Source organism: Scomber scombrus, chromosome 18 (genome assembly GCF_963691925.1).
Source record: "Scomber scombrus chromosome 18, fScoSco1.1, whole genome shotgun sequence".
Lineage (NCBI taxonomy): Eukaryota > Metazoa > Chordata > Actinopteri > Scombriformes > Scombridae > Scomber > Scomber scombrus.
The window spans coordinates 19,740,098-19,884,276 of NC_084987.1; the positions used below are offsets into that span (position 1 = coordinate 19,740,098).

A 144,179-nucleotide genomic window follows, 5' to 3' on the forward strand; every position below is an offset into this window, starting at 1 on the left:
AGTTTTCTCCCCATACACACACACACCCACACACATGCAAAGAGGACCCACTGAGAATACCACGGTTTACAACCGCTTGGAGCACTGGGTACCAAACACCAAACAAGTGCTTGGTACCCATCGCTCAACCCTCCGTCGACATGAATGCACAGAGGGAGGTTGGGGTGGGTGAGGAGGGGGTGGTAGGGAATGAAGACAGTCTGTTAGGGAGGCTGCAAGGGAATAGAAAGAGAATGAGAGAGCGAGGGAGCCAAAAAAGTGCTAAATAGTGTGTGACTGGTAAACGCTGCGGTTTGATTAGGTTCCACCACCTGTCTGATGTACTGTAGCATGTGCCAGGCATATGCACTGCGGCATAACTGGTGTCCTCATGATAACAAATGAAGGTGAATTCAATCAGTGAGCCAGACTGTCTGTTGGACCGTTCTCTGCGGTGAAAGTGGATGTGAGAATATGCGGTGCGGAGTTACAGTAAGGGTTTTTGAAGGATGAAAACGATATTACATTTGTTAGCTGAAATCATCAATAACTGTTCTTTTCTGCCAATATTAAAACTTATGGACAATTTGCATGCCAAAAGAAACTAGATGTTAGCACATTTCATTAACAGGGAGTGAAGTAAATTGCAGTGCCGTGATAAGTGGTTTCAGCCTCTCACATTAGGTTAGCATTGCGACAGTAAGCACATGCATATAACTGCTCTGCCGCGGTCTTTAGGACTAGCCATATGGGGAAAAAGTGTTGATGTATGCATCACTGCTTTCTCTTCGATTAGAGTTTGATTATGAAATCATTTCCTTGCAAACTTATGGATCTGCTGCTCAAATGCAATTAAGTACACCTCGGGGGCTATACATGATTTAAATTCAAGATCATACGTCGCCTGTGTTGGCTTCCATTTCTCTGACACAAACCCAGTGTGGAGCAGAGAGGAAAAGCGAGTGCAATGACTTTGTAATGACCTTCCTGGATACAGGGAGCCTTTTTTTCTCTAGCCAAAGTAACACATCCACAGCAACACATGAGACTGGGACTGAAATTAGCAGCTCAATAAACCGCCACAAATACCAACAGGAGAGCTTGCTTATTTCATCATTTCCCCCAGTTTCTGAGGATCAGTGTGTGTGTGTGTGTAGTGAGACGAGAGTGTGTGACTGTTTGTGTGTCAGTGGGGAGCTGCCTATGGTCTCTGACATTGCTGGGAACCTTCTGTAGTTTTTGACAAGTGTGTAGTGAGTGAGTGAGTGAGTGAGTGTGTGTGTGTGTGTGTGTGTGTGTGTGTGTGTGTGTGTGTGTGTGTGTGTGTGTGTGTGTGTGTGTGTGTGTGTGTGTGTGTGTGTGTGTGTGTGTGTGTGTGTGTGTGTGTGTGTGTGTGTGTGTGTGTGTGTGTGTGTGTGTGTGTGTGTGTGTGTGTGTGTGTGTGTGTGTGTGTGTGTGTGTGTGTGTGTGTGTGTGTGTGTGTGTGTATATGTGTACATGGTTCAGATCCTTCTCATCTCATTTGCCCCTGGAATGAGATGAATAACCCCCCTGCCCTCCTCTCTGGTATGAATTGCCAGGCTGATATCTCACTCTCCGGAGGGCTGGAGGGCAATGGGAACTGACAACACAATGGCATTGTCTCTGCTGATGGGAAGCTTTGGGGAAACACTGCCCAACCAACCTCTCAAGCAGCTTCGGAAAAAAATTTGGTATAGCGAGCGTTGGGGCTGGAGTGTGTGTGTGTGTGTGTGCAGGATGGTGTTTGTGGGTTAAAATGGTGTATGTGTGTGAGGTTGGAACATTTGTGTGTAGTGGAGTGGCGCTACAGAGCAGCACAGAGTGTCATTGAGGTGAGAGGAGAATGAGGAGAGGTCTGTGCCAACACACTGAGAGGCCACTCAATTATTTAGGAGAGCCGCCGGGTTCAAAGAGTCGCAGCCAAACACCTGTCAATCCTCCACCTTCACCTTCACGGTTTATCTGCTGTTGCTGTTTAGATCCAGTGGTCTTAAAAGTACACGAGTATCACTGGCGTTATGCGTACTGCTGTCAACAATGATGAGGAAAATGCTGTTAAAAAATTCAGATCATACACGATATTTGCTCGCTCCTTCTTGCCATTACGGCTGTCGATATAAAAGATACATCTCCGCTGCTCTCTGGCTCTTCTGTCCATTCATTCCCATGTTCAGACAGTGACTTCTGTCTTGCTGTTAGTGGGCAGTCCCTTGTGCTTGGGGTGCACGTGCGGCGAGTGGCCGTAGCCCAGCGGCTGGGAGAAGAGCTCCGGTAGTGTCTCGATGCTGAACTGCCTCTTGTTGGAGTAGGCCTGGCGCCGGCTGTTCTGCTGGTGAAGTGTCTGGTGATGCTGCTGCTGATGCTGCTGCTGATGCTGCTGCTGATGCTGCTGCTGTTGCGGCATGGTGTGGTGCTGCGGACCTTGGAGGACCATGTGGGTGGCCACGGGGTGCTGGGTGTGGCTCTTACTGGGGTCCCATACCTTGAAGGCTGAGCTGGAGGTGAGCGGGTGGGTGTTGGTTTTGGAGATCTTGGGCTTGGGGATCTGGGAGGCGTTGATGGTGATGGCGAGTGGCACGTGGATGTCAGGTGGCGGGAGGAAAGGCTTGTCCTTGGGGTGGAAGTTGATTGGCTGGAAAGTAGGAGGGGACTGGCGGTGTGTGTAGTCTACCATTGGGTAGCTCTTGTAGTAGTCTCTTGCAGCAGTGTCTGCATGATGGGAGAAACAGAGCAGAGACATGGTTAAATAACCCTGGAGAGTTAAGACATTTTGTGATAAAAGTAACCAGTGGTGTATTTGAATATAATAATTATTATTATTCAGTGCAAAATAGCAGGTTTACATATGAAAACTGTTAATGAGGGCAAAATTCAAGGCAAAGAGGAAGAAAACCTGCTGTGTGTGTTTGTGTGTGTGCACTATATTCATTTAATTGAGCTCTGAACTATGTGTGCCCTGACCACGCAGTTAAAAATATCAACAGCACCACAGTGAAAACAGCCAAACAGAATATGGGGGGAAAGCATTGAGTGAACGTTGGGCAAAACGTGAGATTTGTAGGGAATAAAAATAGAACGGGTTCAGCATGTAGAGTCAGATTAGCGCGAACTCCCTGAGTGGAACTTGACTCTGCTGTTCGGTCAACATCACTGCACCCCCCCCCCCCCTTCTCATATACACACTCTGCCCTAAAGACACTAACAACCTTGTTTGCTTAGCCCCGTTTTACAGGTCTTTTTTTTTTCCTGAAGAAAAATAAGAGTATGAAAAAACCCCAAATTCCATCGTAGACTTGGAAACGTCTTTACGTCTGTTTACCTCTCAGCAAAATAAGAAACAGCTGGTGTCAGCCTGTATACTGTGTATTTATGACACTGTCATCTGTTTGTGCGTCTGATCTTATCATTATTTGCATTCCAAACAGGCACATAATAATGGGATTATGTCAATAGTCTGGTCAGAAGATGCACGAGCAGCTGAGTTTAATCTGTGGTAATAAATGTCAATAAATTGCATGCGTAAGTGTTTGTGTGGGTGTATGTGTGACAGAGAGAAGCTTTGAAGGGAATTTTGAAATATAAATGCTGTATATTTGTACCACTAGATTCTGCTGTATAACATAAAGCCATAGAGTCATACATTAGCTGAATGAAAACAGACTGCCACTGCAAATGACTTTACTTGTATTGATTTATTTCTAATAATTTACATCAGCCAGAATGACTGAGAACACTTTTTTTGTATTTTAAAAAACGCATTCACACATGTCAGGAAACTGCCCCATATCACAGTTTTGTAATAGCTTATTGAACCCCTCAAATGTGGGTCCATTGTGTTTCTGCGGGGCACTTCAACAGCAGTTGAACAGGAAGGAGAGAAAGTTATCAGTAATCAATTCATTGCCCTCAGTAAATTGCTCCAAGCAGATCCCACGATTTATCCTGCTTTTCACAAATAGTGCAACTATCCACCAAAGCCATTTAAACCAACTGGTAATGCCAACTGGTTCTTTTGCCTCATAACACTAAAAAGCAGCCTAATCTTATCTTTTACCCTTTATTAACATATCTACTGTATCTTACTACTGATGACACATGTTAAATATTTTGCCACCAAAGCCAGGAAAAAGATTCAGATCTTCTTCTGGGCTCAGAAACTATTCAGAACCCCACATAGTGCCACCAATTTAATGAAAGCTGGACAATAATTAGGTAAATTATTGCCAAAACCTCCACAGATAGTGAAATAAATGTCTTGTACCTACAAATATAAATTATGTTTTCTCCACCAAATCTGAAATATTTCTTTTACCCCATGAATTTACGTGGCACCAGTTAAATTCCTTAAACTCAGAGGCACTTATGTGAGACAAAAAGTAATTAACCCTTCAGTCAATGCATCCTGCAGACTTGTGGAAAAGGATAAAGGAGAAAAACTGAGAAATAATAATTAAATAAATCGCTTTAATAACTCAAATGACCGAGATTTAGGAGGGTTTTTTTTTTTTAGAAAGCAATGAAGTGACACATTATTTTGACTAGGAATGAAGAGAATGAATAGAGGAATGGTAATGCTTTCATTAAAATTCTGCAAGATAGGAACGTGTGGAGGATTAGTGTGCAGTTAGTGTGCCTGTATCTGCATGTGTGTGCGCATATGGTAGTGTGCGCACTTTGTGGCTTCATATGTTTACACATTTGCAACTGTATTTATGTCAGGCATTGTGCAACAAAGAACACATTTACATACATTCTTCGCTCAATGAAAAGGGAATAAGCCTCTTGATACGTATGCGTTTGTGCGGTAAGAGTGTATCATATGGTTTTGGCAGCAGAGTGCTTTTACCAGCTGCCTGTTCGTCATATTGATGTTTGACGATTGCTTGACATAGACTGACAGGTTGTAAGTTTAATATGCAGAGTGCTGTAAAGCTCTGGGTTTTAAGAACATGCTCTCCTGTTGCTTTCTAACTCCTCTTTCTGTGTAAGAAATTAGCATATTTATCAAAAATTCTGTTTAATATGGAGAGAAATAAAGCAAAAATGTATTCCTAATTCATCAGGTTTCTCAAATATTGTTATTTATAGACAGAATATCAGATTTTGGACAGAATACCCCTTTTTGTGTAATGCACTGTATCTGAAACTACTGAGGGAAGGTAGGTTTAAATCTCTGGACATGGCAGGAAAATCTGGGACGGCATTGAAACAATGAATTAAACACATCCTTCCTTTCAACAACAACTGCTGCTGCTGTCTCTCCGAGTGTTTCCACAAATGTTGCCAAGCAGGAGCACCTGACAACGAGGTCCTCTGTGACAGTATTATGTGCCTTCCTCTTTATTTGACAGACTCTCCATCTGCTTGCTCTTTCCTTCTGTATTTCAGCTATTTTCTGCTCTTTAACAACGTCTTTATCCAGCAGCAGCCTACAGCAAGGCCTTTGGGCCTAATCTGGGCCACTGCATTATAACTGCATAAGTTTGGCCCTCTAAAGGATTTCAGAGTTTGGCAACATACTGTATTCTATTTAGTCTATTTTTAATGACATTTAATTATGTTTGAGTCGGTATTTTAGGAGAGCCTACTCAGCAGCACATGCACTTTATGAACCGTAAAAGTGATCCCCCCCCCCCCACTAACTTACTAAGTTGTGAATGTGATTATCATCCTTAAACTCTTTGATTTTCCCCTTAATTTCCCTCTTTTCTACACTGTGTGGTTTGCAACTTCTTGTTCAACATTTCATTGCAGCTATATGTCTCATACTGAATGAAATATTTATTGCAGATGCCACATCACTATAGCTGCAGCACTAAATCTAACAGAAATATCTGGGAAATCTGGATGTCTTTAGAATCACCTAATGTGCATTTGCATGTAATTCAGACTGACACATTTGGTGTTTTAGTAAACTTTAGGGTCTCTGTTGCAATTTTTAAAATGGTGTTTTTTGGGTTGTGGGCAATACATATAATTTAATGATGGAACTACAAGGCGATCCAGCAGAGTTTAAGGAGTTTAAAGGACATCCCATTATGCAACCCTGTCAACAAACACACCTTACTTTTCTTTTTTTTCTTTTTTTTTTAAACGTGTAGGTGTCCGCTTCCTAAAATCCTAGGAGGAAGACTTAATACAGTCTACAGCACCAAAGAAATTCAACAACCACATCACTAAGCTGTTCCTCATTAGTCTCCACAGGTAATGCATTCATCACAGCGTGTAAAGGAACCCTGGGACCCTGAAGTGAAAAACCAAACAAACAAACAAGCAAAAAAAAAGCTTTCAACCACAGGAGTTCCTTCATCTTCAAAGCACCTTTATGGGAATCATCAGATCGCTCCAATTCCTCTTATGAATCCTAAAATCTACCAAAACTTTTTTCCACACATTACCTGACTTGAGGCGGGTACGAAAAAAATATCTTTCTAGTTATTTAATCTTGTAGTGAGTCCAGAAGTTTTTTATTATTATTATTATTATATAAGCCAAAAATGTGCCATTGTGCACTTTTTTTTTTTTTTTTGGCAGTCCAAAAAAACAAGCAAGTGTTCAATTTCATCTAAATCTAAAAATCTCTTGTTAACATTTGTATTCTAACATTTATAGAAATGTTGTCTCAGGTGACTGTACATGAACAAAATACAGATCTTTCTGCAGTATCTCCGTTAATACTCCGGATATTGGTGTGTTATAGTTTAATTAAAAACTTCAGGCAGTCTTGGCCCACAATTTGGAGTCTTTGGTGTCCTGGCAAACTGTCTATCACACCCTCCACCTTCTGTCTTATGTTGTCTTTTCTCTTTCCTGTATATGAGCATTTTATTAGCTAGTTTATTTATAGTTTAATAATATTCATTTAGTTTAATAACAGTTTTTCTTTATCACTTTATGACTTTAGCTTATCGTCCTGCTTCTTCATTCTGCCTCTGTCCTCTCTCGTCCTCACTCTTTAACCTTTTGTTTCTTTATTTTCTCCATGCCAGTCCACCTGATCTGCTTTCAGTACTTTAATTAAGATACATATATCAGAGCTGTTCGTGCCAGAGTCCTGCCGCTACACCTGGCACAGGTTTGGTGTCACAGAGTTCCTTGACCTCTTTTCACCTTTTTTCTATCCTTTTGTTTCCTTGTGTGCTTCCTTTTCTCCATATTGCCACTATTGCATTAAGTCCTGATGTGTTTACAAGGATTTCAAAGCAGCTTGGTCTAGATACATGCTGTGTCACCTGGCAAATGGTCAGCTATCGTATCCAAACAGTTGTGCGTCCTAGCCATGACTTTGTCCGCACAGCCAGGATCTCTGGACCCCGGTGGCTTGTTTATTGCCCAGCCAGAGAACTGATAAGCATGTGTGAAAAGATGATTGGGTTGCATTTATGTTCCTATCTTTCTGAGTGCATATTATGTAGCCAGTTTCTTAAAGAGGCAGAGCCGAGGTGTTGAAAATGAATTGAAATATAATTTTGTCCTGCTCATACTTAAATCAAACATCAAACCTACTGAATGGAGGGAAATAATCAATAAGGTAAAAATGAATCCAAATGTTCTGTCACAATGTAATTTCATTTCATTGTGAAGTATAAAATTATAGGAAATGGAGGGAAAACACACACCCATTCTAATGAGGTGCTGGCTCGCAGTCATAAATGAAAAATGGACAATCTTTTCATTTATACTTTGTTAGAGAACAATGGAAAAACATAACAACTTTATCATTTTAAATCTTATATTATTATAATCTTATATAGGGTGACTTTGTAACAGCTGTCCAGGGACCAGAGATGAAAAATAGCCTCTTGGCTCACTCTGGCTCTTTTACAGCAATGTTTATTAATTTGCACTGTGCCTGTTAAATAAAGCAATAAAAATGCATTCCTTTTTTTTAACACAGTAAATCTTCCCAGCATTCATGGCTTATGTGAGTGCTGTCAAAGTGCTATCAGAGGAAACTGACCCAGGTCAAGTTTTATATTTGATGGCCAGTGCCATTTTTTGTTTATATTGTCAAAATAATATACAATTAGCAGCATATATCTACTGTTAAATATGGTTAGTATGCATGATAATACACTTAAAATACACATGGCAATGTCATTGTTTTTTTCATTTGAATAATATTTCAAGTCCATCCGCTCATATTATGAAACAAGATAGAAAGATAGTGAGCACAAGAAAGAGACACAGAGAAAGAGCGAGAGGAAGTCTAGAGAGAATCTGTGTGCACAATGCTGTGAGTGTGTGTGTGTGTGTCTTGAACAAATGCTCTGTTGGCTGTTAGGTGCATCATTACTGTAAAAGCATGTGGACCCGCTTTGCCAGAGGACCAGAGTCCCTGACGGCAAACAAGGCATAATATACCAGTAATACTGAACTGAACAGAACTGTGTGTGTGTTTGTTACAGATAGAAGAAGAGAGAAAAAAATAGAGCAGATACAAAACAGAAGGGTGCAAAAGAGCAGCAGTTCATCATCTCTGTGCCATCAAATGGTGACAGAACTGAAAACGTAGAGAGGAAGGAAGAAGCATCACACCTCACTGTGTGAGGGATTTGTTTTGAACTATTTTTCAGAGAAATGTGACTGATGCTCAATGTGGAGTGGTTGGGACGTTGCTGCTGCTGCAGTCAGCCTTTGTTTCTCACTGATTGAGCAGAACAATGAGATGAGATTATCTCTTCCCTGCTCTTCTTCTACCTCTGTTTCCTTACTGGTTTTGTCTCACCTTTTTCTCTCCTGACTGTCTCAACTTCTATTCTATTCTATTCTATTCTATAATCTGGAGTGCATGATTTCCAATATTTCCCTCCCTGATTTGTTCTTATTCAAAAAGAAAATATTTCCATTTAAACATTTTTAGACAGCACAACTTTACCCTTCAAAACTGTGCATATGTCATGCTGTGTAGTTTGTGTGTCCAGCACTCTTCAGCTATGATGGGCAATCCTTCCTCTCTTTGCATGCTCTTTGTGTAAATGAACAGTACATGTGCTGTACATGTGTCAAACTGTCATTCCTCATCAGTGTCACAATGTCCTTATCTGTCTGCAGTGATCAGATAATAGATGGTATATATGTGTGTGTTCATGCTTGGGTCCTTTAATGTGCGCCTGCGCATTAGGAAGCAGTATGATGTCTATGTGTGTGAGGTTTTTTCTCAGTGTGTGTGTGTGTGTGAGTGTGTGTGTGTGAGTGTGTGTGTGTGTGTGAGTGTGTGTGCGTGTGTGTGTGAGTGTGTGTGTTGGAGAGAGAGACAGAGGCTAGAGGGCAAGCTTGAGGCCTGAACTAGTTGCTTCACCCTAATGCTCACCAGACTACTGTCACTCACCCAGCACTGATGCTTAACTAGTTGTGTTTGTTTGTGTGTGTGTGTGTGTGTGTGTGTGTGTGTGTGCTTGTTTGGTGATTTGTGTCCATGTTTGATAGCTTCTTCTTCTTTTATCCTTTTGTGAACCAGTTGAGTTACCATTCCTGTATGAGTTACGTCATCAGCAGCAGCAAATTTATGCCATCACCTTTTTCCACAGCTGTCTCACAAATACTATTTACAGGAAGGCAAGCTGTCAATAACTGTCAGCTTTTGTGGCTGAGCTTTAGACAGATGACTAACTGGTCCATAACAAACAGCGGACAGTGTTTTTATGATGGTTGTGAGGCAACAAGGATCCTAATGTATGCTTCATTCAATACAGGACTTCCCTCAGTTCCATAAAGCTAATGCACCATTAATGTAACACCAGGTTATTTGTGTTATACAAGGGGGGTTATTTATGATTCTAAATCCAAGGAAAAAATAACACAAAGTGTGTTGGTAAGGTGGTTAGGGTTTCACTTTAGTTTTTCTCACATCTGTATATTGCTAATAGAAAGACTCACAATTCATAAATATGATGAATCATGATGAATTTGGGGAGTACTATCACACAGATCATTGACCTAGTTACAATAACACCGAACTCAAATATATTAACATCCGGACAGCTTGTGCAATTCAATTTGACTGATAACAGCAGCTTGTGATTCTAATGAAGTCTTTTAATAAAGCTTACCATGTAGTTGTGACATAGGCTGGGTTAAATTGTCACCACCAAAAAGTATGATTAACTGAAAAGTACCACTTTAGTCTCTTCCTCACAGCCTTTATAATTAACACACAGTATGTTTTGCAAAAAGTCAAAATTAAACAACAGAATACACACTCCAGAATGATACATGGGAGCGTTTTTTAATAAGTCACCCCTATCAGCAATAATCGGCAGGACAACATCATTTGTCTGTGCTTTCCCAAACTGTTACAAATCACTATTAATAATATATTTATGTTTAATATATGACCATGCTGTGGTTAGATTTAGGCACAAAAGCCACTTGGTTACCTTCAGGGAAAGATCATGTGTTAAAATGAGCACTTACTTAAGGTTATAGAAACATGGGGTAAGGGTTAAAGTGACTACTTAAAGGTAGGTGACCTTCATCGTCATGGTTACAATAATAACCACAGAGTTAAGGTTGGGGAATAATGGTAGTTACAGTTAAAAAAAAAAAAGAAGGGAAATGAACAGCGGTGTCCTGTGGCAAAGTCCACTATTAGGTTATAGTCTAATAGTGGATAGTCTAATAGTTTTCCTCCCAGGGTGAATGGAGGTCATAACTAATATGGATATGCTACAGATGCTTAGATGGCATTACGACCTATTGTGTCATTTTTCAGGGTCTCATATTTAGTATCATACTTTATTTTGTGCAAAAAGGCACAGTAAATGTGCTTTCAGTGTTGGTATCTACCCTCTCACTGAAAAAAAAATAGGGTCCTTCCATTTTTCAATACTACTCACCATCTCATATTGGGTAACATTAGATACACATTCACAGTTTGATTACACCCCTGACTGTGAAATGTACTGATACTACAATAGTGTCGCACTCTGCCAAAGAGCCTTAGAGGCAGAGAAATTTACAAAAGAGGGTAACTGTAGTATTATAAAAACAGCTGCAGTAAGTTTTCAAATATTTGACCCATTAATGCGTCCACTGGTAGAGCATACTTATTTATTTGCAGGCGGGAGATTACTGAAAGAGATGCTTATTCCTTGTGAACGGCATAACTTGGCCTTATTATTTACATCATGGCAGCAATGTCATTATATGGATGACTGGGAGATTAGAAATCAGCCACAACATTCCAACATGAAGCATGATTCAACATGGCTGAATGAGAGTCAGACTCATAAAAAAATCCATTATCTTAATGGGTGGTTGCTCTTCCATAACCACTCTCCCGCCCAGTGAGTGCATCAGCATGAGGACATTTAGTGTTTTTCATCATCCTCCTTATGGATCGAGGTTTGTTTATATTGTATAATATTTGGCCTCACTGAACTCTGTATAGTAAGCCATGTGCTCCGGATCTGTTTTGTCAAAACTGTCCACCCAAGAGAAACAACAGTCATAAATTCAGTCGCCAAAAATGACTGCTAGCTATGGTTGAGTGAAAGACGCCGTTTGCAGTCCTTGTAATTGTGAACCAGGAAAGTGACGACATCAATATAAGGTGACTTCCTTATTGGGATGTGGCAGGTTGAGTAGATACTTAGTGTTAGTTAGATGGCAAGAAGTGGACTCTGGACATAGCTTGAGGACTGCTGTTCATTTACAACCACGAGTGTCATGTTTTCAGACATGAGTTGGGACTTTTTTTTTTTTTTTAACTGTAACTTTAAGGAAATAGAAATCTTGTTTCAAGGCATTGAAAAAGTTTTAATCCAAGCTATGATCTTTCCCTAACCAAGTGTTTTTTGTGTCTAAACCTCACCAAGCCTTAACCACAGCGTTGTCGCACCATAAAACATCATTATTTTAAAACAGTACCACTGTGTTTTCGAGGGTTCACCGACCCCCTCTGCATTTATAGACCAGTCTTACCAGACAATGAAACAATCCTGTTTGGCGGTATTTAGGCTGGCTAGCGGCGGAGCAGCGGAGTCAGGGATACTGTCCTGCAGCCACTTCTCAGTGAAGATGGGGGCATAGCAGTTTGTCATTTGGTCAGAAGGTGGGGTAGTTGGTACTTGGGTAGTCTAGTTTATTGTCGATGGAGCCGACATTGGTAAGGAACATTGAGAAGAGAGCTGTTCGACTGGGGTTAGCCTGTAGCCTAGCTTAGATGCCAACTTGCTTGCTGTGCTTCTGCTTCCTCGCGCATCATTCAGCAGCTTCTTGACCTATCTCATACGTATCACACAGTATATGCGCAAGCACATTAGACTAATGTATGACAGCCACGGTTGACTTTTTTTTAGAAAATGTGTTCATGACGGCAATGAACTTAATTTCGTTATCATCACAGCCCTACATGGAACAAATGTTCATTTAATTTGGAGGACTTGTTGGTTTTGCTACATCCACCTCAGTAGTTTCATCCATTAGCTTTGTTTCTCTCAGCACGCAGCATTTAGAAATGGTTTACTCTGTATAGTATGTGTGTATAAATATTTAAACATGCCTACCACATGTCTCCATGTAGTCAGAATGTGTGTGTATGTAATACTCACCCACGGCCTTGAGCGAAGTGTACTTATTGAAGCCAATTCCCAGGTTGTTATGAGGGTGAGACAAGGCCATGGCCGGACCCAAGGGAGACAAGGCTGCGTTGTTCAGATGGTTATGATCTAAGAGAAAAAGAGAGAGCGAGAAGTTCTGCCTTTACACAAACATTAAACTCTTTTCTGAAAAGTCAGCCAAAGAAAATGCAAATCAGTCTTTGTTTCCATCAACCAATGTTATGAGAATATTCTCAAGAGGGAATAACAACATTACACCATTAAAGGAGAACCAGTAAGTCTTCTGTAACTCTGGTACATTATAGCCTTTTAGTACTGACTCTGACTTAAGATGGCATATATGTTTTTTTCATGAATACATTTTCGGAGACTGCTCTTTTAAACACAATTTTTGTACACTGTATCCAGAATGTGAGGTAAGATGCTATAGTCGTTAAGCTCTTGTGGGGAGAATGAAAGATAACGATTAGCTGAGGCTCGATAACCATTTGCGCATCTGTATCAGCATTTATTACATAATGTTTCTGCTTAAATAACAGATGTATTCATAAAGCCTTTTAGATGTGCAGGTTACCCAGGACAGAACCAGGGCGTTACTTTAACTGGCCTACAGTTGGAATACACAGCATGTGCCACAGAGTCTGCGGTATTAAGTTATGTCACAAAAAGAGGCATGTGAGGTCGAGAAACTGAAAGACGGTAATTTCTAGAAGGTTTAGGTGTATATTATAGTGCTATTATATGTAAATCATACCAACCTATTCTGATGATTTTTACTCTTTTTTTCACATATTAAGACAAAGATTATACTTATCCACGTTAGCATTAAACCAGGCAGAAGTTGTATGGATTAAGCACAATTTTAATCCTGAATTGGTCATACCTGACGAATTTTAGACTTTGGATCAATTTCTGCCAAATCCATTGTCATTCAACATGAGGTTTGAGGGAATCACGATGCATGATTAATGATCTGGTTGTCGAGCAATTGGTTGGATTTCAGGCATGTCAGAAATTTAACTTTCTCCGCCTCATTTCCCACATTGCTGCTGTATGAATGTGGATCTGAGTATGACTGAAAGTAAGCTACAAAACATGAGGAGACTGCCAATACAATTTCTATAAAAGTTTGCAACCTCGGATGAATATGAATTTCTTAAAGGACTTATTATTCACTTCTTTATACCATTTGGTCTTGTCAGTGAAAAATGTACCCGTTACCTGAGCAACTTTGAGTGAAGAAAAAGAGCTTTGGAGTCAGAGGAGTTTTTAAAAAGGCTTTAACCTCACTGACTTGCTCACATGCTCTCCAACTCCTATATGCTGTATGATAAATCAATCCTGGCTGTTTCATTCTCCTGTTGGAATTTTTTTTACAAACCTAGTTGACATTTCTGTTCGTTATTTTTTAAGGTAAATATTTTAAACGTTTGGATTTTGGAATTTGATTTTTATTTATAGGGTTGTTTGAAAAGGTATGTAAAAGAAATTCTTCCTATTTCATGTTTTATCTTATATTGTGTGCAATATGTGCAGTTGAAATGTTTGTCTTATAGAAGCTTTAATCTTTAAGAATGTTATCTTCTCTGTTGCAAAGGTTGTTTGATGGAATGCAACACAACGAGACTTTAACCACAGCATTGTCACACCATAAGCATATTACGCTCGTTCTGAAAACGCTACTATGGGTCCTTCTGGAGTGCAGCTACAATTGACCTATGTGATTGTTTAATCAGTGGTAAATATATAAATAAAATAAATCAGGTATTTCTGTGTTTTTTGGCCATGAGCATGCGCCATACAATGTAGCAGCGAACCAGCTTTTGGTGGATAGCGGCTAGGCTAGTGGTTTCTAAAAGTTTAGAAAGATATCCTTTGGTGGCCACTTAGCAACTTCTTTCACTTTACAGTTATCACCACGGTAACACAATGATCCAGTTTGCCTGCCTTCAGGGGGTGAATTTAATCTAATAAGGAAACAGAAATTGAGTGGAAAATCTGGCACCATCTCTTGGACATAAAATTATCTGCCCAAGATCCAGTTATTTTCATGCTGTATCAACGAACCGGAGGCCACCAGTAAAATCACAAACACATTACACACATACCACCGTTGGACAGAGAAAAGGACGCCCTTCAGTACTTAGACAAAGGTTGTAGGCAGTTCTTTTTCATTAGTCATTGCATGTCTCTGTGAATGTAATTGTGTAACAACTTAAAATGTTTACACACACACACACACACACACACACACACACCAATAAAGATGATTTTTCATTAAAAATTCTAATTTCACTATGGAATTGAAGGAGGCAATTTCTAATTTATTTTGTCATTTTTCACAGGGATAATAATTTGAGAATGATACACCAATGTTTGAATATGTCCCACATAATATTTTCGGCCGTAAAACCTTCTTACACCAAAAGTATTCTAAGAAACAAGGTCAGGTAAGGATTATGTCACTTGAAAAATAAAATGTTGGATCTCCACAAGTCTAAAACTTAAACTGTTTCCTACAGGGATTCAAGTACAAAAAAAAACACACACTCTCTCACACATGCATAAACAAACACAAACCTGACACCCATGCCCACCAGCCCCATGACGACGGAGATGCATCAGTGAGAATCAAGTGAGGGCGAATGGGAGAATGAGGCAGAGAGAATGGGCGAGACAGGGAGAAAGCCAGAGAGCGAGGGATGTGACACCAGCACTGACTGATTGAATTAGAAATAGATCTTCACTTCCCTGTGTAATTGATATGCAGTGATGACACACTGTGTGCGGTGTGCAGCGTGGAGAGGCACAACTGTGCGATGTAATTTTATGTGTGTGTGGCAAATGTGGGTGCTGATTATCTTATGCGAACTGCTGGTGCCACCTGCTCTCTGCACTCTTTCATTTACACAACACTTCAAAAAATAGAAATTTAAAGGTGCATGACCCTCAATCAACCACCGAGACAAGAAAACACAAACACAAGTTGCCTGTAAGTGTCTAAAAAATTAGGTTTTGAGTGATTACTTTAAGTGTCCTACATTCTGATGTTCTCAAGCCAACAACAGTGGAAATAATGAGACAGACAGAGAGGGAGAGATGGAGTGAAGAACAGAAAAATGGAGAGAGAGTTAGGCAGAGATAGACGGGGCAAAAAAAAAATCAACTAATTGATGGAAATATCCTTGGCCGCTCTCCAGTTTGACCACAGGGCTGTTCCAGCAGAGAGAGAGAGAGAGAGAGAGAGAGAGAGAGAGAGAGAGAGAGATGAGAGAGGAGAGAGAGAGAGAGAGAGAGAGATGAGAGAGAGAGAGAGAGAGAGAGAGAGAGAGAGAGATGAGAGAGAGATGAGAGAGAGAGAGGAGAGAGAGAGAGAGAGAGAGAAGAGAGATGAGAGAGAAGAGAGAGATGAGAGAGAGAGAGAGAGAAGAGAGAAGAGAGAGAGAGTGAGAGAGAAGGAGAGAGAGAGAGAGAGAGAGAGGAGAGAGAGAGAGAGAGAGACTTTCTCAGTTTGTTTCTTTTTCTCCTTTTTTTTGCTTTTGTTTTGCTTTTATTACAGTAGATTGTAGTGATGTGCATTCAGTTTGTTTGTACTTTTTCTTTGAAAATGGTGAATTATTATACTCTCATTACAAACCTTGTGCAACCTAATATTGCCATACTGTACTTAATAAGGAACATTTGAAGAGTAGTACCTGGAGTGAAACTGACGTGTAAATGCTGCTTCTCCATTACTGGTATGATGTACTGATTAAATCTGAACAAGACAGCAACCAAGCTAGCAGCTGAGATGAAAATGTTATTAGTTTTGGTCAAATTTTTTCAGTGAGACATACTTTTTTTTTTACTCTGACACAAATGTGATAATATCATTTCACATGACTGCATTTTTAGAAGTATTAAACAGAATTTAAAGAGTATATAGTATTTGTATCATGATGTATTTCTGATTGAAACAGGATAGACAGGCAAAAGGATTTTGATTTGAACCTTGAAAGTGGGCCATGACATAATGACTCTTAGCTCTGTGATGCTGGTGGATGTCATGATATTATTGGTTGGAATGGTTGGAATTTTTTTCTTACTTACCTTGTACCACAACATGTCTATGTTTACCTAGGTATATGTGCAATATTAAACTATGTGCAATATGCAATTGAATACTGTGAAACCATGTCAATCCTATTATGTTATTGTGTTCACTGTTTGCATTTTTGGTCCTGTCACTGGGTCTGTCATGTATGTTGTTTATGTGCAGCCGTATTCAGCACTTTTAGCCCAAGACAAATTTCCTTGGGAATAATAAAGTTGATCTTATCTTATTTTATCTTATCTTCCAAGCCTACGTAAGCACATGTCATATTTTGTTTTACACAAAGAAAACATGATTGGTTTTTTGATATAATAAAACAAAATAATTGTTTTTTTGTTAAATATGACTTGGCATGTGATCTAAAAGAGGTGTAAAAGGCATTTTTCTAGTAAATTATTACGTTTATTTTAGAAAACAAAATTTTTTTATGCAGACTATAACAGCTTGATTAAACCTGCATACAAGGAGCAACATCTGGACTCATGTCTGTATCCATGTGAAAAATGTAATACCAATATTCTCTCTTCTCTGGTTTTGGATCCACCAACTCTTGAAAGAAATATTAATGCCTAACGCTCCACTATACACCAGTCGCTCACTTGCCTGCAGTTTGGTTCTGTGCAAGTGCAGTGAGTTTATTAGGACTGCCTGCTGTGAATGGAAATGAGCTGGATGAGAGCAGTTAGACTGAACCAAAACAGTAAAGACGAGGGGCTATAAAACCAAAACAATGAGCTAAATGATGCTAAAACACTTCGTAAAGCTGAAGGGAAATGTGGAACCAGATGATAATTCTCTGTTGGTTTGTCATTATGTTCACATTATATCAGCAATGTGAACACCTTTCACATTATTGATACAATTTTGATTTGATTAGGGCAGCTTAAAGAAAGGTTTTGGTTGAATGAAACATTTTCACTTAACACGAGCTCCTCACACAATGCAGTAAAATATTTTAGTTGGGATACCAGAGTTCCTCCTTGTCTCATCTTATTATGATGGAGTACGAATTTCTCGTTTTGTGAACAGAGTATATATTTTTTATTTTCATGTTCTTTTATGAAATGTCAGGTCGCCTGTCTGTCTCATGCTTTGTGTGTTTTTATGTGTAATTCAGGAGGCTTTGGCCTTATTCATACAACCATATTGTAAGAGCGAGAGAGAGCAGATTGAAAGGGAATAAATTCTTCCCGGTATTCTGTATTCTTGAATAAATTCTCTCTGAATGTCCTACATTTTCCCTGTGTGTGTGTCCATGAGTGTGTGCGTGTTTTTTGATGTACTATAGTATAGAGGCCTCAGAGGAGAAGCACTCATAAGAATTCAAATTTATGTTTATTAAAGAGAAGCGGAGAAGGAAATGAGGACTTAGAGCCTATGAATGTGATTCACATGGTGTGTGTGCGCGTGTATGTGTGAAGAAAGACACTGGAAGGGTGAGAATAGAAAATGATTTGACATGTTTTAGTGCATATTTGTTTATTTTTTATAAAGCACTGTGAGGCCTGCACGGTGTGTCGCGTACTCACTACTTCTGTGTGACTGGAAGCATGTATACTTTGTTTTGCATGTGCATGCTTTCCTGCCAGCATGCATTTGTTTTTGTTTGTATGCGTGTGCTTGCAAGCGTACTGCGTTTATGTGTGTGTGTGTGTGTGTGTGCATGTGTGACTAGTGTGACTAGTGTGTCTATGCAGGCAGGCAGCAGAGCACCGCTGGGTGATGGCCTAATTCAGCAGGGCTCAACATCAAAGAGGCTGACTGCTGCAAGGGCTTCAGCCAGCCTTACTCTGACATGACTACTGTCACAGAGAAAGAGAGATGGAAAGAAGAAGAAAGAAAAATTGGAGGAGGGAGTGGCGTGGGTAGCAGGGAGAAATACAGAGAGGAGAGTCCTGTGTTGTTTAATGCATAGAGCATAAAAGTAAGAGAATCAAGGAGAAGAGTTTGAGTCCTGCTAGCCACTCATGCTAAAATGAGTGCACTTATGGAACTGTAGGGCACACTGGATGAACAGCCAAGTGGCGTGTATGTCACATCATTTCATGTAAGAATGTGAGAGAAGGAGAGGGAAGGATAAAAAACAAGGACTGAAAGGGCAGGACAGGTCAAAGGATGCGATGAAAGAGAAGTTTACTTTATGACACATGTGAAAAACTGTCTTTTGATTGTACAAGTGGTATCACATTTTCTATAGCGAGTGTGTTACAGAGAATACATGCTGGTAAAGTAACACACCAGCTGTTTGTGGGTCTGGCCTGCAACGTTGGCCAAAGTGCACATTAAATTATTAGAGCAGAAGCCTCAACATCATATGTTTTCCTTACTGCATGCGACCAATATCATAAAAGTTTGAAAACTAAATATTCATATACAGGAAAGATTGAGTTAATTTATTCAAATGGCATGCTTTGAAATTCTGGTATCTACACTGCAGAGATCTGTATGCTGAATATGAAACTACAGCCATAAGCTAGTTATCTTAACTTAGACATCAAACCGCTGCCCTGGTATAAAGAAAATCAGTCTACCAGCATCTCTAAAGCTCACTAATTAATACATAGCTGATTTGTTTAATTTTTAAAAAAAAATGAAGAGTAAAAATGTCAATTTGTGGTTGCACAAGGGGGTTACCTGCTGGACCGTCTTTTGACACAGGGTCTTCCTGATGTCATGTCTGTATGCTAAGCTAAGCTAACAGGCTGTTGGCTGTCGCTTCATATTTACTCTACAAACATGAGAGTGTATGGTATCAAACTTCTCATCTAACTCTTTATTTTTCCAAAAATGTCTAACTATTTCTTTGAATAATATGATTTTCTCCAGCAGTTTAACCTGTAGCTATATTAAATGTGATTCATGAATTTGCCAATTTTGCAACAAGACAACTGGGTACAATTACCAATCACTGCACAGCAAATTAACAAAGCAAATAATTCCACCTGCATTGGATTTTTGTGGGAAACCCTGATCCTGTCCGTTGTTTGAGGCTATGAACAGGCCTTATGCCAGATATTAAAGCATTCCCTCTAGAATTTAAAAGCTATAATTTTCATTTCTTGGCTTTTGGTTTTACAATGTTTATCTAAGCCAGTCTTAAATAAATATGACCTTATCTAATAGTATGTAGTTGTATACTCTTCGCGTGCCAGAGCTCTCAGTGTGTGGCATGCGTGTGACATATGGGCCTCGTACATTAATATCTGTCACAGGGTGCTAGAATTTACACACGCAAACATTTGTTTGAGGTGTTGTAGAGTACAGCGTGCTGCATTCCCTCTGAAACACGCACACAACATGTCCATGAGCAGATGCTGCTCAGCAGAGCTCTCTTTCTATCCCCACTTTCCCTTGATGCTATTCACTCTCCGTGTGTCTTTTTCATATTTGTATCAGTCTCTTTCCTTCTGTATCACCTATTTTTTCTCTGTCAAATCTCTTGTTGTGTCTCTCCCTGTTTCTGTTACTTTCTTGTCTCCTTCTTTCTGTTCCCCATACCTCCTTCCTCTCCAAGTCACCTGCTTCTTCCTTTAACTGTCTTTTACTTTTTCGTTCTCCCTCAGTGACTGTGAGGCAGGAACTTGAATTTTATTGTAGTGGATACACATGCAGATGAGTTGCTTAGTGGTACAGTATATTTTCTGGGGTGTTTTTGCATGGCTGGGACTGTGATATTTAGTTTCTATTTTCTTAATTTAAGTTGTATTTTTCTGTAGGTCTTTGATCGAAATTTTGTATATATGAAAGTACCTTTAGTAGTCTTTAATATAGCAAGTGATGACAGTGTGCAAGTGTCCCTTCTTCTTTATAGTGCATGGCTACTTCACCAATGCACCTGTCACAAAGACTACTCAGCTGTGCAAGAATGTTTTTTAAATTATTTTTGTCCAGATTTTGAAAAATGTTTACTAAATAATGGAGAATAAAAACCCTTATGTGTAGAGTAGTGACATCCTATATGAAAATATTATTAATGTTGCCTTTTTGCATGTCTTTACTGGCAAAATTAGTGGCATCATTTTTAAATTGCAATGCTAACAGGCACATAGAGAGAGACTGATTAAATGACTAGAGAGAGTAGCTGCACTCTGGCTTGCCCACTCATTGGATGCTTCATTCACATGTACTAGTCTCGTTCTTGTTTTGTGTGTGTTCAATGAAGTAAATGGAGTCATTTCAGTAGACTGATTCCAATGAGGAAGTCTCTCTGTCATCCTCCCTCCCCTCCCTTCCTTTTCCCTCACACACTATTTACAGGGTAAACGAGGGCTTATCCCAGGATAACACCATTATTTTCTGCCTTCTGCCCACACATTGAATGCATTGAACTTTGGCTGCCTGTCTACTCAGCACTTTACATAATGCAATGAACCGCTATACATCCATACACACACACACACACACACACACACACACACACACACACACACACACACACACACACACACACACACACACACACACACACACACACACACACACACACACACACACACTGAACTGGAAATAAACATGGGCGGGATATGAGATGGAGACACTGACTGGTGATAAACATGGGGATGGACAGGGCTTTTTGCCTTTTAAAACTCTCCCATTGTTTGGGAGGGCATGTTGAGCACAGGCGGGAGGAGAAACAGACTAATAAAAGGGAGGTAGTAAAGTCAAGGAAGGAGGCAGGTGAGGAAGAAAGTGCAATGTAATGGAAATGGGAAAGTCACTTGAAAAATGCCATTACTTGCACATTAAAATATTTTTTAAATACAGCTAAAAACTGATTAAGTTAGTGGTTACATCACTTTACTCGTTACACAGACCAGCTCAGTCACAGTCTTTATACTGGACCAGTCTGTCCACTGAATCCATAAAACTACTGGTAAGTCCACAAATAATAGTGTTACTGCCATTAGTGACTGAATTTCCAGTTGTACTCTCTTACCCTATTTGTTAATGAAAAAGTAATCACATCATTGTACTTAGATAGTCCTACAAAGTAATGCACTGCACCGGTAGAGGCACATGGCTGCACACTTAGAGCCTGGTTCTGCCTGAGGTTTCTTCCCATTAAAAGGGAGTTTTTATCCTTGCCACTGTCGCCATGTGCTTGCTCATATGTGAATGTTGGGTCCCTTTAATTTAAGTTTAAAGAGTAAGGCCTAGACCTGCTCTATAGGTAAAGTGTCTTGAGATTTTGTTGTGATTTTGCACAAAGTTTTATGTGGCTTGAAGGGCAGCTGCATGAGATCTGATAAATTGAATGAGTATGAGGAAGGATGAGGAATGCATGGGTAAAATAAATAAGATAAATATCTTAGGTTCTGCTGCATTTATTTTGATTCTTTAAGAAAAAAAACTGACCATCATGAGTCAAACAATGCTATATGCTATATGCAGTTCTCATTACTCTGCTGAGATACGTGAACATTGTGATAGTATATGACAGAAGTGGGAACAAAAGATGGGAAGACGGGAATGAGAGATGAACAGATGGGAGACAGATAAAACGGAAAGAAAGAGGACAGACAAGTACAGTTAATAATGTTCCAATGTCCCTCTTGGTTTACATCTTTCACAGAATGTATATCATCTGTTTTCAGCACCATGGACAGTACCATAAAGTGTCCCGCTGAGATCACAAGCGTTTCTTGTCAGCACCATGGAAAGCATCATTAGCCAAAATAACATGCTAGCTCTAACTCCTCATTCTTTTTTGGGGACAGCTTTGGGCATTACTGACAGTAAGGAGCCACAAAAAACATGGGAGGAGAGAGAGGGGAATATCATGCAACGAATATCCCTGACCCACTGGTCTAACTTCTATTTCATTGTCCTCTAACCTCTGCATTATCTTCATTTGATTTCTTTTCCTGCAGCGTTTATTCCTCCCTCCTCTTTTCTGAGCTTTTATTTTTTTGCCCCTCTTCCTTCCTTTTTGTTTCTTCATCTCCGTCCTGTTCCTTGGGAAAAACTGTCCGGTTACAGCACACACTAGATCCTTGCTTATCTAACTTTAATTCAACCATTCTGTCCGGTTAACCTGTCAGGCATAATTTAAAAATTGTGCAGCGATGAGTGAATAGAAGAGGATATTAATTGGAAGCTTCTTTTTTTTTGGTCATATCCTTGCTCACACACACAAACACGCACACTTTCTGTTGTTGTGATCATGATATGTGTATGTATGTGTGTGTGTGTGTGTGTCATAATTAGAGCTCATTGGTGTATGCGTGCATGAGGGAGTAGGCATTATTTTTGTGTGGCTTGCATTGTGAATGAATCTCTTTATTCAATTATTTCTTTTTCATTATCTACAAAGAGGTGCTTTAACTCTGACAGGCTTCTGAAGTCCCTCTGGTCTCCCTCAAAGTCACCATGACTCATTCTCTCTCTCTCCCTAATTGTTCTTCAAGATACAACAAAGCAAACCCCTGGCCACTGCTTCTTAACTCGCTAGGTGCTGCCCGTGTGTGTGTGTGTGTGTGTGTGTGTGTTGCGTAATCATCTCCAGCTCCCTCGAACAGCTGCAGAAATTTATTGAGGTAAAGAAACCCTCGTTATGCAACATGACTCAATTTGGGTGTCATGAATTACGCTAAATTGCCTGAATTAATCTTGCATGAAATATTTTAAAACAATTGCTTCGGGATACAGATTTTTGTGTATGTCAGAGGTCAAGAGAGGGTTGTTTGTATCTGTCGGCCAATTAATGAAAGATGTTAAAGTCCCTTTTCACTCAAAAATGTGTTTTTCTTCTTGTTCCTTCAGTTAGATGTTTACAGAGAAAGAAAAGGCCCTAAAGTTAAAAGTGAGTGTTATTAAGTATGGTTATGCATATGGTGATTCTATGTCTGTACTGTTATCTGTATCTGTGTATTTAGTACTGCTAATTCTATTGGGTGACCCAACCCACGTGCTGGTGTTATATCATAACTGACAATATACCATCATGCAGTTCAAAGCGGTTTGTTTCTGTGTGTAGTCAATCCAAGTGATCTGTACCTGAATGAAAAAGAGTATTTATCTGCTGCATTGCTGTACTTATGGTATTATATTTCCTTGTGTTGATGCAGCAATAGATAACTTTCGGACTTTGCTGTGTGATTGCTATGCTAATTATATCCGGTTTCATGCACGTTAGTTTATGGCCTTCGGCTGACCTGACTCAGCAAGTAAGATCAGCAGGAAGATTCAACACGAATTATAAATAACGGAGAGTTCTGTCTACATTAGCAGTAACTTCACCAACATATCTTCAGAGTGAAATGAGCACCTCAATTTGATAGATACTTAATTTGTTCACATGTTTAGCTCCCAAAGCACCGTAGCTCATAAACTAGCTATGGTTTTTCCTCCAGGTACAGTATGTCTTTCAAGCTCTGTGTTAAAGTTATTCAGTCATCCAGGGTTGTTATTCACTGTACCTGCAAAACAAGTGCATTAATAATAACCAATCTGGCAGATCTATGTATGTGTGTGTGCTTTTGTTTGTGTAAGTACATGTGTGTGCCACTACAGAGAGCGTATACAGGTCCACACATTCCTCCTGTACTTAGAGGACTAGTGAATTATTGAGCTAATGTGAGTGTTTAACATTCCCTTTCATCACAGAGGCCAAGCAGTCCCCGGGGTTTCACTTCATACTCACAAATCTGTGAAACTGAACTCAAAAGCTTGTTAAAAGAGGGTCAAACTGTTCCCAAACATTCTTTCAGTAATCAAGCAGCATTGGAGGTAGTTTTTGAGAAAAGTTGCAATCTTTACATGACTACTGCACAGATATATATATGATGATATGGTAACACTTAGAACACTTTTTGATATAGAACAATACTTCAAGAGTTAGATAAATCTTATAAAATTTACTTTAGTAATTCATTTTCTGCAAATAATCTCCCTCTTTTCATTTGTTCTTTTGGATTCTTATTAGCTGTTACCAGCACAACAGCAGCTCTTCCTGGGGTCCATTAGAGAAATACAAATTTAAAATTTGATGCGATTATGTAAATCAAAAGTAAGTAAAGTGAAAGTAAGTAAAGATACAAATTTTGATGCACTCATACATAATACACGCACTTAATATAAAAAAAGAGTGAAAAGAGTATTGTCCTACTCTATTCACTCTTTTTCTATCACCCACACACTGGAACATACAACACTCACATTTACTTTCCTTTTTTTTTGTTCCCTTGTTGTTTTTCTACATGCCGTTTTTGTTTGTGATTTTATGATCAGTGCTCTTTGTTGAGGACCCTTATGAGCCCACTTGCGTGTCTGTCCTCTTCTGCTCAGATGTATTATTTAGTTTTCATGTTTTTAACCCAATATAACCACCACCACGATGAGGTTAGAAGCTCTGTTGGGTGACTGAACCCTGGTATACCTCTTTTACCTACACCTACAGTGTATTTTAGTTGTGATAAGAAAATTTACAACAAAACAAAAATTATCTCAAACAAAATTGTTGTTTGTGTTAGTTGTATCCATCCTGTAGCTCCACCATGAAGAGAGTTTGAACTTCTTTATTATAGTGAGTGAGAGAACTGAATTTCACTTAAAACAAATGTGAACGTCTCTCTTGCTGTTCTTGTACATCTCTTATGTTTTCTTTCAAAAATTAAATACCAAAAGTAATACCAATAGGAAAGTGATCGTTTTAAGCATGAAAAAAAATGACCTGTGCTATTTATTGTTCTGTGGTCTTTGCACTGTAGCATAAATCACAGCCATGTGTCAGGCCCGGCATAAGAGATTTAAAGCCTATTCCTCCTCATCCATAAACCCATTTAAATTGTGTCCCGAGGCTAATGTTGTACCCATAAAAGAGGCGACCAAAAAATTAATTGATACATATTGTCCATTAAATCTAATTTCTTAGATGTGTCTGTCACTGAAAGGGGCATGACTCCTTTCATTGATGTAAGTGCTGTCCAAGGAAGGTCAGGAACTAACATTGTTACAAGTGACAAAGCTGTTTTACTTCAAAATGAAATATCCGGCAGTGGTGAAAAATAACAAAGGAGTGGCAGTTGTGACTATATTAGTGTCATTATTGAATATCAATAAGAAAGTCAGGCTTGTTTTAAAGAGCAGATTGTTAAAAAAAAAAAGTGTAGAGTGATAACAGCCTGCACATTTACTTGTAAATGAGGGTTAAAAAGAGGACACGCTATGCAAGGTCAGTGTGGACAGACACACACACACACCGACACACACACACACACACGTATAATCTGACATATGGACACACACTCTCACCTTCCAATCATTGCCAGGTTGTGGGAAAGAAGAGCATCAAGCATTTACTTAATTATTTATGTATGCACCCAGACAGGAAGAAAGGGCACGGGGTACGCATATTAGTTTCTCTGTGAAATATTACTGAATAGACCTTTTGATGCAGCCAAAGAAATGCAATAAAGGATGAAAGCGAGAGGAAAAGAGATATAGAGAAAAAGAGAGACAGAAAGCTAAAGATGACTTAGAGGGAGGTTGGAGAGGAGTGAAAGAAGAGACAGAGAGAAAGAGAGAATGGGATGTGTCTTAATAAGTTTCCTGTTTAATGTAGAGAAGGAAATAAGTGAAAAGGGGAAGGTGGGAGAAATCATAGATGACTGCAACAGTTGATTAAGAGGAATTAGAGAAAAAAAGTATATAACTGTGTGTGTGTGTGTGTGTGTGTGTGTGTGTGTGTGTGTGTGTATGTGTATGTGTGTATGTGTGTATGTGTGTATGTGTGTATGTGTGTATGTGTGTATGTGTGTATGTGTGTATGTGTGTGTGTGTGTGTGTGTGTGTGTGTGTGTGTGTGATGCTAGGAGCCGATTATTAAACAAGAGCTGCCTTCCCACAGTGTCACTTTAATACTTTTGGCTACTGAAGTGGGAACAGTCTCTTGTGATATAATTTGATGTATAATGGTTGATGACAGTGATACACAATAGTGTGCGTGTGTTTTGTGTGTGTTCTGGACAACCATTTACAGTCCTTTTACAGAAGGAGTCGGTTCACACATCACACACTTATACAAGTGCACACAAACACACATACGTATGAATGCCTCATGTATGCTCAGCCATCTACCCAGTCATGCTCACACACCCTCACACCAACACATACATACAGTATACACTTGCATTGACTTGTGGGGGAATTGATGACTGGACATTTTATATTTTAAATACAGATTCAGAACATGAGAGGAAGACATATTTGACTATAACTTTTCACTATATTTGTTAAAAATGGTCAACATGTATGCTTGTTATACATCTCTTTGCATGCGTGTGTCAGGCTGTCTCTTTATCTTTACTGAGAATGTATTAAGGCACAAAAATCACAGGTTTGCAGTTGTGTATATATTATATTTATGTGTGTGTGTGTATGTATGTAAATGTGTGTATTTGTGTGTCTTTTCTGTCACGCTAGTTGCCTCTACTGAGCCCTGTGCTGAGCTGGTTGTTCCTGACTAATTGTGGCATACCTGTAAAGTGATTGTAGAGGCGATATGCCTTCCTACTCTCTCTCTAACCACACAGGCACATACTCTATCATATTAATTCCCCTCCTGTATATGTGCGTGCGTGTGCATTTTCACATGTGTAACTCTTTCCCCTTTGGGCGTGCATGTACACACATTTATATACAGGTGCGTCTGAGTTCTTTTGTTTGTGCGCTTCAGTCTTTGTGTGCACGTGCAGGAGGAATGATCTCATCCGTATTCTCCAGGCGGCAGCTGTAGCGGTGGAATCACTCAGCTCACTGAGTTCACGCAGCACCATAAAAACCCAGCAGCCAGCCGGCGCTGTTCCTCACTCAACGGCTCCCATTACAACACTTGGCAAGGGACAACTGATCAAGAATATTAACTGCAAACCCGTGGGGGGGGGGGAAAGCTCATACAGCCTCTTAAAATTACACTCATGTAGGCACACAAATTAGCGAAAAATGGTGCATGGTTTTATATCTCTTAATGCACGCCTTTTACTGTTAAATCATGTGAAAAGCTTTTTAAAATTCTCCAGAGGCAACCTTCAGAGGAGACCCACCTACAGTAGTCCAGCATGCATAGCTGCATCTGTTCTGCATGTTTCTGCAGTGTTTAACCAGGGAAATGAAGCAGCAGTGCAGCAAATATGTTGCAGACTTTCTCATATTTGGGGTGACAATGGAAGGATTAATGTAATATTTGCTACTTTGAGTAGTTGCAGATTCAGTGTATGCAGTCAAACGCTAAGGTTGTGTACTAAAACAATTTTGATGGTAAAGTGGAATGATTCAACCGAGGAACTAATGAATAAATCCACAAGTAAAGCGCACAAAAATCTCAAACACCAAAACAGTTGTGCAGCTTCTATTCATATTCTTCAAGGTAATTTGTAATAAGTGCAGTAGTGAAAGAAGCTTTCCTTTCAAGGCAATAAGCTTAAAACAGGAAGAACCAGACCAATATTTAGGATGTTAAAATCGAATCAATTAATTGATATTTCCAGTTAATTACCGGGTTACTTCATCTAAATTACAAACCAAACAAACAAAGAAACAAGCAACACATTCTCTTACTTAATTTAATGGTATCTAAGCACCCAGATAATTCTGGCTTTGTTCATTGTTGAGATTTTTCAGAGAGTTCTGCCTCCACCTCTGAACAATGTAGATGAATAGAATTTCATTTGTGGTGCTCAGGGCATTACACAACATAATTAAAGCTATGTGCATGGTGAACTAACTACTACAATTACCCACTCAAGTAGCTTTGATCACTGCTGACAGCATCAAATATGTATAATGTGAGTCTGCTTGTTTGCTTGCTTTATCTACCCTGAAGTCTAACATGCATTTTTTTCCTCAAATTGAAAATTTGAATGTCATGTGTCCCCTGTGTGTTCTCTAACATTTAACTTACTGTACTTATTTGGAAATTAGGTCTTCTTGAGAATTTGAAATAGGGAAACGTGTGTGGATTATATATTGTCAAAATGTCTGTGTGGAAGTAAAGTGCCAGAAGAAGAAGAATCTTAAATAAGAATACAGTGGTTCCTCTGTCTTTTAAAATAATATGAATAATATTGAAGGAGATTTAAAAACATGTCCTCACAGCACCAAATATCAAAATGCAAACAGCTACTGTTGTGAGAAATGTTTTGTGCTTGAATGAGCTCCTTTTCATGCCGTGGGTTTTACTCCTCCGCCACACACTAGGGAAAAGCAACACACACACACACACACACATTGGTCATGTGTTCTGTCTGTGAAGAACACATGCAAACATAAACAACTTGTACACTTGGGCACACACATGCTCACGTACTGTACGGTCATTCACAAACAACACACACACACACACACACACGAACACACAAACACACACTCAGCCAATCGTTCCAATCATTCCCTGTGTCCCTTTGTCTTGTCGGATCAGGAGCCAGCTTCTCTCCGTGTTTCCTAAAGCGTGAATCTCTTGCTAGTGTGCCCACCCACCATGTCTAACAGTGATTGATGCGCCACAGACGCGCTCTCAGACTCTGTGTGTGTGTGTGTGTATGTGGGCATGACTGTATGTGTGTGCACGCCTGTGTTTGACCTTCATATCACCCTCCATCCCAACAACCCCCCCTCTCTCTCACCACCACCTTATCTGCGCCTCCATCTTGCTACGTTCTGACTGATACCCGATTAACATGGTGGACCTGGTCAGTGCAGCAGAAGCCACCTGGGAGGGAGTTGGGTCGTAGAGTTGGGACTGGGGGTGAGGGGTGGGTATAGGCCGGGGTGTTAGCATGTCCTGTGCAGACTGCTAATTGGCTGCTACACACCCTGGGGAAGGGGGACGAACAAAAAGAGGAATGGATGAAGGAAGAGGAGGAGGGAGGAAACAAAGGAATGTAGCAAAGAGAACTGGACTGAAGGGAAGAGGAAGACGGTGATATATCATGGGATAGAGGTGTGATGGCATGAGAGAAAGTAGCGCCACGTGAAGGGACATGGAGGGAGCAGATGGCTTAGAAAGAGAAACGGACGACAGGAGGGTGACAAAAGGAAGAGAAAATCACATCACAGCATCCAGCTGCTACAATCTGCCTTCTTTTTAATGTTGTTACCATGCATTCAGAATTGCCATCTTCTCTTTCACTAATCGTCTCATCACTCTCTCTATCCACTCTTGTTTTGTCTGTTAAAAAAGTTTAAAAAATGACTCCATGCATGAATTAACTTTTAATCACCTTCTTTCCTTTGAAATCCCATTTATGTTTGATTCCTTTGTTTACTAATCTGCCCATGTAGCTTTATGTTGCTCATCGGTTTCTACCTACTCCCCTTCGCACCCTCCATCTGTCTCTAGCCCACTTTTCACTCCCCCAAGGTTGTGATTTGTGGATTCTGTCATATTCTAGCAGCTGGATCCTCTGTCTGCCCCCCCCCCTAGAGAGAGGGAGGATGGAGACAGAGAGAGAGAGAGAGAGAGAGAGAGAGAGAGAGAGAGAGAGAGAGAGAGAGAGAGAGAGAGAGAGAGAGAGAGAGAGAGAGAGAGAGAGAGAGAGAGAGAGAGAGAGAGAGAGAGAGAGAGAGAGAGAGAGAGAGAGTCTAGGCACCTCCAAATAATTACACATCCCCCTTCTCTCCATGCGCTGTCATCCTTTAGGTAGTATGAAATGTAGGCCACCATACTAAAAATAATCCAGACTGCTGAGAAGTTTTGCCCTCACTTTCATGAATGACTCCCCATTTTTAAAAACACCAGGTTCACCCCTCACTGGGAAACACAGGCATGTTTATTCCCCTGCTTCTCTAGATGTTTCATCTGCAAACACACTATAGTGCAGTATGTTACATCAGTATGTTTGCCATCCAGAAGCTGATGGACTGGTTTGGCATAGCAAGCTTGTAGATATAACACTGCTTTAAATCTGGACTAACATGCCATTACCACCACTATTCCCAATCCCAACATCCCCCATTGTTCCAGACTGAGAAACAATAAAAAAAAGAAAAGAAAAACATGTTTGTAGGCCTTTTTTACATCAGACATTTTGACTTGTCATATTTTATTCATTTTATGTACTGATTTATTTAACAGGGACAGTGCACATGTTTAAACTTTGGTGTAAATGTGTGAGAGTTAGCCAAGAGACTAGTTTTCATCTGTAGACAGATGTTACATCACTCTAAGGGGAGAGAATAAGATCTAAAATTACAAATCGAATGAGATCATAACCCAATATATATAACCCAAAACATTATACTAAATTGTTCGGTGCTAATTAAAACATGCCACACAGAGTCACACAACACAAGAGATGCAGTGAAATGGGGGAAACTAGCACAGGTGTAACTAATTACATTACAGACTTCTTTTTACTGTACTGTATGTTTTGCTGTTTGCTGCCATACCAGTGAGCATGCACAATAGGCCTTTTTCACTTAACACATAACGACATGTCACAGTGCAAGTACAGTGTAAATAATTAAACGAATGATGGTTAAATTCCATTTAGCTGCTTCAGTTTGAGGGTCCTGGTGCTGTGCATGCTGGCTCACTGTCACACTGTCATTTGACTGAGACAGTTGAATAACAGAGCCTTCGTTAATGTGATTAGGAACATGCTTTTCCTGTCATGATAAGTGAGAATGTTACTTTAATAAAGGCCTTTTAGATAACCTGCCATTCTGTCAGGTTACAGCTACAGCGTATTGAAATAACGTTGTTTAGTTGGATTCTGGAATGTGGGTTTACCCCCTTTTAATTCAGTGTCTCATTCAATAATGGATCATTTTCACAGGAGACATTTTGGCTTCTTGTTCCAGGAAAAGCACAGGTGTAATTAATAATTCTAATATTGGCTTTGTTCCACTCTAGTGCCCCAGTAACTGACGCTAGAGAGCCAGCACATACACATTTAAATGTCTGTTGTGATATGGGTTTACAGGAAATACTTGAAACTGACATATTGTATATTGTACGTTTTCTTTACCAGCATGAGCTATAGTGGCAAACCACTGGCAAACAGTAGATGACACATAGTGAGCTCAGTGACCTGTTCCTGACATTGTGACCTCTTTGTAACCTTTATCTGCCCAGGGAAGGTTCTCATCATCTTTTCCAGCACTGTGCTCATTTTCAATCATAATGTTTACTACTAAAACTTTACCACTACTGCTCCCTCCTGAGAGCTGCTCAGCACAAACAGTGTAGGCCACAGATCAGCTCCATTGGAACAAGGAGAGGTGAAGTAATTTGGGTTTCTCCACTACAGGACAATATTACTTGTATATTTTTAATGCCCGCTGGTCTGAAGGTTGCTGACTCATTCCCTTCTGAGCTTTGACTGTCTTATATGTACACTTTAAAATGATTTAAATGTCCGTCTTGCTTGAAACGATGCCTTCTAAAATATCGTGACTTCATATGCCAAGGTTGGGACTTTGACATTTGTAACATGTGATTCAGCCTGTTATTGAAGGAGACGGGCTGGGTGAAGTGTACCACCTCGGGGTGCGTTACAAAACACACTCACACTGGGCCGCATGGCTGTGCTAACAAGCATACAAACACTCAACACTAGCATCAACACAAAAAATACACACATGTATTCTAATGTTTGTGATTGTTATTGAGTGATTTCAAAATTTGAAAATCTCCACAGTGACTGTCTCTGGTCAATTCAGATCCAATCCCTATTCTAGTCCCTATTCTGGAGTTACATCCCTGACTCTTAATGTAACTCCAAGCCACACTAACTCAAACTCACTTTCAAAATATAATAAATAAAATCAGTCAAAGAATATATATTATATATTGTAATCTGTGTGAGTACATTTTGATCATTTCCTTCTTATATGAAGCATTTTCTAGGTGTTATATTTCACACAGACGGTGCATTTTAATTGGCACAATTAAAATCACATGAAAGCCATATGTCACTACTATGACACTGTTTGTTCACATGGGTGTTGCATCTTAAAATGCCTCAAGTGTCACTGCAGCGTGACGCACACGAGGCGCTTAATTTTTTACACGCAGACACACACTTGCACACATGCACGGTGTGACACGTCAGCGCTTTTACCATGCTTGACATTTCTCTCACTCTGCAGCCAGCACATGTAAGCTGTCCAGTGACATTTCACACAGTGGGTGGAGGGATACAGACAGAGGCAGAGAGCAAAATATAGACAGAAACCAAGACATAAATAAGAGTGCAGAGCAGTAAAGGCAGAAGAGTGTGTTGGTGCAGTTTTAGCTGCCATGCGTGCTATGTATTGGATCTAACTGCAGTCTTTCCTGCCTCTCCTCATCCTTCTCACTTTCTCTTTCAAGTTTCCCTCTGAGTCCCACCATGTTTCTCACCTCATTGTCACCCCATTGCCTCCATCTGTCATGCACGCGTACACAAACATATGCCCCCGATGTGCACACACACGCACACACATACGCGCGCGAAACCCCATCACATAGCACTTTCTCTCCCAGATTTTTATTTTTGGCACCCTCACTATCACTCCTTTACTTTCTCATTTGTGGTCTAATTTGCTTTCCCTCTCATGTTTTCACCCTGTCCACCTCTAATGCTCCTTCCCCTCCATCTCTCCTGTGCGATAGTGAACGATTGAGATGCCACAGCGAATGACGGGATGTGATTGAAAATCCTCTTTAGCGGAATGTATTTCCTCCTCCTCTGTTTCTCCTCTCCCTTGCTTTCTCCTTCTCCTCTCTTTCCCCTTGCTCTCTCCATCCCCTCAGGCGTCAGCTCCTGCACGGTGGCCAACGCTGGCCTCTCTTTGATCCCCCATAATGCATTGTGATGGCTGTGTCAGTGTTCAGGCTGATCTCAGAGAAACTCTCTCTAAGCAACAAGCTAAGATCAATAGCGCAGTGTCACCAGGGAACTGTTTTCTCTGTTGGTCTTTCTTCTCTCTCTGTATGTCTGTCTGATTATCTAATTTTTCTCACTATTCCTTACCATCTCTTTTCTTTTTCTCCACCCAACACCTCTGTGTTATCTCTGTCACTTTTTGCAACCTTTGCCACCCCACACTGGGCCTTCTCTCGCTATCTCATCATCTGTCTTTCTGTGAATTATTTGTCTTTTTCTTTCTGCTTCCCTCTATTTGCTGCCACACATGCAGGAAGCAGTAATGCACCAATGCACATTAAATACAATAGTGTTATAAAAAGTCAACAAACCCTTTGTCTCAGTTCTCCAGCAGCAACAGTGCTGTTTTCAGTTCAATTTCCTTCTTCAATCGTGTGTTAACAGGTGGTGTGCTTTTCTCCAAACCGCCACCATCTTTTTTGAACAAAAAGAAATGGAATCTAACAAAAAGGTGTCCGAAATATCTCCACTCCTCAAAAGGAACTGAACATGATCATTTCTTGGCAGAGTGGAGCACCTCCAGAAATGGATTTTGTGTCCACAAAAAAGGCGAGACTAACATGAAATGCTTTCTGCAAACAGCCAGTGTCAAAACTGATGCTGGGAATTCCAATTATAGCAAACGCAGACAAAGTGTCACACAATATATACTGTGGTGTGCTATAATATACTGTACAATACAACACTATAATGTAGTGTGCTACACTGTACTGCACACACTGGACTATACCATACCATACAATATTGTACTATTGTGTTCTCTACTATATTATACTCTCCTATACTGCTCTATGATATACTACTTAACTACTGATTGTTTAAATAAAATAAGTTTTTGTCATATTTCACTCACTTACTCAGTTCAGGTCATGTTACCTGTTTTTTCCAGCAATTTGGCAAGATACTGTCCATAAAGGATGCAAACACACTTTGAGGTTAAAAGATAAATGCTTCTTATTGGAAGTTGTGTTTTTAATGGTTTCTCATTCATAGAAATATCCATGTGAGCAGCCTCCATATTTCCTAATTTCTGTTCTTTTGAAATGTTACTGTCACAGGTGGAAACATCACAATCCCAGCCACTGCTCAGAACACAATGGAGCAATTCTTGTCCTTGGAGCCAACAAGAAGCCAGATGATTGATAACATCATGTTGGATGACAATGACAGCCAGATAGCATTATAGAAAAAGAGACCATTGTGAGTTTCAGTGCAGTTGGCAGCGTTGCGATTTATGAGAAGATGAGCCAATGACATCACCTTTACTTTATTAACTTGGATTGAAGGACCCACCACTTCCCCTCAAACTGTATTGTAATGGTCTGCATTAATGAATATTGATCTAAAAAAAAAAAAAATCAATCACAATTTGGACAGAATGGTGACATTCTAACATATGCGTGTAATATTCAGGTGTGAAGACAAGGGCACACACACAGATAGCTTCCAGATGTGATGAGATACATCGATTCGTGCTTGTGTTGCAGATCTGTAATTGGCAGGCTGGGATTGCAGCAGTGCGTTTCAACATATGGCATGAGTGTTAGATGAGAATGAACAGTCGAGTTCATGAGATACTACAACAGTTCCATTAATCTCTGCAACCAACAGAAAAATACATTCTTTGTGTGTGTGTGTGTGTGTGTGTGTGTGTGTGTGTGTGTGTGTGTGTGTGTGTGTGTGTGTGTGTGTGTGTGTGTGTGTGTGTGTGTGTGTGTGTGTGTGTGTGTGTGTGTGTGTGTGTGTGTGTGTGTGTGTGTGTGTGTGTGTGTGTGTGTGTGTGTGTGTGTGTGTGTGTGTGTGTGTCCTTAAATCTAAACTTGTCTATTCTATTTTTGTTTTCTGCAAAATGACCAGAAACCGAGGCCCACACTCAGTGTTAAATGATAGTCAACCACTGGTAACATAGGAATGTTTGTGACAGTGACAGCACTCCTCCCACTGCTATTAGATAGGCTATATGAAATCTGTCATTTACACAGCAGTATGCTGGCAGTGGTATATGACTTTACTTTGTCATATGACAATCTCACCTTGTGAGATCTTGCAAACGCACACACACACGTAATTGAAGGTCTTTTTCTGTTGGTTCCAGAGACCGATGTTAGTGTAGTAATTGTAGTAGTAACGAACCCAGCTGTTCAAGAGGAGGACCTTTACGGTTGATGGCAGATTCCATGCAGAATATTTACAGATCATACTCATAATCAATCTGTATATATGACTCTCCTACTCATTCAGGTTCCTGCCTCATCACTATTATTTCCCCACAGGTAAATACTGAATCACCAAACCACTAAAACTGAAAACCTAACATTTCCCTGAGATATTCATGAGACAAATATGATCAGACATGAGGAAGGGGGCTGCAGCCCGATGTGTGCCCGCTCACAGGTTAGCGATACAGAAATTAACCGTACAATTAGTCACTTGTCTGCCTCACAGTCTTCGCTTCCTGTTCTGTCCATGTGCCTGTCTCTTGACGTTCTGCACAGGTCTGTTGTACGTGTATATTAAAAGCAGGCTGATGCTGGCCGGTGCTCCCTAAACCCCATGGCCGTCACACAGCACATCGGCTGTCATAACAGACCTGACTCCCCCTCTGAGGCTCACGCATGGTTGAGTGTGATTAGGTTAAACACGCTCTCTGAAATGATGTGATGTGATGTGGCATTGTGTGTGTGTGTGTGTGTGCGGGACAGAGGAAAAACTGAGGGAGAAAAAGAGAGTGTGTGTGTTTGTCATTTAGGTGTGTTGTCATTTTCTTTGCGCAGCGTTCACATGTGTGTTTCCAGACTCTTAAGAAGTGTACTGTTCGTTGTGGTTCTTTGTTCTTTTGTGTGTGTGTGTGTTCCAAGGACTCCAGTGTTGCTTTCCAAGAGCTCTGGCTTTCCGTTATAGATTGATTTCAATCAGATATGTTACAGCATCATTTGGCTTAGCTCGCAGAGACACACACATACACTCACACACACACACACACACAGAAAGAGCTGCCATGCAGAGCCGAGCTTAGCTGCTGTTTCTTTAGTGATAACTACATCAATTTAAGCTCACAGTAGGAGCAACCTTCACAAATAGAGGGAGACATCGTTATCAAAGGCACGTCCTCCTCTGTTACTTATTATTGGTTTCACTTGTGAAGCTGTGTTCATGAATCAGTCACGTCATGTGGAAACCAGGCACCTTTAACCTTCCTATAACAATTTATTCTCCAGTCATTGACAAAACATTTCATGGCTGCAAATGATGCATGACACAGTTAAAAAAAAAAGACAAACAAACAAACAAAATGATTTTGAAAACGTTTGTCACTTTATTTCTCTCATGGATATATGATGTTTCCTTTCATCTGATATACTCTTTATGCTTTTAATGGTTAGACTGGGCCTGTACAAGATTGCTGCTTTGATTATGGAAAATTACCCCAGCTGACAGTGAGCATGACAGCACACATGTACCGACTCTCAGAGTGTTGTAGAGCAAAGATAATTAACTGACTGAATCGCCACATGGGTAGTTTCAATGTGTGGTCATACACACATTTAAGATACGTCGCCATCCCATCATAAAGATAATAAAGCATGGTTTTGCGTTTGGTAGTTTCTACATTATATCATTTATCTTCAATGACAGAAACAAATGGTCTGCCACAATAGTCTACTTGAATCTTAATAAGCAGGCAGAGTAGTATATTCCTTCCTTGTAAATGCACTTTTTGTTGGCACATTTTCTGCCCTTCATGCTCTCTCTCTCTCACACACACACACACACCTCTCCCCTCTGTCATCTCCTCCCTGGTAGTCAGCACAAGCGCTACACTCGGCCCAATGTATTAACCAGGAAACCATTGAGTCCTCTTTGAGTGGGGTTATGCCTCATTATGACAGAATAACAGATCCAAAATGGAGCAAGATCCCTCCCAGTCGCTCCATAACAGTAATACTATCAGTGAGCCCGCAGCAGTGGAGGCTAATCCGGGCCATTTAATGTATAGCCACGCACCGCACCTCACTCAGGGGCTCAGCAGCGGCTCATATCAGTATCCAACAGACACACACACACACACACACACACACATTCACATTCACACGCTCTTCACATCCATGGAAATCCACATTCTCCCTTTGAACTGCCTCACATGCCTACACATAAAAATGCCTTGCTCTGCCCGCACATAGACTGCTGTTAAGTGCGTTTACATGCATACACAGTTGAAAGAGACCTTCCGAACACTGAAAGATGGCATAATACTCATCTAGCATTCTAACAAGAATAACCGACTAATTTAAGTCTTTACTTTATCCAATCACATACAGCCACATACAGCCACATAGCTTCACAGGCTAACGCTTACACATACACACGCACAAAGACTAACAACTATTTATTTTTTAAGGTCAAATGTGTAAAAATGTGTCAATCCATAATCGTTGACCCTGGGGATGACTGGAGGCAGAGGAGGTGACAGACACAATAAAACCTCTCTCAGCCTCTCTTGACATTCCCAATACACACATACAGTATACACAAGCATACAATATACACTAACCCCACACAGTAATACAGCACACGATGACAGCGTTGCACTGATATGTGCTGTCATTTGTCTCTATTGAGCTGCAATTTATGAATCGTCTGCCCATGCTGTACGATGGCTGTCATTGCTCTCTCTCTCTGTGTGTGTGTGTGTGTGTGTGTGTGTGTGTGTGTGTGTGTGTGTGTGTGTGTGTGTGTGTGTGTGTGTGTGTGTGTGTGTGTGTGTGTGTGTGTGTGTGTGTGTGTGTGTGTGTGTGTGTGTGTGTGTGTGTGTGTGTGTGTGTGTGTGTGTGTGTGTGTGTGTGTGTGTGTGTGTGTGTGTGGAGGGTCTTGTGTTCTTCAAATGACTCAGAAAAAATAACACTGCAATGCACTGGATCAATACGCACACAAAAACATACACACACACACACACACGTAGACCTACAGTGTACATGCAAAGGCACTCACAAATACAAGGCTTTTCAATTCTCATGCACGCATTTAAACACACACTGTCGGCTTGCTTGAAGACCCTCTGCTGTCTAATGTGCACGCAGCTGCGAGGCTCCAAGTGTATTAATTTCAACCAAACGGGAACACAGATCAAGCCAGAACTGAATCTATACATTCATTAGTACAAATAAGATCAATCAATTGAACTGACTTCAATTGATTTCTGACTACTCACAGACAGACAGACTGAGCCTGTCCATCTGAGTTCATCCCTGGGTTGGCTTTTTTTAAAGAATAAATACATAAAATATATATATTAAAAGCAAACATTTGAAAAATTCATGTTTTTTTCAATCTCTAAATAAATTGGAAAATCATTGATAAGAGAAGGTTAGCACAGAGCTCTCGCATGATATTTGATTACAATTCATTCATCTTCAATTTACTTAAAACAACACTGATCTGACCTTAAAATTAGCCAAATTCCAATCAGATAATGATTCTAGATGTGATAGATACGTATTCTGGTCTTTCTCTATATTAACAGTTTTCTTGTTTCTTGACACATATTGAATGCGGTGCCCTTACAGCAACGTTTGGAGTAACCTCCCAGGATTGAAATGCTGTTTCAACTCTTATTGCTAGAGGACTTATCCTACTTCAGTGGAAATGGATAAGATATGAATCCTCAGACATTTGGCTGTGTGGATTCAAGAATGAGTATGTGTATGAATACACAGCCAACAAGCAACAGAGCCATAGCAAGCATATTAGAAATACTGACATCCAAGCACCACTCCACCCCGAGTCATTCATTTGACAATAAAAACAATGTATTGGCGTGTTAATGGTTAATTTAACTGGTCTTTTCTCGTGATTTCTGGAAATGTATTTTTTCCTAAATGAATGGCTAAATGCTGTTTAAAGCCTACTCCACATTGCTTGGAAAATAATTCTGGATACTGGATTCCTTCTTTCTGTATTTAAAAAATAATAATTCAGTGTTCATAGTATAATGAGTTAACAAAATACTGGCTGACTATTAATTGTGTAAGGTTTTAATTGTAGAGTACACTACCTTCAGGTTCCTAAAACTATATATATAGTTGCACATAAAACAACAATAACAATAACAACAACAAAAACCCAGAGGACATAACCTCAGAGTCCTCAATGTTAGCTACAGCTCTGACAAATAAATGACAGAGTAAATAAATGAATGTATGACAAACACGAGAAAGAAAACAAGCGGATATGAACAAAAAGACATTATTACCTCTATAGCCAACTGCAGAAAGTGGTTAAAAAGCTAACTTTTGTTACTGATTTTACTTATCAGTGTGTGTCAGTCCTCCTATGAGGTTTGCTTTATATACAATTGGCCAGCAAGTATTCCCAGTCAAATCACTGACCGTCTCTGGCTTTTTGTTTCAGTCCGTCTGAATGCACTTGCATGTTTGTCCGTCTCAGTCATTATTTTGGTGGCTTACTAAAGCTTTAATCTGCTGCTGCTGCTGCCTGGGCTTATTAATAAGCCTGTTCTGAATATTTCTCCTCTGTGAGTTGGTTGACTTTCAGCAGTGGAGACAGATCTTCACAGCACTAGAATGAGTAGAAGGGCATCATCGACTTCCATGCACTTGTCAATTGATTTTATTTTTTATTTCCTTTTCTTTATCCTTTTTTGATTTTATTCAGTTGTTCTAGTTCAACATGGTGTTTCATTTAATTACATCACCCAATTCAGATGTCTTAGGTTTTCTTAATGTTTATGTGATAAGAGGTGAAATATAAGCTTACGTTTTCAACTAACCCCTTTTTCTGTTTTGTTTTTTAATCTTTGCTTTTCTCTGGGCTTCGAAACTGGAATTTTCATCACATTGCCTCTAGGTTTTTTGTCCCTGTAACCCTAAAAGTTAGCTTTCAACTCAATGCGACTCAACTCTTGAACTCCTGAAAACACCAAAAGGAACATCAGGTCTATTTATTGTAGCTCTGTGATCATTTCTGGGTGACTTTAGAGTTCAGTCGGAAAAATGAGGGATCAGACAGCTCAAGTCTGCAGATGCTCGGGCTATGATTTAGAGAGTGAAAGAAAGAGGGGAGGGGGGGGGGGGGGGGGGGAAGGGGACAGAGAGACGACAGAAGAAGAGAGATAGCAGAGGGCAGGGGATGGTGGCGGCTAATGAGAGGGAACTGGAATGGGGAAGACTGAGACAGATAAAGAGATAGTGGATAAGTAAAGTTAGTGATGCACCAGCAAATTATCAGCTTGACTTACCCACCCTAACAATTAGTGCCACTATTCAATCCTAACAACCTTAGATGAGCCAGAGATCGCAAATTATTACTTAAGGTGCTTGAAATGTAACATATGAGATAGAAATCACAGATTCATCTGAAAAGGAAAACTCTTAAAGTACCAAATAGGCCTTTTCAGTTGCGATGGACCAAGTGTTAAATTCAGGTAAAATCATCAAAAGAAAGTGATTCATGGAAATATCTGCAACTCAGACAAATACTGCAATAAATATGCACATGTGATTAAATGGGTTTTAACAGATCTATTGTGCAGCCAAACAAAGTGCTAAAAATATTTCATATATCTAAGGAGAAAATCATTGAAATGATGAGGGTGCTTTTTGGATGTTCAGTGGATTTGGCTGTGTCAGTATAGTTTGGTGTGGAGGGGGAGATAGAGATAGTTTTGCCCGAGGGAGGAGAAAAAAAAAGGGAAAGGGGCGAGAGAGAAAAGTTAGATGTTGATGTAGAGAAGGGAAATGCAGACTCACATTTCCCCGCTGTAATAGATTATTGCACAACTCGTATCAATGCCAAGAGAAAGAAACGAAAGACCCAGAGGGTGAAACTCAAGAGTCAAACAGGAAGAAGCCCACAAAGGTCTACAACATGCAAATTAACATAGTGTGGGTTAAGCGTGGGTCAGATGGAATTGGAGAAGATTAAGAAAATAGGATATTAAGAGTAATAGGAGGATGAATGAGGTTGACATGCTGCAGTCTAACTTAAGTCTAATATGGAGAACTAGAAATATGTAAAAGATCTAAAGTGTGCTTATGCAAATCTCCATTTATCTTTTCCTGTAAGAACCTAATTAAATTCATCATAATTTTTTTGGTTTCTTCCTGTTTTATAAACAAAAATTATAAAATGAAAGTATATTCTGAAGAAATACACACACAAAAAAATATTCTGTGGCATATAAAACAATACAGCGACAACATTACATTTCCTTACAGTCTAGCTTGTAAGAAATGTATGAATAAGATGGCTCATACAGGATGTCATCTATTGTGTTCAGGACAAATATGTTGAAACTTGGAGTTACATTTTCTGCTTTTCTGCCATCCTGTTAGTTTTTGGAGCAAATTAAATGAAAAATGTACATTTGTATAAAGTGTTTTTAATTCATTTCTGTGTGGCGTTTGCAGCAGCTGCATCTTCAAGCTCTTGCCTCCGCACTGGTTTCAGTTCTACTTACAATTTTTTCAGTATCATGCTTTGACATCTGCATTAAAGCATCTAAACGCATTCATGTGATCCCATATAATGTGTTACTATGCTACATTAAATCCGGTTGACGTGTGAAATCAGCAGTTGCAGGTCGGTCAAAGGCCACAAGTGCAGCCAGTGAGGTCAGCAAAAGCCATTTATGGTTCAGATGCACATCCTGTCAAATGCTAATTAGATTAAAAAATGGCCCTAAAGCAGCTTAGGTTCTGACAGTCAGACAAACAATAATGATAAAAAGGCAACTGGGGTACAAGACAAGTTGGCCACCTGATGTATGTTAATGCATGAGTGCATGTTTTCATGCTTGTATGAACATTAAGTCATATACACGTACATACACCCTTATAGAACATATTCTCTATACATTTTCCCACTGTTTGACTCCCTCTCCTTTCTGTCTCTCTCTCTCTCTCTCTCTCTCTCTCTCTCTCTCTCTCTCTCTCTCTCTCTCTCTCTCTCTCTCTCTCTCTCTCTCTCTCTCTCTCTCTCTCTCTCTCTCTCTCTCTCTCTCTCTCTCTCTCTCTCTCCCTCTCTCTCTCTCCCTCTCTGTCCCTCTCTCTCTCCCTCTCTCTCTCCCCCCCTCTCTCTCCCTCTCTTCTGTGTCTTTCTCTGTGTCTCTGGTGGTTTGTCGTTGACGAGCTCAGTGTAGATATAACTGGCACTGGCCCCATGTGGCACTGTAGAGACAATCCAGAGAAATCAAGGGCGCAAAGATGTAAACAAACAGGCTCCTTCTCACACAGATGCTAACACAATTTTGCACACGACCCCACACACACACACACACACACACACACACACACACACACACACACACACACACACACACACATGTACACTTCTGGGGACGTTACATAGACTCCTGAAGACTTGCACTGACTCTAAACATAACCACTACTTGTCTAAACCTAACCCTTACCCTAACCTTAACCATTGACTCAAATTGGACAGGCTGTCCCCAATTAACTGGTCTTGAGTCCTAAATCTAAACACACACACACACACACACACACACACACACACACACACACACACACACACACACACACACACACACACACACACACACACACACACACACACACACACACACACACACACACACACACACACACACACCAACACCCTGCCTATAGTATGTCTATTCACTTAACACCAGTACTGCAGGCTCACATGATACTCATTTCCTTGTTTTGATTTCAGTGTCACATTGATCCTATCTCGGTCCTCTGCCCCTCCTCCATGTGCATCAAGCACACACTCCCCCTCTTTTTGTCTCTCTCCTTTTCCTCCTGCGCTACCACTCCTTCCTCCTTCCATCACAACCTTCTTACTCCCCCCTCCTCACTCTGATGTTTTTGTTTCTCTCTCTTTCTGCCTCTATTCCCTCTCTCGCAGGCCAGCAACATGCAAATTATGCCCCACAAATGCAAATCCTTCCATATCTCAGAAAAGACCTACAGTGGAGAAGTAGAGTCCGCCCAGTTCGGATACCACACTGAAGTCTTTTCCTTCCCTAACAGTGGGGTGTTGTTTGTTTGAAGGTTCCCTGTAAGAACTGCTGAATAAAGCAATACATGTGTGCGTGTGCATTAATGAGACATCCAAGGTATCATTATTCAATATGTTTTAAATGGAGGTCGCACTTGCTCTCACATGTTTAGTTCTATTTGAATAGTTTGATCCATCAGTACAAAAAAAATTCTGAATTCACATATATCTAGTTTTCAAATGAATGGTAATTCTGTAATGTCATAGGCCTGTATAGCCACAAATACTAACACAAGATGGTAAAATACTTTAGCAAATTTAAAACGTTTTTTCATAACTCTAATATTACTAATATTTTTGTGGGGCTCCGTCAAACTGTTACATTTTTATTCAGCTCAGAAAGCGGGAGCTAGCAAACTTGGCTAACGATATTAGCATGCTAACATTAGCGTTGACTCCCACTAAACTTTTTATTCACGTACCTCCTGCTGAGTCACAGCCTCCTGCACAGTCAGTGCTGAGTTCGTCGTGCATTATACAAAGAGGGGATTCTTTATTAGTGTCTCCCTTTCATGCGTCAAATTTTGGCAAATTTCTCAAAACTCACAGTAATGAGTAGGTTAATCCAGTAACCTCAGCACTCTGAATAATTACATGATTGTTTGAATCACAGATGGTAGAAAAACATTGCCCACATCAAGCTGGCCAAAGGGTAAGTTCACAGATTCTTTTTAAAGTGTGTCTTAAAACATAAGTCAGTGTCTGTAGGAACACATGGTCACATGTTTTTCTTCCGTTAATTGTTCCTCCTGTTCATACTAACCATTACAGAATCCTTTCCTTGTGTGCTTTCAGTGTAAGTAATGGGGGACAAAATGTACATTTCCTCTGAGCAAAAATCTGTGACTGCCGTCACAGACATTACACCAAACAAATTAGCAGTACCAACATTGCCGGTCAGAACCCAAAATTGACGTCACCTGCGGAATACTAATGTAGGGGGTTCTGTCATGGCAGAAAAATAATAACTTTCATGGATTTCTCCTTTTTGAATAAATGCAGTTCTGACCAAATAAGTATAGAGCTTGACACCAAGGATAAGGATTTTTTTTAGAAAAAAAGAAAATTAATTTCAATAGAGAGATTTTGTATGGAACAGTTTTAACATTATGGATTCAGATTTAATTAATACATATGATAATAGATGCTTCTTCTGAAGATTTTTTGAAGTTGTTTGGAGGTTTTAAGTCTAATTATATATTGCAGGGAAGTCCTTGCAAAGCCAGTTGAGGGAAAACCTCCCTTAGGGTAGTCTGTGTTGTTCTCAGTGGAACTGTCCATGGTGCTGAAATCAGCTTCCTCTAATTCGATGAAATATAGAAAGAAGAATTTGTGTGCTCCTCTGTGCTGCAGTCACTGAACATTTAGAAGCAACGTTTGCATGGCTGACAGCAGCTATAAGTGATCTGGGAGCACATTCCCGGCTTTCCATCTTCCTTCCCTCCTTCCTGCTCGTCCTTGCCATCTGTTCCTCTCTCACTCCTCCTCCCCTGCCACACTTCCTTACTTACATCCCATAGGCTGATACTCACTCTCCATCTCTCATTCTCACATTTATATAATCCTTCACTGTCTCACTTACATGCACCGTATGGCTATTTTTTTTTTTTTTTAACTTCCTCTGATTTCCACTCCTCTCCTCTAGTCTGCGGAGAGTTTCTCTCTCTCCTCCTACAGTATCTACCCTTTCTTCCATTATTCTTTCAAATCTTTTCTTTTATCTCACACATACTTTTTTACTTTCTTCCACACTTCCTTTACTTCCACATCATAAAACTCCCCCAATCTCTGCTCTCTATCTGCACAATAAAACATGGCATATGTGCGTGCAAGTGTGTGACCCCGTCTGTGTTCAGGTGACACAAGCTTGGGTATAATGTATTTGTATGTATACATGCAACCATCTGCATATAGTATATGAGTGTGTGTGCAGATCAGGGTGACTATCCTAGGGGCAGCTCTCCACACCAGAGCAGCAGCTGACCAGCTGTCCCCCTCACAGCTAGCAGCGTGTTGTCTCTTCTATCTATTCTGTCTATCCCTGTTTCTCTTCATCCCTCCCTTACTCACCCACTCCTTCTCTTTTCTCTTACTGTTTTATTCCTCTTTCCTTACCTCCTTTGTGCTCACTCTTGCTGCCTCTCTTTTGATCTGCTTCCTCCTTCCCCTGCTCTACCTCACAAGGCCGCGCGCACAAAACGAGAAGACAGTGTCAAAAAGCTGCAATCTCCTCAGTCTCTCTCACTCTCTCAGCCTTCCTTTTGACACAGTGTCACACCCACTGCTCATCGTCATCATTACTTCCCTTTCATCTCTCTGTCTCTTTCCATCTTTACCTCCACCATCTCTGCCCTCTTACCCTTGCTTGCTGTTTTTCGCCCTCTCCTTGTCATTGCTCAAGTATGTGTCTTTTAACCTCATCTAATTTTCATCTCCTCCCTCCTGCCTGTCTCTCCACTCCCCATTAACTTGTTATTTGACTTTGTTCAATAACTTCTCTCTCTCTCTCCCTCTCCTGATGCCCTTTTCTCTTTTGTAACCACACAAAAACTCTCATCTTCCTCTTTCACCAATTCAGTCATTGTAACCATTGCCTGACCTTAATACTTTCCTTCCCTGTTTGTTTCTTTTTCCCTTTTCCTTTTCTCTCCATTTTTCCTCTCTCTCTGTCAAATATGCCACCTTCATACTTTACATAGTGCCACTTTTATCCTTTAGTTCATCTCTTACATGGTATTAAAAATATATCTGCCTTGAAATGGAACACAGGAGAGCAGGAGAAGAGTGTTTAGTTTTTTCACAGGGAGGAAACATGAGGATTTGGCTTCCGTCTTCATTAGGGGAAGGGTTCAGAACTTGTTCAGTGTATTTCCATCCTAATCAGTTGCACTCATGCTTCTCACCACTCACTAACTTTTTCAGCTAAAACCTGCTGAAAGCACAAGCGCATCATTGCATATACATTTTTTATATACAAGAAGAGTGATAAGAATAGTAAACCGGCTGCTCTATTGCAGCAAATGTGAAAAGTATTAGCATGTTTTAAATCTTGATGAAAACCGTCTTGTTTTTGAAATAATAATGTATCAGGCTTTGCCTAGAAATTAGTTTAGAGAAATTGCTTGGAAAGGCATGATAAAAGGATCATAATTTGCAGTCAAAATTTTGCATTCTCTGCACTTTTATCTTCACTGGAGGCAAGTCAGCAAGTCAGGGTGAATAAACAAGAAAGGCTGAGGAGCCATGTTGTATGAAACTACCGTAAAAGTTAACCATAATGGTAATTATTTGATATGACAGTTTTACCTTTAGTTTTAAAATCAATAGGAAAGACAGAAGGTCCCAGGTAAATGGTACTAACTGACTCATTAATTAACTAACTAAAAAATTCAGCCTAAGAGTTAATAGTTTAGAGCTATGCCAGCCACACTGTAAAGCAGCACTTTGACACAGTGATGCTTTGACCTACGTATAAGCTAATCTTTACTTCAGCAAGTATGATGTCTACAATGTTTTCTCCCTTCTTTGAGCCTGTTAGTATGCTCACATTTGCTAATTAATACACTTGGGGCTGATAGGAGTGTCATTAGTTTTGCAAGTATACGTTCATAATCCAAAGTTTTGGAGCTAATGAAGTTATCCTTTAGATGTTGTCAAGCTATTTCACTCCAAACTAAACTTGACAACCTCATGATGGTGCTAGTGGGAATGTCAAAATCACTAGTGTTCATCCCCTGGGGACCATGAATGGCTAGACCAAATTTCCTGGCAGTATATCCACTAGTTGTTGTGATATTTCAGTTAGGACCAAAGTAGTGGACCACTGGTTGACTGACTAACAACTGGATCAGTCATTCATAGAGCCATGCTACTATTGGGGATAGAAACAGCAACAAAATCTATTTCACTGCCCCCCAACCCCCTCCTCGTTTCTCTTTTTTTCCTCTCATTCTCTCTCTCTCTATCTAAGTGGCCTGGAGGATTAAATGTGTTTAATTAAGAAGTGATTATGTGTAGACAGCTGACACAGCAGGATCAGGATGGATTCATCCCATCGCACTGACTGTCATCACCCTGTACCCCCATTCACCCCCCAACATACACACACAAACGCACACATGCATGCATTCATGCATGCACGTACACATCCACACATAAACACACACACACATTCTCTGTCCTCCATACTGTATGTCCGCCTTGTTTATTTCTCCTTTCACACCTCTTACAATCCTCCTTCCTCTTTTTTATTATCTTTTTATCCAGAGGATTAATACTTCCTCTCCTCCTGCTCATCTTTCCACTCTGAGTGGTATAGTCTTTTATCCAAGTACTGGACTTTTACAGAATATGTCTTTACTGTAAAAACATACAGTGAAAGTTCATCAGATTTGAAAAACAATTACCAAACGATAACTAAACAAATAATAAAGACCAACAAAAATGCTATCATACTATCTACTGTATGAAGTAAAAATGCATGTGCATGGTGCAGAAAGGCTTTTTAGATAATGATGTTTAAGACTACAGAAGACAAAGCAATGTGAGAAAGCAGAGGGGTTAAAAGGAGCAATTTAATAGTGAGAAAAGCAAGAAGAGGACAGAACGAGGGAAATTAAGACAGAAGAAAGCAGAGTGCTAATAAGCCCAGTATGGGGTGAAGGAGAGGCTAAAAACGTGTTTATTGTAAGGGTGGGAGGATGAAAGTAAGGGCAGAAGCTTTTTGTCTGTATGTGTGGATAAATACTGGATGTAAAAGTGCGTGCATTTGTGATAGTGTGAAATGAGAAAACTTTATGCTATAATGATTAATATATGAACCAGCACATACAAAACATCTGGCATCTTTGTATTTATCTGTGCTTTTATGTTTCATCAAGTAGCTATCTTTAGTGAGTTATATTTATTGATATCATAAAGCATTATGGCTGCCTCCAGTGTGAAATCAGATATCAACTAAAGTGGTTTACAATAAATACATGTACCTACCACACAGTAAGATATTGTAATTCATCCTGGTTATAAAACACTGGACAAAGGGCTGCTTCTATTTCCTGCTGCAGCTGATGGACGGGACACAATTGCAAACAGGGACCTTTGTTCTAAAACATGCACACCATCACTCTTATCACAAATGAGCCCTTAGGAAATATGCCCACTAATTTGAGTCTCATTCTACTGAAGAGGCGCTGGGTTATATTGAGCATGTGTGTGTCAGTGTCTATGGTCAAAGTGTATAGAGAAAGAGGGAGACAGATGGGTCACACAGCGTTCCCTCTATGGGTTAGGAGCTGGAACAGGGCTAATTACATCTTAATTAAATATGACCTGTCTGTCCCAGCACCTCCTTGCACATTGATGACACGTGTGTGTGTGTGTGAGCATTTACATATAAGACAGAGAGACAGCAGAGAGGGAAACCAATCTGTGTGTAAGTGGAACTAAGGGGAAGAGTACTGGTGCAGGAATTTAAGCGTGTATGTGCTATTATGTCAAAGATCTTAGAAAAGATGCTCACGTGAGTCAACATGATATTTTGGGAAAGTTCCCATCTGTTTTTCAACCAAAGCATGGCACTGAGACTGCTCTACTTAGAGTGGCAATGATATACTCCTTGCTGCTGATGCTGGGGCAAGGCTGCCCTGGTTTTAGTTGACTTAAACTCTGCATTTGATACAGCATATCATAGTTTCTTAATCTGTCGTGTGAAGAGACATTGTAGGGGTTGCAAACACTTTACAGTTACTGTTGATAACTTCACATCCCCTAATGCCGCTCTGTCCTCCTCCATTCAGTATCTACATGCTTCCACTTCACTGAATAATACACAATCATAGGTTTCCTTTTCATTGTTATGCAGATGACACACAACTTTATGTCCCTGTAAAACCAGAATCCACTAGTAGTTTGACTCCCTTAAAGACCTGTCTATCAAATGTTGGATATCTAGTAACTTCTTCCAACTCAGTGAAGAAAAATCCCAAATAACCTTGTTCTGGTCATTAAACACATCAGACTTTAATGATACATTTATTAACCTGGGCTTCATCTATGAAGACTAGCACCAGAAATGTAGCAGTTATTTTTGAGTAAAATTTAACTTTTGATTATTATGTCAATACGGTTATGTAATTATGTTTTGTTACTCGTGAATTGTTTTTTAAAAGGCAAATAATTTCTATCATGCTCTAATTTGGAAAAAGTCATACAAATCCAATCTAAACCAGCACAGTTTGCATGTAAACTCATGAATGCAAATGCATATGGACATACATTTATATGGCTCACCATTGTTGGAGCGTAGTGCCCTGGCAGAGATGCCGTTGGTCCCTATTGGGTGATGAATGCCAGTTCCATCCACTGCTCCTGCCTCCCCTGGCTGCTTCAGCAGCTCTGTTAGAGTCCTGGAGGTAAGAGGAAAAACATGCAATGACACACTTTATCAAACCATCTGGCATACAAACTGAAAAGTAGACACACAAGTGCCCTTCTATGTCCTGTGCACATTCACAAGATGAGAGAAGATACACAACAAATAAAGGAAGAGTGGTAAAGAGACTGGATGGGAATAGTTAGGCAAGAGAAGAGATAGATGATAAAAGATACAAAAAAGAAGCAAATATTAATGTGGATATTGTATGAAAATCAGAAAAAAATCTGTCCTTATCTTAATAGCTCTACCTGAGCATAAAGACAAGTTTCTAACAGATTGTTCATGTCTCTAAAACAGAAAACATTCAGAATTAAATTCAAGGAAGTGGAATCAAGGATGAAAAGGATGAGTCTTGGATGTTTGCCAACTGGGAGCGTCAATCATTTATAATAAAAAATAAAACAACTTCCTCTCTTGCCATATTTTATTGTTTGATGCCTTTGAACATGTTCTGATGCCTCTTCAAAACTGGAACACGGGCAGGAAAAGGCATTTCTACATGCATATTTAACTCTTTAGAAACCTGCAGCTGGAAACAAGGAGTTGATCTGTGTTTTGTGTTCACATTGAAGCGACTTGGTCAATTTTGGCAAGAGTGATATTTTATAGATTTTATATATTATATAGAACCAAAAATAACAACAAATTCCACAGTTGCTGTATGTGATCTGTTTATATGAAAAGTCTTATTTTGATCCACTTTCGAACTAAAGTCTTTTTTATTGGTTTTTATAAACTTTCCAGTGTTTGCACACATTAGCAAGAATTGAAACAAAAAAGGTTTGTCATCAATATGTTGCTGCTGACAAGGAAATTATAGCAACATAGTCAACAAATCAACCGTAACCTGCAGAGCTGCTTTTAAGAGAGCCATACATATTTGACTGTTAATTTATTGCCATCTATAAAAGAAATTATCCCAGACCTGGTAAAATGTTCCACGTAGTCATTTTACCTGACTATCATCAGTTCAAAGGCGGCATAATCAGTCATCAGCTTAAGCCAGTCAGTAAATTATGGTCAAGTCTGATTCTTCCATTGGTGAAGAATAATTATAGCTGTAGTGATGAAGCCTGTCAGTGCTGAATCATATTCTGCTTTAGATATTCCTAGTGGTGACTCTGATCTTTCTCTCAGTAGACAAAGTTAGGGTAATTCTGGTAAGGAAAAACCAAAGAACATTCTCACAATGAGTGTATGAAGGTGTCGGTCCTCTATGTTACATCTCCAACAAGTTATTCTGTATCCAGTTCATTTTATGAAGTCTTACTAGTGTACAATAGTACCTGTGAATGACGTTATAATGTGTAAATTTACCCTGGACACCCCTAATGGACCATCTTGTATTTATTACTATGTCTTTCCATGCATCTTCGCCAATGTTACAATTTAGATCTTAGTCTTAAAATGTTCATACTTCCCACAGTAACAATCTGCAACCATACTGTAAAGGACTGAGTCAGAGTGAGCAGATCTAGGTAACTCAAAAAATAATTTGACCATATTTTCCACCTCGTCTGGTTTGATGCCTGTGGCTCTGATTCTACTTCTTAACTTGGGGGAACCTTAAAAAGTCCCCCTTCTCTTTCAGACCAAATTGTTCACTAATCTCTTGAAATGACAAAAACACTCTACGGGTCTCTCATCTTATTCAAATTCCCCTCCAGCCAGGATTTCCACAAACAAGATTCTTTGCTATTTTAATAGATGGATTAATCCAAATAGATGTGTTTTCTTGTCTGCGTTGGGATATCCCTACTATCTTATGTAACTTCGCCCACACTACTCTGGAATGCTGCAAGACTGGATTACCTTCCTCACCAATCAGACTACCCACAGCATCCTGTGACAATGTCTCAGTTGATTTGAGAATGGGGCTGTGATTTCCTTTTCTATTTATGTCCAGCCAAGGTGTTAAACCATGACTTGCCTGATTTTTGGCTAGCTGTGCCATTTCAAATCCAGTATTATAAAGTTCTTGAGCAAGGATCGGCCTCCTCTACTTCTTGGATCATAAGGCTTTTACATACTAATTCTAGGTTTCTTTCAATTTCATAAATAGTCCTTAATTATCTGATTACAGTACTTAAGAAATCCTGTAGAAATTGTCACTGGGGCCATCATTCATATGTAGTTAAACTACCATTTTAATGTTTTTTTTTTCTCTGACTGCTACTGGGATGACATACCTTGGGCATTGGCATAACCTCAAGCTAGTGCCAATTAATTTTATAGCCAGATACCTGTGAGAACATTTCAAATGTGTCCAGAGGAGTAGGGGCTGACAAAGTTGGGTCTGAGAATAGCCAAAAAATGTCATGGATGGCATACAAAAATAATTAATGCTCTCTGCTCCCTGCTTTCACTCCTGTAATTCACACTTCTGCCCTTACTGCTATTGCAAGAGGTTCTAAAAATAAAGTGAACAATAAAGGCAGAAGCAGATCTCTTTGCTTTGATCCCCCTGAAAGCTGAAAAAAGGGGGACAACCCAGTTGATTAATCCCAACCCCAAAACCAAAAGCTTCCAAGACATGTAATAAAAAGCCTACTCTGTCCTGATCAACTAAGAGGGCTGCTACTGGGTTGTTTTCTTGACAGCACATCCATAAAAAAATAGAGCAACCATCTGAGGTTGTCTGAGGATAACCTCCCCTTCAGAAACCCAACCTGGTCTTCATGAATAATATCTGGTAAAATATTCTCTAGCCTTATTTCCAGGGCTTCAGTAAGCACTCTAAAATCCCACATTGACTCAACTGATAGGCTGAAAACTACCTGTATCCAATGGATCCTTATCCTTTTTGGGGATCAATGATATTAGAGCCCCGTTAAATGTATTTAGAAGCTGCCCTTGTGGAATTGACTTTGAATAAACTTAAGTTAAAATAGGTGCCAGTGTACTCCACTTGAAAGCCATCTAATCCTGGAGATTTTCCAGGTGTCATGCATTGAATAGCTACTATAACTTCTGATTCCAAAATGGGGACTCCTCCACTTGATCTACATGATCCCAGACCCATTAGAAAAAGGGCGTTAAACAAAAAAGTTTCAGCTTCAAGGATCAGAAGAAAAGATAGGGGGAAAAATAACCGTAACACTGTGAGGGGTGAAGACAAAGTTATTTAACAGCTGTAGTTAAAAGTCATGGGCAGACTGTGTAAAGGAAAGCTTGTGTGGGTTGTTGTTCAGAGGCTCTTTGTGTGTGCTGTGTAGCAGGATGCTATCAGGCTGAGTGTGACCATTTGCTCTGCCTATATCATGTTATCACTCTATTGAAGATTTCATTTGCACCAATTTACACTTTACAATTTACACTTTACTGTCCCCCAGGCATTACGGTTTAATTTCTACAAAACACCAAAGAAGGTGGAGGGCAGTGTTGATGTATTAATGTGTTTGTCTTTCCAAAGTTCCAGTATTCCCAGTCATGCATGGAGGTGATTTCAGTGGAGAATTGAAGTAGTTGTGTAGTACAAGATTGTGAGTATCAGGTAGGGAAAATCTAAAATGAAACTGTTATTTTTTTCATCTCCCTTGACACTCCTCACCGCTAAGGTGCCATTAAGCAAACCTCAGCGGTTCCAGTGGAGCAGCACACAGCAGTGGTTGTAACTGGGCAGCTCCCAGGTGTCAACATGTGACCGTATGAAAGTGAAGCAGGGTGTTGCTGAGAAACACCCAGATCAGCAAAACCTCTCTTGGGTAAATTAATGTTGAAATAACTGAAAGGAAATGTCATCTCTCCTGGCAAAAAAAGTGTAAATATGTCAGAAATGGATGGATTTATACCTAAATCATAGTTTGACAGATACAATGAAACTTTAATGATTTCCATGGGGAAATTAGGGCAGTTACTGAATGAAAAAGCAAATGCAAAGGCATTAAATACCCATAAAATGTTTCCACAAACTGGCTAGTATTGTAATACACACACATACTGTACCGCAGTCTGATCTCAATTGCCCTTTTCATTTTCTACTTGCTAGCCAATCCATTTTCTCTCTCTCATCTCATTAAAATCTGTCCACTTCCATTCCATTACTTCATCTGTCTTCCATCCCCCCCACCTCTCTCATTCTCGGTGGTAATAAAGCGAGCTGTGTCCCTGTCACTCTCTCGCCCCCCACTCCCACTTGCTCTATGTCTCTTGCTTTCATCCCCTCCAGAATGTTTAAGAGTGCTTTTGTTGAGTACTTGTTGTTCTCTACATCCTCTATCTCCCTGGAAACATCTTCCCTTTCTTTCTCTCCTCACGCTCCCCCTGCTTTTTTTCTGTTGCTATGAGTTTTTTACTGTATCTCTCCCTGTATGAACAGTCCGTCTCTTTCTCTATTCCCCTTTCAGTCCACTGATTTTGCCTCTCTTGCACTCTCTCATCATTGTGTCTGGTCTGTCTCACCCTTTGGCCCAATTTCTATTTTCTCTCTCGTTCGTTCTTCCCTTTCAGTATCGTCACCCCTTTCTCTCTTGTTTCTCGTCCCCTCCCCGAGGAAACTGTCATATAAACTATTCCAACTTGCAATATTACCTCTCTTGAAATGATACAGAGTGATATAAAAACATCGTAACCCTGTACCAGCACACACACAAACACACACACAAGTTAAACAATGTATGACTGCTGAAAAGATACACTTACAAATATGGTTAAAAATAGATACATTTTAAACTGCAATAACATTGCTTTACTTGTTTGGAATACCAGTGTCTATTGTTTATTTTACACTAGCAGTACCTACTGTATATAAATAATAATAATTAATAATAATAATAATAATAAAATGTTATTTTCTGATTGTTTTATGGTGATTAAATTCTGAAGCACAAATAAACATGCCCACACCTCTGCACAACCCTGTGGGAATGTGTCATATTTCCGGATTTTGTGTGAATGCAGAGCTGTGGCCTCTCTGCTCTGCGTGTGTGTAGCTCAGCTCCACCCTCAGTCGAGAGGACACACAGACCTGCGGCTCTATATACATCCATGACACAGAGACAGACAGCAGAGCGGAGCAGAGGAGAAAGACAGAGACAGTGATGTAACCTGGTCATTATGCTACAGGTCCTGACCTGCGAACTGTTATTGGATGGGGGGCTACACACTCACTCAAACACAGCAATAATAATAAGAAATGATTACCGACAATGAGAATTAAAAGGTGAGATTGTTAATATAGACTTAGAAATGTGCAGGTTATGTCCCCAAGTATGAAGTATTACTAAAATAAAAAAAATACAGCTTAAAGTAGAAAAACTTGAACACTGTGTAAACCACAGATCAGAATAGGTCCACCTATGACGCTTTTCCACTATACAGTTCTAGCACTGCTCGGCTCGACTTGACTTTTCAATTACAAAAAAGTACCTACTTAACGTGGGCGGGGTCGTCATAGCACGACTCCGCGAAACTGCCGTGACTTTGTTTTATACGCGACACAAAACACATGGAGGACATTGAGGCAGTGGTGTACTTGCTGCTGTTTGTGGCTTTTTGTCACACACAAAGCAAGAAAATTGAGCCGTAAAAAAAGTACCAGGTACCAGGTACTATCCCAAGTGGAAGCGCAAAAAAACCTAGTCGAGTCGAGTCGAGTCGTGCTGGAACTGTGTAGTGGAAAAGCGCCTATAGTCTATATACAGAGGGGATTCTGGCTGCCAGCAGCATTTCAAAAAAGAGATATTTCTAACATAGATATGAATGACCCACCGCAACCTCTTGATGTTTGGTGGAACTTCTGGAAAAGTTCAAAGCAACATCTATAGGCAATTTGACAGGCTTAAAGCACCACATGCTCAGCTTTGTAACGTTTGCACCTTCTAAATACAGTTATTGCAGAGTAAGAAAACATAAAACACCACAGTACAGTACGCGCTACTCCTGGAATCCCATAAGATTACTTTTTGATTTGATAAAACATATAAAGTTGAAAAATCCAGCAGCTGTGGAACAATGACAAATTAAGTCCTTATGAGCCCGCTGACTGAGCATAAGCACGTTTTCCAGTGAGGCGGTTTAATATGTGTGCATTGCCTCAAATGGAGTCAGTCATCTACCATCGTGGAGTCCTCCCAGTTGGACGCAATTAGTGTTCATTCAGACATTTATAGCAAGAACGATTAGCCTCTGAAAACTGCGCCGATATTAACGCAGCATGAACCTTCTCAGGGGTGAAACATGCGGCACTTGATTAGACTGTGACAATTAAAAAATTGTCTTTGTGAAGTTCCCCCCTTCTAATTTTGGTGATCTGCTCTAGGTGAAACTGTATTTTTAAATACCTTTTAAATGTTTGACTGTCCAAGACAAATCTTAAGAAATATGAAGAGAAATACTTCACCACTTATGGGCCTTTGTCACCATGAAATCAAAGACTATAAAAGAAGTTTATCAGAAGCCAAACATATGAAGTGTTAGTGTCTGACATGCTTGATAAAGATTACATTGGTTAAGATGAATTGCATTAAAAATGACATGATAATTGGAGCCTCATGAAGTAAATTACACTCAGTTGCCAGTGTAGGCTGTAATTAATATATTATATTGGATGTGTTTTATTGTAAAGCTTAACTTTCATTACAAACCTGACCTGCAGTAACAAAAGCAAATGCAAGAAATATAACTTCTCTCTTTTCCAGAAATAATACATCTGACACATTTATATATAATTCATTAAAGAAAATATTATCAATTCTCTTTACAGTGACTTAAAATGTGTCCTTGCGTAGAGCAGCTCAGCTAAACGCCAACTTTATGAGCTCATGTAAAGCACTTGTTCTGTTGTTATGACATGACAGAAAACTCAGAAGGGTGATTAAGAGGCCGGTGTGATTAAGTCATTCACTTACAGCTCTTGCTGAATTGTTTGCTCTCTCGCTCAGTTCTCGTTTTGGGGGAAAACTATTTTTCTTTTTCCGTGGTGAAGAGGAGGAGGAGGCTGCAAACATTTTTTCGTGGTCAAATTGCATGTCAAACAGGGCTATGGGGTCAAACACTTCAAATCACTGCAGCTGTGTTTGTGTTTGTGTATCACAACCTTGCAGTGGCCCGGTCCTGGTTGTATAACTAAATGTGCGCTATTGTTTTCAATTGTCAAAGAGCATTTGATGCTAAAAATAAAGTGAGAAAAGCACCCCATGGTCATTTAATAAGACATTCAGTATTGTACTTAACACATACACACACACACCACACACACACACACACACACACACACACACACACGCACACATGCACACATGCACACAAACTCCCCTAGGTCTATAACACAGCATTTTGTAGCTGAATCACTCTTCACTGTCACAGCAGGTTAGTTTAAATTACAAGGCCCCCCACAGATGATTCTAGGGGCTTGTAACCTAACATGGAGCTGAGCATGAAGATACAACCCCGCTGTTCTAAAACCGTAATGGTGTATAATTGTGTGTGATGCCACTTGCCATGGTTGTCCCATTAAAAAAAAAAAAACAACCAAAAACCCCCTACAAAAACACATATTCTGCTAACACACTCGCACATACACACTGAGACAGAAGCCAAACCAGGCACACACACATACAAAGCTGCCTGTCTACTACCTACAGTTGGGCCTAAAGGGAGTTAATTGAAGCCACATAGGAGTGACTCACCCTTTAATTCTCATGGGTGGTAATTTAGAGAGGTTGCAGTGGGTGGGAATTGTGTGTATATGTGCATGTGTGTGTTGAATACCAGTGTTTCTCAAAATGGTTAAAAAAAAAAGGGAAAATGATTCTCCTGGGCATGAAAAGTGAATTTTAAAATGAGCTTATTATTAGAAATGTGCACTATTAATTAGAAATGTGAGGCTCTCCAACCCACAAACGAAAGATAAACAACAACAAAAACATGTTTTAACCTTTTTCAACAACCTTCTTCATGATCTCTTGATGATATTCCACCTAATTGTCGAATATTATATACTTTACATGTTTGATGTTAAAGAAGGAGGTTTGGAAAATACTTTATGGGTAATGCGATTAAGTAGGATTTCTATCCTCAGCTTTTTTTCAAAAGTCTGATTGATATGTAAATTAACTCGGAGTTCATAGTTATTGTTCCAAAACTGTTGCCTCTTAATAGGCGGTATGAACCAGAATGCAAAATGAAGCCTTTGTAAGTAAGAAGAGAAGGCAGGAGGAGATATTCACACATAACATGGTGTGTGTGTGTGTGTGTGTGTGCGTGCGTGCGTGCGTGCGTGCGTGCGTGCGCGTGTGTGTGTGTGTGTGCTGCAGTTTGTCTGTCTGCTCATCTCTCCCTCCTTGTTTTTGAACTTGTTGGGTTATAAAATGACAGAGCCAACACTTGAAGTCTATCTTCATCAGTAATTCACTTTAAATATACTTTACCCCTTCACTGCTGTCAGAGCGAGGACACACACACACACACACACACACACACACACACACACACACACACACACACACACACACACACACACACACACACACACACACAAACAGACCAGTTCCAGTAGGCTAAACGGACACTGTAGCGGCACACGTGGTAACATCTTATCTCAGAGGGAGTCTGATACTCAAGTCCCTGCGACACACAAAGATTGTTACGTGCGCGCACACACGCACTCGGCAGGCACGCAGATATGCTATAGCTGCCAGATAGTGCACCCTTGTAGGCTTGGTACAGAGCCTGGATCTGTCTCCCACCCTGCTATACTCCTATTAGAGCTGACAGCTGCCAAATAATGTCCCTTGGCATGGCTGAGTGCCTGCCATGCCAGGGCCTGTTTGTGTTCATGCTAAGTCTCTCATCCACTTACTTGAGTGTGTGTTTGCATTTATTTAACCTCACATTGGAAGAGATTCATCCCAAAATATTGTTTCCCTTTTGGAACACCATTAGTAAATTAAAAGTATGCCCCGTAAAATATGTGTTAAGATCACACTGTTGCATCCAAAATGGACTGAATGGCTGCCTTTCTGTTATTTTTAATTATTTGGCAGATTATTCAAATAATTATTCAAATTATTCATAATCCATAATTGCAGAAGGGGTCACATTCAGTATGTGGGCAGGTCAAGCTTTCTTTGGCGGCAGCGTAGCACAAACAAGGAAACCCTGCAGTTGCAGTGTTATCTTCACAGCAAAATGGGTCAAATGTTTTTTCTTCCAGTCTTTAAATTCACCAAAAACAGTAGGTAACAAAGTGGATTTGACTGTTAAACAAGTAGGCCTCTTGTGTCCTGAAGGACTCAGTAAGTTCTGTACAAAACATATTTTTCTAGCCTTTGAAGCAGAAACAAACATCTCAACAACTATTGGATGGATTGCGATAAAATGTGTTACATATAATGATGGTTCCCAGAAGATAAATCTCTATGACTGGTGATTCCCTGACTTTTCATGTGCTGCAAGCTGTGCTACTTATTTATTGAACTCTCTCAATATCAGTAGATAGATTGGCACAATATTTTGTACAGATATTTGTGGTCCCCTCTGGAGGAACCCAAATAACAACTGTGGATTTGACAGAAATTTCTCAACAACTATTGAATGGGTTGCTATTGCATGTTTCCCTCAGGATTCCTTTTGAATTGCGAACTGTTAACTTTTCATGGCGCCATCATCAGGTCAGATTTGTAATTCATCCGATATTTTGGTTTATCACAAATACCTGCAACACTAATGACATTCCCACACACCTGTGCTGTACTGTGGTTTTAGTGCTATTTGGCAAAATGTTCATGTTCATGTTGGCACTGTGATTAGCTCAAAACACTGCTGTGCCAAAGTAAGCCTACAGCCCCACACATGTACTAGTGTTATCTTGTTTCTATAAGATTCATCATGCTTGAAAAAAAAGTAGTAACTATAAGCTAAAATGTTTGTTTATGGCCATAATACGATGCCATATGAATATCACTTGATATGTTGATACAATGTAATACAATAAAGATCATAGTTGAGTTTAATTCATATTTTTTTGCTTCATTGATTTATTGCATTTGCCCTTCTGTATGAGCAGTAAAATACTAACAAAATAATAACACAGAGCCAACATGCTGCAAGCCTCGTGAACAAGTTGCTGGCAGGATCAGTGAGCTCAGGTCTCTGTGGCGTTGCTGAAGATGATGTCACAGAAAATACCATATGTCAACCTCTGAGTCACTGCCTCCACTCATTATTTTGGGCCGTCGTTATTTTAGAAACAACGAAATGCACACACACAAAGATTCATTCTCCTCAAGGGATTTGTTCTCAAACGTTCATCTGTGTGACGCACACATAACCCACGCATGAATACACCTACACACATGCACACATTTGTCAGCAGAATATCTATCACGCTGTGAAGTCTTTGACATCATTGATGACATGCAGGTACTCAGTATGCTATGATGTCACCATCATCTATCATTACACTGAGATAGGATCATATTGATCAGCCATCTATTACTGTCTAAACTTAAATCAATCATTGGGAACATCTGTAGCACCTGAAAGACATAAGGATAAGGTAGATTTTATACAGTTATGCAGTATATATTTCATAATTTATGTCCGTATGTGATAAAACATCCTTTATGTTGTTTGTTTGACTGGGGCTGTAACTTGTTATTAAAATAACATTATTGTAGGGATGATTATAAACAGAAACCTTAGCTCAGATCTACCACGAGTCGGAATCCCAATTAATTTGGTCCGATTAAGTATCTGACCAAAATGCCCATGCACATACTCCAATGGGAAGTGAAATACATAAATATTATTTTTGTTTACTACTTATAATTAAATGTGATTTCAGTGGGACATTTCTGGGAAGAAATGATTTATTACAACAGTGACATCTTACCACTGATAGTAAGTGATTCTGCAATGGTGTCTGCCTAACAAAACACCCCTGTGATTGTATGCACAAAATCTCATCTATTCCAAAATTTTGCCGAGCATGCCATTTCATTTCAGCCAGAGGGGTCAACATCCTGATCATCAATCCTTATGACATGGACAAAGAGATCAATTGACTCCTTTACACCATCAATGAATGCACACACTTCCTTCCAATACACAGCCTATACATGTCATGTAAATATGTCATGGATATGGGAGCATTGATGAATTAGCGATAACGCAGCACTCCATCATTGGTACACTGTTACAGGCTCTAGTAGATATTGTTAGCGGTGTGTGAACTGCAGAGATAAGTGACCTTGGATTACAACCTCAGGCACCGACACATGGCACTGGCATGGCCAGTATGATGATGGTCATTCACCCAGGGCTCTGTTTAGGAAGGTGAGACACATACCAACCAATGCATACAATTCAAAGAACACAGCAGGATTTATGGGTAAATAGCTAATCTAATGAATGTAGTTTGCATGAGCAGCAGGACATGGCAGCTCTGCGTCTCCCAGATGGGTGCTATTTGTGGCTGAGGGGATGCAGCTGGTCAGCCAGCGCTGTGAACTATCAATGGACATGCAAACAGCTTGATTAGAAACTCAGGGATACTTGATGCTTGATGACACATCTACAACTTGTCATTTCAGGTGTTTACAACATGTCAGTTTCACATCTTGTCAGTTACAATTTGAGGAGATTTCCATCTTGAGAACTTATTGTTCATCAATATCCAATAAGACTATATTAAATGTTAAATGAATCACAGCTTCTCAAACACTCACAGACAAGGAGACTGACTTATTGAGGGAGTTAATAAAAGTCAACACTTTTGTAAGACTGGCAACTACACAGCTAGTTCCATCAAAAGGTAAAAAAATCTGCCCTCAGTTCACTGCGAGGTTGCCAGGCAACCAGGTACCAGAGACTCCAGGAAGTTACTGTACATGGACAAGAAATAGACCAACATATAAACTGTGGTGAAGCTTTACAGGTAGTATTTTCTAACCTTCAGATTGGACTAGCCATTTCCCCATGTTTCCAGTCTTTGTGCTAAGCTAAGCTAACCTACTGCTGCTGGGTGAAATGCACTGCAAACTGCGCTGCCAAGCAAATAGCATCATGGTGTGCTTATTCCATTTGTTTCCCTGGTGCATGCAAACTGCCCCCTATCTATGCAAATAAACCCCATTGCAAAAGCAATCAAATTCACGCAAGTAAGGTTGGAGTTATTAGTGTCTTCAGAAAGTTGGTGGTCTCTCTGTCGCTCTCTATGTCTTTCTGTCTGTGTGTGTTTGTCTCTCACTCTGTCTCTCTCCTTCTTTAAATCTTAAAGCTTGAGAGGCTTGAATGATACTGAATTGATACTGAATGATATTAAGGGCATAATCTACAGTCACACATGGGTGGGGGGATCAAGTGGGGTTGTGGGCTTATCTTGGATTTAAAAATAAACAGCAGTGACAGAGCTCAGGATTCATCCATATTGTAAGGGGCTGCTTTATTTCAGACAATCCCACCATATAAACCTGGAATGTCTGTGTTAACAGCTGACCTATATGTGTCTAGCAAAACACAGAATATTAATTACCTCCAGATCAGCACAGCCTCTTTCTCACTTTGGAGACGTGTGTATTGTTACAGCTGTTGTGTTATGCTGCAGCCAGCTGTGACACACAGCCAGCTGTGGACAACAAGCACAACACACTGATGTTTCTGCGAAATCTTGGATGCATTCAGTGACACCTGAGCAACCTCATGTAAGATTCAGACATTAATTAAACACATTTCACACTAGCCTGAGTCACATTAATAGCTGTATTTTCACATTTGACATTTCAATAGATCATGTTATATTAAAAGAAGCAAAATACAAAAGTTGGTTTGTGAGATCTGTGTGTGTGTGCATCTCTGCTAATTGAAGACACACAATCTGAGACTGCTGTGCTCTCTGCAGTTTTCATTATGGACCTGTGAGCTGAAATGTGGTGAAAAGCCTGAATAACTGGAAACACCTCTGCTTATTCAATCAGATGCCAAACAAGGGCAAATTGCACTCAGCTTCAAAACTTCATTGGAGTGTTTGTGCCAGCATATCATTGACACAAAAGATTGTGAGTGGAATCAATCTAATCATCAAATTCTCAGCAAGACATAGAATCCATGTAAAACGATTCCTTTAAAACTGCATCAGTTTTGGACCAGGTATTATGCACCCCAAAAAACTATATGAAAAGTGCCCTGTTCCCCTTTGCATCTTTGATGCTATGTGATTTGGCGCTATATCAATAAAATTCAATTGAATTTGACTTGTTTAACAGGAGACATTTAAAAACAGTTGACATCACTAATCTGCATATTACTGATTTTAAAACTTATATGTGTTATGCTTTCTCTCTTATTTAATCTTCAAACATAAAGCTAACCTTGTCTGATCAATATACCTGTATATATATATCTGTATTGCACACAGTTAAAAAAAAAAGCTCCAAAAGTTGACGCAGTACAATACATTTGATGCAACGTGATGTAATGCATCTGAAAGCAACACTACAAAAAGGTTTGCAATGCGGCGCAACAGAAGTGGGGCCCAGCAGTCAACCTGTGTTTAGCTCATAACACACATTAACACATGCACAGATATTCCCTTCACACTGCATTCAGCTCAAAGTTCAGGCCTGTACACAGACATCAAAGCCATCCGCAATATGTGGTTTGTCACAGAGGTTTACACGCATACCCACCCACACACCTACAGAGCAAGGACACTGTGACAATGCAGTATAATATACTAATGGATACGCAACACTCTCCGCCAACTCTTGTTCCTCATTTGTCATGAAATCAAACACACACGTGCACTCACAGACACACATACACACATGTACAATAAAGTCTGATCTGGGCTTTTCCCTTCACATGACTGAGTGCGTACCTACAGGGTGGGTCACATCAATGACTCTAATCTATCAACCTGTCCACCTTGACTACTTCTAATTCTATCCACACACATCCCCCTCTTTCTTTCTCCGACGTTGTTCCTCACATCTGTCCATTCTCTCAGCCTCTTCATCTTTCAGTCGCACACATGCATTCTTTTTTTTTTTTTTGTCTGAGTGGTTTGAGTAACCTTCTAAACCATACATTCTTTCTTTACATGTGCCAGCCACTCTGTCTTTTTCTTCCACTTTTAACAATTTGACAAACTTTCACTAATCCTATGGGAAGCTTTTTTTTGGTGCATGTCTTACTTTAATAAGAACCTTTTATCTCACTTTTTCCTGGTTTTAAAAATGGTTTCCAAAAAAAAGGAAAAGAAAAACATTGCCTTTTCCCCCAAATCACTTACTAATTTATTTCAGCAGGCAATAACCATGATTCACTTTGATTTTGATGCTCTCAAATTGGATGTTTCTCATTTAAAAAATGGCAGATTGAAAAAAAAAAAAAAACCCTCACAAAGAGTCCATCAATTCACATGTCTGCAATGGCACGGACTGACAAACAGCCGGCCCAGGAAGATGTGAGAGGAAAGGAAAGAGACATTAAAATAGGGAGTGGGGGGTTGCCGGTGGTGGAAAGATTAATGGAGTGATGGTATAAAAAATTAACTTGCTCAGTTCTCTCTTTTGATAAAATGCCAATTAACCAATCTCTTTTACCAGTTAATCTAAATTCCCTCCTTTCCCACGCTTTCTATTTTGCTCAAATTCACTCTGTCTCTCACTTTCCATCCTGCTCCCTGCTTGTTTTCCTCTCTTTGTTTTAGTCTGCCTGTTTCTCTTTTTAATGGCTCTCGAACTCTGACAACAATCTCCCCATCCCTCCATTTCTCACTCTTACTTTATGCCCATCCCTCTTTCCCCATCTCTCCCACTCTCTCTATTTTTTTGTCTATTGGTCTCTCCTTATCTCTGCTGCCTCTCTCTCTCTCTCTCTCTCTCTCTCTCTCTCTCTCTCTCTCTCTCTCTCTCTCTCTCTCTCTCTCTCTCTCTCTCTCTCTCTCTCTCTCTCTCTCTCTCTCTCTCTCTCTCTCTCTCTCTCTCTCTCTCTCTCTCTCTCTCTCTCTCTCTCTCTCTGTTACGTGTGCTGTTTAGCTGCGCTTAGCTTCACCTGTCAGCTTGGATCAGGGCTGTGGAGCAGCAACATGACAAACTGCCCTCTGATTCACTTACACACACAGATAAACACACATATAAGCGCACACACTTGTAGCGTCTTCACAGAAACAACCCCCCCACCCTCTTTTCTCTCTCTGTGTCTTTCACTGGCTTATCGCTTTGCGTTGATGCACAGGCATGGATTTTTATGGCTGTTTTTATGGCTTTAGGCCTGTCCTTTGTACAAACATGTTCAAGGAATACACTCTGTTTTTTTGGCACGTATTGGCCAACTTTGTGGACTATAAAAACAGAAACCAAAATCATCCTTCTGTCTCTGACTGTTTACCTCAGTGCTTACACAATGTTGGTGACAGAAACAACTTGTAACAGATTTATTGTTAAACAACAAATGATGCCAAATAATATCTGGCTAATTCTAAGTGTTTGTGAAAACTTATGCTCAAATGAGGCAAAAATAATGTGAGATTAGAAGTATTAGGGATTACATTTCTAATTGAGACAGGAATTGAATCTAACACATGGGAATATTTTTGCACACCAGAAAGTGGCTGAAAAGGAAACATTGTTGTAGGGCTGCACCTAACAGTAACTGCCATTTCATAGATCCACTGATTGATTGTTTGGTTTGTAAAAAAAAAGAGAGAAAACTGTGAAAAATGTCACTTTCAACATCACTATTTCCATAAGCCTAGAGTGACGTCCTTAAATGTCTTCTGTTATGCTTACCAACCATGTACAACCACCAATATATTCAGATTTGAGAAGCTGGTATGAGAAAATGTGGATTCTTTTCTATAAAATTACTCAAAACAATGAAAAAACAAAAAAATATGCCTACCAGCACCCTTATTAATATGTTGTATCTCATTTGTTTAACTTGTAAACAAACAGGAAAGTAAAACACATTGTAGTTTTATAGGGTGTTATGTGCTGGAACACCATTTTTACATTTCTGTCTTTGTACAGATTAAACAAACTAGACATGGCGTCCTAAGGCTTCAGAGGCAGAAAGGTCACTTTTTGCTGTGGGCTGATCTGTGAAGCTTATATTACATAGGTGCAAAAGGTTCATATAAACGTAATAGTTTGGCACTGTTGTCAGAAGTTGTGTGTCTACCAGTTCTGTTAAGGAGCTGGCTCTGAAACGGCATCACAAATACGGCCAGTAACAGTTAATTAATTGAAGAATCTGCATTTTTAATCAATCACCTTCTCTCCTGTGCCTCCCTCAATATCTCATCCGTAGCTTCTTTAGCATACAATTTATCTCTCAAGTCATTAAAATTATCATACAGTCAGGAGGAAATTGTTGCACCTGTGATTATTTTTCTCAGCATTAACACTCACCCTGCTACGTGCTGCTGGCACAAACAAACAAGACTCTCCTCTCTCACATGAAAACAGGCTCGGCAGACATACGTGTGGGGAATAAGATCATTCATCCGGAGTCTTAGCAAGATTCCTATAGGTCTCAGAGAAAAGGAGGGTCATAAATCCACTTAATGGCTGCAGATATTAGCATGAGCTAAACTGGTGGGATGCTCATCGCTTTGACGGAGAGAGGGAGGTAGAGATAGATTGAGGGAAACGGGCGGATTCAGAGGGGATGTGAACAGCAAACAGTGGTTCATTGTATGCTGAGAGCTCATGTGCATGTGTAAATGAATACCTATACACATACTGATAAAGGTACAGTACACACTAAGCTATTACTAAACAATAATTATACTTAATTTAGGTGCTGTTGTTTACATATTTAATGTTTAAAACATTAGGATAAAAAGGCCTATTATATTTGAGAAACAGCTGAGAAACATAGAAAAAGGTCCATCTCTTTAATAATGTATATGCTATTGAGATGAACCGAGTTTGAGGTTACATTACCCATCATTATTCATCCATTACAAAGTATGACACCACGTTCCTCCATGTAAGAGAGTCTGCATTCTGCCATTAGTGTGTGTGTGTGTATCATACCTGTATGCATGCAGTCCTCATGCACAGGTGCAGGTACATGTGTTATCTTAATATAATGTTATCTTCCACTGTGTGTGTGTGTGTGTGTGTGTGTGTGTGTGTGTGTGTGTGTGTGTGTGTGTGTGTGTGTGTGTGTGTGTGTGTGTGTGTGTGTGTGTGTGTGTGTGTGTGTGTGTGTGTGTGTGTGTGTGTGTGTGTGTGAATCACTGCTCAAATAAATGAGTATATGACACACTCATGGCTCTGCTGTGCTCGAGATGTCAAAACTGAGTTTAAGAAAGTTGCTCAGTGCTGCAAGATACTATACATAGCAGAGACACACACACACATACTAAAGCAGAAAGAGGGCAATGACAGTGAGATCAAAATGGAGCAGTTACTGTAGCAGGGCTCTGCATTCAAAAGCAAAAAGGAGCACAATGTTAATGTACAGATAAAGGTGGGAAAACTACAAATCTAATCATGTGCTAAGAATAGTTTTTTCCTGCTGACAATTTTTTGTGTTTTGAGCATGATTCAAGCTGCTGGCTGCTGTGCTGTTTCCCAGAGATCTCACAGAAGTGTTAAGAGTGCTGTCAACAGAACGGAAGTGCCGTTTGAAACTTTTTTTTTTACGAGTCTCCCACTGCTGGGAGATGGAAGAAAAAGGAGGGAAGGGGAAAAGACAAGTCAGCAAGCAAAAGAGCGGGAGGGAAGTTGACAGTTGCGAATACTGTAGCCTAAAAAGCCATTTCGGTTTGCACTGTGGGATGACAGTACTCTGTGATGACAAATTGCCTCCCCTTCTCCATGGTGGAAAGGTTTAACAAGAGACTGAGCATTTAATGATAGAATATAAATGTTTGCTTAAACAGCATTCTTTTTTCTTTTTTGGTGTTTCATTTCAGGTTATCTATTGATTCCCAGGAATTTGCATAACCCAGCTATACCAAAAATTGCAGTTTATTTCTTATTAAAAACTGAATACACACATTCCATTTCCATCTTTTATGTACTTACCATGGATGCTTTTTGACAACAAAAAACTTTATACTTAAAAACTAAAAATGATTATGCTCACAATGACAATGGCATCATGTTGATGTTTAGCAGGTACATCATCTTGAGGGTGTTACCATGCCAACATTTGCTAATCAGCAATAGACACAAAGTATATTTAAGATTTTCATTAAACCAGAAATGTCAACTTCATGGTGATGCAAGAGGGAAGGTCAGAAGATCACCAGTGTTATAAGAATAAAATAGTCTGGGAAACATGAACAATTCACTGAAATCTGACATTGAGCAATTGTTACGAGTCATTGCCCTCTTTCTCTCTCTCATTTTTCTGTCACTTTCCACCGTCAGCTGTCAAATAAGGCATAAATGACACAATGTTATTGGATTTTTAAACATCCAGTTACTGTTGCTGTCATGCCCTGACAGACTATTGTCACCATGTGTTGTAGGTGCAGAAGCAGGCAAACTTCAGTCAGAGTTGGCTCTGTTTGCCATTGTTTCCAATTGAAAACAGTGAACATCTGCTTAATGTCTCCTAACTTTATACCATAATATGTATGCAGCATACAGCACTTTCCCCACCCTTTTAAGATTTATCACACTCATTTGTACAAAGATAGGGAGGAGAAAAAAGAACGCAGGTTGCATGTGGCTAGAATGTAAATGTCTCTATATACTTCAGTAGCTCACACTGATATAGATGAGAATGAATGGAGCAGGCACAACAGAATTTAACAGAGGAATAAAAAAGGTTGTAATGACAAAGTGGAAGAAAAGCAGTAAAGAAGAAATGGAAAAGGAGATTCCAAGATAGTGTGGCTGGAGGAGAGTAATGCTGAAAGCCAGGAGCAAAGGACTCCTGAAGGACTGCCAAGGAGCATGAGAGAATGTGAGGAACTCAGAAAAGGAGGGGAGAGATGTGTTTGGGACTTTCATATTTAAATCCTGTTGCTGTTCCAAGACTTACTCTTTCTGTCTCTCCATTCTTCTATTGCTGTGGTCCTCTCACTGTCTCTCATTCTTGTTCTAACTCCCCATTCTGCACCGCAGGCGCCCATCTAAATTTTTAATTAATTTCTAGTTAAATCAGTGGTAACTGCGTCATTAATGGATGTGACGTTAATGTGCAATCAACAACAACAGCAACAACAGCCATAATAATTATAACTTTGCTCTAACTGATTTAATCATGCCTAAATCCCTTCATCACATATGCTTATTCGTGCCTGTAAATCCAATTTCTCTGATATTTACTTTAAAAAACACATTCCTGTGCCTCCCTGCTCCACTTTTGTAAGGAGTACAAAGACCTTGCTGGGTTAATTGGTTATGAGGGCTACATTGTACAATGTTTTTACTTTATCTCCAAGGACAAAGTAGGAATAAACAGCATATACATGAAGTTTCCTAACTCTTGAATGCTTCTCTAATATCTGTCTCTAAAAACCTTGACAATAGTCTAAACAGAAGGGCTCTTCTACAACCATTACACCTGAGCTGGTATTCTTTTATGTGATTAGCATTGCAAAGGCTCCCATAATCACAAGAACGTCCTTCAATGGTTTCAAACACACAGAGGTGCTTTGTATTTTACTTACTTTACATGCAAATTGAAGAAAAACAAAGATTCCTAATCAGTGCCTTGTTTTCATAATATCTTTTTTTTTTTAAAGGCTAGAGCTGTGTCAAAGCTGAAGTCTGTCGCTTGTCATGTTGTCACTCTGAAATTACAGTATATATAGGGAAGTACACCCAACTCATACAAATGTACGTACAAAATTAAGGACTTCGATACCAGAGGCTGTGGTTTGAGTCCTGCATGTCATTAGTGAAGATTCCCTCTTAAGGCATCTTGAGGCATCCCTGCAATATGGTTTTGCCTAGTTTCAAACCTGTTTGTTGAGTTTTAAGCCACTTGAATAAGTTTGATTTGTTTCCCCCCGGAGTAACTTGTTTTGGTTACAAGTCATTGAACAAGTCTCAGAGTTTGCCTGCTACCACCTGACACTCTGGCTAAGCTTCATCACAACTTGAAAAATCCCAACCTATCCTAAAGGTGAGCACAGATAAACTTTCCCTCTTTAGAAGATGAATGTGAAAACAGCCTTATAGTCTAAAACTCTGAACTGAAGGAACAAGGAGAAAAACACATTTATGACTGGAGGGGGACTTTGAAGTTAGGCAAAGTTTCTGTTGTGGGTAAATGTTAATAAAGTTCACATGTCCTTAAGTCACTTTTAACTTTTTTAATTTTTAGACCACTGTCTTTCTTTATCAAAGTGGTGTCAGGACCTAAAAATAACCCCCCCTCCAAAAAAAAAAATCTCAATTATGCTTTAGTTGCAAACAAGTAGATTTTGTATGCAAGAGCAGATATTGTAAGAAAAATAAATACAGTAAAGTTGATGAATTTTACAGCTTGGCAAATGTATTCATGAAAAAAATTGCTCATGCTGATAAAAAAAACAAAAAAATAATTCAGGTAATGACGGTCATTATGGCATTATGTTTCTATAAAAAGTTTATTTTGCAGATTAGTCAACATGAACATAGTTCTTAGAGACAGAGTTTGAAATGATTGCCATTATTAATCAGCGCAGCTAATAACTGAATCATTTATCCCCACAGGAGCATGTGAAACCTTTAAATATGCCATTTTAGTATTTTATGGTTCTCAAGCATGCAGATAGAATTTAAGATTGAGATGTACAGTATATTCCCTCTCTGCTCACTGTGGTTTTCAAATGGCTTAACAATGTAGGGCCTGAATATATCATGTTTTTTTAACATCAAGTATGTCCCTAGTACACCCTTTCTGTCCTCCAGTGTTTTGGATGTTCTCAGAGTAAGACCTGCATTAGCAGCAGCTTTTAATTCCTCTGGAGCAGCCTGCCAGAGGCTCTGAGGGCATCAGAGTCTGTCCAAGACCAAGGGGGATTTTGAGGGGTTAAAGTGGGATTTGGCAGGTGGGGGAGCCCTAAGGTCCGGTGTAGTGGTGCAGCAGGGGAAAAAATGACTCACTTCAAAATAACTCCCAAATTGATTTGTACTGTGAGCTCTGGTGGACTTGTTTCTTTGAGGACAGGCTTTGTGATCAGCTGACCTTCTTTTAAGCTCCTATTTCTTGCTGTGGCCCTGGGCTTTGCTGCTGCAGCTACTCTGGGCTTCGCAGCATCTGAATAACTTGAGCAACATGTACATATCCACTGTCTGATTAAAAAAAATCTAAAAAATGAATGACATTACTTATGCAAGCTTTACATTTTATCATTATCACACATTAACATGAATAATGCACTTTGTAATTGTAATATTTATCCCACTAGATGCTGAAATACTGCCACTGCAAGTTTAGGGACATCTGCACACATTAACTCACTGAGGAGAAGTGATAAGAATGGAAAAAGGTTGTCTGTCCTTTGTCATTTGTGATGTGTACTTGTGAGGATCTTGATGGCATCAGCTGGAGGGAACACAAGGCTAACAAATGAGCATGAAAAATGAACTCCCTATCAGATTTATTTACTCATTAATCGAAGGTGCTGTTCCGGATCGTTCTGGCTCACTTTAACACCTGGCAGTCTCTGTAATTACCAGTGGGTTAACAAACATCATTTTGGCACTGAGAGAAGAACACCATGCTGTATGTGTTAAAAAACATGGTCAATGACACAGTTGCAGCTGTAGAATATGAATAAAATCACAGCTCTTCAGACATATTATATGTAATGTGTGGTTTGATACCAGAGGGGGCAGGCAGGTATGAGAGTTTACGAGGAAGATAACAGAGGAGGGAACAGAAGGTACGGGAAGCAGGGGAAGAAGCGGAAAATGGGGAGTAAGGTGATGGATTAAAAAAGAGATGACTGGAGAGAGGGAGGAATGGATGAATAAGGCAAGTTATACTTTGACCATTATGGCTGTCATGTAGAGATGAGAAATCTCAGTTTTCCTGTCATTTTCCATCAACTCTGTGTTATTTCACAGCAGCCCATTGGGAGTATTATATTGTTTCCACTCCAGCTCAAGGGCAAGACATCGAAATCTCTTATCCTCTCTCACTCTTCTCATGCTCCTTTTCACATCTCATTCTGCATCTCTTTGCACATTATACACAATTTCTTTCTTTTCTTTCTTCCCTCACAGTGACAGGGTTCCCTCGGCCAGCGTCAGTGTTGCGTCATGCTGACATTGAAACGTTGATACAGCAACAGTATAATTAAAACGCACATATCGACTGTTACACTGCTGACAAATATGTGAGTGTGTGTGTGTGAGTATGAATGTGTGACGTGTGCACTGAAATTCTTAATAGAGACTCTGAAGGAAACCTTGATACAAAACTTTTGAGGGTCTGTGAATTTTAAAACAGAGTTGTCAGTCACCAAGTTAAATAATTAATCCATCCCACGTAGAAGATCTTTGCATCGACGAAGCCTGTCACAATTTTCCTTGTGTTAATAAAATCATCTTGTTCCACAGGTATATTTTGACACCTTTGTTGTGTCTCACCATTAGCCTGTTATATTTATATTTGCTGTTATATTACGTAATTGTTTGCAGCAATAATTACACCATAAAAATAAAAATTGGAAGGAGTTGAGAGGCAGAGCATTAGCAAACCGGGCATGTCTCCAGTGATAATGGGAGGCTTCCAAAGTGCTTAGAAATATGCAGGTAACATATTGAATTTAATACTGACTCCTGCAGCAGAGCAGCTCTTGTATACTATGATAGTATCATCATGTGTTGTAACTGCAGGGCTGAATCCTGATTGATTTTCAATATAGCTTAGACACTGTGTTATTAAATACTGAGTGCAAAGTATAATACAACCCAGCTCAGTACACAGATAGTAGGGATAGAGGCTCTCTCACACTCCTTTTTTAAAGTGTTTTAATAGCATTTGAAACAAAGGCAGGGCTCTGCTAGTGATGTGTTTCAACTGTATGACTTGAATATGACTAAGACATTTCTGAACTGAACTGAGCTTTAGTTTGAGTGTGTGTGTGTGTCTGTGAAAAACGTTTTTATTACAGTGAAAAGCAAAACTGGGTCAAAACGAATTCATTTTGCTAAGGCATAATGACAGAGTGGGCATGTTTCTTTCTCTCTCTCTCTGTGTGTGTGTGTGTGTGTGTGTGTGTGTGTGTGTGTGTGTGTGTGTGTGTGTGTGTGTGTGTGTGTGTGTGTGTGTGTGTGTGTGTGTGTGTGTGTGTGTGTGTGTGTGTGTGTGTGTGTGTGTGTGTGTGTGTGTGTGTGTGTGTGTGTGTGTGTGTGTGTGTGTGTGAGAGAGGGAAAACAAGTGTGTTAATCAGATACATGTTTATTCTTTTGCAAACAAATCTATTCACTGAAACATTGTGTATTCTTTCTGTCGGTTTTGAACTGGCTCCTGCCTTCTGTTTCGAGGCTGCAAATGTGCAAATGTTAAGCACAGCACAGTGTTGAATATGGTATGTGTGTTTGCATAAGTTTGTGTGTGTGTGTGTGTGTGGGGCAGAGCTGGTGGATGGGGTGGTGAATAGAGTCAAGCTGAAGACAAAATGATATAGTGTTGGTATTGACTGCAGGCTCTGAACCCACACACTCTCATCAATCATATGCCACGTTACACCACCGACATACAGAGTACATCGCCAATTAGCTGCCGTGGAATACCAGTAACATGCTGCATGAAGAAAAACCAGCAGAAACCAGACCCACATGGTTGAGTAATCTACTTTTTCATATCATTAGAGTATGATTTTCTGTACTCTGTATCACTTACTTATCACTGAAAAGAATAAACATATATATTCATATTCACTTGTGTACTTTCTTATTGGGAGTTAGATGAGAAGTCTATGGTCAATTTTGTGTCTTCAGCAGAGAGATGGGTTTAACCTAGATCTAAATTTGCTTCCACACTGTTTCACACTTCTGGCTGGCCTCTTCCCCACCTGACTGGAGAGGCTCATGGGAACTGATATAGTGTCATTCGCTAAAACAAACTGAATGAAAAGATATGATTTATCAGAAACATAGTTGAAATATATGTAGAATGTGATTGTAAAGTATTCCTATGGTTAGTTAGGTTAGGTTATGGTTGGTTCCAATTTTTAAATGATCAAAAACGACTCCTTTTTTCTGTGCTGAGGAACAAAGAGTTTAACATTAAAAGAAAACTTCTTTGTGAATGCACATTATGTGGGCCATATGGTGTGATAATTTACATTGAAGAGCCATATCAGCACAGGCTATACAACATATAAACCAAAATTAATCTGTCTCTTACTCATAGTTACAGTATGCTCTTAACCAAGTCTTTGTACTCAAGTAAACACCAGGTTAATCATGATAAGTGGTTAACTGCAAGAGGAGAAAATAGCATTCTCGCAAAACTTTCTTATTTTAACATTTTTCCCCTTAAAAGTATTGTCTCTACATCTCTCTGTCTTTCAGCTGGTATGAGGGTAAGATGAATGACCCAGATGTTTGGCCCTAAAGGTGAAAAACTACTGGTAAGATTGGTCTCAACATATGTAGGCACTGCTCTCTGCGGCCTGTCTATTGTGTGTTTAAATGATTGTGTGTGCTTACAAGTGCTTGTTAGTGTTTGTGTGCTGAGCTGAGATTTCTAGCCGACAACATAAGATAAAGAGAGGGCGATACGTCCCTTAATCTGTGTACGGTATATGGGTGTACATGCATGGGCAAACCACTGAAATATTTTGGTACCTCTCAAAACCAGGACATAATGGATTGGTTTTAGACGACTGCCAAAAATTTGGGAAAAAGAAATGGGAACGAGTGGGAGAGAGAGTAGCAAGGCAGAAAAAAGAAAACCAAGAGAGAGACAAGTGCAAGCACACCAATATGCAAAGCAAACAGAACACGAACAAAGATGATGGTGCAGGATGAAAGTCGAGAGCAAAGTAAAGAAGTGAATTTCTTCTCGCTGTGCCATCCTGTTTCCCCTTCTGAGTTTCCCCTCTCAGAAACTCATCCCCCTCTTTTGTTTTATCTCCGTTCCTGCACAACTCAAGATGTACGGTGGTTTGGGCGATACGAGCTAGCAGGTAATTATTTTTTGGATCATAAAGAAAAGGACGGATAGGAAGGAACAGTGAAAGCTGGGTGGAGGTGGAGGAGGTGGGAGTAGAATGGTAAAAGGGATGGGTTTTTATTGTTTAATCTGCGTGTGAAGTTTAAGCTATCCTGTAGATATGATGGTGTTTAGAGATAAGAGCAGAGAGGTGATTACCGGAAGGCAAAGAGCCACGATGGGCTGAGGATGAGAGAGGATGGATGGGAAAAAAGAGCCAGGGAGGGAGGCTGAGAGAAACACACACAGATTTGCACACATTTGAGACCCGGCAGAGTGAAACGAAAAAGAACAGAAAAAGATTGATTACTTGATATTGATAATAACTACCTGTAAGAAATTACTGTGTAAATGGAGGCGAGTAAGAGCTATATTTCCCTTTTGTTCCTGATTGGCAACAGTCATGATGATGAGAAAAGCGATGAAATCATGTTGAATGATTGTAATGAAGAATGGATAGAGAATGTAATACACACTTTAAAATGAAGGCCTGGGCACACCAGTATTTAAAACTGCTAAATTTAGCAACAATATCAATTTATTATTTCACTTTGATACACAAATGTATGCCATTGACCAACAATAACCCCTCATGGCTGTACTAACCTGAACAGACAGTGGTTTTAATTTCCTCTTTCAGAGTATAAAAAAAGAGGGATGGTTTGCAGACAGTTATGAGACAGGAGTTTATAGAACAAAATCATCTTTTCATTCTGCTTACTTTATTGCCCCGTAAGTGACATTAGCATTAGCAAGCTTGCTATAGCTCAGATATTTAATTCCTTCCCTCAGTAACTCTATATTAAATTAAAACATATACAATCCTGATAACAAAATACCAGGGAGGAAGAAAACAGCCTTGTACAGAGAAAATAGGAAGAAGCTCGGAGAGCTATTACTGCTAGCATGTTACTGGTTAGCTTGCCAGCTTTGATAGTTCACAAGCTAGCCCTGTGACTTCCCATCAACAAGCACCTAATAGCTAAATAAAGTATTTTGCAAAGACTTTCTTGTGTTATCTGGCCTGAACTCATTATAATAATTATAATGCACTGTCTCCCTCCACTCTCCACTTAAATGTGTTTTGTTCTTGTTCCTTCAGTTGGATGCTTGAGTTTTACTGCTTAAAACAACCTTCAAATTTCAAATTTTCTAAACTAATTGAAAATCTGATTTTAAGGGTCAGGCCTACGAGCATGATGTGTGACAAAATAATTCTGATCCAATATAAACGCTGAGAATGGACTACTTCCAAGCAGTGTCTCTGGAAGGGATTTGTAATAATAACTTTAATAAACGTTTGTTACTGTATGTATTTTTTAAATTTCAAATCAATACTTATTAATTTGCTTACAGTAGTTATTTGGGATCTTTATTTGCTTTGGGTAATAGTAATTCAACCTGAGTGAAATGTTTCAGTATTCTTTCCTTTTCTGACAGAAGTATATTAAAGGAGAAGGTTGAAATACAGATTACAAAGACATGAAGATATGCATAATAGCTGAGGATGGTGAGTTGGGGATGAATAAAAATGATAGATAGATAGATAGATAGATAGATAGATAGAGTAGGAGAAGGGGAGATGACCAGCTACAGTACACAGACAGTGGTAATGCTTGCTACTGTGCGTGCTCAGGCAAACAGCTACATGCAAGCAGTTGATTTTCTGTCAGGGCGACTTGGAGCCAGCGTCAATCTACACTGGGACAAACCATTACCAGGATCACTGGAGTGAAAATGGAGCCCACGTTGGACGGCATGTTCCTAGACTTAGGCTATACACATACACACACCCAAACTTACACACTCACATACACATAATGTAACACATATACACATACACGGTCAATACTCACAGTCAACCCAGTTCTAAGGAGTTAGCAAAGCATTGTTTGACTGAATAAAATATATTCACACAAAGTCAGAAGTCACACAGAGCTTTGTTCATTCATCTGTATTTTTTCTTTTTTTCCAACGTAAAGGGAAATATTATCATTTAGCCACTTATGGTATGTTAAAACATGCTGTGAATATGTGTGGGTTTGATTAAAATCTGGTATAAATATACTGTAAGTCTGCTAAAACCAGAAAGACAATGAACGAGGGTTGATTAATACACATGGTGGAATTTACTATAACTAAGAACATTTACTCAAATACTGTTATGAAAGTAATATTTTGCCTTTGATACATGTATTTTACTTACTAATAATAATACTACTACTAATAATAATAAACTTTATTTATATAGCACTTTTCAAATCGTCCTTCCTGTAAAAGTAAGTTGATTTAAAAGGAGGCACTGAGTTTGCTAAGTTCCTCAGCTCCACAGCTGCGGCATTCTTACAGAAAACACCCGGTTATCTTTCTTAAGGAGGCAGCTGGCCACAGTTAAGATGGGTCCTACCTGAGGAGTGCAGGCAGCAGAGCTAGGCTCATAGGGCGCAAGTAAATAGGTAGGTAATATAGGTAGGAGCAATGTCATGTAGGGCTTTAAAGGTATTAATAAAAATTTAAAATCAATACCTAACAGATAGCCAGTGTAGTGTCAAAAGGATGGGAGTGATATCGTCTTGTATCTCAGAATTTGTTTAAAGTCTGGTAGCTGAGATTTGAATGAGCTGGAGATGGGAAACGGACTCTTTGCTGAGCCCTGAGTACAGGGAATGACAAAAATGCAGCCCTGATTAATTGAATGCATGGATGACTTTCAAGGTCCGTTTGAGATTTTAAAAAATTAAACAATTACAATGTTCCTTCCTGTCCATTTGTAGAAAGGATGATTGTACTACAAAACAAAAAAAAAAAAAAGCTCAGAGTCAAAGATCAGACAAAATGCGGGCAGAGTGCTTAATATTGGAGGACACGTTCCCAAGATTCTTTTTCAAGTCACCCGTCAGGTTAGGGGAACCAGATAAAAGGACCTCAGATTTGTACTCATTGAGCCGGAGGACGTTTTGTGGCATCCAGCATTCAGGTTAGGGGAACCAGATAAAAGGACCTCAGATTTGGACTCATTGAGCCGGAGGACGTTTTGTGGCATCCAGCATTTAATATCAGAGAATTATCTGTGTCACTACCAGTAAGTGGAACATTAAGTTTCTTAAGTTTTCTTAAGTATTTTCATTTCAGACTGCAGTACTTTAGACTCCTCCTCTTTATGTTACGTGGTAGGAGGCACTGCCCGAAAGACTAAAGACAGGGAACACACGTGTTATGTTCAGTAAATGCCACAGATTACATTGATGATCATGACCTGATTGGCTGCAGTCTTGTTCTACTAAATGTGCACTGATATATATCTATAGCTGTACGGTAAATCCTACTGCCCAGAGGAAGGTAGAAGTCGTACACCTGCATATAATCAGCACTATACATCTGATGAACAGAAAGCTTCAGTATGTATATTATTCAGAAATGAAAATGACAATTGTGCTTAATTGAGAGTAATTCATAAAATTGTATGCATATTAGTAAGTTTGTCGCTTTTATTATGCAATAAGAAAGAAATAATGCATGTTTTATTATATTTTACAGTATTATTTTAGTTTAACATTTTATAATTCATTTTTCAATTGATTTCCCCTGTTTTCATGATGTGTCCACAGGGATGATACAGATACTCTATAAATATGCAAAGTAATATGTCAATTTGCTCTTCATAAATCTGTCCATCTGTCATGCACTCTTTCAAGCCTGATATCTGACACATGCAATGTTTTATACATGAGGTCTCAGAAGAGAGCAGGGGAGAAAGAAGATGTGGTGAAGAAACCGGAGGGGAAATAAGGAATTTGTAAAGGGGAGAAGGAGGGAGACAAAATGGAAATAGTGCACAGGAATATGATGAGGCAGAAGATGGGATAGAGAAAGGATGGAGATCAGCTGGTTTGATGTGGAGCCACTGCAGCAACAGTTGAGCTGAGGAAGTTCAGGTCTCTGCAGCAATCTGTCTCGCTGAGCTCTGCTGCACCGGGGTATGGTGTGGAGTTACAATCATAACCGTCACCTCTGGTAGAAAACATGCCTCTGTCCATACCGTATATACACAAACACATCATGCGTATCACTCCGAAATAAACAATAACTGGAAGAGACATGAGAAACAGCCAGTGAATTAAAGGATTTAATTGAATTACCATCTATTATTTTACCCTGCTTTACATGTAGATTTCTCATACTGACTCTCCTGAAAATCTTCTCCAATAACGATCAGTTACATGTGCAACACACATCTGATTTCTATTACAACTGTGATTTCCAACAGGAATGCTTTGCCTGCATATGACAAACTTAAATAACACAGTGCTGCCTCACTGTGATGTTTACTCCGTCTGTGCTACTTAAAACCTTTTAAACCCCTTATTTGCATGTGGGTGTTCCAACAAGTAAAATGCGTAAAAAAGAAAACTTTCAGACTGATGCATGAAAGCCAGCAGTCAGCCGATGTGTGTGTGTGTGTGTGTGTGTGTGTGTGTGTGTGTGTGTTTTAGTGCCGGAAATGTGGTGTTTTAATCGCTTTTAGGGTCCAACTGCCTGAGATCATTTTGGCCTTGGAGTGTGTTTTGAAGAGTAGAGAAGGCGGCAAAGTGAAGGAAGCCAAAGCATAAAGTGAAGTCAGTAATGAAATGTTTAATATGTCGATATGTGGCTTTAAAGTACTGTGGGGCGCAGCTTGAAAGTATTCACTGTGATCAACCCCACCCTAAAATAGAAATAAGCTAATAAAAAGCATAAATAATAAGTCCTTGTTGATTTGAGTTGCACTTTGGGAGGGTCAAAGTCTATGTTTTACACTGCTGCACCATCAAAGAGTTTATTTTGGGTTCAGATTAAGCGCAGAGGGTGGAAGTTGATTTAATAAGGCAACTGCTTCTCTGAAAAACACAAGCTCTTGTTAGCGCAAGGTGTAAATAGCAACAGCTCTAACAATAGAGGTGAAATAAGCACTGAGGCCTGAAGACACATTTTTCATCAATGAGTTTCTTTGCGATGCTCAAAGTAAGTTTGAAAAATTTTGATATTTGATATTCTAATATATTTTTCTTAATCAGTAGATTTGTCACGTCTTTGTGATACCTACTGAACTGTGAACTTTTGTTTTATATGAAAAAGCAATTCATGATCAGGTTATGCTAACCCCCCCACACATACACACACACTCACACACTCAAAAAATAAGCTTACTTGGGACTACACCGCTCACTATGAAATGTTGGTCACCACCGTAACTGCTCCAGCAAAGCGGAGCTGTGTGCACATGTTTATCTCTCTGCTCCAAACACCTGTCACGGGCTATGATGAAAAGCGGCCACTGTAGCTGAACAATAAAGGAAATAGAAAGCACTGTTGATGAAACACAATACAGTAAAGGAATAGAGTGGCCCACAGAAATGGTTGTTTAGATCCCCAGTGGGTCATTCAATCGCCTGTGCCCTTGAACACATGGCTCTTCAGTGGAATAACTTATGATAAGTGGTACAATGCTGTTAAAGGCGATGAGAGGGACGTATTGCATGTGAGTGTGTGTGTGTATATACCAAGGTAAATCATTATAAACTAACAGATTTAGGTGAGTTATAATAGTTTCCTGTAGTTTCAAGATAATAGTTCTTCATCAACATAACTTTATGGCCTTGTCAACATGTTAGCTATGCTGATTCTACATATTTAGTGGCCTAACTGATGTGGAAGTTGTGAGCTCTATATCGGTGGTAATATTAACCTATGCAATGCATTATGCAAGAGTTTGAGATGCTGTTTTGTATGTCGTTGTCCTTGTTCTCCCTCTTTACCTTCAGTGGAGCAGCAGTTCATAATATCACGAGCTGAGCCGGTCTTAATTGAAAAACTTAATTCCCACAGCTAAATCACGTATCAAAGGATGTAATTCATTTTTAATTTAGCTTTGCAGCATTTTCCACATAACAGACACAGTAACAGACAAACAGAGAGCAAAACAAAAACACAGCCACTTGGGAGATGAGAAGCATTGCAGTGGAGGGGACACAGAGGGGGCACTGTACAGCTATAATGAGAGGTGTGTGTGTGTGTGCATATGTGCGTTTTGTGCTATACATCATTGCACCACTGACTGTTGCGATTGCCTGACCCAAGGTTTCAGCACATTGCCACCTAAACAGCTTTGCGGCTGGATTTATTTGTTGGGTGCACTGGACACACACACGCAAGCACACACACACACACACACACACCTGTGGATACAGAGTCTCGGACACTCGCTTGCTCACCGCTGGGTCGCTGTCAAATGTAAGAAGGTTGAGAATGAATTTTCAAATGTGATACCCATGCATATTTGTGATAAACAATTTCACCAGGGCTCATCCACTCAGCACAGGACAAACAGTGGCATCAAACTATCTGTTAAGCACTAATGAGCATTGTGTCATAACTGTGGTCTCAAATTCTTCTTTAGTCATATTGATTTTCATTTATATTTTAAAATGTAATGGTTCTTGTATCTAGAATAACTTAAAAGTCAATGCAACAGGACAAGTCTTGGAATCTTATGAGCTCAGATTCCAAGACTAACATTTTAGCTTACTTAAATAGGCTAATGATGTGGCTGTTGTCAGCCTCCAATGTGAAAGAGAAAATACAGGGGAAAGTCTGTATTATAATCATGTGATGTCACTCCAGAACTGGCATCAATCGAGTGCTCTAGAGATAAACATGAGTAAAACCAAACCTGTTGAAAGGGTTAGTTATTGCAGTGGTTATACCTAACCTGACACCAGATGATTTGTTCCAAAGAACTGAGAAGTCATCCATGGAAACTGTTTGGAAAAGGGTAGGCACTTTCAAAAAATACTTGGCAGGTGATTAGACGAACAAGCTGGCAATCACCATCTTACCCTGCAAGGCAGCTCGATTCACAATGTTAATTGGCCTGAACCACCATTGGTTTGACTACACGTGCATAACTCGAAGCCTGACGAGATGGATTCTCATGCCTGTATTGAAGAAGCTTAGGGTGACTCAGAATATTCTTGAAATGGTGTACAAGAATTGGGTGGATTATCTTTTAACATGGTCACGTGGCACAGACACTTGGATGTCAAACATAAAGGAGAATCATCAAGAGTGGTTAATAAGGCCAGTAAAATCATAGAGAAACCACTGATGCAACTAACCGGCAGGCATGTACTGAATACAAAAAAGAAAGGTCTTGATATAACAAGTGATCCGTCCCCTCCATTGTACCCACAGTTTGAACTGGTTCCCTAAGGAGGGTGTTTCAGACTGCTACCAGACACCAAAAATGTATACAAGATATCAGTTGTCCCAAGTTGAATTGGTAAATCATTTAATACATACAATCATACAGAGCCACTCCCTTACCTCAGTCCTCACTGAATTTGTGCATGTGTGTTATATTTGCAGAATTTGGCATTTTTTAACTTGTAATCCATGTTGATTGTGGTGACGTCCAAGACATTGTCCACATATAATCCATATTGTAGACAATAAAGTTCAAACCCGATCCAACCTAACCTAACCATAGAATTTAAAACTGAGTAACTGAACTTATTTTGTGGAAAAACTATAATTTGAAAAAAAGAGCATTTAAATATAGTTTTAAATGTGTGTGGAGGGTTTCTATAATGTTTGGGACAACCCCCTTTCAAAAAAAGAGATGAAAATCAAAGGAATCAACCCTGACACAACAGAAAAAACTGCAGCTCCATCTTGAAAGTAAAAAAAAAAATCAAACTTAAAGTTAAAACACGACTATATGTTCAAATTGTCCAAAGCCATTCTTCAAAGAAAGCCCAGAAGAATGAAAATGTCTTTTTTATCACTTTCTAAAAGACTTGCTCAGACAGTCATCATCCATGCAGCCTGACCACAAAGCTAACCAGCCATCCACAACTTTCAATGGCAAATCAGCAGAATTACATCAGCTTAGCCCGTCACTCATCAGCACCTCCTACTCTCTTGTATAAATTTCTCCTTATGTCCTTCTATCCCTCTTCCTCATGGACTATCTGGACTGTCCTTTCACAGTCTGTTTTATCACTGATCTGCGGTCACATTATACAGTGGTAAGCTCTGGTATCATTATCTCTGTCTGTCTTTTCTTTATATTTCCCACATCCTCTATTTTCTGTTCTGCCTTGTGGTTGTCACTCTGTCTCAGGCCCTTTCATTCTCCTTTTACTTTGATTTAAGAAACACGATTTAACATCACACTACTAGTACCTCTTTTGTATTAATGTCAAATGTAAGTTACTACAAAGCAGAAAAAAGCACCACTTAAATACAACTGCTCGACAACTGTTAAAACATTAGCCCTATAGAGAACAAATCCTAATCCTGAAATGACAAAAACAAAACCCCATATAACCGTTCTAAAAAATGTGCACTAACTCCTCCTAAATCTTATCTGCCACTTCTATGGTAAAGATCCAGTTAAATTTAGGCAAATAGAACTGTTCAGTTAGATTGGGAAAACATTACCATCATGGTTAAAATATACAAACTTTTGCTACAATCGATCAATCAATCAAACAAGCATCACAGTTTTCTGTGCCAAAGCTGCACACCTTTTTGATCCTTCCGAACTCTATTGAAATATAATTATGCCTCTATTCTGAGCATGAAATAAAACATTTTGAGCAAAGAAAACTTTTTTGTAAGCACATATATTATATTGAGATATTTGAGCAAACAAAGCTCAAATGTGTTTGCTATTATCTACCTAAGCACACAATGTCAGTCTGTCACTCATTTTTACTGCACACTCACTCTGCATGCAAACTGTTACATTGTGCTGTAATTTCAACTTATTTTTATTTAAATTCCGTTTTCCTTTGCAGAATGTTTCTGTAACTACAACTTACCTGCATACAAAATATAGTTTTATATGCATAAATGTCCCATTGTGCACTCAGAATTTAGGTTCAGATATAATGCCGTAATATGTTTTGCAATATCATAACACTGCAGGTCTCTGTATGTCAGCATTAAATTAAATCTTTTCATTTTTCCAGTAAAACATTTGTTTGTTTGTTAAGAAATAGTCCTTCATTCATCCTCTTTGTCAGCTTACACTCTCAAGATTTAATATGAACTTGTAGTAAGTTTTTTACTTAATTCTAAAGAGGATTCATAATGATTATTTCAATGGCCTATCTTATTTATGTCCACTTGGAGAACAAACCTGTTTTCATCCCCGAAGGTCAAAATGAACGGTCAAGTAAGTAGAGTTTCAGTGTCTTGCTCTAGGACACTTCAGCAGGACAGATGCTTGCCAACATCTGTCCTGCTGATTGGAGGCATACATATGTCACCTCTGGGAAAGCTCAAGACAAATGCTGAACATTTCTTTTGACAGTGTGACCTGTATCTGGTGAAGACAGCCAACTAGAATTCAGAACTACCCCTCAAATAATCACTTCACTCAAGTATTAAAACCCACATATTAATTTGATTCCAGGAGTAAAATGTGCCAAGACCTGCCAGCTTTCATTGTTTTATGGCTCAGTGCAGTATTAACATATAATATAACATTAATGAGTGCTGATGTCCAGTGTTGTCCTACTCTTCCTCCTTCCCCATAGAACCACTCCTCTTCCTCCTCCTCCGCCTCCTCTTCTCCTTCTTATCCTGCTCTGGAAGGTTGAGAGCAGATCCGGTAATGACAGGATTTTAAAAGAGCCCCCCTGGTCCGACTCTTAACACCCGATAGGCTGACTGGTCACACCCAGCACACTCACACACACACACACACACACACACACACACACACACACACACACACACACACACACACACACACACACACACACGCTGTCTCTCTCATTCCCCCTCTCACACACAGACACCAACACACACTCCTGTTCCCTGCACTAGAATTAGCCGTTGGCTGTACTCCAGTCAGATCGGCTCAATATTCCACCCTTCCAAAAAACCACCCTCTCTCTTCTCATTGTTCACTGAAGGCCAAACATTGCCACAGTCATAGTTGTGTCACAGCACAATCAATCACCCATCAATGTGAAACTGCTATACCAATACAAAGAAAACACAATACAACTGTGCTATAATTTCCCCAAAACTCCTCCCTGCTCACCTGACTTAACACCTGTCCTTTGAAATCTGCATCCTCCCTCCTGACCTCCATTCGGTTCACTCCCTTCCTCTGCTGCTCTGTCACTCTGCCCATTGCACCCTCATGATTACAAACAGACATCACACTCATTATCACCCCGATGTGATTCACTCATTTCATTCATTACACAGCTGGTGACCCTCTCACACATACACAGAGATATTCCCAGACAGACCACAAGAACATTTACACATGCAGACATCCTGCTTCCTTTTACTCTCTACATACGTTTACATTAACACACATAGAAACACAGTGCTATATCAAATTTCTATGCAGATCAAATTTCAGGTTTTTAAATTAAATTTCAGATTTTTCTCAAGTTGTTCTGTATGCAGTACTATGTAGTGGTATTACTTTTTCGGTAACAATTAAGGATGATATTTAAAAAATCAGTAATTACATTGCAGTTAGTCACAGTACTAATATGATGATCTGACAAGTAGGGGTGACTTGTTAGTTTGGGGTGTGGGAAAAACTGTAGTAACCCACGGTGACCAGACGTTAAGCTGTGTGTCCCAAGTCCCGACAAATATCTGTAAAACACTTCAGTGTCGCGGTTTTCAACATTCACTGACAAACTGTCACAGTTTTCACCACAATTAAAATAATAATTATAAAATGATACTTGTTTTCAGCACTTACATAGATGTTTATCTTGTTCTGTCACACTCATTATTACCTTACTTATATGAAAACATAAACAATGCTAGGGAGTCTGAATTCAACATTGATTTCTCTGTATGTGTGTCAGTCAATGTGTTGTTGTCAAGGCTGTTGCTAGCCAATGGCTCTTTCTGTAAGAACCTGTCAGAATGCTAACAGTTAGCTGTCATGTCAAAAAGAGTCATTCTTTTCTAAAGAGTCAAGGAGGCTTACTCGTTCCTTTGTAAAGTACCCGGTAACCACAATGCTGCGTTCTGCACAGATCGCAAGAGTATGTTTTTTGGTCGCTCACGATGGAAATGCTGATATGAAAGAGCATAAAAGTATTGGTTTTTACTGGGAGCTCCAGAAAGACAACTAAAACGAAAGACTACAAAGCGTAATGTACCCAGCAATCTTCTTAAAAGTAACTTTCTTTAAAGGCTGTTTCTCGGTTTTTGCTATTAACGAGTTGCAATTGTGATTTTTTGTTTGTTTGGATGTTTTAATCTTTGTAAACTAATGACCACCTTGTTGCATAGCATTGTAAAGATGTAAGTTAAAGTTGTTTTGATGTTATATTTCAAATATAGAAATATTATAATTGTCCCCTATCATGAGGAAAATGTCTATGGTGCATGTATAAGTGCATGCATTAAGTACACTAAAGGGTCTAGGTTTGGGAGTTTGAAAATATGGTTACCCTAAGACAGTAACCCAAACATTGTATTATTTACTTATTTATGTATTCAATGTTGTTAACGGGCTTGCTAACATCCCCCCTTTAGTCAGCCGAGTTTTTTGTTTGAAGGGTATTAGAACCCCATAGCTTCACTTTGAGGGCAGGACTTCGGACATGCTAAGTGCAGTTAGTGAAGCTAACATTAAGCTAGCTGTTTATGGTTAATACATACTGTACATCTAAACCACTCTTGTTTTCTGTTTCCACGCTATGATGTGTGATTCCAAATTGTTTAAAGGGGACATAAAATGCTTTTTGTTATTTTCTGTCATTTATATACCTTTATAATATTGGATGGGTATTGCAGGATGTTAACACTAAGCATAGCCAAAATTCCTAAATTGACAGATTGTTCATGCATGCCCATGAACGGCCATCCATTTGTTGCTAAAGTTGTTCCACTGCTGCTGACATTTGCAACTTGCATGTACTGGATTGGATTCAGGCTTGAAAATGTATTGATGTATTTGACAGATTTGTAGTTTGACTACATAATAAGAAAAATAGGCAAAATCTGACAACTATTTAAAAATAGTCTTTCAAACTGTAAATCATGCCAATATATTCCAGGACACTTCCAGAAAGAAATATAGACCGCAGTATGTGCATGATACATCTTCTTTAAAGGTAATGTAACAAGTTATGTAACTGATAATCCTGCTGTTAAATAAATAATTTCCCTTCCCTTCTACAAGATGTTTAAAAGGCAAATGTAGAAAATGTGTATTGTGTACAATAAATGTAAATAAGTTGGAAAGTTATTAGTGTCTGATTTTAAATGAGATTCAGACACATATTTGTGTAAATTAGTTAATTGATTCTGACATCCATCCAGCTCTCTCAGTTCCTACCTGGAGTTGGTCATGTCAGTCTGTCCTCCTTGACTCTTCTCCAGCCCGAGCTTGGTGAAAATCCCCACCAGCACCATGATGGCCACCACTCCACAGATAATATACACGATCATATGGGTCCGATCTCGGTCTGGTTCCTCTTGGACCTCTGTGACGGGTTCCGCTGGTTTTCCGGTGTTTGCCCAGACAGGTGTGTCATAGTTGGAACAGGAAGTCTGGTCCAAACTGTGGACTTTGAACTGACAACAAAAGCGGTAGAAGCAGGAACCACAACAGAACAAGTATATACCTGCATTACAGTTAAAGGGTGGATCCCATTGGCCCATGACATCGTAGTAACCCCAGCAACGGCCACCATTGTTTGCAGCTGTTTGGTCGTCCGCAGCTGGTGTTGGTGTTGCCAATGTGGCTTCTGGTAACACAGAAGGCTCTGTTGTCTGGTTGCTGGTAGAGACTTGGGCCAAAGCTTGACCTGAATGCCGCACATTCAGTCCACCCAGAGAGGTCAAACCCAGAAGAATGGCCAATGAGAAGCTCACCAAGAGTGGATGCATATTGGCGGCCATCTTGGATCCTGTACTCCAATGTCTTGTGATGGCTCAGTGCTGTTGTGTAATTGTTAATGATAGGCCAAAATTAAAGCTCCTAGGTTTAAAAAACAACCGAGAAATATGTAAGTTAAATACCCTTCTCATCCAGAGAAATCATTGAGATATTAGTGAGAGAAGACAACAGTTTGGATACATCCAGGGAGTTTTCAAATGAGCTTGTATTCATGCCAGGAGGAAAAATAAAGAGCATTCAATTACTGTTGTGGGAGCTACTACTGCACACAGTTACAGAGAGCTAAATTGCCGTCAAGGCAAGGCAGAGGAACAAGTGAGTGAAAGAAATCAATCTCCCATCTCAAAAGGCTCCTAACAGGAGTGAATGAGTCCCTTGTGAGCAGGCACTCACATGCACAGACACATCACAGTCCCTGGCAATTCACTGTACTGTATGTGTGTAGGTGTGTTTATCAAAGCAAATAAATATTCTCAAATATCAGAAAATGTCACCTTTTCACAATACCATATGTCATCAGCAGACAGCAGAGGCGATTTTAGACCAGTCCAAATCCAGTGGCTGGGAGGAAATCCAGTTTAAGAGGGCGTGTTACCTACGAGTGAACTTGCCTCTGGCATTTCCAGCAATACACTCCCCCCGCTGAGTGGATGAATAATCCGTGAAAGTGAGAACTCTGGGTTCCTGATGGCACCAGCAGAAAAAGAAGATTCCTCTCAAACTCCCAGATAGTCATGGGCTTTTTTCCTCTCTTATTCCTGAGTTGAAAACAACTCTAAATGCTCAAAGCTGGAGTGAAATCAGTTCTTGATGTCCAGGAAAACTGACCAGAGTGCGTTGTTTTCCACTGGAGTTGTCTGTCTCCTCCACTTGCCCCTCTCAGCTTAACTTGCGTCTATCATCCTCCTACTGTCAATGTCACTGTTCAAAGGCAGCTTTTTTATTTTAGTGGTGGGCATCTTTTTGCTGCCACCTTGGTCCACTTTGAAGAACGTTATTCCTGCCTTGTACCTCCAGAATTTCAGTCTCTAATGAGTGATATCAGATATTCTTTCTCAAATTGTATTAAATATTTATTTCCAATTTCCAGCCAAAGAACAAACAGGTATTAACTATTCTTTAAAACATGACTCCAGGCTCTCATCAAAAGCGGAAATCCTATGATGATTACGGTCCAAAAGCGTTCCCCTTGCACCTGAGGCGTTTTTTTCCCGTCTTACACACACACACACACACACTTTCTCACGCGCACATTCACAAACAGCTCAAATCCCCCTGGTGACAGTGCTCTGTCAGTGTAAGTCTGTAGCTTTTAAGCAACACACAAGGAGTCCAGTGGCTTTTAGTGATCAGTGTGTGCAGGGCTCCTGTTGCTATTGCTCCACACGCACGCTCCTCTGAAACCCCTCCTATCCCAAGGAGCCCAGGATCTCTAACAGAGCCAGGACACCAGCTCGGTACTCTGTCTATCAGCCTTCTCTTCCCTGTCCTACAAGTGCTAAGGCGTATAGGGAGAGGAGGGAGGAGAAGAGGGGGAGGGCTAATGTTGTGATACTGAATCTCTGATCTTAACACGTTTGTGTTGCTGCAGCCAAGACGCGAGAAAAAAAGATAAATGGCTGGAATTACTTGGTGAGTGGAGTGTCCCACATAACGGATTTTTGGTGGTTTTCTTTTTCCTTCTTTATTTTTCTTTTGACTCAGTTCTTGATTGTGTCTCTTTGTTTACCCCCTATCCTCTCTTTAGTGCCTCTTTCTCTCTCTCCTACAACTTACCTCACCCTTTCTTTCCTCTCAGCCCGAGATGGGCTGTGGGATTTTGTCGTAGCTGAGGAAATATCAGCGTGGGGTCAGAAAGCCTGTGGACTGCCCTCTGCACTTGCACAAGCTTCGCTGGAATAATATTCCCCAGCCCATACGGACAAGAGAGACAAGTGGAGATGCGTCAGCCAAGCAGCGGTGTTGCACCGAGGGCAGATCAAAAAATATCCTGTTTTCAAAAGAAGCTCCCTTGGAAATCTAGGACTGCAGCAGAAGCTCTTTGTGGTTGTTATTGTTGTTGGTTCAACTACTCAGTTGCCAGGTTTTCAAATTTTCCCTTTGCAATGTTTTTTTTTTGTCTTTTTACCCCCCACTGAGAAAAAAATGGATAAAAAAATCTCAATGCATTAATATGCAACAGTTTTTAGGCAAATGCAATCCAATTTTTCATGCAATGGATTCACTCTGCTGTCAATTCAGTCCTTGTCCGGCTGCAGCTTCTATGAAAACAGGCATAATTTGATATATATGTATAGGAATTTTATATATATATCATATGTATGTGTTTTCACTGGTGCTCTGCTTGTGGGATGCTCCAAACAGAAGTGGGAAGAGACAGGAAAACCAGAAGCAATAAAATGCTTTTTTTTAATTCCATCCTCCCCCTTTGTTGTTTCATCTTCATCAGTGTTTATTCCCTTTTTTTCTTGTAGCCTCAGTCTGCTCAGTGCGTCTGTATCCCGTCCACTGGTGATGCTCGCGCTGCTGCCGCCGCCGCTGCTGTTCTCTGTCAGGACTGGATGATAATGTCTCACATACACACGCTCTCTCTCGCTCACTCCTCCCTCTCCCGCTCACTCCTCCCTCTCTCCCTCACTCCTCCCCTCATTCTCTCTCTCTTTCTCTCTCTCTCTCTCTCACACACACACACACACACACACTGATACCTTTTGTGGGCAAATGAGCGCAGCTCTTGCTTGCTGACTCTCCCTTTCACTCTCTTTCATTGTGTGTCACTGACACTCTCCTCTCTCAGTTTTGTCCCATATCTTTGTTTTCTTTTTGGCTCACTCCTTGTCCTGTTTCCCCAGCGCTTCCCCCCCTTTCTGGCCTTTTTTTAATCCATTCATCTCTCCTGTCTGTCTAACCTTTTCAGTTTGCTTTGGCTGCCTCTCGTGCCCTTACCTTCTTTGTTCCATTCACCCACTAGTATGGAGCTTTTATCCCTGCTCCTCTCATCCTCCCCCTGATTGTCTCTTTTTCTTTTACCCCATGTGCTACTTTCCTTTCCCAAAATGCCTGTCAATCCAACAAATAAGAGCAGTGGTGCTGACTGAGTAGCAGTTTGTAATGTGCAGGCATGCTTGCATGTGCATGTGTGTGGCATGTTTTGTGTATGTATGTGTGTGTGGCTTGGTGAGTGTTTGTGTCTGTGCGTAATAACTGCGCTAATACCTCTGCACATCCTCATCTTTGTGTGGCGCATGTCTGGAACATGTGTGGTGCTGCAGTCTATCAGGGCTGATTTAGGGAGAGAGAGAGAGATTGCAGAGATGGATGGAGGAGGAGAGGGAAGGAGGAAGCAAGAGTGAGATAAACAGAGTGAAAGAAAAAAAAGCGGAGAGATTGAGGCAGGAAGAGAGGGAGGGGAGGAGAGGACAGTGGAGCGGCTGCTAAAGAGAAAGCAAGAGAGGAAGGGGCTTGACAGAGAGGAGCAGGGGAGGGAAAAAGGAGAGGAATTATCGTAGGGAAGGGACAGGGATTAAGAAACATGGGGATAGCAACTGGAATAGGAACTGACAGAAGGATAGTGGGAGGATGTGGGGGGAAAAATATAGATGAATGGGAAGGGTGTGCAGACAGGTAGGAGAAAAGAAAGAAAAGCCACCTCGAGGTAAAGTGACATATCAGACAGAGAGAGAGAGAGGGGAACATTATTCAGAGAAAATGCTGGAGAGAGAAAGAGCCTCAGAAATTAGGAAATATACTATGGATGTAGAGAGAGGGGGGAAATGGAGAAGAAAGATGTTATGAATTTTGAATAATCTCAGATATAATGTTAAATGTGAACTAGATTCTAAAGAAGAGAAATAAGAAGAAGTAGTGCCTCTGGGTGTAACCATGAACCGGGCAAACCTCATCAGAAAACACTAGGAAAAAAGCAGCAAAGGAAACGCTGCTTAATATTTTATTCTGTTTTTAAGTGGTTGACAATATATTCATCTTAAATATTTATTTTCAAACTTTTTTGCATAAAAGCTTTTCTTTAATTTCCCCGTCAAAATCTTTTTCTTTAATGTTTCCTTTTTTACATTTCTCAGCACAGACCTTGTCTCTTTTGTGCATTTCAGCCACACAGTTTTTGTTGTTGTTGTTGTTTTTCCTGCAAGTACCCCTGGATCATCTCCATTTTCTGCTTGTACTCTGTCCAACCCTCTCGGCCTAAATTTGCTTAAAATCTTCAGCAAAATGCATCTGAAGTTATGTCGAGAATACACACAAGCACAAGCGATGCACTCTCAACTCAGGCAGTCACTAGCATATGGAGATGCGTGCTCCTGTGACTTCACACTAAAGTATGTGATGTGCCATAAATCAACTAATCCTTTTCCTCCCTGCAGACAATCTCCAGTCTGCCATTAAAGAATCCTCGGCCCACTTTCTCAAACGGAAAGCGCATCATTCCTTCAGAGAGAAAAAAAAAAAACGAAAATTGTTGTGAATGAAGATTGGCAGACTATCACGTACATACACAGGACAATGTTTCTCAGTGCTCAAAGAGGCAGTGAGACATCAGAGCGAAAGGTGTTGGCTGAAAAGCATGATGGGAAGGAAGGAGAGATGAGATAGATGAAAGAAGAAGTCCTGGGGGAGAGATGGAGGGCAGAGAATACACATTGAATGGGAGATCTGTCTTAAATCATTTCACTCTCTCCCTCTCTCTGCTTGGCTGTGGTCTAATAGAACACATGTTTCACAAGTATTAGGTACATGGACACATTGATACTGTATTTAATTTAAAAGCAGCTGGCTGTATTTGGTGTATTTTTTTATGATAGATCGTCCTTCCACATGTTGATGAAGCCACAAAACAATAAAATTATTTGTTCCATCTTTAGTGTCCTCTGCTCTTTTCTCCCTTTTCTCTCCACTTACATCCTCTCCTCCCCTTTCCCTGGCACTCCTCTCCTTTCTTTTGTTCCATGCCCTTGTTCTCTCCTCTACTTTCTTCTCATCTTCCACCTGTCTTCCTCACTCCCTCTCCTCTCATTTCCTCTACTCCTCACCCTTCATTAAATTTGATAGAAAAGTTAAGGAGGGTAAACATGCTTCCTCAAAGCCAACCTCCTTTCCTTCTCATCATCACCGTCACCTGCCACCTCTGCTGCTGCCGCTTCAATCCACATCCCCCTCTTTAACTTCGCTTCGTCCTTCCCTCTGTCTGTCTCCGTTTCCCATCCCACCTCATCTTCCCATCCTCTCATCAAACTGTCTCCAGCATCCCTTAAATTCCAGTGTCAGTGCCACACCACGCCATACCTGTCACTCCCACTCTGTATTCGCTCATGGGAGCGCCGGCTTTTTCTCGCTCTGTGTCACTCCAGTTCGCTCGCTACAGTTGCTCATCATTCCTGTACTCTCTGACTGTCACTCACTATAGATTAGCTCCGGGTGGAGACGAGCAGAGAGAAAAAGGATGGAGTACGGGACGGCAACTCAGACAAGGCCATGAGAGGATAATGAGTGAGAAAGCTGAAAAGTGTATGATTTAGGAGACAGTGGAAATATGAAAGAATGAAATAAATACCAAACAAACATCCATTTAGAGAGATGATAAACAGCAAACAAATCAAAGAGAAAACCACAGATAAAGTGATATATTTATATGGTGGCTTAAAAGAGTTTCACGACACCTGCAGGATTGATGGATGTTTGCAGTTGAAGGAGTGTTGTTATTTTTGGCTGAACCAGCCATGAACCAACACTGAATGTCTGTCCATCACTGGCTCACTGAGTGATGAAGTTACACCATTGGTCGGCCAGCCCAGTGTTGGATTTTCCCCACTGGCCATTGCTCTTCCAAAATGAATTGGTGCAATAGTGTCTGTAACATCCTTGGGGCGTTTACATTAGAGCCGTGAGCACAGTGTAGTCCCAAATGAAATTTTAAAAACTCACATTTACTGACTGAAGCGCAGCACACAGAGGCTCAGACACTGACGGGAGCAACAACCGGTGGGTGCAAAGAGACGCAAAGGACCCATTTTACCAGCCTGCAGGTTGGCTAGCAGCTAGTTAGCATTGCTAGCATAATTAGCATAGCTGTGCCATGCTATATGTAGCTATTATACTGTATAAAAATAATGTGTAGCTGTGGTGTTTCCAGCCTGGTGACAGGTGTGTTTACTGTGTTTGAAAGGCACGGTGCGGACATAAAGTCACACAGCTGACGGACTGTTTGTCTAGCATGCTAATCCTACATAAACATATGGATGAGAACATGTGTTTTTGTAGAGGCATTTGTAGATTGAAACAGATGAAAAAGCAAAAGGAGTTAACTTAGTTAATTAGCATAGTTGTGTTGTTCTTGCAATTACATTTATAACCTTTTCACTCAAACGTTGCTAAACCATGTCATGTAAAGTGCAACTTAAGTACATTTTAACAACAAACATAACTGGGGCGGCTACAGAAAATGTTTGATGCACATTTAAAATGCAAGAATTTACATTATAGACACTACCACTGAATATTTCTGTAACAAACTGTCCACAATTTAGCACACTGACCACACACAGTCCAGTCCATTTACTAGGTTTAGTCTTGTTTTTAATTCACTGCCCTGTTCAGCAGCGTCCTGAGCCAGTGCCCTCCCACAACCTTGCCCTTGACTGCAGAGGCCAGACATCGTATACCTGCCATTGATTGGGAGCAGGCGCACACACACATACACACACACAAACACGCACACAAACACAAACACATTAATGCCTTCACACACACCTGAGCACTGCCGCATATGACTGCAGGGACACACAAATACAAGCACAGATATCTTGTTTAACAGGATGGATTTGAATGTTTATGCCCTTTGTCGAAATTAAGAGTGTTTTTGCTGTGTGTGTGTGTGTGTGTCTGAGTGTGTTTGTTAGGACAAATGATCAATTTTTTTCTATTACCTCTTCAACAATGGCACTAGTGTTTAGTATTTTGCTGCTAAGACCACTGTATTAAAATTCCTAGTTATTGTGGTATTTTAGGAAACACTGCTTTCTTGAAGCCAATCGTTTTGACATTGTCAGTCAACCAGTAGACAATAAATTGTCCAACCTGTTAAGAAATAAGCTTTAGAGGTGCTGGTAGAGGGATTTGTAGCCTTTGGACAAACCCAGGCTTGCTGTTTCCAGTTTTTATACAAAGTTAACCTAACTGGCTAGAGGTGTAGCTTCACACTTACTGACATTTGTGGTATTGATCTTCACAACTAACGCTCGACAAGAAAGCAAGTAAACGTCTCCCAAAATGTCAACCTATTGCTGTCAAAACAGAGCCACTAAAACTTGTACATCGCCCTCCCTGTACATGATGAAAGAGGGTAAAAGCTGTCTAATGGATGTGCAATTCCAGCCAGTACAAGTGGAGGTTTGTGTCTCATATTATCTCAAAGGTTAAAGATAAAAATAAAAAGTTCTTGAAAAGTATCACAGTCTCAGTGGAGGTTTAGAAATGTTCCCTAGCTCTCATCATTTCAGCACTCTTTAAATAATTTGCGGCCGAATCCCCCCCTCGAGGGCCAGCTGGGTCCAATTCCCGGCTGTGGCACTTTTTGTATTGTGATCCCTCTTTGTCTGTAACCCTCTCAGCTTTCCTTCTTCTTCAATCAAAAGAAAGTACACACAGAGCTCACCCTGTCTGTTCCTCATGTCAGACGAAAAAAAGAAAAGGCGTGTTGTGAAAGAAGAGCCTTTGCTCTAACCTCGCTGTAAGACAATGTGGGTCAGCTTGATATAAAAAGAATAAGAAATCTATTGGTTGTCTTGAATTTCCTGTTGTAAATGTTTTCAGTTCATTATTGGATTGCACAGCTTGCACAACTGGAATTATGTTCTGTGTATTTTACAGTATGTAGTACATGAAACAGTTTTATAACTTTGACATGCAAAGTTTTAGGATTTATTTATAATATATCAACTTTTTTAGCTTGTCTCACTAGTGTTCTTTTACCTTCTTAGTATTTACAAATTACACTTCTTTTTTCCCCTTGTTTCTCTGTATTTTAAAACCCCTATAAAGTCCTGTCCATGGGCAGGTCAATGACTACTACTAATGTATTTAAGTATTGATGATCCTACTCAGCCATTTGTATACCAGCCTATCCATTCTTGTTAGTCAGCTATCCAAAAACCCATTTGGTTTAATGATGGCAAACAAAAGACTCAGTTTACACGAGAGATACACAATTTCAACTTAACTCATCAGCCATTGAGCCAAACAAACTCGATGACACTGCAATCATCTACTCTATTTGCCACTCTTGCCAACTCGTGATCTGAAACTGCTTGTCAGCTAGAAAGGTATCATACATTTTTGACCTGCAAATCGCCCTTATAGTCTGCCAGCCAGAATATAATCATATATTTGCCAAGCTGCTGGTAGCTCCAGCTCCACATTTATCTGGCTTGGAGATTTTCTTCCAAGAACACAACATGATGGATTTTCTGGACCTCTGTTGCAAACATAGACAAATGCATGCCAAGACAAGGAAGTGCCCAAAGAACATGGAGGAGCTATGTGGTTAATGGTTGGAATCAAGTACCAGTAATATGAAGTAATCAAGACATAACTTTTGGTGGTGGCATTTATTTTTGTTCTAAACTTGGCACTTGTATGGATCTAAATTTGTCAAAATAAAAGTGAGCTGAACGTATTACTATTTCAGTGGTCAGAGAGAATCTACAGAGAAATTATAGATGGCATAAAATGTTGCTGGTGACCAATGTCTACTGGCAAGGGCTCCATCCCAACCCTGTACAGGATAAGTGGATATTGATAATTGATGGATAGATTTAAGTGAGCAAGAGTCAGTGAAGAACTACCAATCAACTAACCAGAGCATCAAATGGCCAAAGAGCCACCAGGCTATCCAACTGGCCTTGCAGTCAGCCAGTATTTGCCAATAGAGGATAATACAGCTGTGTCTCCATGGGGGGTCTGTGTCATTATTAGCTGTCTGTCTCTGTTTCATACTAATACTGTCTGAGTCCCCTGCAAAGCCATCCAGCGTGCATTTCTGTGTGTGTACGTGTGTCAGTGGTGACGGACGCTGTAACTCAATCAGCCAGTCAGAGATGAGATCTGTCCTCACTTGTGTCTCAAAAAGAGGGACGGCATGAAGAGAGATGTAGAAAGAGAGCGTCCAAGTGAGAAGAAGATAGACAGGAAGGTCACGTGAAGGTGAACAAACGATAGTGGAAATGGTGTGTGTGACATGGGGAGAAAGAGATGGGAATAATGATGAATACAAAAAGAAAGTGAGAGTTGGATAGATTTGCATTAAGGGGACCTTGTTAATGGAGAAACATGCTCTCCTTTGCTCCCTCTCTGCTAAATTTTTGTGACGCAAAGCGGATTTGTAAAATCCAGAAGAAATGTATTGCAGCTCAGTGATCAGTGCATGCACACGCACACATTGGGGTGTAAAGCCTTTAAATTTGCATGTTTGATACAGCATAAGGTCTATAATTCACACATGTATTAGCACATGTATTCCATAATTAATCAGTTTAGATGATTTGTGCAGACACTGGTTTAAGTATGTGTCTGTGCTCGCATATGTGTGTGCGCAGTTCGAATCAGTGGATTTCGGTGGATTAGCCTAGTTTAGGGCTGATGTTTTCATCACCGCGGCTCTTAAACTTATGGATGACTCATATTTGGTCCAGTACTGCTGATGACATCACTATACATCTTGCAGTGCTTCTCCCCGGAGCTGTTTATCCAACTCTATATTTATCATCTTATCACACTTACAGAAACACATTTTAAATAGTGCAGTCGATTACCTAGATGCCATGAAGAGCCCAAGAGCACCCTTAAGATTTCGTGAAGGGTTATAAACGCGGGGAAAATCCAACATATTATAGCGTGTAAATACATGTGACATGTATTGGAAAGCAAGTTGCCTCCGGGAGGATATTTTTCCTGATCTAATCTAAAATGTTCACGCTGAGATGGTGGTATCAAAGTCAGGGCTTCCTCTTTAATTTGATCCTTTAAACTTCTTCAAAGGGAAAGTCAAGTCAAGGAGGCTTATAGCAGCGCCTGAATTACTGAATCGTTCTCCTTTTTTTTTCTTGAGAGGAGTGAAATTGTGAAATATTCAAAGTTATCCAAAATAATTCATTGTATCCATTCAAATATTCATTCAAAAATGTCCACCATGTATAATTTAGTTAGACAGTCCTGATTTAGTCACCATATGTCTGGAATTAACCATTTTGGGCAACGGTAGGATCAGATGCTTTGTATGCTTATGATGCAGGAGTGGTTACATCAAAAATCAACTACAGAGCAGTGGAAGCTGAGGCACGTCTCTTTCTTATTATTCTGAAATGATAAATACCCCTCCTACCATCAGTCTCCAAGGAAGTGCAGTGATAGCAAAACTATAACTCTCCCAGTCTAACAAATTCAGCCGAGAGATTTCTTTTTTTAATTGGCTTTAAAGGAGCACTTACCCAGTATACTCCCAAAGATAACAGTCTATGGTGGCGGCACATTGTGTGCAACAGGGATTTATTGGAAGTGATTTCGTGGTCCCAGTAAATCCCTGATATTGACAAAAAAAACTTGTTTTTTTCTGTCCTTCATTCCCACAGATACTAAGCTTTGAAAAGAGTCTTTTTAAAACCACCTTGGGTCTAACTGACTAAAACTCTTACGAGTTGTAGTCTCTTATTCTCTTTTATTTTCATGTTCCAAATTCATTAGTATTCAGAGCTCACTTAAGCTATGGGAACAACGACAGAAATGTCTTCTCCGCCATCATCAAAGCCCACTGCAGTGACCTCATTATCCTTTTCAAATTTCAAAGCCCCACTGAAATTGGTTCAACGCAAGATCTATCGCTGCCAATCACAAACAATCTAAATCAAAATGACATTCTCCTGTGTAGCTAGTGAGAGTATCCGTACTCATGCTGATAGAGGAAAATAGGAGTTCAATTTACACTGAATGCAACAACATCCATCTGAAGTGTTACTGAGAGTCCATTACATCTTTAAGCAAATTAAGCAACTAAAATGATCCTATCACACCTCAAACACAACCTCCTTACCTGAAATTATATATTTGAAGTGATGAATTACAAGACTAACTATATGGGAGCTGAGTCATTTCTTAATGTATCGCTCACTTAACCTTCATTTAGCAGCTATAATTGACCTGCTCTACAATACGTCACATTTCAGCTTGACCCACTGTGGCTGTTAACTAGAGGTGTAATGGCACACAAAATCCATTGTTTGGTACGTACCTTGTTTGTGGGGTCACAGTTCAGTATGATTTTGGTACAGCATAAAAAAAGAGAAGTAAAAAATAACATGTTGGTCTTTGAAAAATACAAATATTTCATTGTCATCCTGGAAGAGGCCTGTCCCAGAATAGAAATGTTTAATCATAGGATAACAACTTTGTATTGATTTGCAGTGACCAGACAAGTGGAACCCAACCATGCCAGAAAAATGCCCCCCACAGCATAACAGATCCATCAGATCCTCTCACTGGAGGGGCCAAGCATTCAGACAAGTACTGTTTCCTTTAATTTGTCACCTGTGGCTCCACTACACTATGCCAATGTTGGAGAAAGGTCTGGCATCACCAAAGACCAAAAAAATATGGATGTAGTCACCATGATGTCACCCACTGGTTTGTGTACTGCTGTTTTAAAGGTAAGCAATTTGACCTTTGCAATCGTTCATTTGGTCATGGCCATCGTTGATTTTTGGAGCCAGAATTGGCCATATTTGGATAAAAGGGTGGAGCTGACTGTAGCTGACCTAGCTTTGTTAACACTAGCAAAAATACAAGCCTAAAACCATTAAAGCAAAATGTGAAAAATGACTCCTTAGTACAACCAATCGCTGAACAAGATTCTTTTAGTGACCAAAATGTAACAATCAACTTTCATGAACTGAAAACACGCTGAATTAGCAGCAACTATGCCTATACTGTACACCTCCATATCATTCTTCTACAGTGGAAAAAACCCCACTGTCGCTTGTTTGTATTTCTTTAAATCAATCATATTCATCTTCGGCAGGATGCATCAACGGTGCCCTTGCAAAGTAGTGTCAGGCGGGAACTTATAACTTACATATAAAATTCAAAGATGTATGTCAACTATGTTATAAAACTTTTACTGATAAAAATGACCAACATAACTTTGTTCTTGTTTCACATACCAATGGAGATATTGAAATTGGTAACAGGCAGATAGCAGAAGGGGAGGAGAATGCCGGCTGAAATAGGTGGTCAGTGGCACTAATTTCAGTTAGATGAAAAGATTGATACCACTTTAATGTCTATGCAGTAGAAATGTTGCTGGAGCTAGCAGCTGGTTAGCTTAGCATAAAGAATGGAAACAGGGGGAAACAGCCAGCCTGACTCTGTCCAAAGCTAGCAAACAAGCACTTAATGGAACACTAATTAACATGATTTTGTTTGTTTAATCTGCACAAACACTGATATTATTGCAATTAAATCATTTTATTTAATGTAATTGTTTTTAATTGAATTTAATCAATTTAAGTTATTTTAATGTATGATTGTATGTATTTGAATCAGTATATTCAATTTAATTGTATTATTCAACAGTAACATCATTGTATTATTCAACAGTAACATCTCTTCACAGGGTAAACTTTTTTAGAATATTTTTTCTGACTACTATTAAGGCTTCCCTAAAGGATTTTTATCATCTTTTGAAAGCAGAGACAGTGAAAAATTATACTCTACAGGCCACATCTGTCACTTATCTGTCCTAAAGCACACATTTTTATAGGCAGGCTTTCTCTCCCATAACGTCTCCCTGTGGATTCCAGCACATCTCAAAGAGAGCAAACACTGAAATGTAATTCCTATCAGGCCAGTCATTACAAATTCATTGCATTCAAGATGACGTGGGGAAGTCTGAGTGTTTGACCAGACTGTGATGGTTCATCTGGGAATCCACTATGGATATTAAAAGAAAAAGTGCCAAATCTGATAAAGTGACGTAATGTCATTGTTTCACTTGTTTCCAGAATGTACTGCATACTATAACTGCCTATCAGTGATGGAACAAGTACTCAGATTATTGCCTTAATTTCTGAAACCAGAACCACTATTTTGATGTATAACAGTACACACTTGTATTTTATGGCAGTATTGCATATTATATGGAACATCCTAATCTGCAAAGTAATTAGTGAATTTAGCTGTCAAAGTAGTGGCACATTATTTTCCTCTGAAATATAGTAGAAGTATAAATTAGCAGTGTGGTGAGTTCTAATGCCTCATTTATAAGTACAGTGCTTAACTAAATGCTATTAATTACATGCCTCCTGTTTCCATGAATGAAAGGACATCTTCAAATAAAGTGAATTGCACTTCTAGCACCAAGATGCAAATCAAAATACACTGAAATACAATTCAACAAATAAAATCCTTTACAATAAAACACACACACACACACACACACACACACACACACACACACACACACACACACACACACACACACACACACACACACACACACACATCCATCCATATATGATATTTCTATATAAAGTGTGTGATGGTGTTTGGTATGTTAATGTATATGTCTGCATTTACTACCACTCATGCAAGAAATTGAATAGCTACTGTCCGTAGTGAACTCATTAACACACAAGCGTACACTCATCCAGTTAAGCCCTTGACCCATATCATCATTAATGACCCTTACAAGGTCATTGTAATGTCTGTAATGACACTTGACACACACAGACTGAAACACATGCTCTCACTCTCTTTCTCTCTGAGGGAGGTTTTAAGTTTAACACTGCCACCATAAAGGTTTATCTCAGCTCTAATCAATACTGTATGACGTTCATTATCTTTGTCTTTAGTAATATAATCACACCATAGCCCGAGAGAAGTGTAGCACAATCCTTTATCATTATCATCACCGTCATCATAATTGTTATTGATGTAAGTGGATGGATATTTAAAGTACAGAAAAGCACTATATTCATCCTCTGGGAGATATTTCTTTTTGTGTGAGAAGTATAATACTGTTCCTACTAAATGGATGAACAAAATGTGTCACTGTTGTGTTTTATGCGTAATCTTTGCATTACAGAGAGATTCTACATGAGTACGCACAGACACACCAAATTATTGGTGCAATTTATTTTACATTTAAGGTTATTTGTAGCAAATTATTGGATCCATTCATTTTTTGAGTCTATTCATTACAGTGTAGAAGACCAACCATGCTATTTTTATTTATAGTTTGCATTCAGTTAAGCTTACTTTCCATATTCATTATCAGCTAATATACTTAAAGTATCGCAGGTAAAAGTACTCATTATGACTGACTGTTGATGGTTCACATGGTTCAAGTGCTTTCTATAATGTATGGTAGTTTAATCAATAATAATAAAATCACTTTTTTTTTTTAAGTACCCATTATTATGCTGATAGCAGCAAGCCACTCTCAAATCTTCTTCCTCTCTTCTCTGGTTTCTCTCTGACTGCCACATATTCGATAATTTATGTGATTCATTCTTGAAGTCTGGCAACCAATCACAATGACAAATGACAACCTGTGACTCAAGTATAACTGTCAAATAAATTGTAGTATAAGTATAAATTAGCATAACATGGATATAAGTACAAGGGCCAACCAAGGTTCCTCAGTTTGTGTACTTGATGTGTCTAGCAGTGTCTTTGTGTTTCCAGAAGTGACAACATTTTAATTGGGTTGAATTATTGCAAAATCTTTGAATTTTTCCTTTATTGTAATCTTTAATGTAATCTTTACTGCCATAGTACTAGTTGAATATTGACTTTTGTCATATTGACAGTAGCACACATCAGGGCAGCAATCTGTCTGACTGTCTGTTGGCTGTGTAAAATAAATTACAAGATACTTTGCACAGTGTGTCTAGAGCACTGTTTCCCAACCCGTCTTTCTTGTGACCCCTTAAAAAAAAAAAGAAGCCTAATTGGGCCCCTTGCTATGTTTCCACCAAAAGAGAGATTCCCACTCTAAACTTCTTTGATGTAATTGTTCGAGGCCGACTATTTCACTGAAATACAAACATTACACAGAAATGTTCAAAAAGATAAATGCAGATGAATGTATCACAGCTTTAGTTTTTTCTCCTTTTAGCTCCAGTTAATCGTCTCACAACCCCTTAGGTTTATCTTGTGACCCTTTTCAGGGGCTCAACCCTAAAAACCTATGTTGGGAACCACTGGTCTAGAGTATAAGAATCCTTTGACCTGAGATGACAGTAAATCTAAGGGAAATGTCTGTGTGGAAAAACCCTCACCCAGCCGTTAACCCAGAGTTAAAAAAAACCGCAGGCTACTATGTGGGAAAGCTCTATGCCTGCTCATTATATATCAATAAGTAGACAAAACTGTAGACATAATGAGGTAGATTCAATTATTATAATTGATACTAACTCCTAATTGGATATAATGAAAGCCATGTTGTACTGCACGATTTATTCCAAAATCAATTCTGTAGAAAATTCACATATTTTAAAAGCTTCAATTCATGTGAGTTCATATGAGATTGAGCTGTCATGCACTGTCATGCACATTCATTCCTGAATTGATGTGGGGGATATATAGCCTTGGTTAAATTGACATGCAATACATTTCCATGACAGGGCTATTGTGCTGGGGTCATGAGTGCAGCGTGTGCACACGGGGAGCTAAACTCATACTAAGCTCATCCAAGCGAGGCCAGAATCACACAGCATCTCAACCTATGGAACAGTATAAAAAATCAGCAGCTGCACATCGAGGTCCACGTGAATCTTGGTGGATCTTCCTTCCTTTCTTTCTCCCTCTTGCCTGTAAAACCTTGCAGTTCAACCAAAGTTCAGTTTTTCTGATGTATTTCAAAGCAAAGATATCCACTGATGATGCCTGACAAAATAATTACAGGCATGAGAGTAAAGCACATTATGGGTTGCCATGAAAGGCCTGAGTCATCTGGAGACATTTGCCTCTGAAACAGCTGTGGTTTTTTTGGGGGGGATAGAGATAAGTAGTACTTTCATCAATAAGAAAAGATATCAAGGATGGGCAATTGTATAAACCCATAATTGAGGGAACCATTTGCCACGTACTCTTGCTGTTGATTGTCTGTGTGGGAGACATCAGGTTGAATCCTATCAGCTGCGTGTGGTGTTGGGATTTAGAGAGTGATTATATTTGACATCCTGCTAACAATCCCCCTGTTGGTGAAACCATTTAAAGGTACAAACAGCAAGATGTTTCACTTTTAGCTGGGGGCATATAACACAATAATAGCATCAGCTGTCAGCCGTGAAGACACTGTGGGGAAAGCAAGCATTCAGATTGTTGTATGAGCTGCCGAATCGAGGGAGGCTAAAGCACAAAAGATGTAGAAACTGTAAAGAAGAGCGCAGCTAAGGGACGGAGAAGACTGGGTGAAAAGAAGGTGCCTTTCAGTTTAATTAGTGGCGGCAAATTAATTAGCAGCAGGATGTGAATTAATTAGTGTTCCAAAGGCAATTTAAAGGCACTGCCATAAGGAGCCACTGTGGAGGTCCCATAAGGCTTTACAGTTTGTTGCAGCCCAAACATTATCCTATTAATTAGCAATTAAATACTTTTTGAATCTCCCTTTCTATCAATCTGTCTCTCTTACTCTCTATTATTTTTGTCCCTGTATTTTCTCTGCCGCACCTTCAGGAAACAGAAATGCAAGCCCCTGTTGATACTTACAGTGGAAGTCGTCTTTGCACTTGCGTCTGAGTTAGCGTGAATGTGACTGAAACCTCTGAATTGCTCACTAATGTTGCTCTGTGTCGCTTGCTCTTTTCCATTTTTCCATGCAACATTGACAACCGTTACCCCAAGGTTCTGTTTTATTTCACCAAGAAAAAGATAGCTACAGTTCAGGGGACTTGAGGGTATTTAAATATTTCTTTCTCAAGACTCGAGTAGGAGTGCAGATGGGGAGGAAACAGAGTTTGATACTCTCATTGATTTTTAAAAGGCATCTAATTCCTCATGCTCTCACGCCAGTACTTTCTGCTGGCTGCTTTCCAGCCATCATTACCTGGTTGGTGTAACTGAATGGGTCAGTGCACAGGAGATTGGCTGGTTTTGAGGGTAGTTTCTGCTTCAGTTTTCACCAACAACAAAAAAAGCAGTAAAACCCTACTGTTGAAGGTATTGATGGAATTGATTTCAATTAATTCAATTTATGTGACAAGATAGTTTTATATCTCATATTACCCTCCTTTTCTCTTACCTCCTTACAATATATCCTGCACTATGAAACAATGTGGAATCGAGTGGATATATAAAACATGTTTCAATAAGCAGACATCAAATGGAAGAGTATAATAATATTTATTGAGGTTACCCTTTGGCGATAATACCCCATCGATACATGGCATCTTTATTAAGTATAAGCCCATATAAAGATTGGAGATGGGATAGTACTCCCCAGAGACTAGACATTGGTGGTGGTAGTGGAGTGAAGCCAGAAAAGGCAGAATGATAGAGTTGAAGTGATATTTAAACAAGACTAGGAGTCTACAGCCATGCTAGCAGTTCTGTGAGCCTGTACTTGGGCAAAATATGGTTTGAGCAAAATGCACACATATTGATATTAAACAGGTAAACTATTTGCTATGTTAATATGCTGTTATCCCACTGGGTGTGTTTGTGCCACATTCCTTTCTGCCTCCTTCCATAATTCCTCCTTCCACAACAGGAGAATTTTAGAAGGGCAAGCCATTTGCCTTTTAAATTCAATTGAATTGTTACTACTACAATTCCTGCAGCCTATTCAAAGATGAAGATTGCGTTTAGGCTACCATAATTACTGCAGTAGAAGAGCAACTAAACAGCCCGATTTTGTTGACTTTCTTTATTTGGTAATTTTCCTTGATTTTTGTGCTTCTACTGTACGCTACATATTGAAATGGTTTCTTTGATTGTTTTAATTGTTTTTATTGCTGGTATATGATTGGAAGTCTGCCCAGGGGGTTTTATTTGGAAAATTGATACATATTTTTAACATAGTGGACCGGAGAACAGCTTCTATGACACTTCTGAAAAATCATGTGCGATCACAATTACTGACTAGAGTGGCCGCAATACGCTCCGGTGGCTGTGTCGGAGCCGGAAAGCAGCGCAGACGTGCTTGATGGGATCAAACTGTTAGTTTTGCAGGTATTTAGGTAACAAACTTAAGTATTGGACCTCGATGAAAAGTTAAGGGGTCACCAAAGTTATTACAAGACATATTTAATATCTGTACCAAATGCCACGGTAATCAATCCAATACTTGTTGAGACATATCATTCCACACAAGTGAACCTCATGGCGGTGCTTGAGGAAAAGTCAGTGGAATATCAATAAACACAATAAAAAAATGTCCAATTATGTGCAATTTCAAAAAAGTGCTTTACCTCCTTTAAAAGCCTGATAGAATTTGTTGTCATCAGATGACCTCAGTAGCTTAGTATTTTCCCCTGAAGATTAAGCACACAAATACCAGGTTTCATACTCTATGGGTTGAGATTGATTTTCCATCATCAGTCAGAAACAACTGCTTGCAGCTGTGGATTTAGGGAGTCTGGGAAACATGTAGAAAATTGCAAACTCATATCAAAGGCTGACACAGTGCTCTATTGATTTGTTCTCGAGTGCAATTGGGATAATAACAATTGATATTTCTGTTTTTCATAACAAGTATGTTGCATATATTACATTAACGTGTTCAAAGCAATGGTAGTGGCATACAGTATACCCATCTCTTTGGCCCCACTTGTCTCTGTAAAAGGGAAAAGCGGCTTAATCATCGTCCATGTTAGGGTCATCGAGTTGAATGTGTCATCATGTTCTATTCCTTCCTCCTCCTGACTCAACCTGAGGAAGCGGTGTACCTGCCTGAAGGGCAGAGGGTACACGTGATTGGTGGCTCTCAAGTTGCCATGAAGTCATCACCATGGAAACCATGATAATATAAGAGAAGAGGAAAGGGTATCCACTAAATTATTGCCGTCTGTTTTTTCTTCATCACCTATTATCCTTATATGATCTTTTTTTTTAGCTTTTTGGAGTGAATGTTCTATGACACTTTGAGGGTTCATTTCACTTTCTTTTATTTTTGTTTGTTGACGTAGGAATATATTAAACCTGTATTAAATTTAAAAAAACATGAAAGTCAGTTTGCAGTAGGGAATCCACCTGATTAATGCACAGTTAACATAATAATTGTTATTCCAATCTTTAATTGCACATTGCTCATGTTCACCGACAGCTTCTCCACATGCAGCTTATCTCAGCCTCAGGCTAGATGCTGTTTCCACGTAGACAGCTCATCAAGATGAGAGACGAGTGTTGGGTTGTGAACTTACCGAACTGGGTGTCAGGACTAACAATACACTTCCTGCCTGCAGGCATAAAGTAGCATTATTGTAGCTTTTAATTCCTAGTGTGGCAACCCTTGTCTGACTTTTAGAGAAAATATCCATCTAGCTTGTCAGCAAAGCAATATAATAGCTTGCACTGCTCTCTTTCTCCCAGGTTCTCAAATGACTAAAAGGAACTAGAAATAGTTAATGTGGTTCAGGTGTCCCTCACTGCTGCATTAGCACACGACACAGGAGTGCTACTTTAAGACACAACACTACTACAGTAAAAACCCTCCTGTGGCCACTCTGAGGACTTCCCTCGGGTCATCTCTTCCCCCTTGTTGTGTAACATCAGGCTGGGACTGACCATCGATTCTTCCCGCTGACTATGTGAAGTCATGCGTGGTGCTCATTCTCACACAGCACATCGACTACAACAGCCCCTAATCAATGCTAATGACACCGCATGTGCAACATTGCTACAACTTTTACACAACTTGCACATTTTGCTCATTTAGCACTAACACATGTCGGAGGGTAACTGCAGGGCAATCGATCTTAGATGCTGCTTCCTGACACTGGGATACTGTTAAACTGTGTGCAGCTTCAGTAAGGTTATTTTCAGCTGTGAGACGTTGCACAGACCAAAGTTCTTAAGTCCCTGTTGTGTCAGGGAGCACTACATGCAGGAGCAAACTACTACCACTCTGTTGGTCACCACAGCAAAAGTCCAATAAAAGTCAATCCTGTCATTTAAAAATGTGTTAAAATACCACTTATTTGAAACAGCAACTTTTGCGAGAAACATAATGTCACTCAGATGTATAAGAAATGTGTTTTATATTCACGCAGTGCAATTGAACCATAATTAACATTATATTGGTTATGTTTTGGCAGCTAAGGACACTAGGTCAAAGTTGCTATTTATAGTTTTATATTACTAGTAGTTCATGTATGTGAAAGGAGTTGTAAGAAGTGACCCTCCCACCTCTTCAGAGCATTATAGTGTCTTTCAGGGCATTATGTCCCACAATTTTACTCTTTAGGTTCATCTCTATCTGCTGGATGTGTAAATAGGCAACTCTGCATGTGTCAGTGTTCAGCTCCGCCCAAGTTGCCATAAAATCTTTCTCATCATTGCATGGTAAAGCCCAACTGAAATCACATGTAATCAAATGTATTGTTAAAGGTAAAATGTGTGGAATTTTAATGGACTTGACAGAAATGGAATATAATATTCATAAGTATGTTTTAATTGCTGTATAAAATCATGAAAATAAAAACGGTTGTGTTTTGTTACCTTAGAATGAGCCCTTTATTTCCATATAGGGAGCAGGTCCTCTATCATGGAAACACCGCCATGTTTCTACAGTAGCACAGAATGGACTAACTAAACACTGGCTCTAGGGAGGGCCTTTTGTGTTTTTTGCAAGTTTTGCGCCCACTGTACATTCTCCTACATGATTGAAAAAGAACCTCACTTCTGGATGCCACTTAACTTTACACACTTGTCCCTTAATAGTTTTGTATTACTAGAATGATTAAAAAGGGTCTTTGGAAAAGTGTCTCAAATTATCCCTTTTGTCTCAGCCTTCTTGGGGCTGCTTAGCTTGCAGGCTATGAGTGTTACTGTATGGAAAGGAGACAAATTAAACAAACTGCTGTAGTTACAAGTCATGGACAGACAATGTGTCACTAACAGGGACTTTTAGAAAAGCATAATGACCAAACCAGTATCTATATTTTTAATAATGTTCCCTTTAATTACTTACGTTTAGCATCCGTTTTTCTCTCTCAGTCCGAGGTCACATTTTCAGGTATGTTTATATGTTTTTTAGCATGCTGCAGTTTAGCAGCTAATTGGCTATCTAGTCTGTTAACTTACATTAACGTACGTCCCAGTGCTATTTGTTTGGGGTCTCATTTAACAAGTTAGGACAAGATGTGTGTTATCAGGGTCAGTGTAACTGTCTGCTTTATAGTGAAATAATGTCTCTATCTACATATGCTGATGATAGAATGGTATTTTATCGAACATATGTAAAACTTTTGGGCACAATCACACTCAAAGAATTTAAAATATAACTTTATTCACCTTTGGTTTCTAATTTCTTTCTCAAAGGGGACCACAAGAATAGTGATTTACAGAGCAGATATATAAGTATATATATAAGTTCAACTGAAAATTAATTTCAGTTGAACTTTAAAGTTAAGGATAAGAATATTGAAAAAGTGAATAATGACTTGAAGCATGAGACACCACAATCTTTTGCCACCCCTAACCCGTTTGTTTTGGCACAGCCAAGCAAACTCCAGTCTCCACTGTGTACACCCATCATCTCTCTCATCCACCATCCTCCGTAGGTAGGTGGATAAAAAAAGCAGTAAAAAAAAAAAGATATACAAAATACCAGAATTGTTTCCTGTTTTTGTGACTTACAATGATGTTTTTTGTTGGTTCTTTTTACAATAAAAACAGAACACCTTCAACATTTAATGAATATGTGCTTTTCTAGTGGCATACAGATTTCTCACAGTGTGTACCTATGTGTGAATGTGTCACATGCACACCTTCTGCAGTCCTCCTCTATGATGTTATTTATATGCAGTATGTGCAGGCAGAAAATCCTCATTAAATAAGGACTGAACAGATACAGAGGTGCCAGGCCACCAAATCTGTAAGATTGGAGAGGATGATAATACTGTATTGGAGTCAGCTATAAATCACAGACTGATAAGGTCAGCTCCTGAATAATGATCATAATAATGTGATGAGTCCCAGCTATGAGACAGAGCCGGCGGACAATTCTTGGGCATAAAATTGTTAGAGAGGAGCTTGCACATGCATACTGTGGAACATTGGTGTATACTGTACGTGTGTGTGTGTGTGTGTGTGTGTGTGTAGGTCTGGTGCATCTGTATGTGGATTATTTGCATGTGCATGACTGAGCAATTGTGCACTTCGGATAGGTTTACTGAGAAGCTCAGTTTGGCAAGACATCCGCCTTTCACATTCCCCCACCTGCCCCCCAGCCAGAAAACAATAGCTCCTCTGCTAAATATAGGGCGTCTGCATTTTACCTCTCCCTTCTTTCTCACTCTGTCCCACCTCACTCTAACACACAAAAAAACTCTCTTATCTCTCTAACATATTACGCAATGCTTCCTCACTCTCCAGTTTCTTTCTTGCAACCTCTCATCTTTTTAGCCGTGCTAGAGGCATGGCCCAAGGGATGGTTATACTGGTTGAACAGTTAGTCAGTGAATACAGCTCTTTGATCCTCAGCTTTTGGATTGCCATGAAATCAAATCTGCTGACAGACTTTTATAGACACCAGAAGATAAATCCTAATGACTTTGATGATTCACTGACATAGCATCTCACTTCTTCATCTCTTTAGTTCATGACAGGATAGCTCCAAAACTACCACTATCACATAATGTTAAATGTAATTTTTCAAGAAAAAATGCCAAAACTGTGCTAATTAAACAATTTGCTAGGCTGGGTTTCTTATTTTTTCAAGTTGGTCGTAAAACAATAATCAGGTGCTCAAATGACCATTGAAACATGTTTTTTCTTGCTATAATCATTTCTCCTGTTCAAAGTAACCATTAGAAGATCCTTTCATAATGCTCTGTTATGTAAGTGGTGGAGACAAAATCCACAGTCCTCGTTTTGAATGAAAATGTATTTAAAAGTTTATCTGCAGATAGAGGCTTCAGGCATCTGAAATGGTCAAATAAAGTCTAAAGGTGTTTCACATTTCATTCTTTTTTATAAAAAAATATCTCTTTGTGTCTCGATGGACAGTGTTTCTCTGGTCAGCTGCAGTGAAAGGATTGTAACAAAAAGAGGGAACTTGGCACAAAAAAAGACTATTGACTTGTTCTGACTAATTTGAATGACTGAAACCTCATTTTAACTTAAGATAAACTTTTAATACACACTGGCATAGAAAGAAGCTTGAAAATTTCCCCAACCCCCATCAGTTACATTGTATGTGCATTATGGAGGGATCGCTTGATGGTCAGTATGAACAGGAGGGATGATTAATTGTTTTAAGACAGACTTAAACAAAATAAACAGCTGTCTTTTAATTGCAATAATTGATACATTTCATTACGTCATTTTTCATGTAATATAGTTTGAGATTCTGTATTCTTGGAGCATACTGTAGGCATGATTCTCTATTCTTGGAGCATACTGTAGGCATGATTCTTTATTCTTGGAGCATACTGTAGGCATGATAATGTATTCTTGAAGCATACTGTAGGCATGATTCTTTATTCTTGAAGCATACTGTAGGCATGATTCTTTATTCTTGGAGCATACTGTAGGCATGATTCTTTATTCTTGGAGCATACTGTAGGCATGATAATGTATTCAAGATGTTAACATGTTGATATTATTAACACGTTAACATGTTTTATCTCCCATTGCTATCACACACTCCTGCTTCTTCATCCCCTTATGCTGTTGCACGGCTGTGATCATCACAAACTCAGCTTGTCATCATAGCAGCCAATGGGGTCACACTGATGCTAATAGCTTTGATGAGTTTTTTCTCATTGCTCTTCACCCGGCCCCACTGCCCCATTACCATGCTCCCCCCCCTACCATACACTGTGTCAGCATTTTCTCAGTCTATGTGCCGCATTGGCATATGCAGGAGAAGTGTGTGTGTGTGTGTGTGTGCGCGCATGGACGGGAATGTGTGTTTTACTGCTCGGTTGTCTGTCGATATGCATTGATTTAACCGCATGTCATTTGCATTTTGCTTTGTGTCTGTTGAATCTTTATCTGTTGTGCGGAAATATAATTCTCAGTTCTGGCTACATGATATAAAGTACACACAAAAATTAAGGGCAACCAATTAAAAATAATTGAAAGTAGGACAGTCTCATCAGTGGTATGAGCTGATGCACATGAATATGCTGATGAGGTAATTCACCAGTTTTTTTTTCCGCTTGAGTTTTCTCGCTGTTACATTTTTCTCTTTTTCCACTTAAAGATTAGGAAAATAAAATAATGTTAAATGCAATACATTTAGCATTCAAGCAGTAACCTTTCAAATCATTTAAACAGAAATAAATGTTCATAATGTTCTGCAATTCTTTAAAAAAAAGTCTTTATCCAATGGTTGAATATCTCCTCAAACATAGATTGAAAATTATGTTGAATACATTTTAGTGAAAAGTCAATTATGCCACGACAACAAAAATTTTGGTTTGAAGATTAATATGGGCCTATAATAATCTTGATCTCCTTGCAATTTCCTGAGATGATTATCTCAACTGAGATCCTGCATAAAAAATATTATTATACTTATTTTGATAGTACTGCTAGTACTGTTAGATATATTGATTTAGTTTTTGTTCTTCTGTTTTGTCCACAAAGAGGCTGGCTGTCCAGTCTGTTTTTTAAGATGCTGTTAACAGGACTGCCTTGCTGTCCTCTTGTTGCACATGAGAAGGATTGTTGACACCATCCCAACACTGATTTATCCACTGTCAACGAGACAATTACTGCATATATTAGTAAATATCCATAAAGCATAGTGTTTTATTCACATGAACAAAGAAACATTGCTGACATTCTGTTTGACAGCCTCGTTTAAAATACATTTTGTTAGGAATGCGTACAAGGGGAGAAAGGATGACCATTTACTTTCCTGTCAAGAGATTTACAAAACATTTAAAATATGATTCATATTATCAACAGAGCCTAACAGAAAATGAAGTTGTTGAGCAAACTTTCAGTCATGTGTCAATAACAAATACATCGTATCTCTATGGTATGAAAAAGAAAGAAAAGGAATAACAGAAACATATTTAGCAGCAATCTGTCACTTCTATTTCCACATAGATCAGGACAGGGTAAAACTAACACTGGGACTCGAATATAACTCTAAAATGTGTTCCAGCTATTTAAACACATCCTACAACGTTGCAAATACTTTGCTTTGCTGACGTATCCTGTTTATTTATCCAGTTTGATCTTTCCTTGTAGGCACAAACCTCCCTAATTTATAACATGACAGCAACAGTTTTCAGGCCAGTCTTTGCAGTATTTTGATGCTGTGGTGGTAATCATGATAACAAGCAGCGAGAGAGAGAGAGCGTACTTAGAGAGGGAGAGAGGAAAAGCAGTTGAGGCAAAAGGGTTGGTTACTTAAAACAGCAAAGCACCATGGGAGCAAGGAATGACATATGAGAATATGTACTGCAACAGGGAGCCTTGTTGCCTTCATTTTTCACACACAAACATTATTTACATTATACATGAATAACATCAGTGATCCAATGTTTTGATTTGTTGTTTTTTTGCAGATGATACAATTGTATACGCCCTGGGTTCCAGGCTCTGATTTGTCTACATTCTGCCTTTAGAGCCTTCCAATTGTCACTTTTTTATCATACACTTCTTTTTAATGCAGTTAAGAACAAGTATTCTCCAGCTCATACCTATATCACTCTTGCTTAACCATACAAATAAATGGCAGTAGCAGACTGTTAAATTAAACATTTCAGCTTCAGCAGTTTGAGTTAGTGGATATCTGTCACATTTACTGTACAGTCTTTTTAGCATCAAATTCCCTCATTGTGTTTTCTCAGACAGTGTTTTCCTAATGAGCTGGGACTTTGGCACTAGAAAATATTTTCTAATGTGTTCTTTAGTGTTCAAGTATCTACTTTGATTTGATTCATCTGAATACACTTTTAAATACATTTTTTGAACAGAAAGAGGCTTGCGGATTTTGGCACCCATCACATGTAAGGGCATTATGAAAGGATCTTCTAATGTCCAGTATGAACAGGAGGAATGATTAGACCTATTTCAGTATTAATTTGGGTTATAAGACAAACTTGAAAAAATGTGAACCCATCCTTTAAACTAGCCTATGGTACAGATATTCCAGAAAGCAAGAATGTAAAAAATGGACATAAAAAATGTCATTAAATGTGTGAATGGTTGTTTGTCTATATGAAAGTCTTATGTACCCCACCTCTCACTCAGTTGAGATAGACCACTCTGCTACCCTGCACAGGATAAGCGAGTATGGATTATTTGAGCAGATATTAGTCAGGATACTGTGTGAACACACACTCATAATCATATTTATTTAATAGAGTCACAGTTAAATAGTCTTGGTGTGCACTGTGTGTGCTCAGCCAGCAGTTTAAGGCTTCATAATGGTTCACTAAATTGATTTAAATCCACTGAAACATATTGTATGCAGTGACACAGGACGCTATGATTATTCGCTGAAGACAAAACAAAACACTGTTGCATGCTTATTTTCAGCCTCACTGCCTGCTCTACTGTAGGTATCTGTGGTAGGTCTGCCACTCTGTTTGCTAGTTATACAGCATGCTGCCTGGCACAAATCCCCCTCTCTGCTGACGCATGTATTGGAAATCAATTCTGTCCAGGCGAACTATACAGACAGCACTGCAGTGGGGCTTTCCAATGTCCTTATTGTGCCTTATGTGCTAAAGAGGTAAACACTGCTCAAGTCCAATTTTCAGAGTCATTACTGAAATTATAATTACTGTATTCATCAATAAGCTGAAGTAATGAATTATATTATTTCTGGAAATAAAAGGCAAGTGAGGACATTGCATGGTGGATTTGTGCTTTACGAAATACAAGCTTGTAAAATTTGATGGAATCTAACTGCTTTTATTAGCCCTGCCTTGAACAGATATTGATTGAATACTTGATCACCCATATATCTGGTTTTAATGACAAAATACAGCTTCTATGTTGACCCCTGTAATTATTTTTGACATAAATTGACTACAGTTCATTATTCTTTTTCCTAAGACGCTGTTTGAGGATACAGTGAGAACAGAGGTGCCATTGCTCTTTCTCCTGTGACTGAGTTGAGTGCTGAAGTATCCGAGTGTGCATTATGTGCTTTGGGAAGCTACTGACATCAACTGAAACAGGTAAAAGAAATTTGATGAATTTAAAAAAAACTAATGGATAACAAGAACAGGGAATGAATAAAATTCATTAATGTATATTGAGTCTTGACATATTTTTCCCTTCTCCATGTCCTGGAATTACATAACGATGACACATGTAGCAATGTGATTATTCATTATTAGATACCAAACACAGAAAAGGAAAGCTGACAACACACAAAAAGGTCAGTTATTGTGTATGTGTGTCTCTGCATGCTGAGAAAAAAACTGACAATTTCACACTTTCTAATTAGATGATTCTCTTTCGCTTTCCCCCTCTCGACAATAACTCAATTTCCTGATAAGTGATTACACCGTGCTCCCTCTGACACGAACAAGCGCCACGACACTGACCCTGCTTGGTTTGATTCGTTAATGTTCTTTCCCTGCTCAAACCAACTGTTCTTTCCCAGCACTGACAGTATTCTGTCTTATCTCTGACAAAAGGATTTATATAAGCTACGCTGAACAGGACTTTTGATGACGTCCTATCTGTTAACATCGAACGTGATCATCACCAATTGTGCTTTAAAAAAGGAGCTGCTGAAAAATATATATATTTTTTAGAACTGGTGCAGACATTAAAGAAGACTTGCAAAAGTATCTAAGCTGTCATCCGGATCTGGTGTAATGAGAACAAATGCTTGAAGTGTCTTTGGAATTTTGTCGTGGTGTCAACACAATATTACGCATCATCTCATGTAAAACCACTTGTGGTTTGTGCAAAGCAAAACTTTGATCTGGATGTGTTTGTATATTTCTGCCTGTTTCTTGTAGCAATGGAGGCAGATGTAACCTTAAGAAGGATAGTGCACTATAATGACATTTTCGGCTGCAACTTTCACCAATTTCACCTCCTTCTAAAATCCTCTCGGCGTGTTGTTGTGGAAGCATCGGAACCTGCCCATGTTAACTGTGAACCTGTGAGAGAACGGTGCTTTTAGAATGATACATTGAAATGGATACTGGGTGCAGATTGAAATAAGGAAAATGAGACGCTAAGTCTTGTGAGGTGGAAGGAGGGTGAATGAGAGAATATACCACACCTGCAAAGATTGGGGTTTTGTGTTATAAAACGAGGAAATTATAATCAGCAGACGTGCAGGAAATATTAAAATGATTGTAGAGAGATGCTGGAGGTGTTGAATAGAAAAGGGACATTTTTATCTACAGATTGAGTTCATGCTGTATTTGCCATCATTTATTTTAAGCCCTTTTCTAACCAGATGATGCAGACAAAAAGACAGAAAAAAATCAACTAGATTTTGGATAGTAAAAGTGCACACCCAAACAATTTTCCAGTATCATAAAGAAATGAATAATAACAGAGATGTAATCTGTCACATAACTGTATCTATATATATGTAAGATACATGGTGGAATCACACTGGAAGTCACACAGCAAAATCTTAAAGAGATTTACAACCAGCAGATAGTGTTTTCACATCACAGCGAGCTAAGTTAGACAGGAGATTATATGAAAGTCAAGAGGTGAGAACAAGAAGTGTTAAGGCGTGCTTTTTGTGGTTGTTATTGTTTCAGTCACAGCCTCTAATCTTTCAACAGCACTTTCAGTAAGAGAATTCTCTTTGGCCCCTCTGTGTGAAAACAGGTTTAAATGTGGAGCCGGAGTTGAGAAAGAGTGAGAGAGGAAAGTGGAGAGTGTGTCTGAAATGTGAATGGCTGAGGCTAAGGGAGTGTGCAGGAGGAGCAAAGACAGACATGATATTTAGGGCACATTTATGGGGGCACAGGAAGAAGACCCTGAGGAAGGTTTTCTGGCCAAATTTCAAGAATGCAACATATGTCATTGCACTTGTCCAGACTGGATGTTACACCGCTGTAAGAGGAGACAGAAAGAAGTAAAGCGGACATGATTTTGCTGGCTTCAAGTCCAAAGTGTAATAAACGAGCAAATGCATCAAAGGTTAGACAAGCTTTACAACAAATAAATGTCTGCACCTCACTTCAAAATTAATGCACAACAGAAAAGATAGTCACTGTTCATTTAACAGTCAACATTATAGAAAATATGCAAAAGAAAAGGAAAAGTTTATGATAGAATGATAAATTATATTCTATAATAGAGAGATAGTCAGTCATCAACTGGTAAGATTCAATGCATGCTTGGTTCTCATGCAGCAATATCCACATGACACTACAGTATATGCAGTAGCTAACACATGATGTATATGGGGTATATGTTGTCTTCTTCTCTGACATTGATAATTATTATTGTATGTCTTTTTATAAGGCTTTCTAACAGCTTTACCAGCAACAACCATAGTAGTTATACAGCTAGTGGGACACACTAAACAGCTCAGCACACTGGCCTGTAGAAGAAAAGAGATCAGAGAGAGAATAACAAGATTTGAACTCCACCTTCTATCTGTTGTCATGGGAAATGTGCTGCGGCTGAACGAGAGGTGGATAAGCTCTCTGCCTTGATCTTCACTCTTTGGGAATATCACAACTGTCTGCTAATATGCTTGACTGAGAATACACTGGAAAATAACTGACGCATTGATCATGCCGGAGGGTATGCAGACAGTGTGGGCAGAGTGTAGAGTGTAGAGCAGAAACTGTTATCATTCTAGGGTTTGGCTCCTGTGTTAATTGGGGAGTGTTAATCTATCTACTAAAGGAAGGAATCTCCATCTGTGTGTCTGTATTTCGGTATGTCCTTTGTGTATTTCTTGAACCTTTAATCCTGTCGACTCCGCACTTGACTGATGCGTTGCTGGGGTAAAAATGGAGCACTGTGTCGAATTTGGTGCAATTTGGAGCCGTGATATGTTTAACATTAATAAACTTTGAATACACCAGCGATCAGTGAGCCACTTTGCTCTGTGCAGGGGCAGGGCAGCTTAAGGTCTCTGCTGACTGACTCCCACACGTCAGGGAGACAGCAGAGATAAGACGAGACACAAGTCAGAGAGTAGTGCTCTGAAGAGAGAGTGTTTGCATGACATTTATCAGATCAGCAGCAGCAGCAAGGGACAACAGAGGAAGTATTCAGGTACATGGTTGAGCATAGGTAACCCACGTTTTGGAAGCGGTTAGAGCCCAAAACATACTGACTGTATTTAAGCATGTAAAATGAACAATAAACTACACTACCCAAGTCTATTTCTGACCTCCTGAAGAGAAATGACAAACTGCTGCACTCTTACAGTATCTTCACTGAGACGTGGCTACACAAGAGTATCTCTGACTCCACTATCCAGCTAACCGGGCTGACTGTCTCTAGTCCAACAAGATTGCTTCATTATCCAGTAAGACCTGAGGCGGTTGCCTTTAGCAGTCAAATTTAGACATTTCTATCTATTAAAAAAGTTTTTGGACCGGAAATTCCAATTAAAAAAGTTATTTTATATTAATTATACCTTGCTTTTTCTCCGCGGTAAGAAAAAGTCATAGCCCTAGACAGCATTTTAGGATAAGGCAGATGTAAATTATCATTTGATTATAATCAAGAATTCCCCTCCATAGACTAAAACCAACAAATAATGAATCCTGTTTTTTATGTGTTGCAAAAGTTGCACATGGTGACATATTTGTAGGTTTTCCTGGCACATTTTGGAATAGTTTAACATAAATCTTAATGTTAATTGTAGACCTATTCAAAGCTTTGAATAACGTTTTAGTTCATAGTTGTATTTAGGAATAGGAATTAAAGCTGCATTTAGAGTCTTGGAAATAATGTTTGGAGAGCACACAAACTATTAAGGTAATATATGACTGCATAAACTGCTACCTTTAATACTGCTCCCAGTATTAGTAATTTGATATATATTACCCACTCTGTCATCCTCCACCATCCTCTGCTGCTTGTATTTTTGGGAACCACGTGTTCCACTTATAAGAAAGGTCAAGTCAAGTAACACCTGCATGTGAGTCATACATCTTACAACTCTAATATGTCATCACATGACACCGAGTGCACAAAATACAGTTGCTCTAAGAAGGATAATATCGAGAGAGGAAACAGGAGAGATTCTTATCTGCTTAGCTGAAGTTGCTCAGATTTCTGTATAAACACACTTTTTTCTGAATATAAATTACTTAATTACATTAATTAAGTTACATTTCTTATTCTATAATGATTGAGCTGTGGATTAAGTTTGTTTTGTGTCCAATGCACACATTATTTTGATTATTCTGAAGTTATTTTCATGTCTTCTATGGTTACTAGTCCATAAATAAAGATTCCCTGCAGACATACTGTATATGACAGACATATACAATTATTTTGTATTGAATAAGGTTGTTTTTTTAAGGAAGAAAATAAAATCAGTTACTTAATTATACTTCTCATCCATGTCATCTACCAGTGGGCGTATTTATACATTTTCTGTGGCGACACACATCACCCTGTGTTAACAGTCATATTAATGCACAAGCAAACATTACATCAGCTTTCTGAGGGCTCTGCTGTAACTTCACTGCTGCATAGACTGTCTCCTTTGACAACTTTAATGGACTTGGACTTGACTTGCTACAATCTGGAAACCATGTTTGAAGTAAAAAACCTGTTTTTATAAACACTCTTGTTTTACTAATACATTCTGTCAATGGCCATTATGATACTATAAACTGCTTTTTTCTGTAACCCTCTAGGGTTTCTCTAGTCACGGGTGACTGGAAAAGCACTAATGCTATGCTTTTATTAAATTTTGATAACTTATTCTATAGGGACTTCTTGTTCTGCAACACACATTACAATTTTAATCCTTCCAGGGGCTTTGCAATCCATGAAGCCATTGTGTTATTTTAAGATACTTACGAAAACAAATAAAATTGATAAATCAGTGTTTCATGTCCTTATTCATCATTATTTACCATGAAACAACTATTTGGGTCTTCTGGTGAATGAAATCGATGGCAGCCATATTGACTCTCTCTCGACGAATCATAAACTTCTTAACGTCTTATTGAACAGTGTGTAAAGAGTTGAGCCAATGAGAATCACAAACTGTCAGATTGCCAATTTACCAACATAATTGGAGAGCTCTATGGTGTGTCGCGACCATTCAGAAATCTAGCACGAAAGCGTCCTTGGGGCAGGAAGTAGTCTGGAAAGACAGAAATCTGAAGTTTATCAAGGTATACACATGTTTCTAACTCTATGCCCACCTGGAGAGCATTGTATACACAATGTGTCACCATTAAAAAAAATGTGTGGACACTAACAATAAAAATGTGAATAGTGAATACATGTGAAGTTCTAAAGAGCATGAGCTTCATGCACTGCTTATTTCTTCAATTTTGGGTGAGAAAAATGCTATCTGTTTGGACCACCACCAGTATGCACCCTTGAGTCAGTACACACCAGTAATGTACAATACTGAGAGAGACATGGCTTAAACCACTCACTCTGCAGCCAAAGGACAGATGGACATAAACACAGGCAGATGGACAGACAGACTATGAGATCAAACATAGTGACCTGACAGAAACCCTGACAGGAAAAACTGCACATCATCATAAACAGATGGGAACCCTGGATGCAGAGCTGTCTTTCTGTGTGTGTGTCTCTGTCTCTCCTCTCTACCCTCTCTGGCAGAGGTTCAGCAGTTTTATTGAGCAGAGGGAGAAAGTATGGAAGCTGTCAGGGGCCATATGATGCTGCCTCTTGAAGAAGAATACGCATTTGGGCCCCTTCAGACTTGCTAATTGATTAAGTCTGGGAGCCCCTTCCCCTTCAGGCTTGCTAATTGATTAAGTCTGGGAGGCCCTTCCCCTTCAGACTTCTAATTGATTAAGTCTCAGTGCCCCTTCCTTTCCCTCTGCTAGTTTGGCTTTTTGATCTTGTCAACTGTGTCCTTCCTGCCTCCTGCAGGTCTGAATCCAAACACCCCCCCTTTCCTGCCTTTTGTTTCCATTTGTAACTGCCCCATCTGATCACTGCCTTCCCTCAACCCTCGATCACTATACCTATTCACATATTTTCTGATCCCTGCTATTGTTACTGTATAAAAGTGCTTTTCTGTCCTTATTCTTGGTCAGCTCACTGGCTCAGATCCTCTCTGTGCCAACATGCTTTAATAAACTCACCACTACAACAAACCTCTGAACAGGACTTGAATGATTATCTTCAACACTCTGCCGTTTACACACAGAGACACGCAGAGAGATTGATGGCAAGGACCAAGAGACGTAAAGAGTTCTGCCAGACGACAGTGAATCTTATACTGAGGGCTGAAGGTAGATATTAAAGCAATATTCAGGTATATTTCAACCTGGCGTATTTCCTATGAATGTGGCCATTATAACTCTATGGATCATGCTAACTTTGCATTCACCGTTATAGAAATGTGGGGAAATGAGGACTCACGCATGACAACGTATATCGGGGGCAAGACGCTGAGCCTCCTGCAGCTTTTCAAATTAAACACAGAATGTAACCATCTGTAATAGCTATTATTAACTACATTTAGGACATCATGCTGGCCAACCTTCCCACCCTGCACGCTTATCAACACACGCCAGATTGTTTACATCCGCCAAATTGAAATACACCAAAGTTTCCCTTTAAGACACAAACCCAGGTAAAAGTCATTTTGATCTATATTCATTATTCCCATGTGTTTCCTCTTCATACCTGTAGTTTTTGTCAGGTAATGTGTGTTGTGTGTGCGGTAAAGGTCAGTACTGTCTCCACCACTCAGCTGACCTAGTTTCAAAAGGCCCTTATTACGTGTGTTCGATGATGTGCACATTTGTGTGTGTGTGTGTGTGTGTGTGTGTGTGTGTGTGTGGGTGGGTGGTTGGCCTGCCACTGTCTCTCTATAATCCCCCTGGTAGCATTTGGTTTTGAGCATAAGTCAGAAAACAGTCAGGGACTCAGTTTGCAACACGCCTGACCTACATCGGCTGCTCACAGTGCGCTTAAGACGACACATGAAGTCACACTTACTGTATCTTCCTTCAACATATCTGCTTTCAAGGGCGTGTGGACACGTGTGTTTGTGGTCTGCTTAAGCGCACACACACACACACCAAAGCTCAACAGTTTAGTAATGATGGCACTTTCACAGAAAATGCTGCTGTCACATTAAGGCAAGGATTAGATTCTCCTTAAGCTTCTCTCACCAGGCTGCTTCTCGCCAGGTGGTTAACAGGAGAGGTATAATCTCCACACACACACACACACACACACACACACACACACACACACACACACACACACACACATACACACATAAACTCACATACACGCACGTATACAGTGACAAGAATACAAAAAGAATTACAGGCGGTGAAATATAGAGAAAAGACATGCAGAAATAGTCTTGTAAAGGCACAAGAAAGGTGAAAAACACATCCTGCACATGAATATCAACTGTACACCAATACATCTACACAAGGGCAGACACATGCACACACATACACACAGACTTCACTCATTGTGTGCTATTTGCAGCAATGTGGCAGCAGTAATTAGAGGTGCGACAGCCAGACAGGTAGAGGTGATGATAACGGGCCGCAGCTATTTCTGTTCTCTACTCGTTTGCTCTCCACCTCTCTGTCTCCTGCTCACAAATTTTCTCATTGTCAAGCGCCCAACTCTAGTCCAGGCGGAACTGAAATATCCCTACACACACATACATGTCGTACACACTCCGACATGTATGCCTCGCTTTCCTTACAGACCCCCCCCCCCCCCCCCCCCTCCCTTATTCCCCATTCATCTCCTCCTGAGTCCTTGCACACACTATCTCGCACTGCTTAATTTCCCATCCTTTTGTGTGTTGAATTGATGAGATGTCAGCTTTTCCTCCGACATCATTACATTCCTCAGTCAGTTCCACCATGTTACAGAGGGGGAGAGGTAGACAGTAGTTAAGGTGCACAGTATCGAAAAAACATTAACGCAGCAGAAAATGAGCCGTATACAATAGATGCATTAATGGTAACTGCTGAAGCTATAGCACTATGTGAGATGTTATTATCAAAGAAAATTCCCACTGTGGCAGGTACATCAAAAAAACTGCACATAAGGCGTACCAGACCCGTTAAATTTCATCACATTCATTTCAATAAAAGTTATCAAGATGTATGGATATCACCAAATTAAATGGGCCGTGCTTGCAATTCAATCAAAAAAAAAGGAACCATGTTTAGATGAAACTCATTTAAAGTTGGCAGCTCACAGAGTTCACAAGGCACAAAGAGTTTAGTCACCTGATTCATTTATTCCAGTTATTATTTTCTGAGTCGGAGAGACAGTCCTGTAATAAAACCTGTTCATATGAGTGGAACCTTATAATATTTATTGTAATATTATCTAAAATTGGAAACTGTTATGATTTCTATTATACATTTTTTTCATTAATGAGGCCTAATTTTACTGAAATAGGATTGACATATGAAACATTGGGCTACTTTCAAGATGATTGGGGGGGTTGTAGTTCTTTTAGTAGGCTACTTATTGTCAGTCGTACTGTATCTGGTACCACTGTCGTTGAATCTACAGCACATCAATTATTGTCCTTTTATGTCTCCACCAAGTTTAGCTGCAAAATGCTCCACCATGTTCTCTAGCTAGAGGCTATCTATGTTTGGAATTTTGTACCGTGCAAGTAATGTATGAAGGGATTTATCAGAACTTTGCCAAAACAGCTGAAAACAATTGAACATGACACTAAAGAGAGCAATGAGGCTGATTCAAAACAGTTAAGTTGCACGCCAGAAAACACAAACGATTAAAAGACGCTAAAATGCTCAATTTTTGGTATTTGGATTTGTTATAGAGTTGTAGTACACTGACTCTGCCAACAATGGGCAGAATTAGATAAGGTTTATTACACATTGTGAATATGCATTTAGCTGGTCCTTTTGTCACTTAAGTCATGCTGTTGTCAAATGAAGCCTACAGCTAGATGTGGTGTTGTAGCTAATGAAGCTAAATAAGCCACAAGGGGGGCTAATTGGAAGAGACAGACCTGAACATACGGATATAGATTAGACGTGTGGATATGACTTGCTTTTTATTCCTTTGTTATTGCTTGTGCAGCCTAAAGGGTTTCATGTGGCATCACATTCATGTAATGTGCTCATCTTACCATTGTATCCATGTAGCTCTTGTAGAGTTAAGGTGAGAAATGTGAGTTAGTGGTAGGAAAACCAGCTATGTAATAACTGATTCATGATTAAAATAAACAAGAACAATGAGTCAGACGTTGTTATGACACCATTGCATTGCTACCGCATGCAGCACAAAATGGCGACGTCACTGCAAGACCTCAATTCACTTAACATGCCTTTTACATTTAGCCTACACCAATAATACAATAAAAAAACAAAACAATAATAGGCATGTGGACTTTCAGTGTGTTTGTCCATGTGCTTTTACTCAACTGCATGCGTTTCTGACAGCTACGATCAGCATTTTTGTCTGTACATACAGCTGGAGATGAAGTCTGCCAGTGTGTGTGTGTGTGTGTGTGTGTGTGTGTGTGTGTGTGCGTGTGTGTGTGTGTCGGTATGAATATTTCATCACAGCAGGTTTCCATTAGAGCAGTCCAGATTTAGCATATTATCTGTCATCTGGAGTAAGACTGCTTTGACCTTGAGGATCTTACTAAGAATACATGTTGCACAGTTTCTACTCTGCTGTTCCTCTCTTCTCCTCCCTCGCTCCATCCTGCCGTGTCTTTGACAGTCTAATTCTTTCTTTATGGGTCTCCGCCAGTTTGAAAAGGATGCTGCATCAGTAGCCAGTTATTTTTTCCCCCCTCGCTAACTATGAATTAATTTCACTCCCTCATTCACCACAGGGGTGTCATGATGTTTGGTCTGAAATAACCTAAGCTTTCATGGTCTGTCACATTTGATCTATTACAATAGCGCCTCCACAACCAGTCTCATAGGTTTTTGCTTGGTCACCAAGGTGGCTTTCACATTAGGAGTTTGGTTTGCTTAATCCACACCAAAGTGTGAAGTGTGTTTTCAAGTGGTCTTAGTGGTCATGGCCACAGTAAGAAGGGGTGCTGGGGATTCTGCAGCACCCAAAAATTGATTTACCCAAAAATTAGGGAATGTGTGATATTGGATTTTTTGCTAATATTTTCCATCTAATTTTGGCCTGTTGCCAATACTGATATATGCACATATTTTTTCCCCACATGGCTGAGGAGGTTATTATGCAAGCAATCATAGCATGTAATGAGTATCATCAAGAAGGACAATATATGAAAGAAGAACTTAGGAAGACTGGAGTTCAGGAGCTCAGTATCAAAATTTAATGAACCTGCCAAGTGGATCAAGGGGTAGAGTTTTCTTTGAGTTTATTAGACAGACAGGATTAATGGGCATGATTTAATCTCTGGTCCACACTCCGAAGCAGAAGGTGGCAATGATGCACCTAATATGCCTGTTGCCAACTTATGTTATAAACCAAAAAAGCAGTAGTCTTGCATCTGGTCAGCCGAGTTGTTTCTTATCTGTGCAGCCACACAAAGGAGCTCCTCCACAGACTATTGGACCCTGAGAGTCCTGGTGCTTCCTCCACAGGCTCCACTTCACTCAGCTTCATGACAGACTGGCTGCTTCTTCCCACTTCAACCTGAATAACAAACCAGGGCTCAGTGCTCCAGTTTCATCCACACGGAAAGATGGAAGCAAAGCCTGCCCCCATTCCCAGCTCTCTGTGTGGATCCAGCCAGAGCACTGACCACCAGTTTGTTATTCAGGTTCAACTGGGATAAAGCAGCATGTCTATCGGGCAGCTGAGTGAAGTGGAGACTGCAGAGAAGCACTTGGACTGTCAGGAAACAGTCCACAGGGGGAAGTACAGCCAGGAGGTGGAGGAGAAGGCAGCAAATACTAATGACTCCAACACTAAGCCATTAATGACAAATGGCAATTTTATTTGCAGTAGTGGAGAACATACTATACACAATATTTACTGCAGAACTGAAAATATCAGGTGAGCACAGGATGACAAAAACCCCAGTCCGTTATTGGTACACAACAGAGCCAGGGGCAGAAGTGCAAAACTCATGGTGACGCAAGTTTTATGAAACAGTGGATCTGGTTTCAGAGGAACTAAAGAGGAAGGAGTAGCTCTCAGAGAGAATATGGCAGTGACCATTGAAAATAGATTCCTTTTACCTTCCCTTGCACTTTTACAGAGCGCGACTGAAAATCCAGCTGAAAATGATCGGAGACGTCGTCGGTGACTCTCCCTGTAACCCTGTAAAAGACTTAGCTGCTAGTATGTCCATCTAAAAACAACTGCTATTTTCAAAAAAGCTGAAAACTTCATTAAACTATGACTATCTCCATCCCAACTACTTCATCGGAGAAAACATTTTCCACTCTGCCGTCTGAAGACATAGTCACACACAACTACGACACAAAAAAGACTGACACACCTTGCTCTCATGCATGTTCATGTTGATATTGTGGACAGTAAGGACATTGATGCCCTAATGAGGACCTTCATTAGTGCCAACCCGGAGAGAAAGCCATGCCAGTGTATTTTATTAATGTTGTTAGTTAAGCATTTATATGCACACTCCTAATGTCATTCCTGTCAGGCCTAATTCTGCTCAGTTAAGGGACCCCCTCCTGGCCCCCTTTTATTTCAGCACCCCCTGTTCAGACTACCTTCCTGCGGCTATGTTAGTGCTTGTTTGGTTTGCAGCAGAACTGTTTTTATTGGATTGTGTATATCATTTTTGTATTGTTATATTTCATAACCATTTTATAAAACACTGCACGTCAGGCCAAACAACACCCCTTAGCGATGATATAATCAAAATATATTACGAGAGTCATGAGATATTTTTTGATTACTGATGCAGCTGGTAAAGCTGAGGCCATTTTTAACTACTTAATATATAGCAGGGTAGCTTTTTGTACTAAAACACAATTTATTTGTTCGTTATATGTTGCATTAATGTAAAGCAAAGTTACTGTAACTACAGTGTTTAAATAAATGTAATAGAGTAAAAAGCACAACCAAACCAAATGTTTATCAAGACTATGGTTAACACAAAAAAATAAGGTGTTCTGAAAAAAGTGCAGAACCAAAAGAGGATGATGCAAGATGGATGTGGGAAGGAGGAAGGGAGAGAAAGAGTGACCACATGGGCTAGATTTTATACAATGGCGGGCCAAGGTGAACCATATTATACTGACAAACCTGTCTGACTGTCAGCCTATAGACAGAGGGCAGCCTCTGAGACAGAGGTAGGGGTGTCACAGCACCATAATATGGTATGTAAGTATAAGTAAGTATGCCAAAATTGTACAGTCCAGTACTTGAATAAATGCACTTAGTTACTTTCAATTACTGATTACAACCAGGTAAGCTCTCTGTGATGATGATGATCATGAATGATGATTTAAAACTCCAGCACAGCTACTAAATGGAAGAAGAGTAAAGTAGCAGTTGTTGGAATGAGTAGAGACCGATATCATAGCTACATAAACGTGATCACTAGAAATATGAATGTTATAAATTTGTTTAAGAGGACAATATCATTGTGAAATTATAAGGATCTACAAATATGTATATTTTTTCTAATGGTTCCTGAACAATATCTGCCACCCTTAATATTTTCCCTTGTAAGGATTGTAAGTACATATGTGTGTATTTGTGAACTCCTGTGTTTAGGAATAAATCCCTGTTTACATCTTGTGTGTATTTGTGAATGCATGTGTTTCTCTGTGTGTGTTTGCAATATGTGCAAAACATGCTTCCAGATCACAAGCAGCCCCCCTCTGCTGCGCTGAGTTGCATCAAAGCATCTGTGGAATTACTTCAGGCTGCCTAATGGCAAAACTCCCTTTAAGACCAGCTCTAGCACTGGATTTATGAGTGTGTGAATGAATTTGTGTGTGTGTGTGTGTGTGTGTGTGTGTGTTGTGTGTGTGTGTGTGTGTGTGTGTGTGTGTGTGTGTGTGTGTGTGTGTGTGTGTGTGTGTGTGTGTGTGTGTGTGTGTGTGTGTGTGTGTGTGTGTGTGTGTGTGTGTGTGTGTGTGCGCGCAGCTTACACTTCTGGCTCATGCTAGAGGTTAAGATATGCATATTAGAGGTGGTGGGATAACAGACATTGTAGAGCAGAGGGTTGCAGTTTCTTTGGCGCTGACTTTAAAGAACGCCTCTCATAAACATCTTCAGAAGAGGGACTAGTGGTTTGATTTTCTGACCTGGTAGAAAAACACAAGCTGCTCAGTTACACTAACATCAATCCATTCGATCCATTCTTTTTACAACTTTCCACTCCATTTATCACTGAGCACATGACACACATGTTTAATATTTCAATTTCAACTGGTATATTTCCCAGTATCTGGAGGTCGGTTCATGTGATTCCTTTGTGCAAGGAATGAGACAACAAGATCTCAATAATTATCTCGCAATATCCAAACTTCCCTCTCTGGCAAAAATCCTGGAATCACTGGTGAATAACCAGCTTAAAGTATTTCTATCCAAATATTCTGTTATGAGCCCTTACTTGCTTGCTTCAGACCTATGCAAAGTGCCATCTCTGTTATTAGTTGTTTCCTGTATGGACAAAAAGAAGGGGGGGGGGGGGGAGCATTGTGCTGTTGTTTTTTTTCAAAAACATTCAACACAGTTGATCATTCTCTGCTTATTCAGAGAATGATCAACTGCTTGCAGATTGTTTCAACTTTATCTTTCTGAAAGATTTCAGTGTGCGAAAGGTGGAAATATCCAATCTGAGTTTTACCCGCAACAAAAGGTGTTCCACAAGGATCTATTCTGGGCTTTGTCTTGTTTACAATTTATATTAATGCTGTTGTCTCTTGTCATACTGACTGTAATGTCCATGTTTACACAGATGACACCACACTTCTTTTGAGAATGTACAACTTTCTTTCACTGTGGTTCACGCCCTAATCATGATGTGATTAAGGGCCAAGCATAACCCTTTTAAAAAAATAATAAAATTGCGTCAATCGTGCTGCTCACTGATTCACTCACTCAAAACCACTGTCACAGATTGCCATTGCAATCGACCTCTGTAAACTGTCTGTGAGCATTGCATGGCATGTGTTTGTATGGCTGGAGTCTTGCTGCTGCTGTCATATTCTTGTGAACTAACTTGCTATGTCCCATTGCTCTGTAACATCAGAGAAGTGCTGGACTCACGGTTCTGCATAGTGTTGTGCACTTGTGCATATTTCTCATTAGGGCAAGTTCACCAGTTGTCAAGTGGACTTAAAGATAATGGAGCTATGGAGTATTTTTTGAGTGTTATGGACTTCTTTATAATGTGCTGTACTTTTTGTGCATGCACTTCTGCATATTTCTCAATGTGGAACAGTGTAATCCTTCCAAAAATGTATTTCACAGAATAAGCACTTTGAAGTGTTATCCTACCTCAAGACCACACTGTTGTTGTAGCATTACTTTTCTGTTTAAGGCGAGCTATATTTTTGAAGTAGACATTGTGTTACCTCAGGCTTATTGCACTTCTGTTGATTTGAAATATTTCTGAAAATCAAGTTCATAAATGAACTTTCTTTGCATTTATTTGATTCCCAATCAAGATACACTGGTAAGAATTGCTTTACATTGTTAATATGGACTTAAAAACTGTTGTGAAATACAACAATATAAATCAATAAACGATTAATCGCTTTTTATTTATTTATTAATTGTTCAACCCTAATATCTAGGTATTTGGCTTGATTAAACATTTGACAGCACATTGAAAATCTTATCACCAAACTGGCAAAAACAGAACTACATAAAGAGCATCCATTAGAATTATAGGAACAGTGTAGTTGAGGCAGTCTTTCTATCAGTCCTAGACTATGGTGATATAATCTACAGACACACTGCTGCTTCTAGTCTCAAACCGCTAGATACAGTTTATCATTCTGCACTTAGATTCATTACCTGAGATCTCTATGATACTCACCATTGCATTCTGTATGATAACGTCGGTTGGTACTCTCTGTCACTGAGGCATGATAACTGTGTATCTTTTCATCCATAAATATCTTATTGGACACAGCCAACATCATCATTAGCCACCCTACTATCTATGCTGGACTGGACCACAGGACCCTACCAAACTAACAGTCTTAATGTACTATGGGTTTATTCCGAACTCAGAAAATGTGCCTCTAGTTTTCATGCACCAAACACATGGAATCATATTCAGTACATCCTCAAGATCGCAAACAGTTTCACCTCAGCGTGCAGTTTTTTGTTTTTTGTCAAAGACTGAGTGTTGTCTTCTTTGAATTGTTTAGTTCTGTGTATTTCTCTTCATCTCGACGTCAAGGAAAATGAGGGAAACCTCAATGATTTGCAAGGCTTAAATAGAGGCTTGAATGAAACATCAATTAAAAGATAAAAACTTGAACTATACTTGAAGATATACCTACTTAGCCTAAAGTGAAAAACAGTTGATTAAGACATGGAATTTTTTAAGCACAAAAGTTAAATCACATCATTTACTGATGTGAAAAAGTCCTCAACATCACACGAATTGCACATATAGTTTATTTTTTTGAAGATTGCTTCATTTTACTGACGTTTTTCTGAATGACTTGAAGGTCTGCTCTCCAAGGCGAGATCTGCTCATAGCTATTTTAACGTTTTTAAATTCATCTTACATCAACATTGTCTTATGTATCAGTGGTTGTACATTGATGTGAAAGAATTTAGATTTGGGAGCTCTTTATTCACACACACAATTCTTTGTTATGGGCTTCAGTGGGAGGCCTGGGATGCCCACTGTGGAATAGATATTAGCCTGGCATCCTCTGCTCCCCTCTATTAGTAGATAGAGTTGTTATCAGCCAATCATCCGCCTCCTGCACATGCCCACCCATATCCTGGTCTGGCAAGGATGTGTGTGTGTGTTGATTTTCATATGTTCATGTTTATTCGAGTCTGTGTGTGTGTGTGTGTGTGTGTGTGTGTGTGTGTGTGTGTGTGTGTTTGTGTGTGTGTGTGTGTGTGTGCGTTTGCTCCCTCTCCCCAGAGCTGTAACCATGCAGTTATCAAGTTTTCCGCCCTCTTGTGACTCACTTTTTTTTTAACACTACAGTACTATCATCCTCCTGCTCAAAGGACATTTTAACTACCCAAATGTGTGTGTGTGTGTGTGTGTGTGTGTGTGTGTGTGTGTGTGTGTGTGTGTGTGTGTGTGTGTGTGTGTGTGTGTGTGTGTGTGTGTGTGTGTGTGTGTGTGTGTGTGTGTGTGTGTGTGTGTGAGTGCGTGTGTGTGTGTGTTTGTACAGGTTTGCATTGAGGGGGGCTTGCTTGTGCATGTGCATGAAGACAGTATAGCATTAAGGAGAGCTTTCTTGCTCTCATGTCAGCTTACAGTGGCGTGCACTTGCTTGTTTGTGAGTGTACAATTTTATGCAACTGTTCATAGACAAGTAGAACGTAGTGGGTGTGAAGGCCAACAAAAAACAGCAAATAAGAATGCAATTATTTATGTGCTCTTTGGTTCAGTTTCATTAGCTTTTATCACAGAATGTCATGGAACATCAAACCAACAAAGGCCTAATGGACAAATCATTTTGTTCTGTTTTTCTATAAACAAAGTCTCTAGCATTATTGAGTGACTGTTCCAAAATGTCAATGTGATTATTATATCAAGAAGTTAAAACTATAATGTTACTACTTGGGAAAAAGCCCAATGTAGCACTGATATGTGCTGTAGAATACAATTACTATTTACAATATTTGCAATTTCTTGTAATCTTGTCTGTTAGTAAATTGCTGTATTCCCCTCGTCAGCCAATTACCTCACTGTCTGTGTCTTATGCATGTACACACAAGAAAAAACAGCCGGTAGTTTGTTCAGTAGCAGATCAAGTCACATATGAAAGTAGTGTATTGCACAGTACACTATAATATTCAAGGATGCTACTAGACCATAAGAATGTGAAAAAGATGAAAACAAGGCAAGGAGAGATTACAAATAGTGTTTTAACTTTGCAATTACATATAAATATATCATAATTATTATAGTTATTACACCACACCAGACTTTATTGCAGTACTTTTTCTTTTATTAATAAATCCCCTTTCTTTCTAGAAAAGAAATTCTTACATTTATGCAAAAGGCCAAGAACCCTCATTATTTACATGAAGCAGCTCAGCACCTACAGATATATTACAGCAGAAAAAACAAAGGCCTTTTTAATTCAAAGGCCTCATAAGTTTGACTTAGTTGAAGAGTGTTTCATACCAGGCACTTAAAATCCTTAAAAAGTTCAATGAAACCCCTCATGAGAGGAAGTTTTAATATGTGACTGTATCTATTTGATATAGCTGAGTTTGCAGTATACAGTAGGTTTGTCAAACAATACCTGACTATTTACAAAGTACTCCTTTTTAAACAATATTTCTTCCATTAAAATGACAAGAATATAATCATTTCAGCATGTTTACTATGTAACTGTTAGTTGCACAGTAGTATTTTGATCAGATATTTACATTGACAAATGCCCCGTGAAGCAGAAAGACTGTACAAATCTGACAATCAAGAAACTTGTACTGGACAAATGATGAAAGTGAAGCAACCATGATTCCTCAGAATGAGCTATGCAGACTTATAATAGAGAACAATAACAGCTCATCAACAAAACCTGCATAAAACTGCATCTTCTAAAAGATGAAGTAAGCCACACACAAATTTGAAATATGATTAGAACAGTGTGATGCTGTATGTTTGTGGTGTCAAAAGCATAACATGGTAAATTAAACATATGGACAGTAGAAACACAAGTCTGTTGTACTTAATACATGCTTAATACAGATATTTTGTCATGAACAGAATTTATTAATTAATTAATGCAGAAACCTTAATCATCAGCATTCTATAACTATACAATCAATTATGTCTTGTAAGACATCTTCAGTGTCTCAACTGTTATATAAAGCACTCTCAAATCTCAAAATAGGAAAGGACTTAAATGAAATGTCTTTTCTCCATTTACAAAAGTACTGATACAGTACAGGACATCAACAAATATCACTGAAAAGACAAAACATCCAAATTATTTAAAAATTCCATACGAAGAAGGAATTTCATCCCACTAAATCATCTGTCAAGAAAGTGTGATGTATGCATTTGTCCATTAGTGCAACTATAAACAGAAAGCATCCTGAATGACCACATGGACCTGTTTATAAACAGGAAGCATTGTGAACATACAGTATGTGTAAAGGTCAAGTTAAGCTGTGTAGTTAATATTAGATGCAGCAATACATAAACATTATTCTCTGACCTTTACATTTAGGTGGCTTTATGGTAAAGGATACTCATAAAATATGAATACATTTGAATAGATAATATGATGTACATGTATGTACATTCGACAAAGTAGCATTAGGTTGAATAAAAAGTAAGACACTTGGAGTCATATGTGACATACTCAATGTACATTTTACAAAAATGTGCACAACATTCTGCAAAAAAAAAAAATCAATTAATTTATTCATTTTTAATGGTGCCAAATAAATTGGACCATTTAGGTGTATTTTGTTGTCATTATCTGCAGGAATCAGCCTCTCAGAGCTCAGTCCTTGGCAAAAAACGTCTTAGAAACACTCTCAAAAATGCACTTATTCGCTTTGAAGAAGTTGGGTTATGTGTTACTATACTTCCTCCTTATATCATGTCTACAGCTACAATGATTAATTAATCAACTAGTTGTTTACTATTAAATCAATTGGAAACTTTTTTTTTTTAATCAATTCATCATTTTGAGTACATTTTTAAGAAAAAATAAGTTAAAATTCTCAGCTTCTCAAATGTGAAATGTTCTGGTTTCTTTAGTTTTCTATGACACTACACTACACTGAGGGTCGAATATATGAAAGGATCACTAAACCTGCGCAAATAAGACAAAAAGAAACTGTGTAACTCACAAAGCACCCCCACAACTGTCTTGGCGCTCCTTTGCTATTTGCAGGTATGTATACTCATAGATTTGGCACAAAATTGTCCCCTTTCTATGCAAATGAACCTCATTGCAAAAACAGTCCAATTCACAAAGACCGGTGCTAATAGACACATGCAGTTAGGGTGAAATTATTTGTTGGTGGTAATTGAATCTCACTTACACTCTCCCTCTCTCCCTCTCTTGCTTCAAATCTTCAAGCTTGTGAGGCATTGAATGATATTGAATTGATATTGAATAGGCAATGCTGATGTAGCTTAGGATTGCTTTATTACTAAGAATCCCACTGTGAGCTGTAGATGTGTAGCAGAACACAGAACATTAACTACCGTCAGATCCTGACTGATCCGGTGAAGTTGCTGTGCCAAATGTGTAAATTGTATTGTTACAGCTGCTGTGTGGTGCTGCAACCAGCTGTGACACACAGCCAGCTGTGGGAAACTGATGTTTCTGCTAAATCCTAGATACATTCAGTGACACCTGAACAACATTATTGTAAGAATCAGACATTAACATGTTTAAGACCTGCCTGAATCGCATTAATAGCTGTAGACTATTTTGATGGACATTTCAATTATAGATGCAAAATACTAGAGAAGTAAAAGATGCATAATAAGGTTGGTTTGTGATTGTGGAGAGGCTTTTGAGCTCTCTGTGGTTTTCATTAGGGACCTGTCTGTGTGCTAAAATGAATAATTAATGAACTCTAATGCACAATAGTGTACACTTCTGTCACTTTTACCACAGCAGCCAGTGTATAGTAGTGCAAACAGTTATGTTTTGTTTCTTACCTTCAGAAAGGTTGTTAGATGCTTCTTACAACTGGAAAACTAAAACCTTTGTTTAAGTTAAAGCTTGAGGTGGTTTTGTGGAACGGACCCCAGATTTTTGTATATCAATGATGTTGATGACTCCCTATTTTGTCAATGTACTGCAACACTGAAGTTATATAAAATATTTGCTTTATCTCACAGTTTTGTCTTATCTCATAATTCTAACAGAGAAGGTTAGGTTTTTCATCATTTGATTTGCAATCCCTCAAAATTTCACCTCTGAAAGTTTCAAAATATCTGTGGAGAGAATATAAATGAATGAAAAGTTCCAAACAAAAAGTGCCATGTGTAGTAACACTTTCAGCACTGTAATATATAATTATAATGACAATGATAAATTACTGTCACTAAAATTGATGTTAGGAAATCATTTTCTCTCCCTTTAACTTTGGTTATTGATTAGCTATATCTGTTTCATGTAGTGGTAACCCATTGGTCTTCTTTATTACATAGGGCAGTTAAAAGGAAGTTCGCAACCTAATTAGACAAAGGTCAGAAGAATCAATATACTTTTTCACTGTTAGGTGGTGTCTGTGACAAAGGAAAGATGAGATTAATTAAGATGTAGCACAAATAGAAGCACATATAGATGCAGGACCTGCCTGATGTGTGCACAAAAGTCAATGGTGCAGTTTGTAAATAAAATAAATAAAGGTCAAAGTGCTTGAAGATTCAATATACCGGTGTGTGTGAAGACACCAGCGAGAGTGCTCTAATCAAACACTGAAGCCTCAGCAATCAATTACACGATTTAGTGCATGTAGTTCCATATTGGACACTTGTTTTCCGACTGCTGTAGGCTATAGGCAGGAGTCCCAGTGCATCTGCAGGTCATAACTGTCCAAGAAGTCTGTGGAAAAGACACTAGTGGGTGTTGGAGGGCCCAGTGGAGCCAGTGTGGGTGTTTCCTCACCCTTCTCTTCTCCCATAGTGAAGCCCAACCAGTCCATACTGTCCAAAGCTTGCTCCCCCTCTGGTGCCAGGTTGAAGGTATCCATGGGAGACAGTGGATGGTTCAAGATGCTGGGGGTGCACAGCATTTGGCTGTGGAGGTCATCAATCAAAGTCAACAGGCCACCAGGCTCCACACCAAGGAGAGGTGTTCCAGTGGTGCTCTCCAAAAAGTCTTCCAGACGTCCACTTGTACAATTACTGAGGTGTTGCTTCTCTTCTGAGTTGTCGGCTGGAGTCTGAAGCTCAGGCGGTGTAGAGGGGGTGAACTGTGGGTTGTCACAGCCGGGCAGGACGGGGGGAGGAGGAGAAGAGGCAGAAAACGTGGAATTGAGGTGGTCCAGAGAAGAAGAGGCAGAAGACGTGGAATTCAGGTGGTCCAGAGAAGGGTCTGGTTCTAGTTTGAAAGTGGTGGACATTTCTGAAAAGGATAGACACAGATACTATTAAAAACATAGAATTTTGAATGTAAATGGTCTTAATGGTTGCTTAATTGAGTACATCTAAAAAAAAACTACTAAATCAGAACAAACTTGTTGTTGTTATTTCATCTCACCTCCTGTCCTGTCCTTCAAAATGATGTCAATAAAATCATCTTCATGCTCTTTATCCTGAGAACAGACAAACAGGTGGGAACAATACAGTTCAGCTGAGTCCACAGTTAAATCACAACTCACCGCAATACAATGCAACACTAATACTAAACAATATATTGAAACGGAGCACATAGCAACACATCTTTGCTTCATAAAAGGTACAGTAGCAACACCTAAGAAACACAGCAAAGGCAATACAAATAATACTTGTAGACTATGATAATTAAATTCATGATGTAAGAAGGGCTTCAGTGACACAGTCAAACATGTATTGCATCATACTTTGTTATCAGGTGATGAGGCAACTGTCTTAATGGAAGCTGAAGACAGAGGACTGAACAGGACATCCATATTAGGGCACACCTCCTAGAAAAGAGGACAGGAGAAGAGAGGAGGAAATTAGCTTACATTCACTTTCTGTAGCCAGATAAGGGCGAGGTTCAACCAAAGTTATCCCAAAATCTTGTGCAATGTGGCTGGATGATACAAATCACAGTGGAAGATTATCCATGTCATCAGAAAACTACTTACAGTTGGAGAGGAAGGCAATGTGGTGTTTTCCCCTAGGAGAGTGGTCTCTAAGTCCTTTAAGAAAGGCTGCAGAGTTGGTGGTGCTGACAAACACTGAGTGACTCCCTGCTGAGGTTGATCTACAGATACCTGCAGTCCCCCGCTGTGTGCCTTCAATTCATTGGACAGAGTATAAAGATAAGTTCAGACGCAACAGCACTAGTAACAAAACCAATACTTTGAAACAGAAAGAAACAAGGTTTTCTACATTAGACTGCCAACACAAAAGAGAGATGCTTATACACGCTTTCTGGTCAAGGATGTCTTGCTCTCATCATTTGACTGTGCAAACTTCCACTTAAAAACCTTCTTCAATAAAATGTACCCTCCTGCCACGCACTATAAAGAGTGTCATTGCAGGGATAAAGAGATACGGGAATACTGCTGATGACAGCAGTATGTGAAATCAGCACACAGCGTCCCACTAAATCTTGTCAGTTTTGGAGGCAGGCTTTGCCGCAAAGACCAAGTGCTCCAGCACACCTGCACTCAATGAGAGATACCGTATATCTCAATTAGCCGAGATGCGATGGTGTCTTTGTTCCTCCTCGGTTAACAACATAAATCATAGTAATGGAGGGTGTCGTTAGAGTAATTAGCAAAGCAATAATAATCAGCATCAGGCTAGTGTCAGACACTCTTATCATAGACTGCTGTCACTATCTCAAACAGCATACATCATTAATTTCTGCTGCTGTTATTGGACTCAGTGGAGCACTTCTCTTTCATTCCTATGTTTCTCTCTCTCTATTTAAAGAACATTATCAGACTGTTCTGTTGTTGCACACGTGACAGAGAAAGAGACTCAAGGACTTTGTGGTGCGGTTGAGTATAAAGTGTTACATGTGTTAAAGTGATGATATGAACATTTTAAAAATGTTTCTTCATGTTAAGGTTTAAAGTCAACATCTTATGAAGGCAGAAATGCTCAAAGTGGAATTTTAAATGGACATTTTACCAAAATAAGTACACATGCTTACATGACCCACAGTCATACTGAACAACAAGTTATGTAGCATAAAGTGTTAATTCTGTATGTTAAGGAAGCAAAACAACTTTCATGGACCAAAATACCCATAAATATTTTACAATGCAACGTTTCCGTTAGTTACCAGTCGAGCCATTTAGAATCTGCAAGATCAAACTGTCAGTGGCTTCATTTAAACCTCACCTTTGAATTTTTTTGTTTCGAGAATCCAAGATGCATGTTCTGTTTGGATTGATTATCAGCTGCTGTTGGCTGAACAGGGTCGTGGCTTGGGAGCTTGGCTGGAGTAGACTGTAGTCGCTAATGGAAAATGGAAGTAGCTTAGTTAGTAATGTTTAGTACTGAATATAATAATAATATACTACATCAGGTAATAGCTTTTTCATGAATTAGTCTGAGGTATACCTATAGTGGTTGAAACACTGTCATTGTGTGACCTCACTGCATACATATAAATCAAAAATCATTGTGAAATTGCATTTAATATCCTACTTTGATGACTGCTATAAATATTGAAGAAAGTCACTCAATATACTTCCTTTCTGCAAGGGAATCATGCATAGGAATGGTCAGGAGCATGTATTATATAGGCTCAAGCAAAAGAAAGGATTTAAAAAACAATACACAACAAAGTGAGTCATGTACCTGCAGTGTAATGTGATTGGTTTCTTTGCTCTCGGTTGCGTCTGTTCTTTGGTCATCAGTGATGTGACTGGTTAGTGCGATCAGGAAGTGGTTACCGTTGCCGTCGGTGACCAGAGTCGGGGTGGAGTCACTCTTGAAGAGATCCAGAGTGAAGGAGGGAGTGGAGCCTGACTGCTGGTTGATGTGTGCTTGAGACAGCTGTACAAATAAGAAAAAAAATTACTTTTAGAGAAAGAATATCAATTTTCCAACGTATTGTTATAGCAGCATGACAAAATGGTGCCTGGAAATTCTGTGTTGACTTGCTGCATCTGTTATTAGAATAACATTCAGTAATATCTGTGACAGCATCCCTTGCCCAAAATAGCATTTGCATTGTTGTAAGATCTGACCTGCAGTGACTGCTTTTGTTCCTTTTGTTTCTGTTGTATTAGAAGCTGCTGCTGCTTCAGATGTATCTTTGTCTGTATCTGGATTTGTTGTGGCTGTTTAGTCTGCTGCTGTTGTTTTATTTGCTGGTGTAACAGTGATTTTTGTTGCTTCAGTAGAATCTGTTGCTTCAGCTGCATCGTCTGTTGATGCTGTTTTGACTGCTGATGTTGTTGTGATTGTTGGCTCTGCTGCTGCTGCTGTTTGAGCTGCTGTTTGTGAGATTTCTTCTTTCTCTGCTGGGAAAGTCTTTGCAGGTTCTGTTGATTGACCAGCGTCTGATTGTTGTTCTGAATGTTGTGCTGCTGCTGTAGTAAGAGTTTCTGTATGGCCTGTTGCTGGGCCAGCTGTAGAGCGGTTTGCTGGAGACGTACAAGTGCATGTTGTTTTGTTTGCATGCTGGTCTGGCCTGGCTTGATTTGCAGCTGAATCTGCTCCTGAGTTTGGGAGTGCAGTAACCCATGAGTGTCTGGTGATCGCATAGTTGTCTCGGGCTCAACTTCCTCTGCATCGATAGCTTCCTGTTTAACAGTTACCTTGGTAACATCCATCTCATATGAAAGTGAGGATGATGGGATTGTGAGATCAGGCTTATCAGGTGGTTCTTGTTTTACTCTTACAAGAACCACAGGCTCTGCAACTTGTCCTCCTCCCTTCCCATGCTCCAGCTGCATCCTGAGTAACTCCACCAGCCTCTGTTTCTGCATTAGCATCCTGGTCAACTCCTCTATCTGCTTATCTTTCTGCTGCAGCATTTTGTCTTTGTCCATAGTCGCTGCTGAAGCTGTGGTTGTGGTGGTGGGAGCAGCTGATGAGACCAGGCAGTGTTTCTGCAGAGAGACGGCCTTTAAAGAGAATTGACAAGGTGTGGCGGTGGAGCATGAAGGCTCTTCTTTAATGTTTGTGGAGAGCTGAGAAGTTGAAGATGGCTGTAGGTTCAGCTGCAAGAGAGACAGGAGGAACAAAAATAGGTAAACATAACATATTAAAGTTTCACTAAGTTTTAAAATATACTTGGCTATACATAAGTGTAATATGCTATTATTATTATTTTTTATCTAAATACATCTTTTGTACTTAATACAGACATACTTTTATGCTGTACTTTTAATGTGTGAGATTAATGTTTTAATGTCAGGTATGAAATTCATATGTTTAAAGTGTACTAATAGTTGTCTAAAAGGTATTAGGGAATTTCATTTAAGCATATTATTAGTACAATGTAAAAGTTCACAATTATTACAAAAAGTAAACTTAGATAAACTTAACAGTGTCTTGTAGTGTATTTAAGTATACATTAAGCTATATCATTTATATATTGTTAATGCAGAGTACAATACTAGTCAAAAATAGCACATTTTGTACATTAATCATAGGTGCATATTGAAGTACTCACTTAATACAATACAATAAGTACAGTATACTTTTTTCAATAACCAATACTCAAATTTTTAAAATGAGTGGGGAATATTTGTGATTATTTAAGAAGAATTTAACCTATCACATATGAAAAAATACAGACCATTTCCAAAGGGTTGCTGTTAAAGCAGGTTTCTTCTGGACTCATGGACACCAGCGAGTGGTCAGAGGGGGTGAGGGAGACGGCTGGGGGAGATACATTCCTAGCACAGTTCATAAGCTGCTGAGCAGTGACTGCAGCTGGGGTGGCACTTCTTCCTGCACTAGCTATATGGAGGTTAAGAAACGCAATGTAACATTAAACAAACAGCACAAAGATAATACATTATCTATACGGTTGCTTTTAGAAAAAACTTGATTTAGCCATAAAAATTAACTGAGCATGTATGTTTGTCATCAATATATGCACAGTATATATGCAATGATTTTTGCAGCAAGACTCAAATAGATAATTCTGTAATTGCATTAAATTACAAACAAATGTGTCTATAATTCGGGTTTTATAGTTAAATCTTCATTTTTCAATTACCTGACTGACTGATCAGAGAGGATGTCTGATGGCACTGAAACTGGAACTGTTGCTGTTGTTGTGATGAACTGTTATTGATGGTGGTTGCAACAGTTTTAGGGGATTTTCCTACTCTTTCAGCCCCTGGCACTATGGTACCCCCTACTGTTGGAGAAGAGGTAGTGTCACTGCCTCCAATCAACTCCTGGTAGGTCCTCAGCCTCTCAATGAGGTCGTTTTTGGTGCCAGAGACAGGCAGGCTACGCAGCTTCAACTCGGTCTTCAGTTCTGCGACCTGACAGAAGATGGAGTAAAAAAGAAATTGAGATTGAAGGGAAGGAGCGAGGAATAGAGATGAGAATACATATTAAAGGAAAATTGAAAAGGATCAAAGTAAAAAGACGAGAGAGAACAAAAAGACAGAGCAATCCATCATTGTCCCTCTCTTTGTCAACTCTGAGTTTGCAGACCAATTTTCAGTGACAAAACTTTGTTAACAGAGGATTTTTACACATATCAAGTTCTATCTACCAACTATTCCATCGACTCAGTTGCTTGCAGGCAGCAGAAAGAGAGCTGCTGGTTTGCACTGTATTGATTCTTGACTGAAAATATAATATAATATGGGTGAGTAACCATCACCAATGCTGCTCACATCATGAGAATGAGACAAAAGATATGGATCATGAACTAAACATGCTCATGTTTCTTTTGGATTGGCATGTTGTTCTGCAACCAACCTTCATTTCTTCCAGGTTTGGAGGTAGACACACCGGTTTGGTCCCCCCTGAAGAGGTAGAACTCTGATGGCTGAGACTGCCTTGATTAGAGGGGGCTGTTGAAGGGGTAGCAACAGGCCAAGGTGGAGAGGAGGTGGTCATGGCATTGGAGGAGGATGAGGAAGGTGGTTGCTGGTCAGTCTGAGGTCTGTTGTATAGAAAGAGAAACATGAAGGAAATGGACAGTGATCACAACAGTCAGATTTACACAGCTAAATGGAACTAAACCTTAACACAAAATACAACTACCCCAACTAGCCCCACCTTGAATTCATGTTCCCTCAAGAGGAAGTTGAAATTAAACTCCACCAACTCTGGCTGCCTTATGTTCTGAACATACTTCCAGACAAACTCTTGTACACCAGGCAACAATGCTGTGTTACTATAACCTACGAACAAGCATGAAAAGACTCACTTGGGTGGTGCAGGCAGGATGGTGTGGTAGTTGTGCTGCTGTTGCTGCTGTTGACTGAGTATCTGGAGCTGCAGGAAGAGCTGCTGCTGTTGGAGGATCTTGGCATAGGATGAGTCCAAATGAGGAGGAGGCTCTTTATCTCCCTTTTGGTCAGGAGGGATGTACTGATGGTATTTTAACTTCTTTATCTAGAAGGAAACACATTATCAAAGGAACAAATCGTTTCATAAATATTGATTATTCTTTGTATTAGATTTAGTATTAACAATCGTACAGTCTACATGTCAGAACCAAAAGATCTACCTTAGGCTTGTTGTCCTTTGGTTTCTTGTGTCTTTGGGCAGAGCGGTCACAGTTAAGTTTAGGCTGGGACTACAACAAGAGGAGATATGCTGAAAACTTTTACAAAACTTTATTGCTAATTTTTTATCTAATGTCAGAATAACAAGTAACTTTAAACCTTCGTTAATTGTTTTTTGGCCACTTGGGTGGCAGTGAAACGAGCTGTAAACAGACCATTCTGTATATTATCACTTTATAAAGCTGATGTGGCCAAAGCAAGCATCCAACAGATACAGAACAACATTAGCTTTAATTTGGAGTCATGTTTCAGGCCACTTATGTATTCTTCTGTTTTCTCTGTTTCCACCAACTCCACCATCTGTCTGCAATTTGGCACTCATGTATTCTTCAAAACTCTTTTAAACCTTTAATGTTTTGACTGGTATTGATAAATGTTGCTTACCTTGATCTGAGAGGTAACACCAGTCCTCTGGGCAGATGGTGCTGCCACCCCATTGGTCAGCTTCAGTGAGGGGGAGGATCTAGAGATTGATGGGAGAGGGGGAGCTGGAGGAGGGACCTGATGTATGAGAAGAAAACAAACTTTGAGGAATGGTTTCACCCCCGCCTTACAACATTGACACAGTACTTACACCTAAACCTTGAAAATAGAAGAAACTAAAAGAAGAGGATGGAAATTCAACAGTTCATAGACCCCAGACGTAAGATGACATAGTGAAGCTAAGTGTTTTTTTTGTAAATTTAGTTATTGCACTGGAGCATAGATACATTTACTTTGAGCTCCAGTTTTACACACATGTTGGTCACACTGCGTCGTCCTGTCTCCAGAATGATCCTACCTGTGAAGGAGATGGGATGCTGCTGCCAGCCAGTGTCTCTGTTGGAGAGGGCAGGGGTCCCAGACCCAGAGGAGACTCCTGGTTAACTGGCTGTTCTGGAGAGAGACTGTCATAGCTGTCCTCATCACATGACGAGTTATCTGCTGAAGCCTTTGGAAACTGTGTCTCTAAGAGTGAGAAGGATGAAATGTGCAGAGAGAGGGAAATAAAAACATAAATAAACCTTAAAGCAGTGTTGAGCAAGAACCGCATTTATCCTTATGTGAGGGAGAAAGTGTGAGACATCCCAAAATCAAACAGTGTGTGTGTGTGTGTGTGTGTGTGTGTGTGTGTGTGTGTGTGTGTGTGTGTGTGTGTGTGTGTGTGTGTGTGTGCGTGTGCGTGTGTGCGTGTGCGCCTGTCTTGCTTTTTTACATTACCACAATAACAGACCAGACAGCAAACTGTTCTCACCTGCACTACACTTCCATACAATCCAGGCTTACTGCACTGTGACAATAAACTAACACTTGTAAGAATACCAAAAGTTGGCCAAAATGAAAGAAATTTTGCACATGTGCCTCTACT

At 39.5% G+C, this 144,179-nt stretch overlaps 2 protein-coding genes across 2 annotated transcripts in view; both read right to left on the bottom strand.

The window, feature by feature from the left end:
- Positions 1–2,170: 2,170 nt before the first annotated feature.
- LOC134000169 (protein shisa-8) lies at positions 2,171–88,026 on the bottom strand. The gene is made up of 4 exons (XM_062439505.1): positions 87,461–88,026; positions 49,872–49,987; positions 12,555–12,671; positions 2,171–2,709 (listed from the first exon to the last, which is right to left on the bottom strand). Exons 1-4 carry the CDS (start codon positions 88,024–88,026, stop codon positions 2,171–2,173), a joined length of 1,338 nt encoding a protein of 445 aa, XP_062295489.1.
- A 47,676-nt stretch (positions 88,027–135,702) lies between these two features.
- LOC134000023 (myocardin-related transcription factor A-like) overlaps positions 135,703–144,179 on the bottom strand; it is a 21,741-nt gene continuing 13,264 nt past the window's right edge. The window contains exons 5-18 of the mRNA XM_062439332.1: positions 143,613–143,779; positions 143,234–143,332; positions 142,774–142,836; positions 142,471–142,658; positions 142,017–142,203; positions 141,298–141,571; positions 140,872–141,035; positions 139,313–140,290; positions 138,921–139,118; positions 138,459–138,575; positions 137,249–137,398; positions 137,000–137,083; positions 136,678–136,732; positions 135,703–136,542 (exon numbers count right to left, since the gene is read on the bottom strand). Of these exons, the coding sequence (XP_062295316.1) occupies positions 135,971–136,542; positions 136,678–136,732; positions 137,000–137,083; positions 137,249–137,398; positions 138,459–138,575; positions 138,921–139,118; positions 139,313–140,290; positions 140,872–141,035; positions 141,298–141,571; positions 142,017–142,203; positions 142,471–142,658; positions 142,774–142,836; positions 143,234–143,332; positions 143,613–143,779 (3,296 nt within the window). The 3' untranslated portion in view covers positions 135,703–135,970. The remainder of the gene's footprint in view (positions 136,543–136,677; positions 136,733–136,999; positions 137,084–137,248; positions 137,399–138,458; positions 138,576–138,920; positions 139,119–139,312; positions 140,291–140,871; positions 141,036–141,297; positions 141,572–142,016; positions 142,204–142,470; positions 142,659–142,773; positions 142,837–143,233; positions 143,333–143,612; positions 143,780–144,179) is intronic.

What these genes read in the sequence shown, in the direction of transcription:
- LOC134000169 (XM_062439505.1), bottom strand. Translation starts at nt 88,026, where the DNA reads ATGGCCGCCAATATGCATCCACTCTTGGTGAGCTTCTCATTGGCCATT. An exon ending in ACTGACATGACCAACTCCAG is followed by an intron (nt 49,988 to 87,460) that starts GTAGGAACTGAG and finishes TCTTACCTCCAG; the next exon opens with GACTCTAACAGAGCTGCTGA. An exon ending in CACTTCGCTCAAGGCCGTGG is followed by an intron (nt 2,710 to 12,554) that starts GTGAGTATTACA and finishes CCCATCATGCAG; the next exon opens with ACACTGCTGCAAGAGACTAC.